The 144,179-nt window shown below is 39.3% G+C and overlaps 1 protein-coding gene across 2 annotated transcripts; it reads left to right on the forward strand.

Annotated features, from left to right (window-relative positions):
* The first annotated feature begins 16,297 nt into the window (after positions 1–16,297).
* LOC308386752 (seizure protein 6 homolog) lies at positions 16,298–118,625 on the forward strand. 2 transcript variants are annotated; one of them, XM_080866512.1, is made up of 17 exons: positions 16,298–16,629; positions 68,062–68,820; positions 69,230–69,351; positions 84,039–84,231; positions 92,183–92,368; positions 93,296–93,464; positions 93,941–94,107; positions 94,198–94,392; positions 95,187–95,325; positions 112,524–112,720; positions 113,518–113,712; positions 114,205–114,396; positions 114,584–114,778; positions 114,972–115,010; positions 115,115–115,223; positions 115,308–115,404; positions 116,543–118,625. In XM_080866512.1, exons 1-17 carry the CDS (start codon positions 16,545–16,547, stop codon positions 116,567–116,569), a joined length of 3,066 nt encoding a protein of 1,021 aa, XP_080722638.1. In that variant the 5' UTR covers positions 16,298–16,544; the 3' UTR covers positions 116,570–118,625. The 2 variants fall into 2 exon arrangements, with proteins under 2 accessions (XP_080722638.1, XP_080722637.1); XM_080866511.1 differs by having other exon boundaries at positions 115,308–118,625.
* Positions 118,626–144,179: the final 25,554 nt, after the last annotated feature.

Below are 144,179 nucleotides of genomic sequence, written 5' to 3' on the forward strand. Positions count from 1 at the left end.
ACAGGATATAGCTGGTAATAACGATGTTGAATTGTTTTGCTTTGACTTTGTCAAGTGAAACCCTTGGTGTAAGGGTTGTGCACACAAGATCAGCTGAGAATAATTTAAAACTTGAGAATGGATGGAGGTTGGGAGCCTTTCACCTTCCAACCCTTTCGTCTAATCTCCAAAATAACAGCAGACACGTGTGCAGAATGAAAGCCAGTGCAGATCTGTGAATTTCTGGGTCTGTAACTTGCTTATTTAGTTCTTTTGGCAGATGGTGACCAGAGTTGAAATAAGGGATATTTAAAAAAAAAAAGGATTTAGAATAGCAAACTTTATAAATTTTATGTAATAATATGTATATGTATGTATATTTTATGTAAAATACACTGTGGCTTCTAATTTGGCACAAATAGAATGTTTGCTTTTTTGAGAATGGTCTCTCTCACACACACACACACACACACACACACACACACACACACACACACACACACACACACACACACACACACACACACACAAAAGACATTGTGATTTGTGTATCAACTACAAGGCAACCTGCTGCTGCCCCCAAATTACTCTGTGGCAGGTGTAAAAAATTGCCCTGTGAGAGCACTACACACAGGTTGATTGCACACCTGCTTGGCTATTTTACAGGTGCCGTTCGTGCTAGCGAAGACTGCGGCTCCCTCCCGAGGCCCCCCCACACCCACCCAGTTTCACGCCAATAAGTCCTGCGCCTGCCAGCATGACAGAAACCTCATCATGCTAATCCAAATGCTAACTGAATCAGCCATAGAACTGCATTGCTTCCTTGCTGTTTTGCTGCACTGACAAGGTTCTAGCTATCATTTTGCCTTGCCTGAAATGAAGAGAATAATTAAAGCAGTTGGGTAAAATATTGAGTTTGTACTTTTCCACAGAGATATAAATATTTCTGTAACATCAATGAGAACACAAATAGCTGCTGCTGCAACAGCAATTTGCTTATTCAGTGTCTTTTTTTTCTGAATCTCAGTAGTATCATTTTATGTTGATGCAATGCACACCTGACCACACAAATGTTTTGTGAAGTAGAGGCAAAGCCTAGAAGTTTTTTCAAAAAATAATATCAAGTCCTGGACTTACTAGAAACACTCTCCCTATCCTTTATCTATCATCAAACAGAGTACCTAAATCTCAATTACACCATCCAACAAAAAATCATGCCATAATATAAACTATGCTGCAAAGCACAGGTTTCTTGAAAATGTATGAACCTTGTAAAAGGCACAGTTATTGATGTGTATAATTTACAAACACGTGAACATTTGCTTCTGGTTGCTTTTGCCTGCTCTGAATATATTAATAAACAAAAACAACAACTACAAGAGTGCAGCTAAATCTGAAGTCTTAAAAAACCCCAGAATTGAAGACTGATGACAAACTAAAAGCGCAATCATCATATTTCAAACACAATTATGCATTCAATGCAACGATGTGCAATAATGCTGTTTCCAAATACGACATTTTTGTGTTAATATATTTTGTTTGAAGAACATATGGTTGTTAGGATTTCAATATTTGGGGCAACTGGTGTGTGACAGGTGTCCGGTGATGCTGGGACTCTTTGGGATGCAGGCCAGCGGGTTGGCAGCCCATGCTGGTGGACAGAATCAGTCGGGCATGCAGTCAGAGGTGGAGGTGAGCCCTCAGCAGTGGGCAATCTGGACATTGAAGGGCAGGATGCAGAACACCGAAAACCAGACTAGTGGGACACTGGACATGTATCAACAGATAGGGCCGACAGATGCTCTTATTGTGCAGGAGATCTCACAGAAATGACTAACTTAGGCTATGGGAGGAGGCTAGTAAAGAAGGTTGTCCACAGGCTGGTGGTCAACTGAAAAATCAACCCAATGAGCAAAAGACCAATTCAGAAAAGAACTGCTAAACCGGAGGTTGAAGACACATCGACTGATATGTGCACTATCCAATTCAGGGGAGCCATTAGTCGACTCAGACCCAGAAACAGAGCAGACACTGGCACATGCCGGGATAGAACCAGGGAGAATTATGGGGATAATTCTTCTCAGTGCCTTCTCTGGGATTAGAGAAGACACTGACAATTTACTGACAGTCTTTGTCTCTATCTTAAATTTATACTTAGAAAAAGGGAGAAAGGTCTGCTGGCTCACGAACAGTCTGAGAAACAGGAGAAGCTTACTGCGTTTTAATAACAGGGAATTTTTCAGCTGACTCAGATTCTGGTGCGGGACGAATATCAGCCTACTTGGTTTTGCAGGAGAGCTGCAGAAAAAGGAAAAGTCATTCATGTTCCAACTGTGACAGGGGTGTGGAGTTCCTTGTCCTAAGTTGAGAGGCGGTGAATCCAGGAAAGGCTGCCAGCTTCTCCTGGGGAAAGCAATCGCTATGGAGTTCTCAGCCATGAATGGAATGTCTGGGCTTGGGCCCAAACAAACTGTTTTCGCTGTCAGAAATTATACAGATAATATCCACAGAGCCTTGGATATCCAAGAGTAATCTCTCAAGACTGAAGCACACCTCTTTATGCTCCTCCAGAAGACGTCTGCTGTCAGCTAGGTCAATTTTATGGTTCTTTCTGCTTTTTGTTTTTTAAAGTGTAGTTCAAATGTAGCCACAATGGAGGCAAGTGGGCAGGATGCAAAGGAAGAGCTAGAGAATAGAAATTCTAATGCAACTACGAGAAATTAGAGGAGGCACAAGGGAGACAGGTCAAGGAAGTATTCAGGATACTGGCAGAAACTGACAAAGACAAGCGGGCTAACAAGGAGCATGTGAAACTAATATAAGCTAATATAAACAAGCTAATGCAACTACAAAACCCTGGGGCACATCTTAATTACAATTTCAGCAGCGTTTATTTTTGGATATGGAATTCTTAAACATCGCTCATATTAATGCTGCTCTCAAGTTTGCACACAGGTCAATGCACCCCCACCCTTCTCTGATGAACGACTAAGGGTAATGTATAATGCATCAGACTAGCTGTGATCTGCTTGGGGCTTTGCTATTGTCTCATGTGTCCATGCTGGAAGCATGCTAGAAGTCGCTATCAGGAGCTGTTGCTAATAAATATATGTGTAATGACTTGAAAGAAATAATTCCCAAGTACACAAGACATGAACTATGAAAAAGGTATTCATGATTTTACAGTTGATGCTTAGGATGCTAATATAGTAACAGCTTTGATGCTTTTGTTCGTGGATATAGTACACATACTTGGAAAATCAGGGCAAAAATATGTTCACTATTTAAAAAGATAAAACTGTAGTACTGCTACTGTATATACTGTCCCTATAAGCTCCATCTGTGCGTGTGCTGTGCAGTATTTGCTGTAGGCATTTGATGTGGACCCTAGTCCATATAAAATGATACTCCCACCATCATGGATATATCTAGTGTCTCCACACCAGCACATGCCTCTCCATCACAGTGCTCTGAGAGTTTCATCTCTAGACACTGTTTTGTAAAAGAGATGGTGGCTTGAGAGGCAGAGGCTGGTGAAATAATGGAGCAACTATGGCCAGAGGCTCTGAATTGTTAGCTAGCTGAGTAAGGCTGCTTTGCTAGACTAGTTTACAGACCCCTGGGCAGCCAGTTCATGTAAACAGAATATTTATTTAATCATCTTCTTGGCAAGTGGGACTGTTCCAACTCGAGTAAATGCTGCACGTGGGTTTATTACTCTCTCCACTTGCGGAGCTAGGCTTCCGATTGGTGTAAATCTTTCCCTGTTTATTGATTGGTTGGTATATTGATTTGAAGGAGCATGTCTGTGGAAGATTCTGTTGTTAGCTTGTTGATGAAAACATTTTTTGCCACTCAGCTATTCAACATGGATAAGCAATTTTGTGTTCTTTCTGAATACTGGGGGAAAAAATTACATTGTTTGTGTGCGCCTGTCTGCCTGGTCCTATCTTGTGACAGCACATGTCTTGCCCCATGTTGTGAGTGCTCCCACTGAGCTGTAATAACACACCTCGGTGCTGTCTGAAATATTCATAGCCAGGTAAGCCCATCACTCTGAGTCACTCACATGGATTATTATCACCCCCCCTTCTGCTCTCAACCTAGGTCACTTTATTCCACCTGCCTTTTGCTGCATCCCACTCACCTCTCAGCTTCTGGCTGCACCATGCATAGCCACCCAGTGTTAAGCCTTGAGCTCAAAATGCCACTGTCCCACTCTTTATTGATTTTTTTTTTCTAGTTGAATTTCTGACAGGGTTAGCGGCAGTCTTTGAAACTCCTGATACGTGTTTGCAGAACATATGAATTGCATTTTCGTCATTTTCATCTTCATCAGTGCAGCTTTGAGCACCATGGATGGCAGCACTGTCTCTTTGGAAGAGACCTCCCTGATCAGGAACGAAAGGTGACCACTGTGAACACTTTTGTTAACAAAAGATAATTAGTCATAATTGCTTCCCTCTCTGCTTAGCTAAACTTTCACTTGCTGTTTGCTGGTAGGTTCAGGCACCAATGCAAATCAGTCAGAGTGTAGTTTGGGTTAAAACAACACAAGTTACATGAGTGACTTGTCTCTCAATTCCCACCACATAGGTGGAAACCTTGTATCTCTGAGACACCAACAACTTTGACTAAATGGTGGTAACTGATGCACCAGGAATCACTGAGCAGAAATGATAATGTATGGGAAGAAAACAATAACATTCAGCAATTATTGATAAACATATGACATAGTACTCTAAATTCAGAATACTTCTAAATTTTAATAAAACTAAGGTTATTTTATTTGACCCTAAAAAAAATCTTATAAAAATGCTGCCTTACCAGATACTTACTCTGGATGACATCACCTTGGCCTCCAGAAACACTGTTAGAAATCTTGGAGTCATTTTTGTGCAGGATCTCTCTCTCTCTCTCTCTCTCTCTCTCTCTCTCTCTCTCTCTCTCACACACACACACACACACACACACACACACACAGACACACACACACACACACACACACACACACACACACACACACACACACACACACACACACACACACACACACACGTACACTGCACACATTAAACAAACATGTAGCAGTGCTTTCATTCATGTGATCAGTATTGCTAAAATTAGAAAAGTCCTGTCACGGCGATGCTGAAAAAAAGGAGTTCATGCATTTATTATTTGGAGGCTAGAGTACTGTAATTCTTATTATCAGGCTGTTCTAAAAGCTCCCTGAAAAGCCCTCAGTTGATCTAAAATGCCACATTGAGAGTACAAACAGGGATGAGAGAGAGATCGTATTTCTGCCACATTGGCTTCTCTTCATTGGCTCCCTGTTAAATCTACAATTGAATTGAATTGGAAATCCTCCACCTCTCATACAAAGTCTTAAATAATCATGCCCCATCATATCTTAAAGACTTTTTGGCATAATACTATCTTTCTTTTCCCTCAGGCTTACTCGTGGTTGCTAGAGTTACTAAAAGTAGAATGGGAGGCAGAGCCCTCAGCTCAAGACCCCTCGCCTGTGGAACCAGGCAGACAGAAAGACACCCTCTTTACTTTGAAGCTTAGGCAGAAACTTTTCTTTCTGATAAATTTTATAGTTGGGGCTGAATTAGGTGACCCTGAACCATCCCTTAGTCATGCTGCTACAGGCTGTGGCTGCTGGGGAACTTCGTGATGCACTGAGCGTTTCTTCTTCTCTCACTCTTTTCACTCCCAGTGTGTTTATATGCCACTACTGCATGTCATTAACATTTGTATTCTCTCTCCCATACTGTGTGTTTTGTCTTTGTCTCCCTGTGCTCTCCTTTTTTCTTTTCTCTTTACCCTCACCTCCAACCAGTTGTGGCAGATGGCTGGCCCTCCATGAGACCGCCACAGGTTTCTTCCTAAAAAGACAGCAAAATGTTGCTTTGAGCAAGATTTGCAGCTATCTGATTGGTGGGGATTTCTCTTTAAAATTGTAGGATCTATACCTTGCAATATAAAGCTCAATGAGACAACTGTTGTAGTGATTTGTTGCTACGTAAAGAGAATTAAATTAAAAATGAAAGTAAATGTGGGCTCTCCACAATGTAATTATATCTTATCAGATATAATACAGAACGCTATATATAGATTTTTATCTAATAATTCATTTTTAAATAAGTTAATGATAGAGTCAACTTAATATAAGAAATAGTTAACATTATTCGTAATTTGTATTAATTTTTATAGTCATTGTCATTGAACATATTACTAATATGACAGTCTTAACATATATAGAACATATCCCAGTTGTAATCATGTGTTTTGTTTGTTATTTGCATCATGCAGTTTAGTGTAATAGAAGTTTATTTCTGTGACAATATCTGTGACACCAGTAGAACATAAATGAAGCTTATGAGTAAGTTCAATAAGGAAGATCTGTAATCACTCATCTACCTGCTTTCCTGGCTGTTCGGTTGCTTTTCTGTTTACATGTCTACTGCTTTCCCATGTTGTCAGTCTCAATATTGACATCATTACTCTAGTCCAATCATCTTCTCGCCCGTCTTCTTTGAGTCTATGGGTCATCGGAGTGTAATCGCCAAATGCATTAATCTCTCTATCTCAATTCGTTCTATTGTTTCAGGTGATCCCGCCTTGTTGAACTGACAGCATGCAAAAATATTTAGCTTGTTGCAAATCAAAATCACGATTCAAACAAATATCATTACTTTTTGACACTGTTTTTTTGTGCATTATTTACTTCAAGCCTCCTGAAAAATCCTCCATTTCTGTAGATATAGATATCCTTTGTTTTTAGTAGTCAAGTCCATGTTTCGAGGCAGGATTATAAATTATGTGCATAAGGGTTAGCATTTTTCATTATTGTTTTTTTCTTATTATTATTAATAATAATAATGATAATTATATATGATTTCATATCAATCTATATCTATCTATCTATCTATCTATCTATCTATCTATCTATCTATCTATCTATCTATCTATCTATCTATCTATCTATCTATCTATCTATCTATCTATCTCTAGATATATATAGGTCTATATAGATATATATAGATATATATATATATCTAGATATATATATCTCTATATATATCTAGTTAGTTATTTTAATAATTATTATTTTGGTTCTGTTAATATTTTAATTGTTTGATTTTGGATCAATTCGATCTTGAATAGCAGTCATTTGTTTCAAGCTTCTAGCAAACTGAATTATGTTTCTAATATATCTCAGCAAAACAAAAAAGCAGGTGTCCAGGCAAGTTTTTAAGTTGCTGGCTCCTTAAAACCTCTAAAATTAATGAATATCTATTTTTTCTGCAGCTATGACACATACGATATATTATATACTTAACTGCAAGTGCTGGGGCCTACATCGGTTTTAATGTGCCCAAGAAGCCTATATTAACAGATGCTGGCAGTGGAAACAGTGGGAAGCAAGAGTAAAGATCAGAAAAGAAAAACAACCAAAGAAATGTCTTGGCCTCTTTGAGAACAGGTGAAGGCAAACATAGATAGACTCCTAATGAATAAATCTGGCCAAAGCCCCTTAAGGTCAGGGCTACATATTTCCTGCTATACCTGCATAAGTGAGGCCAGGCAAGAATAGAGCAGTTGTTCATATAAGCAGCTTTTTCTCGCCAGATAATACTCATCATTGCTCCACACCTGAGGCCACTCAGCGGGGTCAAAGTCAACCTGACGGCCTCAGCCAGGCAGCATCAGTTAGACGCAAGCATAACATAAAGTAAAATAACTTTTTTTTAACCTTCTTTCTTTCTGCAGTTCTTCTAGAGAAATTGGGCATAATGTGGTTGGCTCAAGGGGACGTAGATATCAGCGGCTGAGGAAGAAATTCAAACTTTAACCAATATGTCTCCTAACACTACACAGGTAAAATGCCATTTGCAGACAACAGTCACTTACACATGATCTCTGTAATGTCATTTATGCAGAGAATTATGCACATAACATTCTGAGAAAATCAACAAGCCAAAACACAAAATAACTCAAATGCTGCAAATGTCATGTCTCCAGGTTGTAATGCCGATATTATATACGCTACGTCACCTTTAAGATCAATCAGTGACATTGCTATTTCATGCAGTATAGTTTATCATAACAAGTTATGAAAAAATATGCTTAAGGTGAATGAAGAAAAAACAATAACACAAACAAAAAACTGAGATACAACTCACTGTTCACCACTGGATATGAAATGTCATTTCCTGTGTTGACAGGAACTATGACATTTTAGCTGTTATGTTAATATTAATCATTTTCTGGGCCTATGGGGTCACTTACACTGTGAAATAGGAAGCTGTTCAGTGGAAATCTCTTTATTTTTTTTATTTTTTTATTTGCCAGCTTCTGAATATGTTAGCTGCTATTGAAAGAAAGGCTTTCTCTAACAATCCTCATTTAGTGGTGTGGGTGATATTAGCATGTCATGAATACTGTCCAAGTAAGAGCCCAACAGCACCATCTGAGCTGACTAAATATTATTTTATGTTTTGAATAAGAAGAGGTGCCCACAGGAGTCACACACACACACACACACACACACACACACACACACACACACACACACACACACACACACACACACACACACACACACACACACACACACACACACACACACACGGGTTAAGATCATGTTTGTGTTGACTGTTACATTTAGGCTAACACAAGGCGACCATTAAGAATCCAAGTACTCACACAGTCATGGAACATTAAAGGAAATAGTGAAGCATGAAACAAATGAATGCAGCTGGCAATACCAAGTACACAACTCCACCACAAGGAATGAGATATGTTTCTCCTGACATGTCACAGAATTTCAAGAGAAGTCCAGATTGTGGAGAACACAGAGTTGCAAACAATAAAAGAGAAAATATAAAGGACACGTTGCAATGGTCACCAACCATGAGATATGGCTGTCGTATACAGGCTTTAAAGTATTTGTGGACATTGCGCATGAAGAGGGAATGACAAAAGTGAGGGTTAAGGATCTATAATGAGACGTGAGCTTGAATACAGAAACAACCTTGCAAGAAAATCAAGCAAATAAAAAGCAAGGTTAGAAAGAGTATAGGGGAGATGCTGTCAAGGCCATATGGCACACACACTGTGTGTGTGTGTGTATGTGTGTGTGTGTGTGTGTGTGTACACAAATGTGGACAATCTCTACAGTTCAATGACCTTTGATAGCTTGAACAGTCCTTGGCTGAAGCAAAAGCAATATCTTTATCTTTCATAAATGTCAAGTACCACTCTACACTGTATGATGGTTCCCCGTGTCACAATTTACAATCATGCTTTAAAAATAATCAAAAATAAAATATAAAGTAATCTCTCTACAGCCATCATCCAAACAGCAGTACTTTTGGAAATGGTTTGTTAAACTAGCAGCTCCTGGAGAAGATAAAAAAATAATAACAGAATGACCATCCATTCTATTTGACATTTGTTATTTATGAAACACTTCAAGGTACCCTATTACCTCTGTCTACCTGTTATCATGTGCAGTATGTGCTTTTACAAGGAGACTTAAGTTCTCAAAACTCTTGCCATTTCCATCAAGCAGTACAATCTCAAGTAGTTGCCTTTCACAGCAATTGCTGAAGATGGGTATTATTATAGCATGCCAACTGGTTGTGGTCCTTTTTTATGTTTTAGAAATTATGCTACAGCTATGTAAATTTAATACAACTATTACATTTATGTTATTTCCCCCCTTTTGAACACATATTTTAAAGACAATGCTTGGTAGCAGCTTTAATTGTATTCTGGTTTCCATATTTTAACTTTTTAAATACATGCTTTACATGTGTATATATATATATGTATATGTGTGTGTGTGTGTGTGTGTGTGTGTGCGTGTGTGTGTGTGTGTGTGTGTGTGTGTGTGTGTGTGTGTGTGTATTTCAGTGTAATGTACAACAATGTTGATAAGCTGAGAACAGCTCAGAGTAGAAAAATGTCTTTTACGTATCTGACGGTTCAGTTAGGCTGGCACTTCACAGATAAATGTCTGTGCGCAGGCAAATTCAAGAGGGAGAAAAGGAGCGACGGAAGCATATTTTAGTTGGAAATAACAAAAGAAATCAAACTGTCCATAAAGTTAAAATTGCCTTTTTGAGCCTTTTCATAGAAATGACTTCCCATGAACAATATACTTTTTAATTGTAACCGTTGTAGCCGAATGCGTGTTTGAATATAATAATGACGTTCAAAAGCAGTTTAATGGTGACTAGAAAAGAAGTGGTGGGAAAATAAAAGTCAGATTCACCCACTGCCTCCCATTAAAGCAATTGCTAATATCTTTTGAAGAGTACAACACAAGTTCACCGCCATCTCAAGTTGTCAGTTTGAGTCTGAGGTCTGAATGGAGATTGCTGGCTGAAGCTCTCTGGAGGCAGACAGAAACTTTATGGCTGAGAGTGAAAAAAAGCCACTGAATTGAAGAAAGTGAGGTGAACAGTGGGCAAAGATGAAAGCTGCAGCTAAAGTGGCACGACTTGCATTTCTGTAGCTTGGAGCCTGTATGGTTTAACAGGATGTTGTTGAACCCGTGTGTGTGTGTGCTGTTAGCAGTTTCTGTGTGGAGGAGAAGTAAAGTATATCTGTCGTCATGTGCAGTCACCCGCCTTCATCTGCACTTAACTTCTCATTAGGGGCTCATGTGACATATGGCGAGAACCTGTGACCAACTAGGCATGGTATATGGCGGATACTAGCAGGGTGGGGGTGTACCGGAAGGATGGAGGTGGAGTTGTTTGTGTGACTTGTTGTCACTTGTCAGATACCGTGGCCACTAGCCTTGAGATACTTGGCTGTTGTCTGAGAGTGCTTTATCATCTTGATAAATGCAGCCTTGGAGCAGTGCACTATCAGCATGCTCAGAGGCATGAGACACACTCTGACTAATGAAAAGAGAAGGTCAAGGAGAGGGAGGGGTGTACGGCAAGAGGAAGAGGAGGAATGGTGAAGAGAGATGTGAGTGTAAACGGTATTGAACAACATGTCACACTCTTCATAAAAGGGTTGTGCGTGAGAGAGTCGGAACGGTAATTTTCTAGCGTTGAATGAGTCCTCATGTGTGTGCTCCTGCCTTAGCATCCTTGTGTGCTTCCCTCCAAATGAACAATTGGGTACTTAGTGGTCTTCAAGCCCAGCACGTAAGGAAAAACTACACCTTAACGCGTGAGTCGGCAAATGCAAACAGAATATCGTTATCGGGGTAAAATAGTTCCTTTCTGGACCCTTTTCAAATCACTCACTGCACCATATCTGTGCCACTATGGTTCTAATTACATTTGACAAGAGGGGTTACATTAATTTTCTTGTACCTGTATTGCATGAGACACATTCCTTCTATCTTGAATGTTATTACAGCAGGTGAGGAGAATTTCTAGTGCACGGTTAATTTTGGAGTCATCAAAGTGACAGCGCTGAGCTTGGGAACCCTTTCAGGCTCATTACCATAGTCTGCTGAATCTATTGACAGGGCCCTGCATGACTGGGCAGACGCTGCTCCGGCCCAGTCGTCAGGCAGAAGCAATGATCGAGGGGTTAACAGATGTCGCTCCGTCTTTGGGGGTCACATCCAATCTATTTCCACTGTCGGGACTCAGTCCGAGCAGAGTATGCACAGTGACGGTTCACGCTGGTTCCGTGGACTTTGGTGAGGAAACAAGAAAATAAACAGCTAAGAGAAATGTGTCCACCTATAAAAAGTTACAAGTTACAAATGCACAAGAAGATTTTTGAATTTCAGACTTTCTTGTCAAGGGTCAGATGCACCTTGATATAACTCCCTTCCCCCTTGCTCCTATAAAAAAATGTAAAAAATTAAATAAATAAATAAAATAAATATGTACAAAAAGATATTTTTCTTGCACAGCTGACTTTCTCAGAAAGAGCCAGTACATAGTGGAGTGTGCAATTATCTGAGCTATTCAAGGAGGAAGTGCACAACAAAAAGGGAATGGGGATGTGGGGGTCATAAGCTGCAGAATACTCCAAACTGCAGTGAAGTAATTTACGCCATATACATGCATGAGCTTGTTAAGAAGAAACCCGATATTTGTGGGGAAACTGATCACTGTTTCAGGTAGACCAGGATGTAAACTGAGTGCAAGTTAAGCAATAAAGTAAACACAAAACTGAATTGTTTATGTCTTCTTTTTTTTTCTTTCTTAAGTGGGTGTTATTTAACATGCAAATACGCTCTTGGTCTTGATGAATGGGTGTCAGAACTGAGTATGGTAGCAATTTGTGCCAACTCAACATAGCAATTATCGACAATTCTCTAATAAACTAGACGTAGCATTTCACATCACAACATAATGAAATTGGCTACTTTCCTCACTGGACAGCATCATCATTCCTAGAAAAAAATAGTCTATTAAATACTGTATGTAGAAGCTAGGAAGAAAAATGGTTTAATCCAGAAAGAGGTCAGAGGTCCATTGGAGGTAAGACGGGAACAGAATGAGTCGATTCTGTTTCGTATTAGTTTGCCTCTCAGCATCGGGGATATGGATTATATGCTTCAAACTCTCAGCCTGTTTATGCTGCTCTGCTGCTGCTGTTTGTTTACACAGTGAGGTGAAATTTTCACAGATTGTCACGAAAGGGTGTGTCATTAAACTGTCATTAAATTGTATTTACAGACAGCAGTTTAGACGTAACATCGAGCTATTATATAAAGAATATGCAGCACATTTATATTTGTCAGCAGCAGCATTCTAAGTAAAATTAGGGGATTTAATTAATTTCTACTTTGTCTTGTTTATTCCAAAAGTTAGTGCAAAATCCCCCGTAAAAAAACCCCTTAAAAATAAATAAATAAATAAAATATTCTGCTGTGATTGAACTGTATCGACTTCCCCCTCCTCACCAAAAAAATCCAAAATACATGTTTCAGCAATCATTAAAATAAAAAAAATGCTCATAGAGAAAATCAATACTTGTCCCTGAAAATCTTGAGCAGACAAAACGCACAACACTACGGGCTGTTCAAACCTCTTTGAATGTTTCTGTGGCTAAATAATTAACGGTTCTTCTGTTGTAATGCTACATATTTTTTTCCTCTGAAACTCCTAGAAATGCTCAAATCCATAACGACTTCGGAGAAACGCGGTCGAACAACAAACACAATCATCCAAGGCCCGACTTGCGTCAGCAATGTGCTGCTAACTGTGCTGATTCAGGTATAAATATTATTTTCCATTCAAAGTCTGACATTATCCCTCAGTTACAGAGCCGAAATCTCTCCCATTTCCAGCAGCTGACATCTGATTGGCATTGCCCGATTCAATACAAATAGCAGTAAATAACAGTGAGCAGATTTCAGGACAGCACTATAATTGCAATTGTTGGCTGAAAGGGGTCAGAATGCTGAACTGTGAATGTAATGCATTGAGATTAGCCCCGCATGCATTTGTGAGTCCTGTTACTGTGATGTTGTTGCTGCCTATGACTGTAACATGGGCTGTAATTTGTAGGTTGTAATGCTGCGTGGGTAGATACTCATTGATAGCATTTGGCACACAGCCTTGCTTGGATGAAGCACTTAGCCAAGCCAGTCAATCTAAATATCACAGCCAGTGCTCTGAGTCAATAGGAGTGTGTTTGTCAGCTGAACATGAGGTATAATAATCAGTCAGTCTTTAGCCATCTAATGAACAGTCATCATAAGATGTTTTTACATAATCCTGCCATCTAAGATTACCTTAGTGCTTGTAAAAGCTCGCTGACGATTTGTGCCTCATTACCTTGGGACATTGGTCATTTCATTTCAAGGGTCTGATTTTCATTAACTGCTCTGCCCCCCTACCCATTAGCAGAATGAAAGCTCGGCTGCGACCATCTGGCTGCCAACTAGACCTCAGGGCTGCTTTATGGCTCCATTGAGCTTCACTAAAGGGAAAGTTGCACTATTAGAGCCTATTCTGCAGCAGGCCAGCGGGAGGACGGGAGAGATGCAAGGACAGTGTCCCATGCTTGGGGGATATAGAGGGGAAGCAGAGATAAATTTAGAAGAAAATGAGAGAGATGTCGGTGCTTAAATAGAGGAGGAAGTGAGAGGCAAACGGAGACAAAGTCATATAAAACCTGGAAGAAAAGCCGACCAAAGACGGGGAAAAAAAGAAGAAAAGGACAGTCCAAAATGAGCCGGCGTGTAATGACGATGACATGCATGACATTTGTGAAATAAATTGTCTGTTTATTCCCAGCAGTCGAGTCAGAGCGGTGTGACAGAAAAGTGAGACGACTAATGATAACACACTCTGGTTAATTTAAGATGCTGCATGTGTACAGCTCAAAGGACTGCTGTACCTTTTATTGCCTCCACTGCAAAAAAAGAAAAAAGAAAACAAAATTTATTTTTAGAAGAAATGGTCTTGTTTTTAAAAACAAACAAACAACTGCCCATTATTTATATTATTTTAGCATCTCCAATAAAACTGACCTTGGTTCTCCCCCAGTACCTTTATGATCCCACCCTCAACCCCATCTCTATTCATGCCTTAAAACTGCATTTATTTTGATGCCGTTTTACTGCGTTCTTGCACAGCAGACAGCCGTGAATGCATGTCACCCTCCCGTGCCTTCCTCCGTTGAGGTGACAATAGAACTACGCAGAAAACCGTCCTGAGGACGAGCATGTGCATGTTGTTTATTTTGACTGCGTAGACTTCTGAACCATTCGTGAATTTTAGCCATTCCTGTTCATGCATGACTCACATGCCCACGTTCTGTTCGTCAAGTCAGAAGTTACTGACTGGATGAACAGAATGTGGGCACACAGCAATTATTTTACTGGCTAAATTAAGCCCTTTGATATAGCAGGCGTAAATTATAATAATAAAATGGCCTAGATAACTAAAGGGGGTGTAATGATAAGCATAGTAGATACTATCTACAAATGCTTTTTGAAAGGTTAGCTGTCATAAGAAGAAAGCATATTTCAACAAGCTTATCTAACTAGTCATTTTAGAATAATCCTCTTTGTCACACTTGGACTGTAAATTAGATTACTGATGAATGAAACCATAGTTTATGGTAATTACTTTGCTAAATAAGAATCTGTGATGGCTGGCCTTACTCTGCACTCATTCAAAGTCATGTGGTCTTGTCCCATGTTCAGAATCAGAGGTCAGAAGTCACATAAAAGCAGCTCTTAATGCTCCTATGACTTTGGCATCTTGCTCCAGTTTAGCATCTTCTTACCTGCACACAGACTAAAGTTAAGTTTTCCCAAAGAATTGTTCATTACATTCTTGCTCTGGGTTTTTCCCAACACAATGACAAGTTAAGTAACCCTGATAACCAATTTAGCACCCCACTTTATCCATTAAAAAGTTAAAGTCTCTTGCCAGAAGTAGGTAGGCTGACATCATTGGCAAATACTTACAGCCCCGAGAAACTATAGCTGGATAAGAGAGGGGGAAAAAAAGTGACCTAAGGGACTCAGAGCATGGCATAGTTATTTCCAGCACCTGAGGAACGTCTCACCTCAGGGCTTGTCATGCACAGCAGGGTCTAAGCTTTACAGGGAATTGGACTGGAAAAAAAAATCCACTCAGCTCCAGTCTTGACTCCTGTGGGCACAAAAACTAGCCAGGGAAGCGTATGCTGAAATTAGGGTAAGAAAAAGAAAAGCAATGTATTTCAGCAAGTGCAGGGTGGAATACAAGTGTAAACTGACCAGCGAATTGAAGCTCAAGATTCACACAGAAAGCTTCTTCTTTTTTTTTTTTTTAAAGATAGTGTACATGTACCTCTCACTCACCCTTAAAGCCTGCAGTAATCTGCACTCTATCTTCATTCTTGACTCACCACAGTGTCTTTGGAGGCAGGACATTTACAGAGGTTCTGGGTGTCCAAAACCAAATAGAATGAGTTGCAAATAGCTTTAAAATATGAGTTTAGACGTGCACGTTATCTGCTTTTTCACAAGTTAGTGAATTTATAGAAGGAAAAAAACAACAAAAACAACAGCAGAAGTCTGAGAATAAGTCAAGTATTATGTCTGGTATAGGCTATCCTAAAAATGCCATCTTTATATATTCTTGTTGAACCTGAACGTGGCTATTGTGATGATTAAAAGGAAGGCTGTTAAAAAGAAAAACATCATCACAAGAAGCTCCAAAGACCGAAAGAACGCACAGAGCTCAGTTATTCCTCTTCCTCCAGCTAACTTTGAGGCTGTTCCATCAGCAGACGCTAGGAGCTGTCCGCGGTGCTGAATCCTCGGCTTCCTTTTTCTCTCCCCCCCCCCCTTCCTCTCCATGTGCCGATAGCTCACACAGCCAGCAATCCGCTTACTGAGCGTCCAAATTAAAGAGGGACCTCCGCATTTCACTTGATTATTCTCGACGGTCTTCAGTCGGCGAATTATTGAGGAAGTGCGAGAGCATCCCGCGAGCCTTTGTTTAAAGTCCTCGCCTTGCTTGTTTTTATTCTTTTTTTGTTTTTCCTCCCCTGGAAGTATTCTTCTTCTTAACACAAGGACGTGCTCCGTAGATACGCGAAGAGCGACCTCGACTTTAGTAGACATGTGCGTGAAACAAGGCTGCCAATTTCAGACCCTCTGCACGGTTTTGCTTCTCGCCGCCGCCGTGGCCGAAATCCACGGGCAAGGTAAGAACTTGCGTCTTGGTGCTTTTGTACTTTTCTGGAATTTTAGTTTTTTTCACCCCTCCTTTCCTCTGTCGGCTAAAAAGCGAAGGCAGAGTTTAATGACACCGGGCTCACGATTCTCAGATCTACAAGTGTGATACAAGTGTTAATGTTTCCAGTGACTCGTTATCATTGTTAAGTTTATGACGTACTGTACTACAGCACTGCTGGGGCTAAAAGTTGCGAGAGGATAGTCCTGTTTGTTTTCTCTATTATACACTGTAAACTACCGAAAGAAGGAAATGGAATCTGAATTTAAAGCGAGAGGCAAATTAATGAAACCCAACAGTTGCAAACAAAGCGTGGTGAATTAGAAGTTATGGCGCATCACTGGAGAAATGCGTTTAACAGTCAGTTACATAACAATAGGCTGTCCAGCACAACTTACACAAAATGGCTTTAATTTGTTCTAAAGAGAGACACACACATCCACGTGGCCACATAAATAGCATGGAAACAGCCTCTCTCCCCAGCTCAACCAACCACCACTACCACCACCAGGCAAGAGGAAAACTAAATAAGACAATCAGAAACTAAACACCAATAAATATGAACCTGAACCAATTGATCAATTTTCCAGCGGGATGTTTATTCGGTGGGAGTAAGCAGTCAGGAAGCGACTTGTTTGGGCGCTGAGGTCTGTGTGACAGACGGTGCTCGGTAATAAGACTCTAATCCTTGGGAATTGCTGAAGATTATTGACCAAGCTGTTTGACACAGATGAGTGCTTGTGGGAAGCTGCAACGGATTCATGCACAGTGGCCTTGTCCTAATTATTTCTCTAGTGTGGGCCTGCCCTTTCATCATCTATGCTTTCTGCTGGACACTATCTGTGTTTCTGCTTGTCTGCACAGCTTTACTGTCACCCCCCCCCCCCCTCTCTCTCTCTCTCTCTCTCACACACCCCTCTTTTGTGGAAATGATGTATATCTATTATTGTTCAAGTAACTGGATATGGACAAGAGCCACCACAGAAATAGTGAATGTTAAGTTTGCAACTCACAAAAAACACAAGACGAAAACAAATGCATATGAGTTTATTATAAAAGTAGGATTTCTGGATGTTATTTTGCCATTTTTATCTAATGCGGGCAACATCTAAAGTTCAAACAGATGCCGGCAAATCAAATGCCCCTGTCCATCCTCTTGTGACGAAGCCTTTTATGAAAGGTGCCTGTTTGGTGCTGAAAATGAACACATTCACGAGCAAATAGTGATTACTAAACAATGCAATAACTGCGAGAGTGAATTCATACTGCCTGGGCTGGTTCAGTCATTACATCTCAGCCCTTTGAAAACTGAGCTGCAATTCCACACCAGTGCCTGAAGCAATATTTTACACCATCAACAAAACATCAACTGATTGAATATCTAGTGGGAGAAAGGTGTGCTGTACGGGACAGCACAGACCTTTTTTGATTTTTATATAATAAGAGTTCAAATCCGGATCTTTTCGATACACCTGAAATACATTTAGAGCGTTTAAATCTTGATTAGCATGTGAATAAATACACACTCAGTGGTGGCGCACAGAACAATGCCGCTTTGAAAGATGTGTGAATTTTTGACTGTTTTCGGATTCACGATCGCACAGATCCCAGGCACACACCTGCTCTATTCGCCCGCTGCTCGAAACTCTAGGGAGAGTGAGAAATGCAGGGTGCATTATTTTTAGAGCAAAATAAAATTTAACAGCTTCCATTAGCTGCTGTTGCTTACCCAGCAAATGTTCACACTGTAGTAAACTCTCCAAGGTGGGGCATATCAATTTTTAATTCTTGAAAGTTGCCATTATCAGGAGTTTTGAATGCGTACTCAGTTACAGGAATGATTAACTTGTAGTTTTGAAGAGGTCCCAATCTCTCATTTGTGCTATGACTTGTTATTGTGAACTTGATTAATTTACCTTGCAGGGGGAACACAAAAACAACCATTCATTTTGTTGTCAAGTTTTTTGGAACCGTGCCATTATTTTCTCACCTGAACTGGATTTCTTTTTTTTTTCCAAGAGAAAAATCAGTCTCAGGTATTTATTAATGAAACACTTTCATTTAATTTATGATTTTTGCTTGACTCTAATGTTTCAGTCAGTAGACGTAAAGATTGTAAAGATGTATAAAAAACTCTTAATAATAATTACAGTATCAGTCCAAAGATATTTGTGCTGGCCTTCGAACAGCACTCAAATCATCCACCTACATATGTTACTTTGCAAAAGAATTACTCAGCCCTTTATTTCGTCACATTAATAAGGGGTGATTTGCAGAGAGAGACAGAGGGAGGAAGGCTAAAATTCAGAACCTCCCAGCTAATAAAAGCACCATTACCTGCAAAAACAACGAGGAAAGACTTCCCGTACAGCCCCTGTATATCTTATGCTGTTAATTAGGCACTTACTTTTAGTTTGTCCTCAAACATCTGCAGGAGTTCTGTGTGTACTCTGCATGGTTTCCTTACACTTACATATACACTTAGAAACCCATGCTTACATTTTCTTCATCTTAAACACAGACAAGCCGACACTGTGTTACGAAAAAGTCTCACTTCATAAATAGACAAGCAGAAAAAAATCTGTGAATCATATTGAATATAATTAAAATGCCATTTATGGGTTGCAATTTAAACATACTTTATAAACTACTGCATATGTGCCGTGAGAACAATACAAGAAGCAGCATTTTTCATCATATTTGTTGTCAAAGGGTAACAAGCCCTATGCAGTGCTCACTTACACTCTCTGCAGGATTTTGATTGCCTTAATACACAAGTCTGCTGGTCTGACTTGGATAGACAACAAGAAGGTAACAGCTTGAACTTTTATTCAGTGACAAATCAAATTTACCCTCCGATCGACAACGCGTTCTAGCGCTGGGTCAAATCTCATTGTAGGCCATGCAGGAAATGCTAGAGGAGTGCACTGCATACAAAGTCTAAGCAGCCAGAGAAAGAAGCCCACATGTGACAACCTCCTTTATCTACATTAAAAAAAGCCGGTCTGCTAAATCAAAATATACTAAAAAAGCATATTATATTTCGACTTGTTACAAAGTCATTACCAACAAAAACAAAGCAATAACTGAATTTTTGTCCGGGAGTATTCAAACAAGTATGCCTAATAAGATGCCAGCAGATGTTAAATAGCTCATTGTGCAGTCATTTAGTGTGCAAAGTTTCTGTTGGCCCTGGTGTGAAACTTAAAGTGTTACACAATTTAATGACATTCAGCTGAGCCTATTATCTTTATGCATGCACATTATCCCCGCCTGTTAATAATGATCTGTAGTGATCTGGGAGTTGCAGGAGATGTGTTTTATGTATTCTGAAGTTCATTAAATCAGTGGCGATCTCCTCCTGGCAGACAGAATTCTCATTGACACACCGCTGTTGATTTTAAGAATGTGTGTTGAATTCTGTAAATCTTTGTTGTTTGAAAACGTAATATTAAGTGTCACGAATCCTGTTGGTAAAACAGTTGTAGGCTGATAATAATATTATTCACTTTATGGGAGATTAGATAATGTAAAGCAACACCACTAACATTTACCCTGCTGTAGTCCCTAAAACTGATGTGTGTTATAAATGAAAATGTCTTTATTTGGTCTTAATAATGGATGAGATGCATATTAAAACCACCGCCAGATACCAAAATGTTGGACTCACAGGAAGGATGAAACACGTTTCCGTGCTTATGCTTTTGTGCTGACACCTGTTACCACTACAGCACAATGAAGTGCCTTTCATTTCAAGCAGTTTTTTTTTGTATGCACATTCAACTCGGTGGCAATTCTTCCTGTTTGTCATACTAATGGTACAGGTTACAGAACAAGCTTTCTGTCTTCCATTGTTGTATGTGTTGTTCTCATTCACATATTCACACAGTTTGCCAAGATCACGGTTATAAGGAGGCATAATTCTGCCTTTGGGTAGATTGCTGCTACGAGCGGGAAAAAATCAGAACATCCTATAATTCCAGGGGAGGTAACAGAAATCATTCAACACCTGTTTGTTGGATTGCCAGTTATTAACTTCATCAAGGGCTATTCAGCATCTGTGTGCTGTCATAATTAGTTTAACTTTCCCAAGGCCTGTCAATGGTAAATGAGAGTCATTATGCCAGAATGCCCCTCTTCAAGGCTTGGCGCCTGCTTGCCTGCCTCAGTCCCTCTCTGTGCCTGTCTCAGTCTCTTTCACTGCCTCCTAGGTGGAGCTCACAGCTTGGCTGAATGCGACTCATTTTCAACTCTTCATGTGCAAATGCCTTTCTCGCTCTGTGAGAATGTTCTATGCATCCTAATTTGACTCATTGCCTCATATATTTTCTTCCTCAAAAAGTATGGAGCTTTATTTGTGAAAGGCAAATGGCTATTTTTGGAAGGATTTTTATTTTTTGGGGGGATTTCATCACCGTATTGCTGGGCTTCTTCTCCAACAGCTGGAGACTCATTTATAAAAATGCACTCAGATTTATACTTGTCTTAAGATCATTCCTGGTAGCGTGCTCATGTTTGATTCATGAAAGATGCTGAGCATAAAAAAACCCCAAACCAAAAAACATTGGTTAAGCAGGTTTATGAATCGATAAATCTCAATCAACTTAAAGTGACAACAGCTGTCTTGCGATTTTTCCTGATGTAATACCTGCACGAATAAGGGTTTAGTGTGAAACAGCCATAAACCAAAACAGAAAAGCGAACTTCACGGAAGATGAGATTACAGCAATGGCAGAGGTAACGCTAGGTAACACATTATTCAGTGGATTAAGTCGTGGGGTGACAAACAAAGCATAACACGCGGCTTGAGAGTCTGTCTTTGGTGTAGTGAATGGGTAGAAACACAAAACCGTGACTGATGTCTGTATGAGAATGAAGGACAGATACACAATCGCTTACATGAAGTCTTGACTTCAATGAAAGGGATGAGAGAGAAGTTCATCTGTTTAATTTGTCCTTAAGATCAAAACTGATTGTTAGATTGTTTAATAAATGAGGCCTTTCATATACCATGACTAACACTTCAAATCTAGATGAAAACTGTGTAAATGACTGGACGTGTTTTTAACGGCCCAGCTTCTTGTTACTGTGTGGTTAACACACCTTAGGCCAGGTTCTATTAATACTAAAAAGATTGGATTGGACTAATCTGTTCTAAATCTTAACCTGTGTAAAGCAATACGGTGGCACTAATGTGTTAGCTAAGAAAACAAATGTTGTCTGCCATACATTCACACTCACGTGTGTGTGTGTGTGTGTGTGTTTTGCTTTAATATTCATCAGCACTCACATACACCAGTTGTCACTTGGCCATTAAACAATTTAGCAACAGAACCAGTGCAGTTTAAGCACTGAGCAAAGCCGCTCTTTAGTCCTGTACAAGGAAATTAGCATTTACACACTAGCATGCTAAAAGAATACAGGCACAGTATTTACCAATTATTATTTATGCAATGCAATTTGATTTATCTATCTACATTACACAAAAGAATTAGCCCAAATTTAGTTACATGTAAATGTTCCATGTGATTTTGTTACATAAGTACAATGAATATATTAAAATGATTAATTTAATTGCATCTGGTCAAATGAAATGCACAGGATTGGTATAAATTCAGTTAATACCAAACACATTATATTACAGTTTCCATTCTATCTATCTATCTATCTATCTATCTATCTATCTATCTATCTATCTATCTATCTATCTATCTATCTATCTATCTATCTATCTATCTATCTATCTATCTATCTATCTATCTATCTATCTATCTATCTATCTATCTATCTATCTACTAATTGTACATTACTAACCCACTATTTTTCACGCATACAGCATTACAGCTAACAGCAGCTGATTTCATTTCAGCCCCAATCAGATGCAATCTATCTATATGTCTATATTTTAGAGAGAAGACTGGCTATTTTGCTGATAGCGTTTCACAGTCTGTTTGTTTAATCAGCCTGACAGTTTGGATAGACTTGAAATGGGTTCCTGCATCTAGATAATTATGTGAGAGGTTTTTTTTTTCTTAACACAATCACCTCTTAAGAGATTTCAGGTAACATTTTTACAGTGAAATTGTCAACACGTACCCTCAGCAAAGTAGTAGATGATTTGGGCAGGACCCTGCAGGAAACCGTACGGAGCTAATTTGGGGAAGGGGGATCCATGTCTAATTTATATCAAGTGAATAATAGTGCCCCTGTAGCAAAACTCTAAATGAAGAGATGTCGACCACTTTGTCAAGGCACTACATCGAAGGCTTACTTTGTACCTGTTTTGCCTTTGGCCTTGTGCCTTATCGATTTCGCCAGTTGTACACTGGGGGGTGGGGGTGGGGGGTGGGGTGGATCGGTGGGCGCAATAGCAATAGCAACCACCAGGCCAAGCCTCCTTTCTGCACCTTTTTACGCTCTGCCTGGCTGTGTACACACCTCCCTAATCAGGACTGGCGTGTTTTGCGGCTGCGGTGGGGATGGCTCTCCGAAACGATTAGGCCTGGGGACAGCTCTAGCTCTCTTCCCCTCTTCTCCACGCCAGATCCCATCTAGAAAGCATTTCATCTGTGGCAGTGGAAAGGCTTATGTAGGGTCGGAGAGTGCTGTGTGGAAAGCAGCAGCTAATAGGCTGTGTAATGTGTTTGGGGGAGTAGTTTTAGTATTCACAGTTAGTGCTGACCTCTGGCAGGCTGAGCCACCCCCACAGTAATTTCCTATGAAAAGATGTAATTGAATTCATCAGGATGAGTAAACATATTAGAAGGAGCGGAGAAAGATAACAATGTTGTGGATAGATCCAGGAAGAGGATAGTTGCTCACCAAGTAATTGAAAATAGTCAAAGACAAACACAAGCAAAGAAAGTGTGCAGGACGTTGGGAAAAGTTACTGCATTTACGGTAGGGAATGATTTTGATTGCATTTTTACCTCTCTGTCATTTTAAGCACAAATACTTTCAACTGCCATTATAAGCTCACCCAAGCAGTTTTCCAGTGGAAATTAAATCCGTCAGTTTGAATCGCTGAGTGCTATAAAGTATCGCAGCCATGCATACATTTTAAAAATGTTATATGCGTGGTGACATCTCCAATACAGACAACACGGAGGAAAGGGCCACGTTTTGACTGTAAGCCTTTTGAGATATATTGAAGTCGTGTCCCAGAGGACCTTGTGTATAATTTACAGGTTCTAACATCGACCGGCATCTTCAAGATATCGAACATTTTCAGTCCAAGCTGCTGCTTGGTGGTCAGGCAATTGGCTGTCAGTTATAAGGCAGTCATCTGCCTCTGGTTCTCTCTTGGTGATTGTGGTCGCTCTCATCTGTCAGAGCAGTAAGGCAGTCTTTAAAAAGAATACTCACCCTTAAAAATGGATTACTTAGCAGGGAACAGCCGGTGCTCTGTTAGACCATGTCATTGATTGCTGGACTATACTGTAGCCCTTAGCTGCAAAAGCAGGTTTGTGCATTTCTGACATTAGATGGTGTGTGAAATAGAAGGTTAGTAGCTTCCTAGTGGAAAAAGAAAAGCTTTGCAGACTCAACAATCCCCTTTACAGTGCATTCTGCATTCTGTTGCTTATCATGCATATTTGTGCTTCAGCTGCATTGGCATGGAATTTGGGACAAATGCTTAGTGAATCCCAGAATAATAGCTTTGGGCAATATAGTAAAATTTTCCAACAGCCATTGTGTAACTGTTGATTGCTGATGTATTTACAGAGGTGTGTGCACAGTGCAATCCTGCTAACGCCTCTGTTTGTATTAGCATGGACTGTAGGGCAGGTTGTTAGTTCAGAAATTTGTTGAACATGGGAATGGAGACTTTCATACTACTGCTTCACTTACCACAGGAGCCCAGTTCTACATGGCACTGCACTGGCTAGTCATTTACCAATCATATACATCAGTGTTTCTGTATAAACTTCAACTTATAGTCAACACAACAATAGAAGATACATGTTTTATTTTTAGAAATTGTGACCTACAAATTAATTTTGCAAGCTCATGAAACAGTAAATCCTTCAGCTTGTTTAGTTCAGGGATCCAAAAACAAAATAAAGGCAAGGCAAGGCAAGGCAAGTTTATTTGTATAGCACAATTCAACAACAAGGTGATTCAAAGTGCTTTACAGAGACATTAGAAACAAGAACAAATAAAAAGCATGATTTAAAATTGATTAAAACAAGCAAATAAACTAACTAATTAACAAACAAACAAACAAACAAACAAACAAACAAACAAACAAACAAACAAACAAACAACAGTATATAAAATCAAAACAGATAAAATCAGAACAGTAGATAAAATCAGTAGTTAAATGTAAGTTTTGAAATTTAAGCTTAAAGTGTGGATTTGGTGCTTTATTCAAATGCAGCTGAGAACAGGTGAGTCTTCAACCTGGATTTAAATAAACTGAGTGTTTCAGCTGATCTGAGGCTTTCTGGGAGTTTGTTCCAGATATAAGGAGCATAAAAGCTGAATGCAGCTTCTCCGTGTCTGGTTCTGACTCTGGGAACTGATAAAAGACCGGATCCAGATGACCTGAGGGATCTGGATGGTTCATACTGGGTCAGGAGGTCATTGATGTATTTTGGTCCTAAACCATTCAGAGCTTTATAGGCCAGCATCAGAACTTTAAAGTCTATCCTCTGACGGACAGGCAGCCAGTGTAAGGACCTCAGAGCTGGACTGATGTGGTCCACTTTTTTGGTCTTAGTGAGGACTCGAGCAGCAGAGTTCTGAATGAGCTGTAGTTGTCTGACTGATTTTTTAGGTAGACCTGTAAAGATGCTGTTACAGTAATCAAGCCTACTAAAGATGAATGCATGGACTAGTTTTTCCAGGTCCTGTTGAGACATCAGATCTTTTATCCTTGATATATTCTTGAGGTGATAGTAAGCTGACTTTGTTATTGTCTTAATGTGTTTTTCTAAGTTTAGGTCTGCATCCATCACTACACCCAAATTTCTCGCCTGGTTTGTGGTTTTTAGATGTATAGATTGAAGTTCTCTGGTGACCTGTAATCGTTTTTCTTTGGCGCCAAAGACTATTACCTCAGTTTTGTTTTTGTTTAGCTGGAGAAAATTGTGGCACAACCAGTCATTGATTTCCTCAATGCATTTACCAAGAGCCTGTACAGGGCCTCGGTCTCCTGGTGACATTGTGATATATATTTGTGTGTCATCTGCATAGCTGTGATAGTTTATTTTGTTGTTGTTTATAATCTGTGCCAGTGGGAGCATGTAGATGTTAAACAGAAGGGGTCCCAAGATGGAACCTTGGGGAACTCCACATGTGATACTTGTCTGCTCAGATGTGAAGTTACCTATTGATACAAAGTATTTCCTGTTTTCTACGTATGTTTTGAACCAGTTTAGTACAGTTCCTGAAAGACCTGTCCAGTTCTCCAGTCGTTTGAGTAATATGTTGTGGTCAACTGTATCAAATGCTGCACTGAGATCCAGTAAAACTAGGACTGACATTTTTCCACTGTCTGTATTCAGACATATGTCATTAAACACTTTGGTCAGAGCGGTTTCAGTGCTGTGGTTCTGTCTAAAACCTGACTGGAAGGCATCGTAGCAATTATTCTGTTTTAAGAAGTAACTGAGCTGTTGAGAAACTGCTTTTTCAATGATCTTACTTAAAAACGGGAGATTTGAGATCGGCCTGTAGTTGTTCATTTGTGTCTTGTCAAGATTGTCCTTTTTCAGTATAGGTTTGATTACAGCAGTTTTCTAGTGATTCTGGAAACACACCTGATAATAAAGAAAAGTTGACGATCTGTAACAGGTCTGACTCTAAAGTCTTTGAGACCTTTTTGAAAAAACTTGTTGGCAGGACATCTAAACAGCAGGAGGAGGAGTTCAGTTGACCTAAGATGTCCTCCAGGTCTTTGCTGTTAATAGGTTGAAACTGTTTCATGGTGTTTAAACAGTTTTTTGGTGGACACAGTACATATCCTGGATCTGCTGTTGATGTACCAATTGCTTGTCTAATTTTTTGGATTTTTTCAGTGAAGAATTTGGCAAAGTCATTGCAGGCCATGGTCGAATGAAGTTCAGCTGCCACTGACACAGGGGGGTTTGTTAGCCTGTCAACTGTAGAAAATAAGACCCGAGCATTATGGCTGTTTTTAGTGATGATGTCAGAGAAGTAGGACCTCCTTGCACTCCTCAGTTGTAAATTATAATTGTGAAGTTTCTCTTTATAAATGTCATAATGAACCTGGAGGTTTGTTTTTCTCCATCTGCGCTCAGCTTTCCTACACTCTCTTTTTTCATTTTTCACCAGTGTGGAGTTTCTCCATGGAGACTTTTTCCTTCCAGAGATAACCTTCACCTTAATGGGAGCAATAGTGTCCATTACATTTAACATGTTAGCATTAAATAAATAGATAAATACAATAAAAACAAATTGTACCTGCATGTTAGAATTACCACAGTGGCAATGTTACCATGCTAAATGCACACTGAGTGACTATTTTCACATCTCATTTCTTTTTTGTTAATCAGATTTTTTCTCCAAAGACATGAAATAATGAGTGTCCCATGTTATGTCTTTAAGTATTAAGCCTCAGATAATGTCCAGGCTACATGACTTCTCTGAAGTACCTGTTACGTTTGTTTTTGTAAAAGAATGGGAAGTAGAATTCACCGCATTTGATTTGTTGGAGATTTCTCGGCTCAAATGGCATTAAGATGTCATTTCCCTCCATTCAACTGCTCGCGGTTCTGTTTTCGTTTTTTTGGCATGTTGATTTAGTGAATCCATTGTGTTTGCATTGAAATAGAAGTGTATTTAGAGGGATATGTCTATGTACATATTGTCATTGTTAAGTTAAGCCGTTTGCCTTCTAAATGTGGATTCCCTGATGCCCTATAAGGCCTGTGCTTTCATGCGATGTGAATCTTAAATTATTTAAATCCCTTAAACATAATTTATACCCTAATAAAATCTAACTCAGGCATAAAACTAATACCTGTAATCAGTTTTTAAACAAATGATGACTCCTTTTATCCAATTTTAAATGACGCTGATTGAAAAAAATTACCTCTGTGCCTTTTTTTATGCTTTCTTAGTATATTTGTTTAGTAGTTTTCTTTTTCTCTTTTGTAGTTTTTCTTCTATGAATTTATCTTTATTTAATTTTTCATTTTGCATTAAGATGAAAAATTCCCTTTTGACTTGTCATTTGACCTAGACGTTTTTAACATAACCTAGTATCTTGGAGTGGAGTGTGTATTCAGTCCATGAGGCCTTGTCGTGTATTTTGAAAGATTAAATCTGAATTATTAAGGCAAAGAGAGACAGAAAGGGAAATCTAACAGTAGGCGATCAGCATTGCAATGACCAGACAAGACCTCACACATAGTGTATACACATAAAACCCAAAGTGCTCAAGGTCTGGCTGGGTGGGAATAAGCCAAATATTTTTATATCAGTTTTTGCAGTGCGCTCCCTTGTGATACAGTGTTAACAGCATTCCTTTTATGAGAACAGCTGTAAATTAACTGTAATCCAGATAACATCACATTTTCTGTCATGCTCTCATATAATAAAAACATAAAAGAAAAATCACCTGCTTCAAAAGATCCCATTGTGGAAGTGAGCTATTGAAATATACTGCAAAACAGTATTATCAGCCCAACCATGCTTGTAATGTAAATGTCATATGTATAACTATAGTTTGAATATTGCTACAATCAGATTGTTATGTCTTTTTACTTACTATCTCGATTTCTTAGCTCCTCTGGGAGCTTAGTGTGCTTGCCAGCCTTTTGGCTACAGGAAAATGAAAAAAATAAATAAAATTAATATAATGTGTATGAGTTTAACAAGTAGAATTTCTGCAAATGCAAATACTTTCAGTGACTTAACATTGCTTTATTGCAATCCTGTTCATACATGATTCTGCATCAGGCCTAGATGCTGACTGCTTTGTTGAATCAAACTTGCAACATGCAGACAGCAAGGCAGAGACTGAGGAAGAGAACTTCATATGCCAGGAACTTCGCAGAAAAATTTTAAACAAAAAAAAATTCTAGAAAACAGAGAAAGCACGGGCAGTAAACATGTAACAACGGGAATCAAACAGGCAGACACACAGCTGAAAAACAGATAAGGGAAGCAGGAAAAATAAGAAGATGCAGCTGGAGACACAAGCAGCAGGTCAAAAAAGCCAGTTAGGGGATGAGTCACAGGTGCTCAGGTTAGTGGAACAGTGTGGACACCAGGGGCTGAACGCTGAGCGCTTTATAAAGCTGACAAAAAGAATCTGTATGCACATTTTTTTTATTTGCCCTTGTGAATGCACACAGTTTTTGTACACTGAGTACATTGTGGACAGGTTTATTAACTGAAGACATTTTGACATGTGTAAAAATAGTTATTGATGTGCAGATTCCTTTTGTGCACTCTGACTCACTCGGGCAGTTGAAAAGACTAGAAAAGGAATATAATTCTGAATAGTGAGATCTTTTCTGATGTTTTGATGCGCTGAATACTCTTTCATGTGCCACACGATGCACTTATTTGTCTACTATGCTGACAGGTTAGCCTTTGACTGCAGTTGTGCTAGCTAAAGCAGTTTGCAACATGTCAAACCTCTGATCATTCATCATGGTTGATACAATGAAGAAAATGTAACATGGTTGAAAACTTTAGCTGAAATGCCTGCTGAATGAGTCAAATGTTAGTTCCACTGCATCAGTCTAAAGTCATACCAGTTAATTATGAATATGTGGAGGGTCTACATTTATATGTCTACGTGTCTATATGACTACATACAACATTTCTCTACAGGGGAGAACGACTTTGAACTTCTTGACTTCCTTCTTGCTCAGCATCTTCCCAAAGTGCAATTAAAGGATTGAAAGATCCTCCATGATGGCATACAGGGAATCATGGGAGGAGAGAGGAAGCATAAGTTTGCATAATGAAAAGCACCCTATGGGTGAATCTTTTTGCTGCACCGGGGCAAGCACATAATGAGCTGTTACATATCTCAGATTCTCTGAATAAATACTCTTGGGCAGAATCTGGAAAGGGAAACAAAGCAGGGTTCATATTTTAAAAAACCTTCTAGTACAAAGAGTTGCCTCTGGTGAGAATATTCTTAGAATTTTGACCTTTTCGAAGAATTCCCCTTAAGGTTGAGGTCGTCTTAAAGATAAAAGTTAATCACAAAGCTTCTTAGTCCTGTAGAGAACTCCAAAGGTGAGACTATTGGAATTAGGAGTTGGCAGGAAGCCTTAGGAGACACTTAACAGCTTTTAATGCAATGGAGAAAATGCCAGAAAGACAAAGGATGAATGTTCTCTAAATATGAAATAATAGCAAGTAAATGAAATGCTCCAGATTAGTACCTAGAGGAATGTTTGTGGTCACTCTCAAAGATCTAGTCCAAATCTCTGATATGAAGCTACTTTGGGTTTTTCCCTTGCTACAAGGGGATGCCACAGCAAGTAGCTCCACATGTTTGAAAAAAAAAATTACCATGCCTGACTGGAATTGAACCAGCAACCTTTCACTTGTCAAAGTTCTGTATTAGCCACTCCACCACTGACAACACTTCCATAGCTGTCAAACAACCTTCCAAAATGATTAATACACATACATTGTGCCTGCCCCCATTTAAGTAGACGAGCTCTTGGCTGACCTTCTCTCTTGAATATCAACATCAGCAGCATAGAATTCAGTGAAGCCTGTTTTGCAGAAACAAAAATACCAAGATGCTTATCTGCAAGCAGCCTCGAAGAAGGGAAAGAAAATCCTCACACGGGGTATTTTTTTGAGTAACTATCCACGCTGCTACCAGCCACTCTCGCATAGCTCGCCGTTTCTATAGCTCTATTTTACATGGAATGTGCTTCCATAGCCACATATTTTTCACCATGACAAAAGGAGCAAAAAGGGAATTTGCAACACGCGAGTGCAACTCTTGAAGTAATCACTGGTTTAGACTCTCCAGTGCATACTGTCTTTCTCATTCTCTGTTTTTGTTCTTTTCTTTTTTCTCTTTTTGCATAGGTAGCTCTGCTTTTTTTTTTTTTGCTGACATTGAACTCATATATAGTGTAGCATAAAAGTCATATATTTCAATGTGAAGACTAGAACATCTTCAAAGAACAAAGCTGTTACAGCGTATCCTTTGCTTTCACACTAAGGATCGGGCCTTAGCTCCCCTGAGGTATAGCTGGTAATAAACAATTTGACAAGGAGGGCGCAAAACTGGGAGCAGAGTTACAAAGACATGGAGGAAAAATAAGGCAGAGTAATGGGAGATCCCCAACATCTATTTTCTTATATCAAATTTTGGATATCCCAGCTATTATTTGGCAATAGGGTTGGGGTAAGCAATAACAAAGACCATGTTGAATTAGCAACGGGCAACATAACTAAAAGCTGAAAATGTCATTTCGTGCATGTACACAGCAGCAGGGCAGTTGGTAAATAGCCTTTCAATGTCAGCGGCCATTCCAGCTCGTAGGTGACATGTTTGCATTGAGCTGAATTTGTTGTTTACCCCTGTCATAGTTTCGCTTGGCGAGTAGACAAACCCAGAGGTTCTAGAAGGTTTTAGTAAAGCTGGAAAAAAAAAATCTCATCACAAAAGTGCACCACTTGGCTCCAGTGCAATTACCCTCTGTAAATGAAGCTCAGTCTGTCCTGTGAGAAGCTTACCCTCTGTGCAGGCGGTTTGCACATACATTGTGTCAACAAAGTAGCACAGGCCTCTGTTTGGAAGGTGTGAGGCTGTTTACCTTTGTTGCTGTGTGGATTGATGAGGTAGCTCAGGCAGAGGCAGGGACATGATGTGAATAGTTGGTGTATTACTGTGGAAAGAGGTGTTTCCCCTCAGAGGCGGCTAACTGAGTTTGACAAAGCTGTTTCTGCTGAGAGGCTGTAGGGACGCTCCCTGGCTCTGGTCCAGGGACCTGATACCTAAAACTCTGTGTAGATTCCAGATGAAAACCATGTGTACGCATAGAGGCAGAAATGGGCAAAAGTATTCTATTCGTGTGATTTATTAAGCCGTGCGTGTGTTTGGTCCTCTTATAAATCTCAGTAATCTGGAAATAGTACGCACGTGCACTAGCCTGGTTTCCATTCCCACAATAGATAGATGTGGATGCTCCTTGAATTAGTCATTTGTATGTAATAAATGCCATTTGCACCACATGCTATTAGACATGGTGCTGAAAACAACAGCAAAAAAGAAGAAGTGTGATTTCAGCAAATTGGAGACACTTGTGAAGTGGTGGTGGTGTTTTATCTGGTGGTTTTGAAATCACAAGCAGAACAAAAACTCAGGACAGGAAATAAAAGGCTTTAGCTTTGGAAGTTAAGGGCAAAGCTTTGAAATAAAAAAAGTTCAGCCCAATTATTTAAAATACAGATTCTGAATGAAAAATTGCAGATATTAATATGGGATTGTGAGTGCGTGTGACTATGTGTGTGAAAACAAGCAAACAAAATATATATTAAATGCAAGATCTGTGAAATTGCCTGTTTCAAGTTAAATTCTGTCTTGCTTTGCTTTTCCAATTTCACTTTAACAGGCTTGCCTTGCTTAAAAATATTTTCTTTGTGTGTGTTTGTATTTTTAGGTTTTGGGAACAACTCTAGAAAGGTCTGCTTTTGAATAATAATCCACAATGTAACTGGAATATCAACCCTGGAACAAAAGCGAGATTGCTTCATTCCTTTCAGTCCATGCCTGTTTTTACTTGGTCACATCGATTTTTACTTCTTTTCGTGTGCAGCGGATTCCTTTTAAATCGGTCTTTCTTGTTAGATTATTGATTTATTCTGCTTTTGGTGATTTGGGATTGCCTGATGGTATTTGGATGGCATATAGCCATCCCTGTGGCCTTTATAGGGGACAAACCACAGTGGTTTCTGCACAGCTTTGACTGCCAGAAAAATTGGATTAAACGTCTGCTGTGATTTTGGAGTCATTTTATTCTGCTTCTTTTCCTTTCATTGTCTGTATGTGAGCTATGTCTCAGCATCCCTTGCCATTTCTGAGTGTGCTCTGTGCAACCTACCACCCTGTTGTTTTAACCTTCGAAACTCTTAACAAAGTTAACCACAGGCTTGACTTGAATGCACTCAACTGTAAAAGAAAGAGAAAGGTTACCCCTTAAACCACTGGGACTGATGAATGAGCATTTCCTACTACAGTCAGTTCAAATTCTAATAAAAAGAAATATACAGACTAATTGAGAGTCAAATTCGAGTTAAAACATAGGGATTTCAGGGATTAGATGGTTAATAGACACAAAATTAATGTCACTTTATATTGTAAAGTAAAGACTTTAGAGAGAACCCCAACAATCAGACAACCTGCTCTGAGCAAGAATTTGGCAATGGTGGGAAGGAAAACTCCCTTTTAAACCTCCAGCAGAACCAGAAACAGGGAAGGGCAGTCATCTACCGTGACCAGTTTGTGGGTGGGGTTGAGGGGAGGGAGACAGAATAAAGACTCACTGTGGAACAGAGCCAGAGATGAATAATAACCAATAATTAACTAATAATTAAATGTAATGCTGATTTTCTTTCCTTTATCAAAAAGGAAAGAAAGACAAATGGTACCAAATATTATTTATTGGGTACTTTGGGTAGTTAACACATATTGGATGTTGTTTAACAGAGTGTTTCAGATGTTTCACTGACTTAAAAAAATGTTCTATAATGGCTTGTTGGAATGTTGAGGTTAAGATGTGTTAAATTTATCTTTGGTTGACATTTCACTCCTTTTAAAACATGCTGCATACACGGTTCAGTGAGGAGTGAGGAACCAGATGCAGGACACTGCAGGCAGTGTGCACAAAACCAAAGGCACCCTTTACAAGTTTTTCAATAAAGGTTACAAAAATAAGCCCGATAAAAGTAGGGAAGTGGTGGGAGCAGAGTCCAAATGAACAAGTACAACAAAAGGCAACAACAAATCCTGTGGTTAACACATCACACGCTGAGATAAACACAGACGAACCGAGGGCGCCGCATGGACTATAAATACACCAAACAAAGGAGGGAAGACAGGAAGTACTGACATTTGAGCTTTCAAAATACTACAGGAAACAAAACAACAAATAAATCAAAACACTGTTAACTCACTGGTGAGTGCAGCTTTCACACGCTTACTGTTGCAGTGTCATAATTTGTCTTTTTTCTTTCAAACACAACAACAAGGAAAAAGAAACACCATTACGTTACGCGTAACGTAACACTGTGTGTTTAACAGCTAAAACGGCAACGCATAGACAAACTATTTCAAAACACGAAATGTTTCTGTGGACAAAAAAAGAGAAAACACCCTTTTACCTTCTAAATAAACAAACACATTTTGAAATAGTCAATTTTCCTTTCCCTCGCAAAAATCTATTATGAGCAAAACGATCTGTGTGTCTTTACGGTTTGCTTTGAAGAAGCTAAAACAAAACTTATTGACCAAGCCACACACTGGCAGACAAAGCAGGTGTCATATTGAACCCTTTCATTGACTCATGAATGGATTCTCAGAAAAGAAGTGTTTTAATAGATCCTCGGGGGTGGGGGGAGAAAAAAAAAAACCTAACCCAAAACACCAATCTGGCTGTTTCCATGGTGATATGAGTGTGGATTGTTAGCTTGCAGAAAGTAATTGCTGGAAGAAACTTTAGTTGAAATAAAGCGGATGCAAACAATAGTAAAAACATTAAGGAGCCCTCATCCTTTAATTAAAACATCTCATCAAAGCCGAAAAAGAAGTAGGCAGAGTAAAAAACATAATAACACGGCATACAAAAAGTATGGAACGATTGCTGGAGCAGAGTGGCATAAAAGGTTGTAACAAAACAAAAAAAAGGGTCAGTGCGTGCACACAGCAGACAGCTCTGCCATTACGCAAATGGATCTGGAAAGGCACTTCAGTATGTTTGCTCTTTGTCTCAGGCCGTCTGAGGATTTGGTGAGCTTGAAGACAAACAGCCCCTTGATCTGAAAGCTCAGAATCATGGAGAAGATACATCAAAGCCCGCTCCTTCTCTCTGAGACGCTTCCGTTAGAGTCAGGAAGATTGAGGGAAGGAAGGAGAGATAAAGGAGGAGGAGAACAGAGGGCAAAGTTTGTGTGTGTGTGTGCGTGTGTGTGTGCGCGCGCGCCTGTGTATGCAGTGTGTGTAATTAGGGTGTTTTTTTTCTGGTAAATGCGTAGGGTTGGAGATAGATCTGCTCAGAAAAGCAGCAGAAGTAAATCCCCCTATGTGGGTCTCGCATCCCCTCAGTCACACAGGCTTCACGGCCCCCTGTCAGACGCTGCGAGACAACATGAGGTCTGCTAAATGATGTGCGCAAATTAGAACTTGAAAATGATGCATCTGCTTCTTAAGTCAAGAAAGAAAAAAATAAAAATTGTGTAACGATTTCACCCGTTGCTAATATGAGTACGACAGCCACATTTGACTCACTTACATTAAAGTTTGAGAATTTCAACTTTGGAGGTTTTTCTGGCTTCATCAGCCAAATCAATAGCTGCAGCACATTTTGGAGAGCGTTGAAGAAAAGAAAATATTATCTCACATTAAGTTTATATTTTATAAAGCGTTTAGACCCTCGCAGGTTCTTGGCTATGCTTGGCATTCAGTTAATGATTAAGCAGAAAGCTGTCCTTCTGGCCTTTATTTGAAACACTTCCTGTGAGAGAAGCTTCTTAAATTAATTATGTTTGCCTAATGAATAATTAAGCCGGGGGAAAGATAATTTGGTGTTATGCAGTGAGCCAGGCCATTGTGCGTGTAGAGGAACCGGTGCTCTGTGTGCCGGGCTGATTTCACATTGGGAGTGTGAAATGAGAATTAGCAAACAATTTGCCTCCTGTTTCATCCTTCACCATGACTAAAACATCACTGCTGATTATGTCTTGACAAGTGTCAATACGGCACGCCTGTTTGTTAACTGTACCAGACACAGGTTGTTTACACGGCTCCATTGTTGTGCGTCTCAATCGGATCCTGCCGCTGATTCACAGTTGGAATGAAGGCAGACAAATACCACCGAGCCAGATTGTACAGTCGCATAAGTTGAGGCAATGTTTTAATGGCAGCAGACATAAATGGTCGTTAATAGCATCTTTTCTGTTGAGGGAAGACACAGATGATGATAGAGATTAAGCCAACAGAGAAGGCATTTAATTATCTAAGTCGTGCCAATTGTTACAGCTGAATAAAACATGGGTGAAGGGTTCTAAGATAGCACACAATCCTACAAGGCAGTAAGGTTTATAATGAGTTTTTCTCTCAAGACCCTAGTGTTGTTCCACATAATACATTTATGAGAGAAAATTTCATGACATTGTTTTTGGATTTTACTGACTTTTTACACACATTTTCTTCCACCTTTCTCTTGCAAAAATATAACACAATCTGTCAGCTGAAAGCAGCCTTCTTGAGGTTGTTTAATACTTTTGTAACACATTTCTAACTTTCACAGCTCATTTTTTGATAACATATCAAATCAAGCAGAAGGAGAAATTGGAATGTGTTAAGGTATCCTTCTTTATAATACACACACCTAGCTTAGATACAGTGAAACAAGGCAAACACAGCTGACAGTTTCAATTTTGGTGCCCCCAGTGATTTATAGGCTCCATGAGTTAGAGAGAGAGAGGAAAAAAAGATAGAGGAACAGAAGGATATAGACACACACCCATTCTATCTCTTTGTCTCCTTTTCTCCCCCTCTTTATCCCTCCCTAGTTATAAAGACACGCCAAGAAATCATTGGCTCAACAGAGAAAGGGCAAATCCTCTTCAGCCAATTTAAATTCTCCTGAGCACACGGTACAGACTATTCCAAACTAATTAATAGACATGTCATGAATAAAAACACTTTGATTATGAAAAGAGGTTGCCCTCTGCCTCCTTTTAGGCTTGTCATTAGTATGAGGACACATGTGGTGAATGGCTCGAGTGTTGGTACCAGCAGACAGAGACAGCCACAGATGCCCTCTCTTGATTAAATTTTTCACTCCATGTTTTATTCAGCGCCGACTGCATGCACCCAGTACTGCGGTCTGTGATTAGCTCTACCTGTACCAACAGGAAAGCTGGGGCCAGAAGGACCAGGAGGGCAAAACCCATTCAAAGAGCAGGACACAAAGACATGTGACCCTGGAGCCCGCTCTCACACAGATGCACTTCATCACCCACTACCTTCCTGCTCTCAGTCAAAGTGACATACAGTACAGTCCTCCTGTTCTTTAGAACCTGCGCTCGCTTAGTTTTATTTATGTGGCTGCTGCTATGCACTGTGAAGTTGAACACTCATAAGAATAAATTAGCTCTTAGGAAGCAGCGGAAAACAGTTTGTCTACCGGGATCAATTAATAGTGAGTGTTTACATTATTTGCGTGACTCTTTTTCTTTGGGTTTTTGGTGACAATGACTTTGCTGTCCATCCATCCATCCATTCGCTTCCGCTTCTCCTTTTCAGGGTCGCTGGAGCCTATCCCAGCTGTCATAGGGTGAGAGGCGGGGTACACCCTGGACAGGTCGCCAGTCTGTCGCAGGGCCAACACACAGGGACAGACAAACATTCGCGCTCGCATTCACTCGCACATTCACACCTAATGGCAATTTGGACTTTCCAATTAACCTATCCCTACAAGCTGTGTGACTTTGCTGTGTGGATCCCAAATTGTTGCATTTATAAAAAAGCCTTTGGAATTCTTAATATCACTACTGCTACTACTACTGTTAATAATAAAAATAATAATGATAATCCTAGTTAATTAGTCACTGGTAACAATTGCCTTTGCAGGCGATTTTAGATATGCTGCTATTTATATTTAGATCTGAAATCTTGTTTTAAAAAACAAAAACCTGTTTGATCCTTATATGACAATAGTATAAGTATGACGCTACGTTGCGATGATTTACGGGGGTATTAGTTTTCAGAAGGGAAACATCACACACCATGTACAGTCAAGAATGGATGCATGTGGGAGTTGTTAGTGTTACACTTGGCTGCTTTATTGATTGTGTGGTAGTAGCGGAACATCAGAGGGACATGCATGGTCTCACAGCTGTTATGGATGACTCTGTGGTGCTGCATTTTGCACTGCAAAGAGGGTCTGCCTGTCAACATGTGGTCTTCAGCTCAGCTGACTTGTCCCAAAGGGGAAGCAAACCCCCTGCAGGAGCCATCTGTATCCTGGACAAGACTATCCATCATCCTCACTGCGGTGCTCAATTTAGGGGTTCTGTGCAGACAGCTCCGAGCGGCATTGAACAGCTTTACATGTACGTGTCGGTAATGAGAGCCCTTGAAACCTGCTCTCAAAGCCAGCCTCAAGGGCTAAAGGGAATCAATGAGTCAGTCCCCGAGGCTCAAACCACACCTATGTTTCATCTTACAGTGTTGTTCCAAATATGGGTTTCTGCAGTACACTGCGCAGCAACATTAATTAAGAGAGGAGGCAGATTAGTGTGTTTAGTATCGTACAGTATCATACAGCCATGGCATCTGGGTCAGTAAATCTCAAATAAGCTGTGGTATTTGAGTCTTGTGTGAAGATTTCACAGAAAATTGAATCTGTCACTGCAACTGTGGATTGGGATACATGGCATCTAAAACAAAAACACTTAGAATACCACAATACACCCAGGAAACTGCTGAAAGCAACCCTGAAACACTTTATCAGTCCATTTTTACAACTCCTCTGACTTGATTTCCCGGTTGCTCTAATGATCTATTCATGCTCTTTAATATTTTGATCAGAGCAATGGTTTCCTTGTGGCACCCCAGCACCATATTTCTTTTCTGTTGTTCTTGTGGAATTTACACAATGTTTGCATTTATTTTAGCAGTAATGCAGACTTATAGCTCCCATTCATTTGCATCCCAGGGGCAAAAAGCTATGTGGGGAAGGGAGGATTATATGCAGTTCTTAGAATTGCATTAACTCATGCTTGAGGGCTGCCTGCTGCAACCACAGAAAAATTCTTCTCATTAATTTCTATAACCTAGACTCCTCAGGTAACCTCCAGACAACAAGCTTGCTTGTTTAAACTTAGGATACCACTGGCCATTGCTAGGAAACAAATACACATATACGTCAAACAATCAGCTCTGCCTTTGATGCGGTGCAGAACCAAGAAACTTTACTCAGAGCCCCTGAAGATCATGCCAGAGGTAAGAGCTGATTTCTTTTACAGTCATTCCAGTTTTATAGCATGATACACACCCCACAGAGAATTATTAATAATCTATTAAAGATCTGGACGAATCAATTTCAGCTCCCAGCACCAATGCACTTAAAATGGCTCTACAGTGTGTGATCTCAATCCAGGAAGGCTTTCAGTTGTAATGATTTATTTATGATGCATTTATTTATATTTGACTGAATCTTGGTTACAAACTATTAATGAAAGTCCGTCCACCACGCTATAATTCCTTCATGCAACCCAGGGTAAGCTGTTGTGGTGTAATTGGTATACGTGCAGTCTGACACATAATGGCCGTGTCTTTTCACTGGGCGTAAAAAAAGAATAACCCCTTTTGAATTACGGGATGCAACAGTAGATCAGATTTCAAATGCATAGCTTTTGTGAACTGTAAATCACCTCGCATTAATAGTGTAGCACCCCGCTTTTCATACAGCTGCATCTTAAAAGAGCAAGATCTGTCAAAAGCTGTGCAGTTTTACTTTTTAAGCCAAAGCCCACGTGCACGAAATGTTCCAAAACCATTTAAATTCTGCTTGCTTTTCCTCACCAAATATTTTGAGGTTAACCCTTGGAAAGAATGTAGCCTTGGGTAAACAACAACATTTGCAGCTGTACAAGAGAACGATGGAAGGTAGAAAACAAATGGAAAATGTCTACAAGTACAAAAAACTACAAAAGAGCCATTATTGTAGCATTCTTTCCATATATATCAAGAATACAAGAACACACTGTTTTTTTTTCTTTTTCATAGCTTTTACTCATCAGCATAGTCCCGTATTTTTATTTCTGATCGCCCATCCAGTGGTAAATCCATGCTCTACTTTTGCCTTGTTTATCCTATTTTATTGATAGAGTGAATTAATAAGATCCTCTCTGATGTCCTCTGTCCACATCAAGATAATTTGAACCAGCATTACAATTTGAACTTTTAATAAGAAACTTTTTAGAAAACATCTTCCATCCCCCTGAATGCAGCATTTTCAGTTTCTACTATTGACTTTAAATTTCTGTAAGTTGTAGGCAATTCAATTTGCTTGTCAAATGTTTCTGTCTTTGGTTATTTAAAAACTGCTTTCTTGAACATGAAAGAAACAGGACGAGATTCCTGTCTGCCTCACACATTTCTAAACCCATTTCTAATTTACTAAAAAAATATTAGAGATAAAATAGCGGCCAAGGAAAACCTCACAGCCAAGAGAAGCAACATTTCTGAGAAGTGCCATAAGGGTTCAAGAAGCAGCAACAATCTCTTAATGGCTGCTGATGATAGCATGTGGTCTGTCACTGTACAGGGTACATGGCTTTCGGCTTGCTAGAGCACAGGACTTCATGGGACAATCTTGTTGTCTGACAGTCTGATAGTCCCTTTCCCCTGGCTTTCAGTATGTTTTAAAAAAGATTTTCAGATTTTACTGCTTATATTAGTGAAGCGTGGTGTTGAATCTCTAGTTATATTCTGACCTCTTAGCACCAGATATTCTTTGAGAACAGAGAGAGCAGAGGTCTTTGGCCTGATCTAGGGGCCCAGCTGAAAACTAAAGGGGACATTGCAGTCAGGGCCCCGATCTGCCCAAGGAAATCACATCAGCTGAGTCAGTGACCTCCTTTGGGCTCTTCTTTAAAAATACTTGGGAGAGAGTCTGTGAGTTTTACTCAAGTTTTTTTTTTTTTTAGCTTGAATGCTATTTATTTATTTAAGAAATCTCCCTTTATTTTCCCATACTGATATTTTTATGCACATTTTCTTGTAATCATTGTAGTGGTTTACACTTTTGCCTAACAAGCGAAAGGTCCCTGGTTGGATCCTGGGAAGAGACACAAATCTCTTTGGGGTTGGGTCAGGAAGGACATCTGGCATAAAAATCTGCCAAATCAAATATGCTGTGGTGACCCCATATGAATAAGGAAACAGTTGAAAGTAGCTTTTTTTTTTTCTTTTTCCAAAAACTGACTATTTTATTGCTCGTCTGTTTTATTTTGCTGCCCTTGTAACGCACTTAGTAAAGTGGATTTTGAAAAGTGCTCCATAAATAAAGATTATGATTATTACACAATTAATGTCTGTCTAAGCCACTATATCCTGGTGAAAGCTTGTATCAGACACACTTTAACTGCCTGAATTCAAAGTCTGTCACTGATGCATTTATCTGTGCAGCAGGTTGAACAAGCAGAGTCTACTTCGTGTCAGTTAATTCGATCACCATCAGCTGACTACTGAGCGCTGATGGTACTCTCAGAGACCACGGGGGTTTCAGCCAAAAAACAAAAAAAGATAGGAGGATCCTCCTGGCAGGAGGGGTGAAATGTCATAGCCCACTGCTCGGGCCAGATGACGCTGAGTTACACACCAACTTGGCAGCTCGAGACAAGATAGCTGCAGCTTATCACAAGTAAGCTCAGGCCAGTGGGTTTTCCCACTTTGTGTTGTTGTACTGAGTCCGCATCTCTACATTACAAATCTCATTCTTCATGGTGGCTTGCTGAGCTTTCATACAGTTTCTCAATAATCGCATAGGCTGGTTGGCAACAAATCTAAATCCCTCTCCTACAGGTTCCCAATTCCATGTGCAACGCCTGATGTTGCACATTACTGCAGCCACTAGTCAGCTCCCACTGACTCAACTTACACTGTAAGATGTAAGATTACAGGATGGAGTGAAGTCTGGTATCTTAACAAAAAAAAATGCTAAAGCATGCAGGAGAATAGCTTCAGCTTCAGCTTAAATTAACCATTTTTGGGAATATGAAGCACAGAACATAAACCTCAACAGGACCATACTTCCATTGTACCTCTAGTTATTAGTGTGAATTTTTGTATTTTGTTTCTTTTTTTCATTCCACTTGGTTTTGCGAGATGTGCTTTGACAGCAGCAAATCTGCACAGACCCGTGATGTCAATGAAATACATATTTCAAAAAGCCAAATGTAGTGCGCTTTTGTTAAGACAGTATTACCTCTATTACTGGAAAGTTTTAAGTTTTATCACACTGAGATATTTAACTGTAGAATGCTTTGAAACCAGTTCTCTTCAGTTTCAGTTTCTATCAGTGCATTTAGCTCACATGATTTGTAAGCTTATGCTTTGCTTCTATTCTTAGGCAGTCCCCAGAGGGGCCTTTGCTTTTACTTGGATCACACAAGACTATATCCTGATTTTTCCAGTGATCATGCGCTTCCTCACCATCTGTCGGACTAACAGCAGGCCTTCCTATAGACAAACATCTACCTACAAAAATGAAGGGAAATACCTCCACAACACTGATCCATCCATCCGTTATCTTTTGATTATTCAATTCAGGGTTGCAAGAGGGCTGGAGCGATAGGTGGGGTACACCCTGGACAGGTAGTCAGTCTGTCATAGTGCTAACACAGAGAGACAGACAACCATTAGTTATTAGTTAACTCAAAGTTGTCTGTGTCTTTTTGGAGACAATGTCCTTCATCAGCTTTAATGAAAACATTGAAAACAAAACAGAGATTTTCTGAATATCTGCAAGATGTTTAGCTCCCGCATTTAAACCTCGTGGGCGTTTGTGTGTTCATTCTCACCATGTCTGTATCTGGAAAATGTGTGTGTGCGTGTGCCGTGTTTGAATCATGCGTGAACAGTCGAACATGTGGCCGAGGGACTGTCACTAATAACAGAAATTACATTTTTGTAGATAAACATATGGAGATTGTGGGCTGTGAAATTGACTTCAGGCTGTGAAATTAAAGAAAAACAGAAAAAAACCCACCGAGGTGATAGCTCTAGTTGTTCAGAGGGGAGTCATACTGCACTGTATGTCCACATATACTGCAATTCAATTAGTGTCCTTGATCGTCTTCTTTAGCAAGTCTGATGTGGTGTGACTTTGAGATCCAGGCACAGAGAAGCCGACTCAATTGCAGAGAGAGATGCTTGATTTATTTATTCATTAGGAGCTCTCTCTGCAGACACATACCTCTCATCAATCCCTGTTCACACTTGACAAGAACAATCAACTGACATCTCCTTTCATAGCCAAAGGGAAATACGAGAAAAATTGCCATGCATCATAATCATCGATAAGGTTGCACCCTGCCAAAATTTTCAACTAACCCACAGCTTGGCAATCCCTTCCAGAGTGGATTTTATATTGCTTAGTTTGGCATGTGTGAGGAAGGAGAGGAGGCTAGTGAAATGCCAGGAGGATTAAGTCGAAGTGGATATAGTGCAGCAGCTATCCTGGAGTTGCTGTTTCTCAATAATACAAATGTCAGGAAGGGGAACGGGGAAGAGGGGAGAAGGGTTTGAGGGGAATGTCTTAGAAATCACAGCCAGTGTAGAATTCATCATTATCACTACCCACTCACAATGACTTTAAAATGGCATTAACCTTTGCTGCTGAGAAAGTTCACACTTGTTATCTAGGTGAGACTTTTTTATTCAAATGATTTGGAACAAAACTGCTTGATAATGAGAGGTCAGTGCAATAGTTTCCCCTCAATGAAAATGTAATCAATTGTTCTTCATTACGCTCGCACACAGGCACACAAAACGAAGCATATATTTGTCTTTGCAAAATAATAACAATTCATAACATTCTGTTAATATGCGGTTCCGTTTAGAGAAACAAACATTAAAGCAACCTTGCCTCGTGGAGGCAGTGTTCTTTATCACCATTTTCCTGCTTTTCTTTTTACAGTGTTATATTTTTACCTGAGCGATCACATTGTCAGCATCAGTAATTCCTATAGTAAATCCTACCGCAGAAAAGATTAATCTATGAGCAGTGCTGCTGCCTGCACTAATTAAAATTCTGCTGGATGGCCAGGGTTTCTCCTGCCATCATTGCTTCCAAGCATCATTCACTGTCTTTCTTACTGTCTTTGTCCTTTTGTCCCTCACAGCAGTTTTAGTCTCTTACAATACATTTCAGGCCTAATGCCGTCATTCTTTGTCTTTAAGGAGATGATAAGCAGAAAGAACAAAGGGCATTTTCAAGAAATAAAGCCAGAGATTGCCAATGCCAGCCATCGACTTTAACGGCTTTAGTTCTTATCACTGGGATCATGGTTATATACAGTATTATCTAGAAATGAAAGATTTAGTTTCTTTAGCAATTCTAATGAATTAGAGTTCGCCAAGTTTGATAGCATGTGTTGCGTGTGGGGTGCAGCATCTGGATTTGCGAATTTCCCAATAAACCCAGCATTTTTAAATTTATTTTATTTTTCCTTAAAGAGTTTTGCGGCCTTATAGTGATGCTGTCCAGAAATGAACTACTGCTGAAGAAACTTCTGTTATCCAAGACTGCCTGTCTTGCTCAATAAAGATGTATTTTCTTTATGACACTACGGCTCACAGCTTCACACATATATTCACTCACAGACAGAAGGGAAAGGCATTGTGCATCTCTCTGCAGCATCAGCATTATGCAAAATCAGTAAATTCTGTTGACAATGTCTAACAGCCCAGTAATTTATAATTTTCACAGCCAAACTTCATGCCTTCCATTTGTAGTTCACTCAAATGAAGTAACAGACACCTTTGCATGGGCTATGTCCCTCTCTATCCTTACAGTGTTAAAGACACATACTGTATATAAACGATGTTTACAGCCACAGTGTGGTCCCTCCCCCCCTTTTGACATATTTATCATGAAATCTATGGTGTTTTTTCTTCTTAATAGCCCTTGAAAATGGCACGAGTAGTGTTTAACTTGGTTCCCTATAAATCTTCTTTCCAGGTTAAATCAGATTTTTTTTTACTTAGAAGAAGAAGCTTGTTAGTAATAGCACAAAGTAGCTAGTTAGCTGTTTGATTAAGCTTATTAGCTGTTAAGCTAACCTAATGAAATGGTATGAATAATCTTCAGAAGCTGATACTACAGCAGTTCTCTGACAGTCTACGATACAAGAAAGCATATATAGTAAAACTTTAGTTTCTAGCCTTTTTGGTATCTGTGGTGTCACACACTAAATCACTATTAGCTGCACACTAGGGCTGGGCCATATCATATCGTTCATGGTATTACCGGTATAATGTTGGGCAACAATAAGAAAATGAAATATCGCGATAGAATATGGGTAAAATGTGCATGCGCAGTGCCTTTGTTTACATACGCACATGGCGGCGACAGAGAATGAGAAGGGCGAAAGCGTATCGTTGAATGAAACGGATGAACCAGAATTTGTTTGTAAAAATGCTGCAACTTCAGTGGTGTGGAACTGGTTTAGCTTTCGTCTGTCAGATACACAACAAAGCACTATTTTTGGTAGAGCATGCTAGCTGGCTGTCGTTATTACTGTATTTTCCCAAAAACACGGCACACTTAAAATCAATCCTTTGATTTTTCTGAAAATCGACAGTGCCCCTTTATAATCCTGTGTGCCTTATGTATGAATTCTGGTTGCGTTTACTGACCTCGAAACAATGTTATGTCGTACACGGCGCTCGAAAATCTGTCAATGTTTCAGTATGACTTTGCTAAGCTACGAAGCCGCACCGCTTGATGGATTGTCGGAGCATTACGGCTATCGTATGTAGGCGCCTCGCAGAGTGATACGTACTGTGCTTCAACATAATATTACCGTATTGTGTGTGTATAACCTCTTTTTAAGTTTTGTGGATATTATACATGGTTATGCTGAGGATATGTCGGCCAGTTTCCACTGGAAATGCCTTTTGATGAAACTGTCAGCAAGGAATTTGCATTTGCACTGTTACGTTTTTATACAACTTTAATGCAAAAAACAGCTGCTTGTTTAAGTGAAAATACATTGATGTTTTTTTTTGCACTAATAAAGTTGTGGAGTTGTAAAGTATTTTGTCTAGTGTCAATTATATCGTCAGTTATATCGTTATCGCAAATTTGTATATCGTGATAAATATTTTTGGTCATTAAGGATTAAGGAGCGTAAAAAGGACAAAACCATGAAAAGCTATTTTATTTGTCATATAATAGATGGCTGAAGATAAAGTTTTACATACAAAACTTACAGCATATATCAAACTGGTCCCGTACTTTGCCCAGCATGTCTGGAGTTACTCTAGCCACTGCTGTTGCTGTGCTACCTGCTAGCTATCGTATGAAATTTACGAATCCACTTTTTCAAACAGTACATGTTTCGATCGTTACGGGTGAATGGCTGTGGAATAAAAGCACATTGAAATCAGATGATTCTGTTTGATACACTCTGTATGTATTATATAATATATACAGACTGTCACAATAGTTAAACTATTGTCTTCATTTTGAATAAATGTGTTGATTATATTGAAATAGGAAAATTAACAAAGAGATAAATTGATACCGTTTTCCACCGATTCTTAAAGATACAATACAATAAAGCATCTGTAAGGAAATTATTTATCATTTGCTCACTGCTGTCATAATAGTATCTGCTCCATAAAGATTATACAGTTACTTCAAGTCATGCCATATTAGAAACATAAATCTTGTGTAAACAGCTGAAGGAGAGAGCTCTGGGAGATAAAAGTGTTTCTTCCACTATTCACACCTCTCTGTTTGCTATATCAAACTAATTTCCTGCCTAAAATCTCTGGGTGAAGAACAGGAGCTATGCAGACAGAAAAACAGGTTTCATTCCTTTTAGTTACACACTTAACTAAGTGACAGTGTTTTGCTAAAGACCTGTTTCTTCGTGTCTTGTTAGAATGACAGCAGTCAAAGAAGTGACAGATATAAAAATACTGTAAAGCAATCAGTTTCTTATCTAAATCTGTCACAAGGCAATGGTGCCAACTCAGTGAAGCTCAGCAGTATGCTCTTTGAAAGATCTTTGATGACAGTAATCTGCCCTGTTTCGTAAGCTGTGCGACAGACCATTTTTCAGACTATATGATATGGCGCCATCGTTCCTGTCAGTTTAAATTTATTCGTGCCCCATCTTTGCCTCTTATTGCCTCAAATGTCATCTGTTTATCGGCTCTATCACCTTATCGAACTACCCTTTGTCTCTGCCTTTTACACTTGATTGATGAGTCTGTGTCCCATTTGTAAGTTCTTCAAAAATTATGTGCAAGATTTCTAAGTTTTAATCAACAACCTTGCCCGCTTATTGGGAACCTGATTTTGTTTACAGCTTTGGTGACCTTTTCTGTTCCATTAAAATCTGCCTGTGCCACTCTTTGTAATATCATAGGGTCATCGCTTCATCAGTTATCTTTCTGCTATAGTGGGAACATGACCTAGACTCCCCCCTGTCCTCAGCCATCAGACAGTGAGAGATAGATGGCTTTTTATCTGTAAATGTAGCTATTGCACTACACGTGCTGACATAAATTCCCAGATGATAAGAGCAGCACTTTACTGGTCAGATGGCTGGTCGTGGTTGCATCCTACCATGAAGCGAAAAGGAAAAGGAAAAGAACACATGGGGCGCCTAGTTTTGTAAATACAATTGCATTAAGATTGTATTTGGTAGCAAATCAGCTGTTTTTAACCTGCTGAAGCATGTATTTAACAGAAATCTGCTATTATAACTTTTTAATTTTTGCTGTAATTATAAAGTACTTTTGAACAGTTATATGTGGTGAAGAGCAATGCAGCAGTAACAACAACAATACCTGCCAAAAAAATAATAATTATTGTTTCTGCTCTCTGGATAAACCTTCTCACAAGTATTAAGTGAGTTGATTATCCCTCTGGCACTGTGCGGCACGTCTCTCATTCTCAGACCTAAGACCCCAGCGAATCAGCCGTCAGTGCTATTGATGCTGAGCTTGATAGATAAGGCATGGTAGATCAAATGAAGAACCTACAGTGGAGTGGAGTGAGCAGCTGGGTTGTCTGGATTAAGGATTTTACCACAGAAAATATGCTACATTCTAAAGCAAGTGCATACCAATATGAGTAAGACAGGAGAGAGTTTATTTTAAAAATATGGAAGGGTGGGGAAAATTGTTAATGAACCATTTAAGGTTTTATTTCATAATAAGAGCTAAACAATGCAGCATGCTGATTAACAAATAAATGAGCATAGAAGACCTCAGGGTCATTTAACTTATAGACCTTTGCTTGTAAATATTTAATTTACATTCATCATTCTTTCAGTTATTTGCATGCTAATTTTTATTATTTTCCTTTGTTTTATTATTATTTTTTTATAACATCTCAAAGCACGGCCAAAAGGGTTGAGGAATTTGTATTTGTGTTTTGGGTCTAGAATATTAAAATGAGGGTAACAATGCCTGATGCTCTCAGGCTCCGAATCAGATGAAATATCTGATTTGCTTTTACTTTTATTTTGTTTTCTCGGGAGAAGCATGCAAATATACGAGATATCGCTGGGAGATGGGGAAAAAAAGCAAAGAAAACAAGTCTCACGATCTCAGTTAAGATCAGAATTACCTAACCTCTCTGTGGACAGTCATACATATAGGTTGCTGTCCTTTTAACCTTGTGGCAGGCACAGCTCGCAGCACTGACACTCTGATGTGCTGGACTGCTTGCTTATTCACCTTCCCACAGGACAGAGCAGACAGGTAGCTTAAACTGTGTGAGGGTGGCTGGCTGACATTGTAGCGATGCCATTTGATTCTGTAAAAAGCCTTAAACAACACTTTATATTATATAAACATAATAACACTCGGCTGACGATTCCACTAAGATTTCAGGTGGATTTTTTTTTTTTTTTTTTAACACCAGCATGACATTTTACTGCAAAGTCAACAAATGTCAACTTTGAACACCAAATTTTGAAAATAGCACTACAATAAATATAAAAATACATAATTTATTAAAAAGTATTATTTATGCTATTATGTCTGCTGCACAATTGGAAATCTGTCCATTTCATTTATTTAAATATGTCAACAAACAGCAGGTAACCAAAGCTCTTTTCACACGAGACCCAGCTAATCAAACATTTAACAATGTGACAATGTCTAACACGTAGTATGTGTTTCCAAAAATGCTGGCTTCCCATAAGCTGGTAGTTCTGCCAAAATTTAAGGGATTAGAGAAGGGTTGCATTTTCCATGGTGCTACAGACCACTTAACCCTGCACTGCTGTGACAACAGCTTTCCACTCAGATTAACCATCTTACTGTGGGACAGCAAGCTTAGTACTGCTTTCCTTAGTAAATGTATACCCATACAGTGTAAATATGCACTTTATATATTCCAAAAATAAGGTGTGATTAAGTGCGTTGAGTTAAGCAAATTCTTTACATACGTATGAGTAATTTAAAATAAGCACGGGAAGTGCAGGACAAACCTAGGTCTAATTGCCTTGTACTTACAAAAGATGAAACAAGTGGTATCACGGCTAATTGAAGGGTTTTGAAAAAATTTTTTCCTCAAGATAATAGCTGTTTCATAATGCTAGCTCTTGAGATGGCTCCCTAATTACTACTTCATGAACTAATGTGCTTCATTTCATGCCAGAGATCATTTTGTAACAGTAGGTGCTTTTCATTTCTAATGTTTCATTTCTACTCCTGGCATTTAGCTGTTAATAACATATAATGAATTGTTGCTTGCTGGGTTGCGGTGCAATGTTTCTCTTTGTGAAAGCACTGCTGAGTAGCTGAGGCAGAGCTTTAAATCAGCTTGCAACTCACTACATCAAGGCGGTGACATTGAATATCTGATTTTATCTGCTTAAGCATGAATACAGGAACAGGAAAACTGAATATGGAAATGCATGATTTATTTTGCCCTAAAGGTCAAGTACTAACATATGGCTGGACATGCAGTACATGGGCATGCATTGAAAATCCTTTGTGCTGCTGAATGCAGAGCCTATGTATTGATGATTAAAAAAATTACTGTGACGAGATACTTTCTCTGAGCTCTATCTCAACAGTAGAGGATCACATATGGTATCACGCCGAACCAGTACTATGGGCTTTGTTGACTATTCTTGTTTAGATAGACTCAAGTTTTAAATTGAAGCCTTTAGATCGAAATGATGCAGCTTTATTGTACTGCATGGTAAAAGAAAAAAAGAATCTGCCGTTTCGGGTTTGATAGGTTTTGATTGCTATAGAAATACAGCCTCACATACACATCTATTTAAAAGTCAAATCAATAAAATTCCAAACAAGTAGAGCCTATGCAGCATTCTTCTTCCGCAGCCCTCACCGATTGTCATATAATACTCTGGGTTTCTGGTATCCCTGGCAATTCAAACTGCTTTCAGACTGAAGTTTGTGACTGTGTATGCATCAAAAATCTTAAGAGATACCTTTACTGCCAGCGTTTTCCATTACACTCGTGGCTTTATCTAGACCTTTACCATTTATTTAGTAAATGCAGGCTACGTGGTAGATCTCAGCTGTGATGAAGGATGACATTTGTGATAAATGCACTGACCATAAACTGACAAATCATAGCAGAACCTGCCTCCCGGCCGCTCCCTTAGTTACACTCTGTACCCTTCCCCTCCTGTCTTGTCCGTGTTTCTCCCCTTCAGCCCTGCATGGCTGCCACGATGGAAACACTTGGTCAGAGTTCACTTTGATGGTGAGTCACAGAGTCGCCAAAGGCATTTGGCAGCTAACGTTAGTCACCATTAAACATCTCTTCACCTCTTTCGACAAGTCTGCTTTTAAACTGTAGAACAATGCCTTGGTCTCCACTAAAAAATTCAGAGGAATAAATTTGGAAATCTTTTCACAACATACACAAACAACAACAACAAAAAAAGAAGCGTAAACATATATTAAAGAACACTGCAGAAAACTGGATGGCAGTGAGTTACTTACATCTCTTAGCTCCCTTTTATTTTCTTCATGTCTTATTCATTTGCCCAGTTTATCTTCTGCTGACAAGTTGTCATCCTCCAATTGTCTTTTGTCCCGTTAAAAAAATACATTGAATTATTCACCCTGATCATGCATGATATTGCTGCTGTCAGTCTACTTCACTTTGAAGAGAAATGCTGTTGGATCATGTTTGTGAGAGCTTCCAGAGGATATTGATTAGTGATGATGGCTTATGGTGGACTTTTCTTTTTCGTCATGCGAATATGGTTGTGTGAAGTCATATCAAGATTTTAGTTCCTGCTAGAGTCTGAATATTTCTTTAAAATATGAGCATAACTGTTTAAAATTCTAGGAGATACTGGCCTCAACTCAAACGTATCACAGTTTAAACTGAGTAGAGTTTACAGTTTTAAAGGAGTGCTTCAGCCTGGTGACGCCACAGTAAAAAAAGAGGAAAGAATATATCAAAACAGGTCAAATGTGTGTAGCCTACATCTTGAGCAGCTAACATCATAAACACTAGGTTGAATGCTGTTATCCGTCTCTGCTCCTGGTGGACAGAATCAAGATCTCAAAAGAATATGTGAGCTGTGTACGCTGGGATTTTAGAAATTCATGAAAAACCACCCAGCTGACAAAAACAGATTACATGGCAATGAACTATGTTTCCTTTTCAGGGGGCAACAAAGATCCCATTGTTATGTACTTTTTTTTTTTTTTTTGCAGCTGGCAAGTTTGATGTCGCAGCACAGTGCTAGCACAACATGGATGATCATGGTGCAGGACTTGTATGTGTGTGTATTTATGCTAAATAGGATGCTAAAATCAAGAGCTCTTCATCTCCTTGCTGCAGAGCTACAGAATAAACAAAAAAGCTGCAGATGTGAGCATTAGCTTTGATGTATGTCTCTTGCAAGTGTGATAGCACAAGGGTTAGTGCTGGCGTGGGTGTGGTGAACACCTGCTGTCTTTTAAGACCTTGAGGAGCTGTGCTAGATTCTCAAGAGGGTTCAAAGAGGAGCATACAACAGAGACATGAAAGAGGCAGATGAGAGAAGAAGAGTTCCATCATTGATCGAACATTGTCAGTTGTGTTGCCAGTCACCTACCAATTAATGCTCCTCTAGCGTCCTTTAGTTCAGTTTAATCTAGATGGGATCCAGACACAGAGCTCATTATGCTAACAAAAGAAACAGATTTGCACTGAAAGCCCTATTTCGATATGAACTTGATGCTTTCCCTTTTTTTTCTCTTCCAGAACGAGACAGGATAATTGTTCATATTGTCCAGTTTGGTTTGCAGGTAGCCTTTCTGCAAAAGGTTCAGTTTAGTATTGTGATTTGGATAAGCAGAAAAAAGATGGATGTTTAATTTGGTGATAAAACTGCTTACATATCCTGTATCATCAACACAGCGGTAAGAACTATGAAAAACAATCAGCTCCAATTCACAAAAAGGGTGTAAACACAACATAGGTCCTAGCAACACATCTTTCTTTTAAATCCTGTGAGGAGGTGGGGCATCCATGGCCCATGACCCTGTCGCTGGATTACCACTGTTACTACCTCGGACCACTTTTGATTGTAAACTGGGAACACCCCACAAGAGCTGCAGTTTTGACCCATTTGTCTAGCCTTCACAATTTAGTCCTTTTCAGACTCGCTGAAATCCTCACCAAGTTTTTCCTGCTTCCAACTCTGAGGACAAAATGTTCACTTGCTCCCGAATATATCCCACCTACTAACAGGCGTCACGGTGAAGAGATAATCAGTGTTATTCACTTCACCTGTCACTGCTCATAAAATTATGCCTGAATGGTGTACATATTATATATTAGCATTACTGCAACTATTTCAGCTGTTACCTGCCACTGAGTTTTGCGGCTTTTTATGGGAAATCTTAAAATGTGTACCATGTACATCACAAGGATCGCAGAATGTAATAGTGCACACTGGTAAGGGCTGGGAATTTACAACTTCATGCATTCTTAGTGTTTTTAGTGTCCCAGTGTTGTTGTATAAAAGACTGCTCAGGTTGCTTCTCCTCTGAGAAAGTATCTGCAGTTGATCTAGTAACGTAAGCCTAAAAGCCTCATCATATTATTATTAATTATTAGTTAGTTATTATATAGAAAAAAAGTAGACGACCATAGAGTCCTATATTGTTGCTTAACTCAATACAAAACAATTTTTGTTATAAGAAACATAATCCATGGGATTACAAATAAATTATTTAAACATCAAATACTGAGAATGTTGCACTGTGTTGAGTCATGGTGGTTAAGTTAAAGCATCAGTGCTCACCAATGTTTTGGTAATTTGCTTACAGTATATAGTAGAAACTCATGACGTCTGTTGGTTGTTTGGACCTATAGTTTAAAGACTGGATTAATGATGCAATGACTCACACACCAGTTTAGCTGCATAAAACAGAGTGTGAGAGAGGAGCACACACTGACCCTCCTGCTTTGTTTTGTTGAAACAGATACAAACCATTAAAAATGTATTTCAACAGTGAGAAAAAAGATTAATTACCAGCACTAAAATTTACTTTTCATGCCCTTAAATCCATTCAAGCTAAACAACTTTAATTTCAACCCTTATTTTTTTCCACTCTGTGCTTTTTCACACACATTTGCTCTTGCACCACGTGTGTTTGTAGATCCTCTTAGGGTAGCCAGGCCTGAAATCCAATTTTAGTAAAGCTATAAAGCACAGAAAAGAAAATAAATTAAATAAAAAGTTTACAAACTCTAATGATTCCTTTCATTACTCAGAAGCCTAAAGAGAGCAACTTTTCAAATTCAGTGCAGGGATAGGTTGTTGGTTTTTGTCACCAGTGCTAATGTGAAGATTGCCAGGATACCTCTCCAACTATCTGGTCTGTCGATGTTCTCTGGTTACCTGGGATGGTAACCTAGCAGGCTCTTGCACATCCTCTTGTGTTAAATAAAATAAAAGCTGAATACCAGGTGTCTCTCAGTCATGAGCGAGTGCACTGTGCAGCAACAGTTTATGAAAGCAATAAGCTACAAGCAGCTGTGATTGGCAGCGGAGCCGCTCAAAAGAGCTATTCTTAGCTTAAACAACCTGCTACTGTAAAGTGGGTGACTGTTAACGTGATATGATGAATAAGTGCTTTGTTCTTTTTAATTAATGTAATTTTCATTTTGTTTCCTTTACCTTTCAGGACCCTTTTGCCTTCCGAGCTGTAAAAAGCCCGGCAGTGCCATATGTAGAGAGAGAATATGAAAAGTCCAAACATAAACTACAGCAAGTGTCTCGCTGTTGATTTCAAATATAACCATCGCAGTGGGAAGAACAACATCAATTTTATCTGCTGAGTGCAGCAGACGCAGATAATATAACATTGTTTTTGGAGAGGAGGTTTTTGACCTTTAGCTGCTCTTTTTCTTGTCTGAGGCCAGTAAACTGATCTGTTTTTAGGTGTGACACTATTGAGGAAAGGGAAGTTAATACTAATGCACATAAACCTGACACAGCAGCTTATTATGACTGTGCCATAATACATACTGGTCTTTAGTGTTTGGTGCATTTTGTTGTTGCTATATTTTTTTTCATAAATTTGACTGTTTTTAGAAACATTGCAGATCACTAACTTTGAGTAATCTAGCTATTTACTTTACCTAAAGAGTGGTGCAATTTCAAAAAGCGAAGATGAGCAGGCAAAGATTTGCTTTTAGAGACAAAGCAAGCACTGCTGCACATTAGGAAAGAGCTTTTAGGAATATCTCACCTTTATTTGTTGGTAATATTCAAGCATATATGTAATAATGGACCCACGGATGGCAGAAAACACTGTCTATATCTATGCAAAAGAAATACATTAATGTTGCACACCTATTTTTTATAACGCACATTTTACTTGTGTATGCACAACACACAAAAGGCCCCTTTTAGTCTAGAAAACAGTGCTTCGTACCTGTAAAGAGTCCTCCATCCATCAGACCTCTACAGGAAGCAACACCATCCATCACTGTCGGTGTTAATATTGTTTCCCCTCACCTCCCAATAGGCAGCTTGTGTTTTGGTTTACAGCGCTTATGTTTTGAGACTTGTGTACTCACAGGCCCTCACCTGACTTTGCTCTTTGGCATCCACCTGCCAAAATGAATAAAAATAATTTAAACTTTACATGCAGCTGGGATATTAAAACGCTTCTGGTCAAAAATATGTTTGTCTCTCTCTTTTGAACTCTCTTATCCTCTCCTTTACTGATTATTATACTGTATTTATTCTTATTGTATTCAAATTTTTGCCTCATAACTTTTGCACTGTCCACTTCCTGCTGTGACAAAACAAATTTCCCACGTGTGGGACTAATAAAGGTTATCTTATCTTATCTTATCTTATCTTATTGTTTTTTAAATACTCGTTCTTATCTCGTTTCGAGATAGTTTTAAAATATCGCAGTCACTCAGACTTAATCCAGTTAGTGGATAAATGCATATTTTAATTGCTCATTTTTTTCAAACATTTGAAAATGCCTTTCATTTTTAAGAGGGTTGATAAGATGCTACAACAGTTAGAGCTGTCCGAATGTAATGGCCCAATGTCTACGCTGACTAAACTATCACAAAGCATGCTGAACACACTAAAATAGAAAGCTTCGGGGCAAAAAATTATTCAAAGCCAAAACAATAACAATGCTGTCTAGCCTCTTCTTTGTTTGTATCAATACTGTCTCTACTCTTGGATGCAGTTTTCCAGTAAGCTTGTCACCCCGCTTGAAGAATAGTTACCTAATTGTGGATATTTCTTAGTCTCTGCCCTTCCTTGAAAGAGATTCATCCTTCGCATCTAAAAACATATATCGGTTTTGCCACATTGTGTGTATGCTGCTTGTATTCTTTTCTCTTCTGTTCAAAAAATTCCCCTGATCAGTTATTTTACTTGCTTGCTAAGTCAGAGTGCACATAGAAAGTATCCAAAATGCTCTGATTTTGTCAGATCTAAGAGTAAAAAGAGAAACAAAAAACAAAACTGTTTTTGTCCAAAGGTCTGCTCTCTACCTGTATCCACCTAATCCAGTCAATATGCAAAAGGTTAAGATTCACAAACATGTTTAATCCTTTGATCAGTTAGTACTCCATGGGATCATAAAATATACTGTAATTTTTCCTCCTTATCCATGGTCATTCCACCCATGCATCCATTTCTACAATTCTCCACTTCTTTGGGGAGGGGGTGCTGAGACATTAGTTATTGCACAGTGAGACTCGGGGTACAGTCACCACTCCATCACAGGGCTAACAAATAGGGAACCACACACTCACGTTCACACCTATGGCCAATTTAGATTTAAAAATGAAACAATCTTTGGACTGTTAGAGCAAGCCGGAGAGATTTGGCGGTGCTAACCCATGCACTACAATGATTCAAACTGTGTGTGTGTGTATGTGTTTTTATTAATAAAAACCGGTAACAAAGTATATAAAAACAAATATTTCTTTTGCGTATTAAAATTCAGGTAATCCAAATATATTCACCTAGTAGTCACATCTAAGATCACCAACGAAATATAGCATTCAAGTCACCTAACAAGCTACTCACAGCAGCATGTGGAAATGAGCAGCACTAGCCTGAAGCAAGAGATCAGAGTACCAAGACCACAATTTGAGCTATAACACCAAATGGATTTTCAAAAACAAGCACCCACAAAGCACTTTCATTAATACCGTCCTGAAACATGATCTAGTACAACGTTTTTTAATCATTTGCCTTAACTACTTTTGCAGTTAAAGCAAACTACTTGTGCACTTATGTATCATAACATAAGCATTGTGACGAAGCTCAGTGTCAAAACAGTGTTGGGTGTGGGTTTAATATACATCTGTTTGAATGTGTTGAAAGTAAGTGTTGTTTCTGCACCTGTTTTTAAAGACATCTCTCGCAGTACTTGTCATGGGGGCAACATGGAAAATGGAGCTTTGGAACAAGTGGTAAACTTTGCAACATATAATATTATTTAATATTTCTTATTATTTTATAACTATTTTAACCCAAACCTTGATCTTTTTCTAAACTTGAAGTAGACTGATGCTCAATCCAAAGAAAACAGGAAGGGAACAGAAAGCAAATAAAAGTACTTTTTTTGACTAATGAGTTTCTTAATGTCTGTGAACAATAACTAATAAATACAATTTATAAAAGGTTAATAATAATAATCATTTCTTGAATATTTCACACAGTGCTTTTTCTGTGTTGGAAACAAGGTGAACTGTGTTGGAATTTAAGACGGGACTAAATGGAGCCTGTATCTCACTGTTACACCCCGGCCTAGGCAACCGGAGTGCAACACGAAAAAAGTAAAAATAAAGAAAAAAAACCACACACAAAAAACCCCACTAAAGCTCACCACCAAAATCCCGAAACGAAAGTATCGACAAATCTATTTACAACAAACTATTTATTTACAACAAAACACCAAACTATTTACAACACGGGGGAGATCGCGACCATGACACACTGAAACACAGGGTTTAAATACCTAGAGGGAGCAATCAGGAAAATGGACAACAAGAGGGAAACACAGCTGGGGCAACTCAGAACTGACGAGACAGGGAAACGTAAACTGAAAAGACTAAGATAACACAGACTTTCAAAGTAAAACAGGAAACACATAACAGTCACGCCAAAAACAACACACTGACAACACCGAAACGTAACAGTTCCCCCCACCCAAAAATCAAACATTTAACACCAAGTGAAAAGTTTGATCCTGACAGACGAAGCCGATGAAGGCTGGAGCGGTCCCACTGACCCTCCAGCAGACGACGAAGGCTGGAGCGGTCCCACGGACCCTCCAGCGAAGGCGGATGAAGGCTGGAGCGGTCCCACGGACCCTCCAGCGACGACAAAGGCTGGGGCGGTCCCACGGACCCTCCCCTCAGCGAAGGCAGACGAAGCTGATGAAGGCTGGAGCGGTCCCACTGACCCTCCAGCAGACGACGAAGGCTGGAGCGGTCCCTCGGACCCTCCAGCGAAGGTTGATGAAGGCTGGAGCGGTCCCACGGACCCTCCAGCGACGACAAAGGCTGGGGCGGTCCCACGGACCCTCCCCTCAGCGAAGGCAGACGAAGCTGATGAAGGCTGGAGCGGTCCCACTGACCCTCCAGCAGACGACGAAGGCTGGAGCGGTCCCTCGGACCCTCCAGCGAAGGCGGATGAAGGCTGGAGCAGTCCCACGGACCCTCCAGCGAAGGCGGATGAAGGCTGGAGCGGTCCCACGGACCCCCCAGCGAAGGCAATCCCGGACGAGCCCCCATATGTTACACCCCGGCCTAGGCAACCGGAGTGCAACACGAAAAAAGTAAAAATAAAGAAAAAAAACCACACACAAAAAACCCCACTAAAGCTCACCACCAAAATCCCGAAACGAAAGTATCGACAAATCTATTTACAACAAACTATTTATTTACAACAAAACACCAAACTATTTACAACACGGGGGAGATCGCGACCATGACACACTGAAACACAGGGTTTAAATACCTAGAGGGAGCAATCAGGAAAATGGACAACAAGAGGGAAACACAGCTGGGGCAACTCAGAACTGACGAGACAGGGAAACGTAAACTGAAAAGACTAAGATAACACAGACTTTCAAAGTAAAACAGGAAACACATAACAGTCACGCCAAAAACAACACACTGACAACACCGAAACGTAACACTCACTTTCTCTAAATACCAGGAAGCTTATTTAACTGGAAGCTGATTCTGCAGGAGGAGGTTTCTACAGAGTGTAACACTCGGGGAAAACATTTTTAGTTTTCAATGCATTCAAGCAAGTGCATTTAAAAAAATTGGGTACTTTTGAAGCAAGAAGTGCTGGATCTGTTCTACACAAAACAAAATATGTCAATATAGACTATTGTTAAAGGACTTTTCAAAAAAATAGAGGTTCATTTTGATGTTTGCTCTTCTTTTTCCCATAATTTCTGCAGCAATGAAAACACCTACTGTAAAAAGAAAGAACAATCTTTCAGTCTGAGCTTTGCCTACATGTAGAAAACACTAAAAATGATTCTTTGCCCTCGTAAACGTGCACCTTTTGTTCAAGAATAACCGTCATTTTGAGTAAAATGCAACTGAAATATTTAAGAGCACAGGTTTATTTATTGAAATAACTAATCATTAAGGAAAATGTGTTAGATATGAACTCTTATTATATATCATGTACTTAAGTAACGAAATTACATCTAATCAAATTACTTAAATGTTTCGTCACTCATCTAAGTGGCTTCTTTCATTTTGGTATAGCTCTTCTGCTTTAAAGTGTTTAGATAGTTAGTCTCTGCCTGAATCCTCTTAATAAATTTGTTTAGTTTTTTCATTATGCATTGAGCCAAATACTGATCTGAGACCTGCATGTCCTCCAATTTGCCTGCGATATCCGCAGTTTCCAATTTTTTGAACTCAGTCTGGACCCTCGATCATTTTTCTTTCTGGACTCTGAGAGTGGTCAGCTCATGAGAAAGGATCTGCTTTTCAGCTAGATGCTTCCTTTTTACCTCCTCAAGTTCCTGGAGAAATTCCTCCACTGTGAAGGAGCAGGCTACCCTCTCCTCACTCATCTCATGATTTTTCAAGCCTTCTTGACTCTGCAGCTCATTTTTCAGGTCTTCAATTTCCAGGAGCATGACCTCTTGGCCACTCAGCCGAGATTAAAGCATTGTAATACAATTTCAGCTCCTGACTCTCAAGCTGAATGGCATCAGTCTGTTTGGAGAGGACACCGATTTCACCCTGATAAATATTACACAGGTCAGCGTGCACGTGCTTTCCTCTCAGTTTCCTCTCAGTCTTTTGTCTTTGTGGTTCCTAAGAATACTTGTTCTCTCTATATATGAGCTCTCACATATCTCACAACACAAACCAAAAAAAATAAATAAATAAGAAAGTGATTTTTTTCCTTCTCTTTTGCCTGGCTTCAATTTTCAGATGGTCTCTACTATCTGATGAAGAAGAAGTTCTTGAGGCTAAAATGAATCTTGTTTTTGTGTCTGGTCTAATTCAGAGTTATAACATAAGCCTCCCCATGAAATAGAGAGTATTGACAGGTGTAATGGTCCACATTGGCACGTCGATCTATAACAAGTACACGGATGAGATTGAAAATTGCTGGGGTGGCTCTTTAGTAGTGTTTTCCTTGAGCTGATGGATTTCCTGTAGGTTTGGGAAATCATTTGAACGTGGGCAAAGGGTGTGACATCAATCAAGTAGCTTTTAAATTCAAAGTAATGTCTGCGCTGTCACCAGAAGAGCCACAGATGTACACCGCGCTCTCTCTCAGATAACTATATTTACAAGATAATGATGCTGCCTATTTATGCATTTCATCATGTGTTTGCGTCTTCATGCTGAATACCTGGATGCATTTGACAGACACGAGCAAATGAATTAAAAGGTTTTTTTTTTACTCAGTCTTCCAACTTTTTCCCCCCTTTTTTCCTTTACAACTGTTGTTAACACACGGTGGAGTAATTTTCTCACTGTACTGTAACTGGCTAAGGATTTTAAAGTTGTAGTTCTTGTTTCACCAACAGCTCTCTTCTTAATTGACTCCACCATGGAGTAAATGAGAAGAAAATGAAAAGATAAATTACACTAATGGAAGGAAATGAAGTGTGAAAATAGACATTCCTCCCAGTATTTTTCTAGGATGCAGAGCAATAGTAAATTGAAATGCAACAAGGCTTTGGCTTCTACATAAGACAGATTCTATCACGATTACGGAAGATGATGTAATTTTAATGCCAGGCATTTGTAAAACAAGACACGTATTCATTTATTATTTGTTCTTGGGCCAAAGAAAAGCTGGAAAAAAACTTGTAAATAAAAAAATAGCAGATTTTGTTTTTCAAATAACATTCAGCTGGCAACAGTTTATTACCAATTAAAACACTTTTAAAGTTCCGATTTGGTTAAGAACGACCTGCTACCACCTGCAACTTAAATACTTTACAGTAGGTTTTAATGCAAATAGTGGTGACGTGTAACTCTGTTTTTGTTCTACTCCAGCTTAAAGGTCAGGCCTTACGAGCTTCATGGCACCATTAAGACACAGTTTGTTTAAAGGCTGTCTGAAGGACGATGTTCAATGAACCGGAACTCAGAGAGGCTAGAATAAATGAAAGGGAAAAGTTATGGTTCCGCTCAATGAAGTCAAAGGTCACATGAAGGATAAGAGCATGTCTCATCTCCATATGCTGTTATCCCCATGACTCAAAAGCCAGACAGACAGTACAAGGAAAATGTGATGCTATGAAATAGGAATGTCACTTCTGTTTTTAGACATAATTACTGCCTGAGAAATAAATCGTGACTTTTTTCACCCCCCTTTTTTCTTGCCGGTTTTATCCAGTAATCAATTTAATTTTCCTCATTTCCTTCCTTCTACCTTTTGTTTGTTTATTTATTTCCCCTTCCGTGCACCTGTCACACCCACAAGGAAAATTAAAAGATCAATTCATTAAGTTGACTAATGGAATCATTTATCAGTTTCACCCCATTATTTCCTCTGGTCTCTCCTAGTCGTTTTATGCAAACAAGTGTAGAATCTGCACATACTCGGGGAAATGGAGTCAAAGTCAGCAACAGGAAATTTTTGCCTTAGCTTTACAATGAATTCATGAGTGCAAACCTCCACAGAGAATCCTAGAAGGAGTTACGTAGAGAGACCTGAAGCCCTTGTATCTGAGCCCAGCGGAAGTGGCTTATTGATTTGCTTGTCTAGTGGCTCTCTGTAATAATAAGGAAATAAAGCCCCTGGATATTACGAGATTGATGTCAATCAGAAGCCTGCCTCAAGTGTGGCTTGCCCCATCTTATTAGTGCTCTCTCCATGCACTGAGTGTTCACTGATGACTCCATTTGTATGCAACTGAAGAGATGAGGCTGTCTGTTGCCATCTTGAGGAGCATTCCCCAATGATTGCTCACTCTGTCATCTTAGTCAGTGTAGACTGAGAGATTGTCATGGATCCGTGGACAAAGCATGATCGTGTGCCTCCCAATGTAAATGATGCACATAATCAGGATTGCTGGAAAATCTTTATTATAATTGGCCCTGCAGGCCATAGGATTGTAAATATATTCTTGGTTTTCTACATTCTAATGTTAGACTTCTCTAAGGATTTCACTAGATAAAAACCAAATCACAGCCTAGTTGAAATTTATAACATTTTGCACCATTTAACATTTGTTATGGTATCAGGGTTGTCTCGGTTTGTTAAGGTTATTTTATATCACTAAGTCTAATATTCCTGTTTCTCAGTTTTGACAGCAGAGCTGGTACTTTTTGATGTAACGGGGCAAGAGAGCATAGCAGATTTCTTTAGGGGCAAATGAATATATTCCGCACTCTTTAAATGGTTTCCTTCCTCTCAGATAAGTGGTCTCATAAACGTGTACTGAATGTGCTCACAAAGGAAACATGTCACTAACTAAATTTCCCCCGGGACAATAAATAGTATTTTATTGTACTTGTTCTAATGCACTGAATAATATCACAGTAACGTCATTCTGTCACTGCAATTACCACCTTTAATTTATGAATTAGCTCTAATTAACCAGCTGCAGTGTAGTGTGATGTGATTCATTTATACACGTAACCTCTTTAGCGTGCAGCATGGTTGCTACTTTTAGCTGTTGCACGTCAATAAATGATGTTTACCTGGGGTGCAGAGAAGCAACAGCTTCCATGAATGATAACAGCTGCTATGGCTTTGTGATTTAAAACTAATCTTGTCACAAGTCTTGTGACTTGAAAGAACTTGCCTGTCACTGTTTGCAACAGTATGACACAAACCTACCAAAGCACATAAAGGTCACATTTTTTTTTAAAGTACACTGTGTACGGCAGTATATTAGAGTACAGAGACACATAGTTAGACAATAATGTTTAACTGGTGGGCAGTGTTGGGAGATATTATAACTATATACTTCACAGTCATGTGAAATAGAAACTAAGTAAACCCTTAGTGGTTCCATAGGAATTAAGAGGGTAAGCAGCAGCCAGGTGCTGCTCATCAAATGCACTTGATGAACTGATCATCAAAAAGTTCGAGCGCCTCTATAACAGCAGATGTTTTGGCATTTTTATGTAGCATTAAGTCACAATAACATTCACTTCATGGTGCTTTATATTGCTTTATATTGTAAGGTAAAGAACCGACATTAATACAGAGAAAACTGTATCATATATATAATCAGAACACACATCGTGATCAAGCACTTGGTGACAGCGGGAAGAGTGAAGAAGAAAGATTCATGCATCACGGGAAGCCCTCAGCAGCCTAGACCTATTGTAGCATGACTAAGATGACGCAACAATAACCTGATGCTGCTCTAACTATAAGGCTTATCAAAAAGTAAAGTTTTAAACTGGTATGTACACTCCATCTCCCCAGCAGTAGAAATCCAAGCACATTACCAGGAGAAAGCCTCTTTTTTCTAAAAAGAACATGGCAACGCAGCTTAAGTTTACAATGTTGTATCAGGACAAACCACAAGACTTCTGGTACAATTTCTTTTGGGCAGACAAGACCAAATGCACAGCACCACATTTGATCATGATGATTGGAGACGATAATTTGGGCCTTTTTTGGAGCCTTGCAGTCACTGAATTGACCATGAACTTCTCTGTATACAAAAGTATTCTAGAGTTAAATGTGAAGCCATCTGTCCGACAGCTAAAGCTCGGTCAAAATTATGTCATGCAACAGGACACTGTTGAATGCCAGCAAATCTAAAGCAGATTGGCTGAGAATTAAGAGACATGATGCAATGGCCCAGTCAAACCTCAACCCATAACCCTTGAAATGTTGAGGTGGGACATTACGAGAGCTGTGCATAAAAGAATTCCTGTAAACCTAAAGGAACTGAAGCAACGCTGCAGAATGGACCAAAATCCTTCTGCAATGATTTGAGAGACTGATAAAGGTCACATCACTTCCCGTTATTGCTTCTAGAAGTGGTTCAACCCATATGGAAAAGATATATATAAATCTTATAAAGTTTGTATCTGTCTTGTGTGAAACTTGTATGAAAAGCATACAAAAGTGAAAACAGATATAAGATCCCTTGAAAAATTATATAATGAAACTTGTATGTTTTGGATACTTCCTAAAAGAATATATGAAAGTAATGAGAAAGTGGCCACTTTAATGAGTAAATCATATAAGTTTTTACTATTTCTTTTCCATATGGGAAGCTACTAAATCACAAGGCATACTTAGTTTTTCCCAACTACATAGTCTTACTTTCTTTTTTTCACAACTTCAGCAACAAGGTGTGTCTGTATTATGAGGAATGCCGCCTGAGAAAAACGCCAGTTATTTTTCATAATGTAACATTACCATGAATAGCATCACAATTTAAACATTTGCATGACATTTTGAAAGCTTTGCTTCTGGTCTTGCTTTTTTTTTTTTTTTTTTTGCATTATTTGAGAACGTGTATGAGAGAGGACTAAAATTACAGTTCAGGCTACTTAAGCAGAATATTATTTTCGTTTAGACTACTGTTGAAAAATTCCTGGCAAATGAACCCCACAAATGGTGAAGTAAAAACAAACAAACAAAAAACCCCAAAATGATGATGAGCCTGGCCATGCTCTCAACCTGACCACTTCGGACTTGAACAAGATGGTTCTTCCAAGAAAACCAGTGCTCATTAAAAGTGATGATCCTTGACATCACGACGGCTGAACCAGTTTGAAATAAAGGAATTTAAATTTAAAACGGGAACTTCAAGCCAATTTTTTGGCTTGAATTATAGCATTAGACAATTAATTATATGCAGTCAGTATTTTAGTGATGTACCTGGATGAAGCATAACTAATTTTAACATGTTTTTTTTTTCAGGTTGAAACTAATAAATAAATTACTTTCCTGATTAGATTTCTTCAAAATTATTTTATTGATTAACTGTCCAATTTGTTGAGATAATAAAAATACATGTTAAAATGCATAAATACTAATAGAAATGGTACTTAAAATTCAGTTTCTCCCTGTTGCTCCAAACCTCAGCTGTAAACAGCCAATTAAAGTTTGGAGATTAGAACAATATGGTAGCAGTGCCTCTCTGTAATCACCACAGTGAGGTCTTCAACCTGTACACATTGATCCTCTATTGATCTGTGTATGAGAAACTCTGGTTCAACCCAGCCTTCCATCCTCACTCTCCACATTCACTCAATATTCTGACTGGAGGGCAGAAAATAGATGGTCGAAATCTGTGCTACAAAGACAGAGACAGAGGGAGAGGAAGATAAGACAGTAGGAGGCAGGGCTTAACAGCCACAAGGAGCAATTACAGTAATTATGATAAAAATAAATAAATGAATAAATAAAAACTCTCAATTTATTATGCAATATGTGTGTATGTGTGTCTTTGAGATTGTTGAAGGCCAGTCTTATATACTTCAATCATTTATGAAGACCCCCCCTTTAGTCTCTTTATTCTCTCTGCTAGAATGACATGTCAAATATGCTTAGTTTGCCTTTATAGCACCATTCTTGCTCCCCTTGTTGTGACAGAATAAGGCTACAAGGAAATGTTTCTCCTCCATCTTAGAACATCAAAAGGTCTTTGAATTGCTTCTGTCACCACAAAAGATGAATGTGGTGTTGTCGTGTTTGTCAGTAAAATGTAAAACCATGTGTCAATTCTGTCCGCCTAGGAGAGGCTTTGTAATAAAGCTGTTTACTCTTCCTCTTGAATAGCCCAATCAAAGTTTTATCAATGTGCCCGGTGGTGGTAAAAAGTACTCTGCGTCAGCAAAATGTTACAGAACCTTACAACTTCTTTCCAAGTTTATGAGCAAAGCAGAGCGTCTCCTTCGGCACAGCAATTTTTCAGATTTATTCAGATACTATTTCTTTTTTAAAAACCCAAATGTATGTTTCCTGTTGTGGAATCCTTAGGAAATCAATAACTTCAAATTTGACTTTGCAGGGTGAATGTTTACCAACTGGCAGGCTGATTTGAGCCTGAAATATATGCTATATTTCATAGGCAAGAAAGTGACGGGTTCTTATAATCAACACATTGAAAAGTGTCGGTCGATTGAAGAATATGCAAGCTTTATAATTGAATCAGATGTGAGGAAAGAGGATGAAACAGAGTTCTGTAAGAGTTCACGCTGAGGATCATGGTATAAATTCATGTACGATTAAAGAAACAGGCTTATCTAGAATTTCAAGGCACAAACAGTGCGTGTGCTGTGTATCTATGTACTCAACATTTTTTGTGCAAATGACCTCTAAGGGAATCACAAAGGCCTAGAGACCAGTGGATGATCACCTAGCACCCTCTGGTCCCTATAGTTAAATATTCTCCCGACAATATAAAACACAGATGCAGCTTCCAGGTTGGAAAAATGAAGCCATCACAGAAGTAGCTTCAACATGCACTGTAACTGAAAGTGACCAGATGGCAAGAGCTGTGGTTGCACAAAGGCTCCCAATAGAAGAAGACTTGAGCTCTGTAAACACTTTCCTGCTAAGTTTATGGGCTCGGTCATTCACTTTTGGTCATATATAAAAAAAAAATAAGTCCATTTTGTAAATCGTTGTTATACCATCTTCCAGAAACGAAGAATTATCTATATGACACCACATGCTCATGCTCAACCACAAGCTTGTTAATCACAAGTTGTTAGTCAATGAGCATGCGGTTTAATGCTGTAGCAGTGCACATAAACTGAAGTAAAGCTGGTAAACTTTTTTATGTTTGTGAAAAAGGCAGTGTCTTCCATGCATACCAATAGTGACTTTCAACCTGCTAGCAATCAAAGCAGTTTCAAGGTGCATCACTGTATAGTTCTTTATAACCAGTTTCACACTAATGATTGCCATCTATCAGCCTCTCACAGAATACATATTCTTCCTAGCGACTCATGACTACCTAGAGTCACTGACCAGTCTTTTGACCTGTGTGAAGGAGGCTTTAGCAATTGATTTCACAGCAAATATGAGCTACCTCCAGCAGCCACTCACAACTAGTTGGGGAATACACTTTTTTTTCTCAATTCCGGTGGTTGCCAGATGGTTGCTGACAAGCCTTTAGGCTTCTCTGACTGAAGCCCTAAATATATAACGGAGTCTTCCATTGGTTTTGATTTCAAACTTAGATTCTGTCATGCTCTTGGAGTGCTGTAATAGAAGCACTCACATAGGGATATCTCATTGATTTGCTGCCACGGTGTCAACAACATCCTTTCATCTTTAAGTGTGAAAAGTGTGCCGGCAGCTATTTTGCCTCATTAAGGCAAACTGTCACCCCAAAGTGCCAAAGCTGACAGCATTGTTTCTTGTTGACATATGTGTATAAAAGAAGATAATATGAACTTGCAAACCTTAACAAACCCTACATATTATTGAAATAGTACCAGGCTGATGTGTCAAATACTGAAAGTTAGATATATTTTTTAAAATGTTAGAAGTGCCAGTATCAGAATGGCAAAATGACTGCTTAGTTTGGGATGATTTAGATCAGGGGTGTCAAACTCAAATACACAGTGGGCCAAAATTCGAAAACTGGAACAAAGTCGCGGGCTAACGCTAATATTTATTGAAAAAAAAAAATCTTCCTCTAGATATAAGAATGAATCTTTTCTTATGGACTCAAACACGTTTTGCTGAAAAACTGAATATGGAACAAGCAAAGCTTAATACTAAACAATATATATATTAACTGTATAATACCAGTAGGCCAGCTCTAATAGTAATTTGGTATGGCTTCGCGGGCCAGAGTTTGACACCTATGATTTAGATGGTTAATGATAACTGATTTTACCCATGATTGACTAATAGAGAGCTTGTTTTCATTTGGTGGTGTTTTTACTTTTTTTTCTTGTTAAAAGCTAGACTACATCCTCTCAGTCTCACGCCAAGCTTTCATTGAATGCAGAGTGTAATTATGGAATCTGTTTTTGATACTACCTTATTAATTGTGTTCATGGTCTTAAAAATACCCCAATATGTTAAGTACTAAAAGTTTTTTACATTAACATAGAAGATGGATACACTCCATGTGTTTAAATACTCCCTCTGTACAGTAATATTCATACTATATATTATATTTATGTTAACCTATTAGACTGACTTGCTAGTGAATAAATTTATAAAGGACTTTATTATGGTCATAGTTTCTCCAGCCTCACTGCACGCAGACGCACGCACACACACATATACACACACATGCATAATGAACTGATTAAAAATAGCAAAACTCAAAAAAGAAAGTGTGGAAGACTTATACAAGAGGAGAGCCTCTCACCTCATTAGGCATAATTTTGCAAGATTATAGGCTGGCAGAGTTGATGATTCTATAATGAAACTGTCAAAAAGACATACTACTCTCGTATACTGCATGTTGCTTCTATAGATCACTGGACTGTAATATTTTGCTTAATATAACTATATTACTTTTTTTCTCCTTTTTTCTTTTAATTTTCAGTTGCAAAAGTTAGTAACAGCATCAGTAAGAGGACACTGGACCTAGACAGGGACCTCTTCACACACTCATCAACGCAGGACACAGAAAGTGAAGTCCATTCCATCACTACCGTCTCACCAATGAACATCCCCAACCACCAGCCAGTCTTCAAGGGCCTGCTGCTTCATGAGCATTTACTTACAAGGGACTTCCGGGGGGACCAGCATTTTTTTCGGAAGGATGGCTATGTGGCTGCATATCCCACCATGCCAGGCTCTGTGTCTGCTCCAAATGCAGCAGACCTTGTCACTCAACTTGTGCCCCATGAGGATGCTCCAGCTTTTTCAGATGTTGCCTCTACTGCTACTGTGGCTGCCACATCACCGCTGACTACATTTTCCCCCACAACACCAGCACTGCCCATGTCTATGCCTCAAAAGAAATCAAAGGAGAGGACCAGGGGGACAGACAAGGTCGATCCAACAACACACTCACTTACCACCCAGGTGACACCAAATAACAGAGGTTCAGGTGGTGAAAACAGCGGAGTACCTCCCTCATCTTCACTAGGAAGTCAGCCTCAGAGTTTGGGTGCTTCTCCGGAAGAGGCCACCTCGGGGAAGATGGAAAAGGGGGAAGCTAGTGAAATGGCACTAAAAAACAAAACCAGCCCTGGTCATCAGCTCCACAAGCTCACTCCGGCTTCTTCAGAGAAAGACACCACAACAATGTCCACGACTGTTACCACAACTACCACCATCACCACCATGCAAACATCAGGTAGGCAGAGTAATATTCTTTTTCTTTTTCTCTGACTTTCAAGGATGTACTGTACTGAGCTGGACATTTACCCTTAAATATAACACATGTATCCCAGAGGAAAAGAAAATTAAGCATCAAATCCTCAGCATTACTCCTGTTCATTTTGCATTCTGCACACAGCTATTCATCTTTCCGTCAGGGATAACGGAGTTGCTCATATGTCAAAAACAATCTGATTTTTCCTGATGTGTCCTGCCCGCCCTTCCCACTGGCCACAGAGGGCTGAAGGCCCAGATGAGTAGTGTCAGAGAGGATCTCTGCAGAGATAGTTAGAGGGTTACAGGGCCAGGGAGACACAGGTGGGCTGTCAGAAAGATCAGTGATCCGGGAAAAAGGGAATCACTTGTCATTTTACTTTCTTCCACAGAGCCGTGTAGTCTGAATTTCACTGACCCTGAGGGTAACATTGAAATCCTGCAGCAACTTGACTCGGGAGTGGAGTGTAACTACTTGATTACTGTCTACCTGGGATATGGCATCGAAGTTCAGGTCAGTGCTAAAAGCTCACAATAATTATAATGTTAGTAATTTGATGAACGTTTGATGAAGTGGCTGTTTGGTAAGTTTCAAAACTCCATTAAGTAGCCACCTGAGAACAGGCTAAAACCAGCTCTAGCCAAAGCACTGCAAGAACTTTGGGATAAAATTTGAGGTCTGAAAAGGTGGAATCTAATGATATTGTCAGGTTGTGTGGAGCGTAAAGGTTAGGGCCCAACTGCAGGAAGCTGAAGGTTGAAAAACCACAAAAAGTGATGGAAAAAAGACAAGACAAGACAAGACAGTGCGTGAGGAATAGACAAGGGAAAAATAACAAATGCTATGACAAATGCTAACTCTGCAGTCTGCTAAAGGGAAGACAGGACTATTTATAACAGAGGGCTGATTGGGGAATGACAGATAGGAGAGTGGTGAAGGCAATCAGGACAATCAGGTAGAGACAGATAGGAAGTAAAACTAAGAAAATAAACTTTCAAAGTAAAGCAGGAAATAGCCAAAGGAGACTAATATAATGAATGCTAACACTTAACAAGATGCCAACCTAAGAGAAAGATACTGAATGTGGGCATAAGGAGACTCACACTACACATGAAGAAAGAGACAAAGGAAATAAACTACAATGAAGAATAATTCAATTTCATTTCAATTCTATTTGTACGCCAAATCACAACAACAGTCGCCTCAAAATGCTTTATATTGTAAGGTAGACCCTACAATGATGCATGCAGAGAAAAAACCAACAATCATATGACCCCCTATCAGCAAGTACTTTGGCGACAGTGAGAAGGAAAAACTCCCTTTCAACAGGAAGAAACCTCTGGCAGAATAAGGCTTAGGGAGGGATAAGAGAAGGAAGACAAAAAATGTAATAATAATTAAGATGTGAACCAAAACACTGGATTACCAAAGCTGAACTTCATTACAAGGTCAAAAATAAAGTAATATCAGAAACTGTAGACTGAAAATCACAAGAACCAAGGTTCAGAATGGGATACCAATAGAATCATGTAAAAAGGAAATCCCAGTTTTTAACATATACACACAGAGATCAAAATGTCATAAATCTTAAAAAAACAAACAAACAAACCAAAACACACTAAACTTTTTTAAATAGTGAAACCAGCTGTCAGTGTATGGAGACAGTGAACCAAAATACTAACTCTGCAGTCTGACAAAACAATTAACCTAAAAAGGCTATAAAGCTCATGGGAGCTGGGAGGAAATGCATAATTGTTTGTGGGTTTGTCAGAGCGACCCAAAAAACATGTTCCATTGTTAATCTAAAAATACTGATTATAGCCATTTCAACCTGAACTGTGCTTTCTGATGCTTTATAAAATGCTTATTAAACCAGTAAAGAGCAGTGACATATTTTGGTTTAGTTTAAGCAGTAACAGTAATTTCTGGTCTTGTGTGGGTTGATAGAGATAGAAATGCAATGAATTACTGGGTTGAGTGGGTGGATGGGGACACAAGTGATGGGGTCTGTCTCAGGTTGAATGTTTGCCTGGTAAGTCTTTTCACAAAAGGTTATAAAAATTAACTGTCAGTGTATGCGCTCCCTGGCATTTGCAATTCTTCAAACGCCTCATTTACCATTGGAGACTTTTATAAAATGTGTGAGCTTTGTCTTGCTGCCTCTGGGGGGCGAAGATAAGTCTTGACAGAGTATATGTTTGAGAGTGTGCCTTTTTTTTCTGAAAGCTTCCTCTGGGTAACTTAAGTAAATCTTGAAGCACTTATAAGCACATGCACACTCACCCGCACATGTGCATGCATACCCACGTAGGCATTTGATGTATCAGCTTTTTGCTTTCACAGCTTCTCCAGTGCTTTTGGCAGAAGATTTCTTGAACTGAAGGGCTATAAAGCGAAAATATATAGACATTTTATATTCACACATCAGTTGGGCTTGATAAAGAAATAAGATGAAGCCATGCATTTCAAACCACCATGCAAGCAGACGGGGGCCACTTTTCCCCTCCCTCCTGCAGACAAGCTGATAGTGATCTGATGGCAAACTTACAGACAATTGCTTGGCACGACTGAAGAGATTGAGGAAACAAGGCCCCTGTTCCTTGGGAATGCATGAAGTGACTGAAGGTGGAGAGATAGAGATTGAAATCAAGCATGTGTCATGCCATGCCTTTTCATCAGCACTGTGTGAAGCTCTTCTTCAGGGAGCCTATCCAAGATTTGGAAGGTTATAAAAGGAAAAAAAGATTATCACAGAGTAGCAATGTGGCGTAGCAATGTCCTCATACAACCATATGCAAGGAGAACAACCTTAAACCATAAAATATAACCTTAAATTGGAACTATTTTGTTTTTTCACTTGTGAGTAATTTGTGCAAGCAAGCAGAAAAACTTGAATGTATTTATTCCTACTTAATAGTAATTTAAAATTAAATATGAATATTTAACATTAATATTAATTTGTTACATTCTTTTGCACTACTCCATAACATGTGACCAGTAACCAGATTACACTTTTCACTATTAAATTCAGCTAATACATTACACAAAGGTTCTTCAATTATCTGCATGTTGGAAGGATAGAGGAGAAAAACATCAAACAAACATGCTTTTTGTCTACCTGTGCTCTTACACTACAGTCATCTAATTTCAGCTCATCTGTGGAAGAGGAAAATAGTGGCGTGGTCATTACATTTATCTTTATTAACCAAAAAGACGAGAGACAAGTGTATTATACTGCTAACTAACTAAATAACTGCTAAATAGACCCTGTGCACGAGAAAATGCTAACTTCCTGGTTTGAGACCGGATGTGGGGTTGTATATTTCCGGTAGCTTTACTTTGCGGTCAATCGCTACTGCGGATCAGGTAGCGAAACTCGAAAACGGAAAGATCGCGTTAAGTTACAAAGAGGAGAAGGTGGGAACACTCACCACTGTTGTGTCATAAAAAATCTAATGATTAGTTTTGACGTTTAAAGAGTTTAGATCGATCAGTTGTTTACATCACTCAACACAAGCAGAACTGCATTACAGAATCAGAAGACACATCGTCCACATTCAGAAGCACATCTCTGTATAGTGACAGTTATTATGATTTAAACAGGAAAATGTTCAGCATTCAAACTATAGGTGAAGAATAGTCAAACCAGATGTTTCCCCCGTTATGTTGATATCAGCTAGTCAAGTACACACCTACACAGCATGTTAACAAACCGTGAAAAAAAAGCCACACAAAAAATGAATGATTGCTGGTAAGGGTTTCTATACATTAGTATTTACGAAGGGTATGTTGTGACTTACCTTCAAAATTACAGTGGTCCCTCGCTATAACATGGTTCACCTTTCAACCCCGATGTTTCGCAGATTTTTAGTGCAAGTTTGCATGTTTTATTTTATGTCACATTGTGTCCTGCGTCCTGATCGCTGCAGACGATCTCCTCCGTGACGTCTCTCCTGTACAGTACAGAATCGCTGCATCGATCGCTAGCAGTGTGACTCTTATTTTTAGAACATAACACCTGTGATAAACGAGGGGCAGCTGTTTACAGATACTGAGAAATATAACATTTGAATCCCTTTTCTCTTTTGCTGTGAGGCGGGGGGGTAACATCGACAAGTCGATGAACAGCATTTACAGATATATTGGGTAAATGCCCAAGACATCTATAGAAATGTAAATCGCTGCTTGATTCATTCATTTGCTTAACTTGTTTTGGACCGTAAACAGGGCGCGAATAGGACACCGGAAACAATGCTCCCCACAAGAGTTTCCGCACCGGAAGTAGCATATGCTAACGTGCACATAGTCTATAGCATGCTAACACAAAGCTAGTCTAGAAGTCAGAGCGGCACTAAAGCTCAGCGCATCCCAACCCCAGTCTAACAGCCTGACGCTGAACTTTATCAGGTAACAAAGGCAGTGATGAACACAGTAGTGTTCCTCAATGTTTGGTCTCCTTTGCTTCTGTCCCAACTGTTGAGAGGGCCCAGTTGTTTTTAGGGTATTAGGAAGTGAGCACAAAGGATGGGAATTCACTCTTGTTGTTTCTTTTTTTAAATCTGTGGGTAAATAGATGGTAAATACCTTTTTCCCCCTCTTTTTTTTCTGTCTTTTTTCTCTTTTCCACATGTATAATTGTTAATGTACGTAATGACTTTAAATGTATATGATTCCCTTTGTTTTTGTGGTTTGTTCTGTTTTGTTTTTGTGTTTGTGCTGATAATGAATAAAAACTGTTGAATCATGTGGGAAAAAAAGGCAGTGATGAGCAATCAAGTTACAGCCTCCCTTTCTACCTGTTCATGTTTCTAAAATAGGATCATCATGATGATACTTTAAAGTCTCTTTGAGCTTTGCTTTATGGTGTCAGCTTTGTGTTCGCGTACAACTACTAAAAAAAGATCCACATTAGGATAGTGATTTGTGTTGGTGTGTGGAACTGTACCATAAGGTTTGTGTTGTTAACTGGTAATTGTGAGACATTGCATTTCAGGTCATTTTACAGAGTAACAAGAAAGTAATGTAACAAGTAAGTCACAAATTACTTTTCTCTGGTGAGTATTAAACCTGCTGAAGGTATAAATAACACGTTACAGTCCGGCTTCCCAAAACAGTTCCCAATCCTAGTTGGAACACAAATACAGCCTTTCTTTAAGTGGTTAAGCCAAAGCTGAAGTGCTGAACCCTAAGCTGAATGCAAAGCAGAGTTGAAGCCCAAAAAGTACTGGTAGAAATGGAGGCTAAAATGGTACAAGCCTGACTTGAAGATCAGGCTCTGGCTACTGGGCTGGTATCAGTATACATTGAGCTTTAACATCACTCTGGCTGCTTTTCTAGCTTTGTGTTAGCATGCTGTCTGTGGAGATACAAAAAGCTGATGTTGTGTTGGTAGTATACTTCAGTTGTTTCTTTCCTGATTGCAGTTTGCACTTTAGCACTCGGCTCTCGTCCTTTTGTGCAATAAAGGTAAAAGATCTAAAATTCCTCAGAAATTTTCTGTGGACTACTGTGGACCATTAGACCATTTCCCACCTCACTTATTATTGTATGATATTTACGTAACAATATTAAAATGCATTGAGATGACTGTTGTTGTGATTTGGGGTTATATAAATAAAACTGAAGTGAAACTGCTCAAGATAAAGTTACTTCATCTAATCACTCTCCTCTTCAAATCCTACATTCTTATTTTTGACACAAGATTAACCATTTATAATAATAAACTGGAAAAACACTTGGAAATCAAAGGGTTTCACAAAAGCCACCATTTGGCCCAACATTAAAAACAGGAGTATAATCAAATAAAATGCCTATTAAGATTTTCAAGCACTTTCACGTTCTGTAACAGCAGGTGTCTTCTTTGTAGGCAGCCCTTTGTGTGGAGGTTTTTGGGAGATTTTTCACTAAGATATCATTGTAAATCAACAGTTGCTTGTTTAAGTGGAAAGGTATAAAGTTGGTCTCTACTAAAGTTTAAAATCCTTCCTTTTTTTTTAGTAATTTTGAGATAAACAGACAAAAACATACCCATGTTGGCAGGGATGAATTAGATTAAATTACCAGTTGTTGTAAAAAAAACAATTGATTGCTTTCACTTGTCTGATGAGCCTATTTGCAATAATTACATATTGATCTGTGAAGGGATCACACCTTCCCTTCAATTTCTCCAGTTAGGTTATGGATTTGTTGGTTTGCTAGAAACATACAAAATAACTCCAACCTGGGTTAAAAGCTCTTAGTGCCCACTTTTCAAGCTGTGTACTGATACAATTTACATTACCAACCATTAACACAGATTGAATGCACCGCACTTTGTACCAGAGGAGCTGTAGTAGAGACATTATCATGAAGGGGCCTCTATTCTGGAAGGTAGCCATCAGTACAGAAGGCAGGGGAGGAAAATTAGATGAAGGAAATAATCTGAAGGGCAAATATGGAGACTGTGATAAATATTTATATGTTGCTGTTATGTACCTATGGCTCAGAGAAAAAATATAAATCTAAACAGCATTCAGAAACCCCCACTGAATTCTACCTGCATTGAAAAAAAAAAATCCCACAGAAATTGGTGGGGAATAAATAAGCAGAATCAAACCTTTTCTGTATTTAGTCAATATTCCTTTCAGCAGTCTGGCTTCTTGTGAGAGAGGGAGGATGAAAAATGCATCACGAGAGTTTACTGCCCCCAGCCTGACTGTTCAACCCCCTCTGCCACGGCATCTGGTGATTCTGAACATATAATGATTTTTTTCGTGCAAAATAACTGCAAATATTAAGAAGCTGCTCTAACATGCCTTTTAGCACTAACCTAAACTATTAGTCACTACCCCCGCCCAAAACCCCCCAAAACAAAACAAAAAATAAACAAAAAAGACCAAAAACCAAAAAACCAAAAAACCAAACCTAAAAGTAGTTTTGAAAAGGGCAGGCTACTTTGACATTAGGTGCAGGTTTTAATTGTTATCTCCTGGCCTTGTATTCAATAGTTAAATACAGAAAATATGTACAGGATGATAGCCTGTGCAAACTATGAGCTGGATATGAGATGTAAAATACTGATTTCCATCTGACACTCACTCCTATTTTATGAGGTTAGCTGTGATGAATTCCTTTAAAGCCACAACACTAGGGACTAGGGAGAAGTTTTTTTTATGGGTTTAATTCCAACCTCGGCTCTGAAACTGATTGTAGATTCAAATTGTGAAAATAGGAAGAATTAGAATCAAACTTAATTTAATATTGAATAAAGATAAAGACTCATGGGCTTACAGATGCCATTAGACAGTCCTATGGAGTACAAATGCTACCAAATCATCCTTTTGTCCTAAATGATGGCCAAACTCCTATACCTATCTGTAAGGGACACCAGCCACCCTTCGGAGAAAGCTTATTTCTGCCGCTTGTATCCACGATCTCGTTCTTTTGGTCACTACCCAGAGCTCATGACAATAGGTGAGGGTAGGGACTTAGATCAACCGGTAAATTGAAAGCTTTGCTTTTACGCTTTTTAGCTCTCTCTTCACCACAACGTACTGGTACAGCGTTTGCATCAATGCAACTGAATCTGTCCATTCACCTCTGGCTCCTTTCTCCCTAACTCATGTACAAGAACCTGAGATACTTAAAAAAAAAAAAAACCCACATCTTACAGTAAAAGAAAAGAAAACTTGCCCTTTGCTTGTTTCCTTAATTAAACCTTATGAATATCAAAGGCTTTCAGTCTTAGTGGAGAAATTTAAAACTTCCAAGTTTTTACTTTTAATCCTGAGAGGAGTAAATATTGCTTCAGACACTTCCAAAGTAAAACAACAACAGCAACCCCCCCCCCCCCCCCCCCCCCAAAAAAAAACAAAACAAAAAACAAAACAAAAAACAACAAGACAAAAAATAACAAACCTAATTAGCTCAGGGCTGTATATGCTAATGAATGACACTGAAGGTAGGGTCGCCAAGGATGACCATCAATGAAATGCCCCTTTAAGGATTAAGATGTTACAGAGCATGCCAAGAGTTTATAGCTAAAACTGACTTGAGGGTTAATGATTGGTATTTGATGCTGCTTCTGTGACCATGCTCCTCTGACTCCAATCAATAGTCATGTTAATAAGCAGCACAAATACTTGACACACAGGCCCCTCTCAGTGCTGGTTGAATTGCTGTATTGATCCTTGCACTCCGATTTTAATTCTAGCATTTCTTACAAAAGAAGCAAACTGCACAAGGCATTGACCCTGGCTGAGGGTGGCTGATGAGGGAGGGAATTAAATTTGTTTTGTTGGCGTTCAGTGACCGCTGGTGCTCGTTTCAGATGGAAGTGCCACAACAAAGATGGAAAGATTTTCAACAAAAGCGAGTCTCGGCACTTTTGTAAAAACAAAAGTTCCACTCGTAAAATTCTTTGAAGAACGTAATCACGCGGTGTTTTAACAAGGTAATGTTTAGGCCATTCTTTGGATCGGGTCCCAGGCAGCACAAACGACAAAGGACACCGCAGATGTGTCACAGGGAAACGAGTCTGACTGAGGAATGGAAGCCAGCGGAGGCTTGCTGCCTTTAATCAACTTGAGATGAGGCAAAAGGAAACCTTCATCAGCCTTTGCTGTGGGTGAGTAAGTCAGGTCATAAAGAAGGCCAGTTTGATCTTGATGAGCTTTTCAGGGCTTTGGCGAGATGAGTTTTCATGGCGCCTTGCAATCCTGAGAGGAATGCTTTCAGGTGACACTAATTGCTCCTCCACCCAGCTAGCTGTCATAAAGGAAGAAGAAGTAGTCTGTCTGGCAGAAGGTGAAGTCGTCTCCCCCCCCCACACAACTCTTTTAGTGCCATGATGAGAGTGGGAGGGTAGAGATGCATGCTTGAAAATATGAAGAGTAATCAGTAATGCATGAATTTAAATCTATGCAAAAAATGCAGTGTAGCAAATAAACCGAGGTGTCAAGGCCTGAGAGAAAATGAAGCTGATTTATCAAAAAGAAAGAATCTCATCTAATGAAATGGCTTCTAATGTCTGAGTAACTGAGCAAATAGAACAAAAAACAAAACCCCAGCATCCACTGTTTAACTTATCACTAAGGTGGTTGCATTTGGTAAACTCAAGAGCCAGCTCAAATTAAACACAAGGGACAATGAGTGAGTTATTGTATGCAGCTTCTGGCTCCTGCACATTCTCATTAACATTCAGCATTTGCTTATTGGTAAGAATCCATTGTTTTAGACAGCAGGGCAAACAGGACATGGCCTTGACTGTTTTATGTAGAGGTGAATGTTCAATTAAGATAACGTTTTTATATAATGAGCACTACAACTCCTTTTTTTTTTTTTTTTTTTTTGCTTGCACAAATCTATCCAGAGATACACGAAAACTGCCAACTGGATGAGCCAAAAATTATTCAAATGGCAGTGGTTGTGATGGTGGTTGTGGTGGGGGAGGCACAAGCAAGGAAGCAAGGTAGACACATTTCTGGTATGTTCCAGTTTATAAGCCAGGGGATTTTATCATAGTAATTATGATACTGCAGCTGGTGAGTCCAGTGGCTGTTGATTTATTGCCCCCAGCGGCAGGGTCATTTAATTTCCATGTATAGCGGTATCATTTTGATTACATACAGCTCATTTCTGCATAAGCAATAGCTCCTGTGAGTCAGTGTAAATGTTCATTACTTTTTGCCACCAGATGTTTTCAACAATAAAATATCAGTGAGAGCAAGCCTCTGTGGACAGTTAACTCATTTTGCAGATAAATGAATAAATTAGTGAACAATGCCCATATCTCACGTGTATGAAGTCAGATTGGTTTGATATAGTGTCTATTTTAGGACACCAGGAGAAACATTTGGGTTTTGTCCAAACTGCATTTGTACTTTACATTTTTAAACATAAATATCAAAGTTTGAAATAACTCCTGGCTTTATAATATGGATTATTTAGTTTATATTTAGTATATTTATATTTAGTATTAGAGTTCATGCAATCACTGCATGAACTCTGTGTTTGGCTGTTTTCTGTTCAAATGTGATAACACCCCTACACACTGTTGACACACACAATAGTACAGTTCAAAGAAAGCTCCTTGTCCTACAGGGCTACACAGCAAGATCAAGGTGTTCAGTCCTACAAATATCATTGTCTTTTTGAACGTTATAATGGACATTTTCTTTCATAGTTAGTATTCCAAGTGCAATTCTAGGCCTCACAATTGTACTGTAGCCTTGCAGGATAGTGTGTTCATTACAGTGGTTTGATTGAAAAGACACAGGGTAGAGGAGAGGGGTGACCTTCTCTTCTCTAGTCCTCTCATTTTGATTTGTCTCTGGAAAAATATTGGACCAAGGGTTGGGAGAAAGATAATGCTACTAGAGAAAGTGCACCTTATCCAAGGTCGGTGTTGCATTTCTTTTATTGCCCTGAGCTTATTTCATGAAAAAAAGAAAGAAAAAAAGAAAAAGAAAGATATTCTGTCCTCTCTCAACATAATTCTGAAAATGGAACACCATACTGTATAGATGGCATCCTGTGATAATGATGTGGTTGGTGCAGAAGTGTGCTTGGTCAGCCAAATCCCTGGCCACACAAATGTGTCTGCTGAGGCAGGGATTCCAGCTAGGACTTACCATAATACTGCTCTCATTACAGTCCAGAGGAACACGCATGTGTGTGTGCTCTTCCACACACACACATACAAGTGTATGTGTGTGTGTGGTGTATGTGTGTGTGAGTGTGAGTGTGAGTGAGACAGTGAGTCCCTGTGGGCATTTGGCTGTAGCACTGGAGAAGATAAGGTAGTCTGATGTCTCCTGACATGGTCAATGATTCATAATTGAGGCAGGACAGCTGTTGCTGGGTGCACTGACAGGTCCCAGGGTGGATGACAGATGATAGGGCCCTCTGGGGCTGAGCTATCTATCAGTCCAAATGTTCTCTGTCCACTATCTGCTCACCTATCCTTCATAAGCCTCCCTGATATATGTAAACCAAGTAGTCACAGATCCGCAATCTTGTTCTGCTCACTGAATATGATAAGTTGTTGCAGTATCAAAGACTACTGTCGATACCGTATCCAAGGTGGACATCAAATAATTAAGAATCCAATTTACAATCAAATTATCTTCTGTGTTTCAGTGAATTCAAATGCTGTTTTTAAACAAAGCCACAAAAAGCTCTTAAGTGAATATTAAAAATGACAAAAATAAAATTTTTTAATATTTAATGTTCTGCACCATAGACAAAGCAACATTTATAAATCAGAGCTTTTCTAGCAGGTCCACCACAAGCCCATGATAGTGAGAGTAAGTATGCTACGAAAGTGTTTGTTTCATTGTGCTCTGGAAGCCACTATATGGATGTCTCCTCTGTTAAGACACTTTTATTGTGAGTTGCAATAAAGGTGTCACAGCAAGTGTTAATCTTTTTTTAAGGCATCAACATCAAACGTCTGAAAGCCAGGACAAAACACATTGGTGACAAAAAAATGATGCACTAAAGTAAACCAGTGGGATTATGTAATGTTTTACACTGTACAGTATATACTAGAGGGTTTTTTTCTCATTTCAGAAGGAAATTATTGTATTTATAGCACAGAAAGACTTCTTATCTCACAGAGTGAACTTTACATTTTGCATGTGCTTTTACCTGGAACAACTGTGCATCTGGGAATCGCCACTATCTGATTAGTAACTACAAATTAATTATAGTTTCCTCAATAACTGTAACTGCACAATTAAATGTACATAATAACACAATGCAGTTAAGATGACATCATTCACATCTGTTTTCTACGGCTCTCATTTGCTAAATTTGACAGGCTAAATTGCAATTCCACATTGACTACGTTTCAGTCTCATTCTTTGAATATATCAGTGTGACTGTTAAAATCAAGGAGAATTACTGCGCTCTCCTGTGAGCCTGTAGGGAGAATTATTAGGTTATAAAACAGTCAAATAACCTAAATAATCTGATTTCCAAAAACACTGTGCCCACAGCCTTGTCATTCTCATTAGCCTTGAGGAATTGAGAATCTGATTCTAAAGTCACGTTTCATTCTTTTATTACTCACTGTGACACTCCTATTTAAGGCACATGCAACTATGCAACTCCAAAAAAAAAAGCATCTTGGCATCTTTGACCTGATGACTGACTGCTTGTTGTGCACCTTGTATCCCAGAAAACCTTCAGAGATTGGGTTTAAATCTGGCATTGATTAAAAAAAATCAAATCAAAGTGGCTGATCTCATGGATAATTCCGGAAGAAGTCACCTCTAAGCTCAGGCTTGCAGCGTCCATCAGCCTCTCTGCAGTCATTGTCAGCACCTCCTCGACTGAGTGACAGTTTGTCTACGTGACCAAATTCATTTTGCTACCATCGTGTGACTAGTACTCATCTTGCCCACTGTCTCAGCTTTTCCAAGCTGCTGCACTAACAATCCTGCAACATAGCCTAGGGCAACCTTTTTTTTGCCTCGTGACATACCTGAAACCTAAGCCCACTACCTGTGACAGCATTCAGTTTCACATACTGTGCCGACCTCTTGAGTTTTATACATGGCTCGGAAAATGGGAAGATATTTCAGAAGACATTTATTTAAACATATGCAAACATAAATGAAAGTATATAAGGCAAAAGTTTAGAGTTACAGCAACAGTTCACAAAGTTTTACCAAGCTTAAGTTTGTGAACATCTCTTGTGTTGTTCTTCTTCTTGTGTTCTTGGCAGAACTTAGTCTTTTCTCATAGTTTTTCATAGTTTCTTGACAGCCACCTTTCCAGTAAGACTATTTCTAATGATGCTTTGACGAACAGTAGACTGATAAACCAAAGAACTAGTGTCAGATCATTGCTTAATTGTTTGTTGCTTAAAGATGTGACTTTCAGATACAGTTCATGCGCTCCCAATAGTTTTTCAGCCTGACACTCCTTTTATCCTCCACTTGTACAGTTTCCTTCGAATTTTTAAGGATACACTGGACACCAATGCCATATCTTTTGGCAATCACCTTGTTGGTGCAAAAATACAATGACACAAACTGTGTCATCTTTATTTTTTGTAGATTCAACTAAAGACATGGAAAAAAAATATATGTTTTTGCGACATGCTACTAATAACAAAGGTCCAAAAGATATAACCTGTGAGTGTCGCTTTGCTAGGTTGTCTATTATGTGTAGACACAAAACAGGTTCATCTACTGATTTTAGGTGCCTCCTTCATGCTTGAATAATTCATAGTTCAGTATTAAATGGCTTAACAATCAAACAAACTGTCTGTTTATTTACAGCAGTGGGTACAAACAGCAACGGGGTGTGAACATGAAACCGAAACCTAAACTGGGTAAACTAACAACACAAACCAGGAATGACGGTGCAGGGAGGTCCGGGGAAATACATACAGGGAGACCGAGGGGAAACAACACAGACGAACCAGCGATTACTAAGACAGAAAATACAACTTAAATACACTCAGAACACAGGGAGATTACACACAGGTGGGAGACACAGCTGGGAGTGATTAACATGACGAGACCAGGGAGGCAAACTGAAAACACTCACATAAGACGCAGACCTTCACAATAAAACAGGAACACACGGGGGGAACAGGGTAAACACCAATTAGAGAACAGAACCAAAATCGCGAAGAGAAAACACAAAACGCTGGGTCAAAAGGACCCAGGATCATGACACAAACAAACAAACACATTTCCTCTGAAAATGGTTGGGTGCAAAGACTTGACTGAATATGAAGGAAAAAGCAGCCAATGTTCGAAGAATAACTTTAAAAGATCTTTAGAAAGCCTGAAGAACTATTGTTCAAGACCACTTCAAAAACAAGAAAGACACGAGGAGTGGTTTAATTTTACAGATTACTGTATAGAATTACTTAAGATTATTTAGCTGCTTGGCCACCAACATCCTGTTGCGCTTCAGTTTTCTATGGCAGCGGTTTTCAGAGCAATGTCTCAGCGTACTCTACAACCTAAAGAAAACAGCAATTAGCTTTAGAACATAGTGAACCATTTATCAGACATTCACAGAGAGACTGGTCGAGACCAAAAATAGTGCTGAAAGGCAAGATTAGACTTGCATTTTCCAAGTGGTCAGAAAAAGAAACCTGGCTATAACTGATGTGCACAACATGATAAACAACAAATAGAAGACGCAGGAATTTATACAAGGGCAAACTGAGAACTAATAATGGGAGTGGAAACAGCTCTGGAACAAGAACAGGGGATGACAATCAACGCAACGAGATAGGCGAGAAAGTAAAACTAAATACAACACGAGAGAAAGCAAAAGGCAACAACTCTTATCTGGAAAACCAAGAGCTGACTAAAAATAAAAAGCCAATTTAAAAAAGTAGAAAAAAGTCAAATGATGATAGAAGAATATATATATACAGGACACAGGGGAGGGGAAGAAAATAACAAGCAAGGAACCAAATAATTACTAGGACTCTAAGGTAAGCTAGCAAGAACCAAACTTCAGCATGAATAATGCAAAACTCAAAGAACCATAAACTATGCAAAACTCAAACCCTGGCATCAAGACCCAGGGACCATGACAGACTAAACAATATGTGTGTCAGATGAGAAGAACAATGAATTATAAAATCCCATCAACCTACAATGACATAATCAGAATGTTCTAGCAAAACCCAGTGATGAATGTACCATCTTTTATTATCATATAGAATGATGATTAGGATCTGTTGTTGGATTTTTATTTTCCTTTTTGACTTCTGCCAATAATTAAATAAATGATGCTCCAAATGTCTTTACACAGACCGTTTTACTACATACAGTAGTCCTGATTCCTTTGCCAAATTTAGCTGCAGATTCTGAACCCAAGACATAAGGCGTTGCTAACAGACTATTCTGCAGGCAGGCAGAAAACATAGAAGAAGAAGAATTGTGCAACAAACCATTAGTGGAATGACTCAGATAGATTCTACTATTAGTCAAAAATATGTTTTCATCCCAGCTGCAGGTTATCAAAGAAATGAAAGCAAACATGTTTTCTGAGGGGGAATATTAAGGGTGAATACATATGCTCAAACTAGTACTGAAAATAATATGTATGCAATGTAACATTTGATAATGTGTTGGTCTAATAAGAGCCTTTGCAGTTCTGTTGGAAAATTGTTTTTTTTGTTTTGTGAAATTGCACCAGTGAGAGCTGTTGTTTAATCTTATTGCATGGGTGTGTTTTTTTAGGTGCTAAATGTGAGCGTGTTGGAAGGAGAGCAGGTGACCGTGGAGGATACAGGAGGTCAAGAACCCTTCATCCTTGCCAATGAGTCGGTCTTGATGACTGGCTTAGTGCTACGCAGCTGGAGCAACCAGATCTCTATCAGTCTCCGTAGTGAGAAACGCCGCAATTCAGCATATCTCCTACTCCATTACCAAGGTGAGCAGAAGCTATACATTACTAGCTTTGGTGCCACATCATTCAAACACGTTACATTAAACATGACAACAGCTTATTGTTAAGCAGCAGCTTTCTATCAGGTAATGCTTATCCTCAAGCAAAGATGGTGCAGAGCTGGTGAGAGGCTGCAAAATGGTTGACTAATTGCATTTAAAATTGCTCTATTTCAAAACACTATCTGTTGACCTTCAGCTGGGCAATGATGTGTATGTGCCTTTTCCATTTAAATTTTTTCATTTGCCATTTCACGGATCACATTTGTAAAGAATCATTAAGTGTAATAAAGTAGTATCTGGTGTGTCAGCCGCAAATCCTGTCAGTAGAAATAGTTACTGTGTTGTTGGTGAATATAATGACCTATAATTTCCAACCTCTCCCTCGCTTATTTTGTGTGTGACATTGATCTTCTATGTCTGTAACAATGTCTGTTTATCTTAGCAATCACACAAAGTGGCCGCCAATTACATGCCCCATCGATTTGAGCTGACGGTGGTCGCTGGTGGACAGTTCATTCTACCACATTACTGTGGTACTTTCATCAGCTAGAAAATGAAAGGGGCCATCAGAACTGTGCGGCTGATGTGAGATAAATCAGCCCATCGCTGTTGGATGTTTGAATATCACTGTGAGGTCAGGCCGAATGATGACAGTGAAGGGTCACCACAGAACATACAGGGTGATGTATAGCTGGGAACACATGGTGATAAACAGTTGAAATATATATGAGTATTATTTTATATCAGTTGGTACACTTTTCACCTTTACCTGTCCCATTTGGATTTTGCATTGTTTAAACACCTCAAACTCAATTGAAGTAATGCAATGCAAATGCAAAAGTACAAAAAATAACATTGAATACATAATGTACTCTATAATATACAGGACATCCTTAAGTGAATAGCATACCTCCACCTTGGCATTGAAATTATGCATGCTGTATTTGCTGTAAAAAACAAACAATAAATTTCTATATTATCCTATATTGCACCAAAATAAGTCAACATTTTGCTGTGCTTCTCAGTTTTAACATTAGCAGGGCATTTTTTCCCAAAATTCCTGCCCACTATGAAAACAATTTAACATAATAGGCTTCCGTGTTATACTTCTTTGCCAACAATGTGTCAAAAAAATGATCACACATGCAGCCTTGTCCGTCTAAAAACCTGTTTGGTTTGAAAGTTGATGGAACAAATTCAGCTACATTAATGAGAAAAATAGCAGGAGCAGATTTCATGAAGATTAGACATATCGGAGTCACGGAAGATATTTCAATTTGTGTTCTTCTGCTTTGCAAGCGGGGTATCTTCTTGTCCTTTACAATGGACTGTGAGAAATGTAATTGGACAAGCGTGGAGAAGCAGATAGAACTGTGGAGAGACGCATCTCAGCTCGTCTGTAATTAATATTTGCTACAGCACGAGCTTGTGATGGCAGACTGATGTATCTGTCTATAACAAGAGCAGTTTGACACTTGGAAAATAACTTAGTGTTTTTTACTGTTTATGTTAAGAGAACATAAAGTGTGGGAATGAAGAGGGGCTTACCACTCTCCTCATATGTTCTTATCAGCGTCTTTTTCTCAATACCCCCACATATGTTTGTGATCTTATCTAGAATTGAAAGTATAGTTAATAATATCATCTTAAGAGAATGTATGTCTCGATTGTTCAAATATTCTCCTTAAAAACTGATTTTGTTAAAAAAGGAAAAATCCGAAAAAATACTTACAGTTAGGGATTTTTCTTTTACTTTTTCTAATGCACAGATTAGCCATTACATGAAACCCGGTGACAGATGAAGTGAATATGATCTGATGTGATTGAGCAATCTGAATGAGCATCAATGACATGCTGTGGATCAAGCCCAAATCCATGGAGATTCCGGCCCACAAACCCACAGAACGCAAAAGAGCTTCTGCCAGTGCTGTGTGCCAGACTCTGCATGATGCCGGCGTAGGTTTCATTGCCATGCTGCAGTGAGTTAGAGCTGCTTTGGAGGCACAACAGGGAACGCTATATGACGTTAGAGGTTTTAATTTCAGTGTTTGATTGAAATTATTTACAACCTCTTAGCATTGAGATGATGATATAATAATTGTATGGTGAGCTAGGAGTTTTTAGCTGTATGAAGTAATCCATGCTGCTGATGGCAGCGGTGTTTCACAGTAATTATTCATTGTTTTTAACTTAAAACCTGCAACGACAAGAGATGTGGTCAGAGGACCCCTGCCGCTGGTAGCAATCCAGCACATGCCACCTGTTCTAAGTAGCATTGATAAGATTCTTGTCTCTAGTTCAAAGTTATTGCTTTTTAATAGCCTTTATTGAGTAAATGGCCATTTCGATTGAGGCTTTAACCAAACCACATAAATATCAATAGGCTATATCACTGCGGAACTATCGTCTGGCTTTGTACAAGTGAGGCACTTTACCAGAGACAACACTATTGATGTTTCTATAAAAGGTAATGCTTTGATGCACAGCCAGGTCATGTGGCTTAGATATATATTGACAGCCACACTCTCCCACATGTCGCCTACAAGCCGAGCGACTGATGTTATATCTGTATATTAAACCAATAACTGACTATAAAGATGACTAATCATTGCCATGGAATCTTCGCTTCTTGCACATTTTACTCTAAATGTCAGTGTAACACACAATGGATAATATTTTCCAAATATCGTGCCATTATATATAATAACAATCTACACTACATTCATTATCTGTGTTGTGTTTTCTGTCACCTCATTTCATTATCTGCTGCCATTTTTGATCCTATTCCAGCTCTCCACCTGAAGGGATTCAGGCAACGCATACAGGAGTGTAAGCGTTTATTAGAGCTAAATTGAAATGCATTTTATTTGTTTGGCCAAATACACTGTGGGTAACTGACTATTACTAGCTTCCTCAGCTCATCTATTGTGCCCTAGTCAACAACATTTGTCCATCATTGGTTGAAGAGCAGCATTCTCAATTTGAAGTACTCAGGCAGATGAAAAATGTGCATACAGCTGAATGAGGCTCATTAATGGAAGGAATGTGTGAGTGCATGCAGGTGTCGCATCAGGCGTTCTTTTGGGAAATGTTTACTTTCTTTAAATGTTTTCGAAGGTTGATCTTAAGTAAATGTCGATAGAGGACGGCAGAACGGGGAACTCATTATTGGATCCCAAATACACATTTAGAGTTCCACATTTGAAATTCAAGTTTGTTTTTTGTTTTTTGTGCCAACATGTAGGTGTGAAAGGGCAGGAAGCAAAATAAAAAGCATACTTTATATTCAATAAAGACAGTACAAATCCACAGCTTGTGCACAGAGAAAGAGAATAAAAGAGAGAGTGAGTGAGGAAAGAATGGCAAGAATGTTTTTTTGTAATACTGACAAAAATAAAAATAAAATAAAAGACAAATAAAAATAAAAAAAGACAATTAGCATGTGCCCATGTTCCTTATGGTTATATATTGCTTGCGACAAGGTACAGTGTAAAAATCCAGAAGTGTTTTGAGCTACTTTTCCTCTTCTATTTTTAATATTTACTAAAGTGACATTTTATTCCATATAGTGTGGCATTTTTGTCAGGAACGCTTCATTTTGACATCATCCATTGTAATATCTGCCGATCAGGCATAGCATTATGAGCACTGACAATAGTAACACTGATTATCGCTTCATCATGTCACCTGTTAGTGAGTGGGATATATTAGGGAGCAAGTGAATATTTTGTCCTCAAGGTTGATGTGTTAGGAACAGGAAAAATGGGTGAGTGTAAGTATTTAAGTCTGAAAAGGGCTAAATTGTGAGGGCTAGACGAACTCAAAAGTGGTCCAAAGAAGGAACAGTGGTGAACCAGGTCCTGGGTACTGATAGGGTCATGGAATACAACATGATCCGATCTAACATAAGTAGTAGTTGAAACTGCTGAAAAACTTAATGCTAGTTCTGATAGAAAGGTGTCAGAATACTGACAGAAGTGCATCCCAATTTGTTGTGTACGGGGCTGAATAGCTGCAAACCAGTCAACGCTGATCCCAGTCCGCTGTTGACAGTGTCAACAAATGGGAACTTGATCATCATGGGGCGATCGTGGCTCGAGAGTTGGGAGTTCGCCTTGTAATCGGAAGGTTGCCGGTTCGAGCCCCGGCTCCGACAGTCTCGACCGTTGTGCCCTTGGGCAAGACACTTGACCCGTTGCCTACTGGTGGTGGTCAGAGGGCCCGGTGGCGCCAGTGTCCGGCAGCCTCGCCTTTGTCAGTGCGCCCCAGGGTGGTTGTGGCTACAAGCTTAGTAGCTTGCCATCACCAGTGTGTGAATGGGTGGGTGACTGGATGTGTAAAGCGCTTTGGGGTCCTTAGGGACTAGTAAAGCACTATACAAATACAGGCCATTTACCATTTACCATCAGAGCTTGACTATGGAGCAATGGAAGAAGGTGGCCTAGTCTGATGAATCACATTACCTTGGGAACCCCTGACACCTGGATGCACTATGGGAAGAAGTCAGTGGAGGCAGTGTGATGCTCTGAGTAACGTTCTGCTAGTAAACCTAGTAAACCTTGGGTCATCCACATGGATGTTACTTTAACACGTGCCACCTGCCTACTCACTGTTGTAGACCATGTACACCCTATCATGGAAAAGGTACTCCTTGATGGGTGTGGCCTCTTTCAGCAGGATATTGTGCCCTGCCAAGAACAAAAAATGGTTCAGCACAGCAATGAGTCTGAGATTTTGACCGCCAAATTCCCTAGTTCTCAATCAAGTTACGCACCTGTGGGATTTGCTGGACAAACAAGAGGGTCCACCTCGCAACTTTAAGGATCTGCTCAGCTACATCTCAGACTCAATAGGCCTCTGTTAGCAGGAGTTAAATGCCAAAGGTCATGAAAGCATAATTACAAAAGACTGAACATGACTTGTTTGGAAGGCTTGCCAGCAGAAAGCCTCTTTTCTCTAAAAGACCATGGTAACATGGCATAGGACTGCAAAGCTGCATCTGAACAATCACAAAATTTCTGGAATAATGTCCTTCAGGCAAACGAGACCAAAGTGGAGATGTTTGGCTATAAACCAACATATTCTAGAGTCATCTATCTAGCATTTAAAACTTGGCTTAAATCCTGTGACGTAACAGGACAATGATCCTACGCAACGCAACAAATGCCCACAAACCTCGATGTACTGAAGCAATGTTGTAAAAGACAGTGGGCCAATTCCTCCACAACAAAGTGAGAGACTGATAAAGTCATTCAGAAAATGGTTACATCAAGTAGTTGGTGATAAAGATGACTCTACAAGCTATTCAGTTGTTGGGTGTACTCAGTTTGTCACCTACACTGCCTCTGCATTTTGGCATCACTTTTGTTAAAAAAAAAATACTGAGCCAGTGTAATATTTATGTCTTTTTGTTCATCAGAGTTTGAGTTTTCCCTGGGTGAGAGTCTGCATTATTTTTTACCACAATCGTACAGTAAATCTGTGGTATTTAAAAGGTAATAAACAATATTTTAATGAGAGAATTTGAATATTCTAATGATACTTTTGCAACTAGCTTATGCATGTACTGTACTACTGTGGGTTTACATGAGTATTACTATGACTATGACTATTTCCTCCCCACTACAAGAAAACAATAACTAAAGACATACGCTTCACATCTGTTTCCTGTGGCTCTACAGCACCATCAGCTAATCTTCCTGGCTGTCTGCACTGTGGATCTATTATTTCTAATGGTGAAACAATCAGACTTTATGGCCCAGCACCACATCTACTGGAATGGAGGCAGCACGTAATTTAATACTTCAGGAATTGGCTCCACAATTTTTGCCTCTGGCTCTCCCACTGCATGCTCAATAGGGATGTAAATGCTGCTATGATAATGGCAATAACTAGGTTCATTGGAGCTAGTGATAAACTATGAATGGAATGGATGACCCAGGGGCAGTGTACCTCGTCCCTGTGGCTCACTGATTTACTGCAACGCAAAGGCCGGTTTCATTATGGTAGAAACCAGTGGCTTGTGTAAAAGAAACACATAAGTCAGTAGTTTCACAAACCTTTATGGCCGTTATGCATTTAGGGCTGTTTTCCCTCGAGTTCAAGTTCAAAGATTGATAGAATGACTTTTTTTTTTTGAATAGACAATTTAGCTTCAAGGTAATGGTAGAAAACATCACTAAAGTGATGTTTTTTCATGTCCAAATGACTTGGTTGAAATGAAAGCGCTTCAAATCCAACCTGCTGCATATTGTCTAATCTGTTTGCACTGTTTAACCTCCACTTGCCCTGCTTTTGTGGAGGTGGGCCAACAACCCTGTCTATGAAGTGTGTGCTATTGCTTTATACATGTGGCTACTGCTCTAGTACTAAACACACCATGTTAAGATGCCAGTCTTGTAGCTCTTTTATTGAGGATCCTGTATCTGTGCTTTTTTGTATTTGAACCAAATTAGACTCGATATATTGAAGATAAACCCATTTCTTGATGTAAACGTACTTTTTTGATGTTACGTAGCCATTTGTGAAATCATGCAAATATATATTAAAATTATGAGTGTTATACAATTCACTTAACTGTGAGCAAGCTACCTTTACCATATATTATCATTATTATTAATTTTGGCCATTGTGCTGTAATTTAAGACTTTAAGGCTGCAAATATGATTTCAGCAAGACAGTTTTAACAAACACATGACTACCAGCTGCCCTTTGCTTTGTTATCGTTGCCTGTTAGCATTTGTTTAGCTTTTGCATCCGCTCCATTAAGCTAAAGCATGTTATACAAGGCTTCTAGCTTTCTGTACTTCTGCAGTCTCACAATCACACTGTTATTGTAGCACAAGCCATAGTGCGTCCAATTATATTCTGTTGTTCACACATTTCCAGAAGTTTAAAAGTTTTAGTCTGGCCATTAAAGTGCCTACACTAATGAGGTAGAACAGTGTGGTTATTAGACAGGAAGAGAAGGTTGTTTAATAGCTTCCATTAAAGACTTGGTTAGCTTACTTCATTATCAAAGTGAACTCCATGCCGTCCTACACCATTTATTTAAAAAGGGAACAGGACAACAATGCATAGCAAGTCTGGGAACATTGATCTTACCCCGCTGCAATCGCAACTCTTTGACAACCACTATAGAGGCTATTCCTCAGCCTAACGTTACAGACCCACTATGATGTTCATCCGACCAACCATGCATCCATTTGTCAAAGTATCTGCAGCAACTATACACCAAACCACACAGTGATGATAATTACTCTAGTGCCAAGAACATGTCTCTGTACATTTGCATACTGTTTGTACTGGTAAACTACAATTAAAAGATGTAGTGTATATAAACAAATCTGAAGGCTGGTTCTAATAACTTCTTTAATTGCATGTTGAAGAGAAACAGGAAGACAGAGACAGATTCATTTGCACAAATTCACAATCATTTTGGATTTAAATATTTATGGGTCTTCAGCAGTGGTTTGGAGGAGAGACAACTTGGTCAACAATGAATACACAATGCAGAACATAGAGGATTATGTTGTGCAGCCAGTTAACATTGTTGGCAGTTTGGTCCAGGACTGGATTGTGCTCAGACAAATAAAAGGCTGAAAAACCCTGGAAAATGATTTTTCTAAATGCTAAATTAAAAAAAATAAATAAAAATAACTTAGACCAAGCATGTCCTTTCCCAAAATGATGCATTTAGTTATTTGTGCTGTGATTTCACAGCTGCTAATGGTGAAATCAGTTACATTAAAATGCAATTACTGGTGTTATAGTATAAACATGCTTTGTCTCTCTGTCTCTCTTTCCTATCACTACTGTATAACATACTGAACTTTATAAATCGATACATTGCAACAAAAATGATCAAATTATAATGTATTCATAAGAGCACTTTCATTTCCCTTTCCCTCTATTTTTGACTCCTTCCTCTGCAGCCTTTGTGCTGAGTTGTGCATTCCCCAAAGAGCCTGCTGGTGGAGAGGTTTCAGTGACGCACCTGCATCCCGGCGGAGAAGCCTATTTCAATTGTTTCACTGGATACAAGTTGCAGGGTCCAAAAATGCTCACCTGTCGTAATGCAACCACGCCTTACTGGAGTGGAAAAGAACCCCGATGTGTCGGTAAGGCAAATTCGTTTTCTGGATAGGCAAGTTTCAGGGCAACAAGATCCCCCCACCCACCCAACTGATACTCTAACAATAAAACTGCAAAGAATGTAATTAAACTAAATGAAATCTAAACGCTATAACAGTGGGTTATGGGCTTATCCCTTCAGCTTAATTGGAATGTTGGGTGATTTGGTTTGATATTTAATTTTGCTTTGTAAACTAAATTACCTTCAGGCTCGTTGCCTGACAGTGAGTGTGAATATGTTCAAGTAGTTAACATTGACTGCCAGGCTTTCAAAGCAAACATCTAAGTATTGCTATTAATTTTAATAATTATTTAATTATTCTTATATTTGAGAGTTAAAAGAAAAAAGAGTTAAGGAAAATAATTTGCAAAGTGAAACTCGCAATTTTAAAGACACAAGCCTGTTTCTCTTCAGCTTTCTCTGAGAGAACAGGTGATTTTGATTAACAGAGCCTTTCACCGTGTTGTCTCCTACTGAGTCACACTCGGAGGGCAAATGAGCGTGTTTGCATGTGATTAGCAACACAGGGAGCTGTTCTTTGGAGACGGGGCAAAATAAGGCCATTCGACCTGGCTGCCTTAATTAGAACTGGGCCACATGACTCTCCTTCTCCTGCTGGTAAAAACTCATCTGCTAGTTCCAGCCTTTCACCGCGCCTGCCTGCAGCTGTTCTAAACTGATAGTGTTACTGCCGCTGTTTTGCTTTTACCTTCACAAACAATCAGGCACTCTTAGACCCAGGTGTAGCTCAGCCACAGTCCACTGCATATCGATGCAATCTGTGCTCAGACAGGGACTTTTCTCCAAAATCCCCCTACCACAGTTCGAATCATTACTTTTTTTTCATCAAGTTTTTACTTCCTACTCTTTGTCCTTTTTTCTTTTCTTTTCTTTTCTTTTTCTTTTCATACAGCATCCTGTGGGGGAATGATAAAAAATGCCACATATGGCCGCATCGTCTCTCCTGGTTTTCCTGGCAACTACAGCAACAATCTGACCTGCCACTGGGTTCTGGAGGCACCTGAAGCCCACCGGCTTCACGTTCACTTTGAAAAGGTGGCTTTGGCAGAAGATGATGACAGGTAGTTTATGTATGCTGTTAAAATCAAAACACACATTGAGAATAAATGTGAGCATAGTGTGGAAATGTGAGTTGCGTCGAGCTTTGAACTCTGAATAACAGTATTCCTGCAGATGGAGGATTAAAATTCTCGAGGGCTATAAATGACCAAAATCTTTAGGGAGTGACAGATGAATTTGAAAGGACCTTTTATCATGATAATCCTTTAAGTGTGCTCTGTCAGGCAAATGAATTGAGGGGACCAGAAGGTAGTGAGAGGTAGGAGACTGCAATTGCATTATGTATCCTTCTGTAACCACTGATCCATATGGCAATTGTCATGCATGCCCATTCACCTCATTACAAGGTGTAGAATGTTATCACAAAGTTATTACAGCTGCAGCTGGAACAATGAGCAGGTCTCGGGTACCTTGTAATTTCTTTCTTTAACATCTATTTTAATCCCATCAGCGCTCTCTCCCTGTTTTCTTTTTTTAGGTTGCTAATAAAAAATGGCAACAACATAGACTCTCCCCCTGTGTATGACTCCTATGAAGTTGAATACTTGCCAAATGAGGGAGTGCTCAGTACCGGACGTTATCTGTTTGTGGAGTTCACCACAGACGGGACGATGACCTCCACCGGCGCAGCCATAAGATACGAAGGCAAGCTGATGAGGCAGAATGCAGAGTTTGCTAATAATATCTTGCACCATCCTTGTCACTTATGTTCAATGTCATACACTCTGTCTGCAGCTTTTGCGAAAGGGATGTGCTACGAGCCCTTTGTGAAGTACGGGAACTTCAGCAGCAGCGATTCCACCTACAGTGTGGGCGCAGTGGTCGAATTCTCATGTGACCCTGGCTACACACTGGAGCAAGGCTCTGTGGTGATTGAGTGTGTGGATGCACAAAACCCTCAGTGGAATGAGACCGAGCCAGCTTGTAGGGGTGAGTTAACAGATGTCATGATTGCAGGGCATAAAAAAAATAAAATAAAAGTGCTTCCACTGGAGAAGAACTTGGAGCAATATCAGATTGACCCGAGGATCCGAAGCTTTCATTGTCTGCTTGATCACTGCAGGAGTTAGTTTTTCTAATATTAAATACCAGTGACAGTTAACTATATCTTCCTAAGCTGCTTTCCTCTGATCCGTGATAAATTTTCTCTCAAAACTGTAACAACGATTTACTTTGAAATGTGCGCTCGCAGGGCAGATTTTCGAAGTGCTCGAGATTAAAGGCGCACAATAGCTGGCCTAAGATGAGAACTGCCACAGTTCACAGGCGACGCATCACATTTAATAGCGGCCCAACCCTGAGCCCTTCCCTTCCCCTCTCTGTTTCACTCCTCCCACATGCACATACACACAAACATGACATGCTGACCTTAGTCTTGGTCTTTAAAGCCGTCATGGTTATTCTGCAACAGAGTGAAATTGAAAAGCTCTCCAGTAAAGCTAGCTATAAGAAAATTTAATTTCTGCTCGTATGGGTCATGGTCACCAAGTGGTTCAGTGTCAGTTTGCAGTTTTGCGAGGATCACACCAAGATGCTTGCACAGCACCTGATTTCAGCTGTATTTTATTAAGCACTAAGATCACGGGCATAATCTAGCTAGACAAAATTATCTATGTACCAACATATATTTTGAGTGAATTGATTTCTAATTTGCATCTTACTTTCCTGTATCTTCAAATCTTTTACAATTGGTTTTTTCAGCCTGTACTGTTTGTGTGTTGCAGCTGTGTGCAGCGGGGAGATCACAGACTCTGCTGGTGTTGTGTTGTCTCCTAATTGGCCCGAGGCTTACGACAAGGGGCAGGACTGCATCTGGGGTATCCATGTGGAAGAGGACAAGCGGATCATGCTTGACATCCAAGTGTAAGAGACTGCACCCAGGTGTAAGACTAGAAATCACTCAGGGAGGTCAGAGAGGATGTCAGGCTCCAGATATAAACACACACACCCCTCTTGGTTATTTTCCCATCCTTTGTCTCATCTACGCAGACACACTACAAAATGCGAACAGGAAAGTGTTTCTGTGGTTGCAGTCACTAATTAGATTTTTTTTTCAACATCCCCTACATTAAGAATTCTGTGTTGCTTCCAGCTCGCTCTCTGACCAGATTAGCCAGTAAGCCTTCCTGTTCTCACTTCCCTGGTGTCTGCCTCAGAGTTGGCTTTGAAATGAATCTGCTCTGGCAGTCAACTACTCTGAGCCACTTATTCAGCCTACCCAACTGTAATTCAGCACAAATGCACAGAGATGTCAAAACAGACAGATGCGCACACAAAATCCAGGCACACTGTTTCACCTTCACCAATCACTCATGCACAAATGTCCCCTGAATGCACACACATTTTGATTCAGTCTACACTAGTAATTGATCTTAACTGAAGTGAAAATAATCGCACAACCTTTTCTTTATGGTACGTGGAGCCTTTCTCAAAAACAAAAAACTCCGCAAAATTATATATCTTGTGCCACTGTCTTGTTATCTTTTATGGATTTATCCCTTTGCTTTGGTTGAATGATTTCCACAATATTGCCTTGCACATGCAGCCTATCGTAAGCACCAAAACTACATCATAAGTGATTCCTGTTGTTGCCTGAAGCACTTGCAAACAAGAGGGCACAGAGAGGTTAAAAATAAACCAATGGGAATACTGCCTGAGGTTGTAAAAAAAAAAAAAGTCGCTGACAAATCTCAACCAGTGGCAATTGCTAGCTGTTGGTCAGAGTGGTCAATTGTGCATGCGTGCATGAATTTGTTCCCTTCACTTTTCATATTTCCCATATTCATAATTCTTTCTGAACAGTGTAATAAAATTAGGACATAATTATGAAATGAAGTCTGAGGCTGTACAGACAGATTGCAAGCTGTCCTTAATAGACAACCTCCAGAACAAATCAAATCACCATCATTACTACAAATCTACCATAGTGAACAGCAGCCAGAGGCGGCAATCATGAAGCTTTTTCACTGATTTAAATCACTCCATCATTTCAGTTAAGACATTCATGGTCACTTTTGTGGATGCATAGGGAACAGTGCTCGCTAGTTTAACATTCAGCACTAATGCACCATCTTCAATTCATTATTGTACATCCCGTGCATTAAGTCGGTAGCGGTATAACTGACGTTTGGTCAGTTGCTCAGCATTTTATTATTTGAGCTATTTAAATTTAGATTTTTTCTTATGTGGAATTTGTTTTACATATGTTTTTAATCAGGCAGTAACACAATGTGAAACATAATAAAGCCAAGAATGTGGCTCTGAGTTCCTGGTGAAGAAAGCTCCACCACTGAAAATGATTAAGTCTAGGCATAGTCATCATATGGCATTCTTATATCTGTGTATCTGAATTGTGCTACTTTGTTATCAGAGTGAGGTGGTCACAATCTACAACCAGTACTGTACTCAGGAGTGGTTCTGTTGCTATAAACTGGGACTTGACTAAACTAGAGAGTGTAAAATATACTGATAAAAATAAACTAACCTGTTCATATTTAATGTACACTAGAACAACAGTAGATATAGTAACAAATACTGTGTTCCACTGCAATGCTCATTCATCTTTTAAAAGTTGCTGAACTAAGCATAAAGATACAGATTAATATCGCCCAGCTGTGTCGTACTGAACATTTGTGTGGGCGGGGATTATTTCTGCTCATGCCCAGTTTTGTATGCTGCTGAGTGGTCTAAATACGCATCATTTCCCAAACTATATCTGTCCGGCACTGAGATATGAGCCGTCACTCAAATATGAGCCGCAGATCAAAAGGGAATAAAAGCATTAGAGGAGACCAATACAAAACAATGTCTGAACACAGCACTGAGCTTTATGTGACCCTGCATGCCACTGTGATCTTTAGATAGAGATTAAGACCCAGTGATTAATCTCTGTTATTAAAAGTCAACCAGTGCACCTAGGGTAATAAAATAAAGATCAGAGAGGATTTTTTATTTTTTTTATCACGCAGAAGTAAACAAGTTTGATTAGAGGTAAACTGATTTTCATTCAGTGCCCTCTTTTTAAATTGCACCATGCTCAAATTTCTTTTAATCCTGGCCACATGAGACTGTTCACTGTAAATTAATGGTGGTGTGGCCGGCTTTAGTTTATCTCAGGGTTGGTCATGTGTAGCTTTCCTGGCACTTGAAACCCACAGCTTGTCTGATCCCTGCGGACCCCACCATTACCTTCAAGTCTGGTCCACTCTGCTTGAGAAAAAGCATTCCTTTAGGCTCGGCCAACATGTAATTTGCATCAACGTGTGTTTGTGTGCATGCGTTTAGCATGTTAAAGTGACAAAAGGCTCTTGTGGATAAGAGTCGTCTCATTATAAGGGTGGGCACACACTTTTCTGCAGTAATGAGAATGTTTTCTGTGTTATCATTCATCACTGTGCCAGTGCTGGCAATTACAGAGGAGCAATGTGCATAATGAGGACTGATTAATTAATTTAGGCCAAACAGGAGGGCCGACTCCTTGCTAATTAGCATGGAGCATGGCTCCAGCAAGAGCCAGACACAAGGGGTTACAGCTGATATCCCCACCTGTGGAATATAGCTAGGTAAGTGGTCCGCGTGTGCTTTAGCATTGAGCGTATTGTATCTGGAAGTGTGTTTCACCAGACAAAATGATCACAAAGTCTCTTTAACAGTGCTAATGTTTCAGTTTAGTGAGCAGGACTGGAGACTTTGCAGCTTGAACTTACTGGTTTTTAGAGTCCTCTTGTGGTGACTCTATACATGACATGCAACCTGGACGTCAGCTTATGCTGTGATTATGTAGGTGCCTATTTTTTATGTTATTTGAACTGAGCAGAACAATTTAAATGTCAAATATGTATGAAAAAGATGTTAGAAGGTTGCTTTTGAAAGTATGGTACCGTGAGCTATTTCCATTCTGTTAGAGTTAATAGAGATTTGCTGTGTTCTTTAAACTTGACTGGTCAGTGAAGGTGACAGAATGCCTACAGGCTTGTAGAAAACAACTGTCATTCCCTCATCTGCAGAACTGAGCCGGTGGCATTGGTATGCAGAGGAGTTTTCAGAAATTGTTTTTCAAGCAGACCTTGGAACTTTGCAAATGCCTGTGCCAAGTTGGTGAGGGAAATGTTCAGTCAAGTAAGATCTGACTAAATTTAGTCAAATAAATAATCTTTTTTAAGTCTGTCTTGCATTCTCACCCGTCTTTGTTTGTGGCCAGTAGTAGTTCGTGACTGTTGTTTACCAACAAAGATCTCAGATGTTGTTGCTGTATTCCCAGAAACACAATATCTTTCGAAAATTGAAAAGAATTATGAAATCATGGATACAGAGCAAATGACTCAGGGACAACATATTTCTAAGATTAGTTACCAGTTTTCAAACCAGGACAGGACTGGCTTTTCATGACTTGGGGGCCATCTTTTAAGAAAGGAGCCATGTGGGATGACATTTGGGTGCAGTGACTGCCAGATTGGTGCGGTGTGTGGCCGAGTAGCCTGCAGTGACTTACTGTGCTGTGGATGTTTGGACTGGAGGCATCTTGCGTTTGGCAGTCTTCTGTGGTGTCACTGGGATTTTTTAATAAACTTCAGGTAGAAAGGTTAGAGAACAGATGAGGTCAGTAGGGCAATTTAAAACCAAGGTTGACCGCAAGGTTCTTGACGAGCTAGCGTGACTGAGGGGGCTATTTAGGAAGCCAGACGTGAGTGGTTTCAGTGCATCAAGTGGAAAAGTTATCCGCTGATGGTGCCCACTACAATACTGATTGTTTTTGGATATTACAACAGTGTTGAACATGATATCTAAGATCTCGAGGGGACCTAATGACGCTGAAAGGCAAAGTTGTGCACCTAATTGTTTATCAGAACGTCAGCTATGGCACTGATAAATATATTTTGATTAAAACACTTTAAAGACCAAATCACTGCCAAAACTGTGAGGAAAGATTTCTCAGATGCACTGGTTTGCACAAAGGGGGCAAAGATCAACACGGCTGAGATGGAGCTCACTATACATCATTAGTGTCAAAGAATATGGGCTGTGGTGCTGATAAACCACCGTAGTAGGAAAAAACAGGAAAATCAATCACAGTGAAAGTAGTAAAATTAGAAACTAGCTTCATTAAAAAAAAAACAAGAGACAAAGAACAGCCAGTACATTGGCAACATTTTATAGTATGTGGCAAAAGGGATCAGTGGGTGTTGGTATATATTTGTGATGAGAATGCAGAAACCGGATGTAATCACACAGTATTAATACCAAATGACAGATCTACATCACTCTGGGAGGAAATCCATGAGAGCAGAGAAGACTGATAGCTTTTATGACCCAAAGGTGAAGAAGAGCTCAAACAGAAATGAAGATTCCATGCAGTGTATGCAGAATTCATGGTATTCCTCAAATAGATTTATGAGAAAGAAGAAAGTTTAAGGTCAAAAAAGTTATTTGCCTATCCTGTAGATGCCCTCATAGAAGGCACCAGGTCTGTATTTCCATAGAGTATTATCATGGAGATTTGGAAGTGAAAATTGGCTTTGTCATTCCTGTCACTTCAATCCACAGTGGTCGATTGTCAGAGAACACGGAGGTGTAAATTGCCCTCATAGTGTTCCAGCTAACCAGAGGGAGTACATTGCCACCCAAATTCATGCAGCCCACATTCATTATTTGTGTCCAGGAGGAAAACCCTGTCCAGATTTCTTCAAAAAAAAAAAAAAGATCTACCCATCATTCTGGCCATATTGTGTTAAAATTTTATTTTGCATTATTTTTCACAGAAGCAAACCTCGTGGAGCTAATTAGATCTGCTTTTTGTTTATACTGTTAGTCAACATAAAATATTCAAGATTTATTCCTAGTCTGATTTTAACAGCAGTTTGTTTGCTCTCAGAGGAATTCTGTGGGGAGGTTCTGGGTAAAAGACAGAGTAGAAGAGAGGTCATTTGTTTCCCTTTATTATGAAACGCCGTCAATCACAGATAACATGGCCTTATCTCCTATTACAGTGTTTGTCCCAAAAAAGCTGAAATTGTCAGTGAGGATGTGGACAGGACCCCAATGTTAACTCGGGCAAGCCAAAAATAAGCAAAGATCAACCCTTTTTATTTGGCTGTTTTGAAAATGGCCAAACATATTCCAAAAGGGAACAAAACATATATCCAAAAACAATCACCACGACGATGGTAATAAGAGTATAAACTGGGTCTGAACATCGAAAAGGAACAACAGATGCTCTGACAAACCAAAGTGGAGACAGGACTATGCATAAGGACTGTATATAAAGAATATAATAGGGCTGGGGGAAAAAATTGATACAACATAAAATTGCAGTATTTTGTGTGGCAAAATTATATCTATACAGGGACACCAAATATTGGTATTTTATTAAATATTGATTAAAAAAAAACCTCTGGGGATACTATGAACAAGATGGCTCATCAAATGCACCACCATCTTGAGATAACATTAGCTGAGCAAACTTACATTAAATCGGCTCAGCCAAATTACCATCAAACACTGGACATACTTGACAAAGTTTGCTCCTAATACAGAGCAAGGTAAGAAAGCTAATAGCTCAGTCAGACGAAGGAAAATTAAACACCAACCTTATTCCATCTACATAAAATCCTCGGCTCCTTGGTGATTGCATTGAATTTTTTAAACATTCTCCAACCTACTGCAGCTTGTGGTGACTGAATGTCTGCCCAGAACTTGAGTGTTGCACATCATGACAACTTAAGATCACAAGGCAGTTGCACAGATAGGAGGCAACCTTTCTGCAAACATCATAGTCTGACTTGGACTAACTTCAATCACTCTCAGAGAGATTGTCAACAGTTTGCAACTATAAATTAGTTCGCAACTAATTTATAAATGCAAACTGGTTACCAACAAGATAGGACTCGACTCAACTGCCTGCCAGCCGGTTACATTTGGTTTATATTCCTATAGAACAACACATGGTTGAATAGGTGCAAATGTGGATTTCTGTTTATGTAAACAGCAACAGGTATGCGATTTTTGACAATTCATCATTTAATTGCTTTATTATCAGAAACAGATAGCATTCAGTTACAGACTGATATCAGGCTAATAGCAGGCAGTGGCAATATTTACAGCAGGTTTTAGTGACAGTGTTGGCATGTTTGACAATTTCAAGTAATTTATTGGATAAAACAGTATTTAATTTGGGTGATATAATTTGAATTTGAACAAAGGTGAGCACAATCACAGTATATGTTTTTGCTTCAAATCTTAAGGACCACTATAGTGACCACAAAACTATGACTCAGTAATATCATAAAACTGAGGTCATCATATAAAATAATGCAAAACTGGAGCCAAAAACTCAATCAAGAACATAATCCAGAAGCTAAAAGATACAGTAAGCAAATTTGGGGATCATAACAGCAAGTCAGCTGGTAGTTGCATTTTGTCTGTCCTCAGCATGCGATTTAAAAAAATCCTGTCATGTCGTTTCAATGGCTCATGTGTGCATCAGTCACATATATCAAATCTGGTTGAGCATGAGATACTTGAAACATTCACAAACATAAAGTAGCACAAAAATGCTATAAAAGCTGTAATTTATTACTTTAGTTTTCATTCATCTTTTAACATTAAATATTTATTACACATCTGTGCTCTTTATACGCAGCATTGTGCTGCTGAGATATTTTTTATTTATTTTTTTAGAGTGTTGGCATATGTTTGCTTGAAAGTTTTTTTGTCAGTATTAATAATCAGCTCATTAATGAGATTTTTTTTAAACATTTGAGAATAGCATATTATCTCAGAGCTTATTATTATTATTTATTTGTAACATATTCTTACTCATTTGTGTTCGGACAGTTGTTACACAACAGTCGCTTTTCTTATAGATGAGCTTGACTCAGAATTGGATATCTTAACAATATGGATATCTCTACAGTGTTACTGTAAATCTATTGCTCAGACAAATACATGTAGAAAAGACAAAGACACACCATTTAAGAACAAGCCGAAATTACATACAGCAGCTACAGAAACTGCACATTTTTGAGGCATAGTAATTTGAAACTTGTACTCTGAGCACTGTTTTCTCACCACACTTTGTGCCCTTGTTTTGTCACTTGATCTGGCACAGTAAACAGTGATGTGCAGTTTGCATTGGAGACGGCTGTAAAGACACCACTGCTGGGCTCCCATGAAGCATGTGATTGAAGGCATTGTGCTATTTTTATTCTTAATTTTTAAATGGTACAGTTCAGTGATTATTAACACAATCAAGTTAAGTCGTAAAAACTAGCTGCACTGCTATTTCGACACCAAATTTAGTCACGGGTAAGAGCAACCATTTTCTTGTCCTCTACAGCTTATATGACTACATTTCTTCCCCCCAGTATTCTTCATACTCTGTGTCTGATTGATGCTGATGTGATTACAAAGACATATGAATTTTCCAAATGGAAAAAGGTTAATGCATTTTTATGTTAATCAGTAACAGCGAAAAATCCGCCAAACTGTGACTTGACTACCGTATACTCTATCACACATTAACATCACAAACACAACACAAAACATGTACAACTGAATTCATACGTATTTATTCATTATTTATTATCTGTTATTTTTTCTACCTGTTTCTGTAGTCCTTCTATAATTCCGTTTTTGCTTGTATGGCAGCTTTTTGCAAAAGGCCGGTAGGACTATTCAAAAAGTAATTCCTTTGGATTATTTTGATGATATGCTCAAATACCCATATATGCACATCAGTATATATTCATGGGATGCGGGGTGGGGTGTTGGGGGGCGTCAGACAGACATGAATCATGAATAATTTAATGTTTACATTGCATCAGATGCATCTAATATAAACAAAATTGCAATTTTCCAAGTACTGCTGACACTGTCTAGTATCATCAGCTTGTGCTTTCATCAGCGTAAAGGGAGACAGAACACATTTACCAACTGAAGCTCTGTGCACAACACTCAGTGTCAGGTTTATATTGTTGATTGTCATTTATGCTTAGAAATATTTAACCATATATGCTTAGAGGTGTATAATCGATTGTGTAGTGATAGGATGTGTGATCCTTAGGAGTCTGCAAAGACTTCCTGTGCATTCCAGAGTGCTCTGGCATTCACACCCACACCCTGGGAGCATGGGAGAGGTCGTACCTTGTTTTATTGTTTTATGGTAGGATAAACATAGCTATGTCAGTTTTAGTCTAAGTGCCTTTTGTTTAGATGAACTGCTGGACTTCCAGGCCAGCAGGTTTAGGGAAGTTGTTTATGGGGTCACACTCTGACCCCCCCCCCCCCCCCCCCCCCCCCCCCCCCCCACACACACACACGTAACCGACCCAGAGTTTGGGCCGGTAAAACAGATTAAATGTTCCTGCAAAACAGGGAAATGATGAGACAGACGACTGGTGAAGTTTCTCTTTGCCTCGCTTCTGCCATATTTATTTATATAATCACATGTATTTTTAATTTGCAGCATCACCATTCTCTATATACAACAGAAATAACAGTAAAACCGTCTGTGTGTTCAAGCTGCAATACCACGATCTTTACATGGGAAACAAGAATACTTCACGTGTAGTGACCTTCAAATCATTTACTCGGTTATTCTCTCTGAATGACAATTCAAAACAATATGAAATGCATGTTCAAATACATTTTACCTCTCTTTAACTCTTAACCCAAATACCTATGTATTCTGATTGTTTTAACCAACATACCAGTGCTTGGTCTTAAACCAATTTAGCTTAGTGGCTCACAAATACATGAAAGAGTCATGTGTATGTCGACAGGCTTAGCTTTAGCTTTAACATTCTCAAAATCACTTTTCAGAACCAGTAAACAGTCGTTTTTCACTGCCAACAGCAGATTAACAATATCAGGACACAAAAAGGAGCTTATTCAGCTAAACGACCCGAAATAAGTGGCGAAAGGAAACCAAAATGGCGCCCGCGGCTGGCTGGGCTTTGGCATTTTTTTCAGTCCTTCTACTTCATAAAACGTAACCAATAACAGCGTTTACCCGCTGATTTATACCCCCACATTTAGCTATGTTTCTTATCAATATTTTACAACCGTTTTACTATAGCTTTACCGGTTACAAACCTGCAAAACAGGGAAATGATGAGACAGACGACTGGTGAAGTTTCTCTTTGCCTCGCTTCTGCCATATTGGAGAGGAGGGCCTATGACCTCGCTATTCTGTCTCACTGAACAATGCGCCACCCGGAGGCTGGGGGGTGCAACTACCTCATTAAACATAGTTCACTTCGGTGACAAATCTCTCTTTCTTTTAAGTACTACTTCTGATGGGATCACACATTAGTGTGTCACACGCTCCCTGACAAATGGAAATGGCTCCTGACATTCAAAAATACAAACATTTTCAAAAGTAATACAGTCAAATACTCAACATGGCATATGTGCAGGGTAAGTATATGGCCCAACTGGATAAGGCACACAAGATGCAAACCCTGGGCTAAATGGTACAAAAGGTGTTAGTGTCCATGGCTGGTATGGAAAGAATGGCGCAGCTAGTGCAGATACTATGGCCTGTGGCTGTAGAGCCGGTTCTCCCAGTGACTCATAAGTAAACACTTGTCTAGGTCTCCTTTCTCGGGCTGACCTTCTTAACTCAGTCTGTGGGTCACCTGCTGGTATCTGTGGTAGCGCTTGGCCAGGTAAAGTGGACCTTTCACATCCTTCTTCCAGACAATTTGGCTGTGCCTGTACCTCAGGGACAGGGGGCATCTGACTGTCTATTCCTGTCTGTTCATGTTCGCTGGAGGTTCTTTCTCTTTCACTGTCTCTAGTTGGTAACTGGAAGCGGTTCCTTTGGTCCTCAGGGCTTTGGCTTGTTGGGGGTACGCCAGATTGACTATAATGGACGTCTCTTTCAACATGTCTAGCCTCTCTGGGGAACCTAAACCAGTACCCTCCTGCATCCTCATCAGATTCTGAGTCACTAGAATCGCTTTTCTGTCTGTTTTGTTCACTTAACTCCGCTTCTCTCTGTCTAATCGGTTTCTTAGGTGCCTGCTCAGATCTCGGAGGCGGAGCCTCAACTGGGAGGTCGTTAACCAGTAATAGGAGGTTACGGTGTAGGACCCTGGTTTTACTTCCATCACTGCCCTCCGAATAGACTGCATAAACTGGATTATCACCTATTTGCCCTTTAACCAAATAAATGGTTTTCTCCCAGTAAGATCGCAGCTTCCCTGGTCCCCCACGTTCCCTGCAGTTCCTTACGAGGACCCTATCACCAGGCTGTAACACTACACCCCTCAGCTTTTTATCATAGAAAGACTTGTTTTTGATACTAGACAACCTACTTTTTTCACTGGCTATCCTGTACGCTTCTGTCATTCTTTTCGCCCACCTGTCTGTGTAGCTTTTGTGTGACATTATCTGCTTCTCCCCAACTAGACCAAATAAAATGTCTACCGGAAGGCGCGGGTGATGCCCAAACAGTAGAAAATGGGGGGAAAAACCTGTGGATTCATGGCGCGTACAGTTGTAGGCGTGAACTATGTGTGGCAAATGATCCTTCCAATTCCCCTTTTCTTTTTCACCTAGCGTTCTTAACATTTGTAAAAGTGTCCTGTTAAACCTCTCGGCAGGATTACCTTGAGGATGATATGGGGATGTTCTCGAGTGTCCAGTACCTGATTTCTCCCTCAGTGTCTTGAAAAGTTCATTTTCAAACTCGCGCCCTTGGTCGTGGTGAAGTCGTGCTGGGTACCCAAAGCGCGGAATGAACTCTCCAAAGATTCGCTCAGCTGCTGTCTTCCCAGACTTGTTTTTGGTGGGGTACGCCTGGGCAAACCTGGTGAAGTGGTCCACGACGACAAGAATGTATTCATATCCCCCCCGGCTGGGCTCCAGGTGGAGATAGTCGATGCAGACCAGGTCCAAAGGCGAGGTGGATGTGATGGTGCCCATTGGAGCACGTACCTGGGTTGTTGGCTTCTTGCTAATGATACATCGGCACTTCCTGGTAACATAGCTTTCTATGTCCCGTTTCATGTACGGCCAGTAGAACCTCTCTCTCACCAGTGCCAGTACTCTCTCTGTGCCGATATGTCCCATGTTATCATGCAGGTGCTTTAACACCGTCTCTTTGTACTTTGCGGGGAGGATTAGTTGTTGCCTTTCACCTGTCTGTCTATACATCAGTCCGTTTTTGAAATGTAATTTGTCCCACTCCTGCAACATTTTCCTCGTTGTTTTAGTCACTGTGTTTCTGATGTCATTTGTTAAGACTGTCATTTTCTCCTTTAGCCTCATTATTTCTCCAACCGTTTTGTCTTCTCTTTGTGCTTGAGCTAGCTCATCTTGGTCGATTGCAGGGAAAACTGGATGTGGCTCCCGGGCTGCATTTTCAGCGATAGTTAGGGCAGCAATCCATGCAACATCACTTTCTCGAGCTGCTCTAGCTCCACCCCAGGCTGCTTGGACCACCTCAGGTGATAACTCTTCAGTGCACTCACCCACATACATGTCAATGTTAAGAGGGAGACGGGACAATGTGTCAGCATCAACATTGGCCCGGCCAGGCCTGTATCTAATCTCAAAGTGAAAGTCTGACAGTTCCCCGACCCAGCGATGGCCCACGGCATTCAGCTTGGCAGTACTCATAACGTAGGTCAATGGATTATTATCTGTATAGATGGTAAAGTGTGGAGCATAGTACAGATAGTCTCTAAAACGCTCACACACTGCCCATTTAAGTGCCAGAAATTCTAGCTTGCCGCTATGGAGACAATAATTCTTTTCTGCTGGTGACAATGTCCTGGACCCATACGCTATTACCCGTAATTTTCCATCCTGGCGCTGGTAGAGAACAGCACCGAGGCCCTGTTCTGAGGCATCTGTGTGGAGGCAGAACGGTGAGTTAAAATCTGGGTAGGCCAAAACTGGGGGACTCGTAAGCATGGTAATTAGCTGTTCAAGTACATGCTGGTGTTCACTAGTCCATGCAACGGGGGCCTTGGATGACAACTGGGGACCTTTAGTCTTCAGTTGGCGCGATGGGAAGGTTGGCATGTCCGGTTTTACTTTTAACAGTTCATAGATAGGTTTTGCAATCCTCGAAAAGTCTTGGACGTAGCTTCTGTAGTAGCTTAAGAAGCCAAGTAGACGCCTTATATCACCAACTGTTTGAGGTGTCTTAGTTTTTAGGGATTCTACTGCCTCTAAGTCTTTTGGATCAATCCTTACCCCTTCTGCAGATACAAGGCGGCCAACATACCTTACTTCTTTGCAAAACAGTTCGCATTTTTCGGGTCTTAGTTTTACTCCGTGCCTCTGGAGTGCTCTTAAAACTTGTCTCACACCCTCAACATGCTCTTCAAATGTTGGTGCATAGCATAAGATGTCGTCCAGGTATGGGATACAACAATTGTCCCTGAGCGAATCTAACATCTCCTCCATGCTTCTTTGAAAAGCCGCAGGTGCATTGGAGAGGCCGAAGGGTATTCGTACCCACTCATAAAGGCCCCAGGGGGTGACGAAGGCTGTGAGGTGGCGTGAGCCCTCCGCCATGAAGCCCTGGTGGTACGCCTTTCCCTGATCAAGGATACTGAACCATGAATGCCCCCCCAGAGTGTCGGTCAGGTCTTGGATCCGAGGAAGAGGGTGTTTATCCGGAATGGTCTTCTGATTCAGCAGACGGTAGTCTATACAAAGGCGTAACGAGCCGTCTTTTTTTCGGACACAGACGACTGGAGCAGCATACGGTGACCTGGATTTAACAATCCACCCCTTGGCCAGGAGGTCCTGAATGTACTCCTTCACTTCGGAGAACAAAGGCTTTGGGACAGAGGAGTAGGCCCTCTGCACTGGGACGTCATCTTTGAGGTTGAGTGACATGTGCAAACTAGGAATACAACCAATGTCATGAGCATCTTTAGCGAAAGCGCCTGACTCCTCCCATAACATCTTTTCCACAATGTCTTGCTGCTGTTTCTCAAGATGGCCTAGATCTACTGGTGGCTGCCACAAAGTTCTAGGGGAACCTGTCTCTGCCTGACAAACAGTAGTTGCCTCTACTTTAGCGTCGTTTTCAATGGGTGAATCTGTCTCTATCACCTTCTTAATTGCCTGGACGCTACCAATAGCAGTCTTTCTTGTTAGAACAATGTCATGTCTAGTGTGGTTTTCTACAGGCACAGCTACATAAGGTAGTTTGCCGGGCTGGATCTCTAAGAGTCCCTCTCCTAATCCTAACTGCTGCAACTGGACAGAACTCTCTTCAGGCTCAAACAAGACTAAACGTTCACTTGGGTCAAGCTGTGGTGGGACTTTACACTTTACCCAGGTTGTGCTGCCAGCAGGAATTACTGTGTCTCTGTAACCCACCCTCAAGCGCCCCTGAGCTGTGTTCTCCTGATGTGTCTGGATGAAATGTACCATTCCCTGTGCTTCATCGACTGGAATAGACAGTGCACCCCCAAGTAGCTTAGCTAAGTTAGAAGCAGCCTGTGCTGGGCTTCCCTGGATTAACACTTCCACCACATTGAACCCTATGAGTGGTGTGTCTAAGGGCACTGAGCTAATTAGAAACGGCACATTCATGGAAAGCTCTGGGTCTTCATTGCCTGGCAAATTTACAGTTAATACTACCCACCCATCAAATGGAAGAGATTCCCCATTAACTGCATAAATCTTTGGCACTTTCCCATAGTCAGTTAACTCTATGAGCTCTGCTATCGGACGAACATTGACATCTGGAATGTATTTATTTTTCCAAGCTCGGTCTATCAAGCTAACCTGAGCCCCTGTATCTACAAGAGCGGTCACCGTTAACCCATTAAGAAGGCATTTTGTTGTTGCTTTTTTTCCTATTAGTCTTACTATTGGCTCTCTGTTGCTTACAGTGGTTTTTAGTGGCTCATTTTTGCTCTTCTTGGATTTCTGTGTCTTGAGTTTAGCTTGGTGCACTTTGGTGTTGTCACATGATTCAGTCTCTGTGTCAAGGTGGGACTCAGATGTTGTCCCGGTCACAGCTGGTCCCTCCGCAGCAACCGGCCCTCGTTTCCCGGCTGCTTTGGACGTTTGAGGCAGCCAATCGCTCTATGGCCTTCTTCGCCGCATGAGAAGCAGTGGTTACAATTTTTAGAGCCCACCTGTGAACATGTAGAACATGCATAAAGTCTCTCAGTCTTTGTTGCAGCTGGTCTAGCTGTACTGCTAGAAGACTCTTTCTTCATTTTTTCTGCGAGTGAATCTACTACTCTAGTGAGTGCATCAATCTTCTCTTCCAGTTGCTTTACTGTGTCGGCTGTTGACTTTTGATCTGCAACCTCTCTCTTTGTTAGTTTGACTTTCCCTTCATCCACATGGGCAACATGAGCACTGAACTGTTTTGCTCGGGGTGTGGAACCTAATCTCCGGTGACGCTCAGATTCTTCACTGGTCACTTTCATTGCATGTTTCAGAATCATCTCATCTGTCACTGACTGATTCGCCAGCAAGGGCTTCAGCTCTCTTCTAATATCATTGTCCTTATGTCCGATCCCCTGATAAACTGTGTGCAAGAAGACACCTTGAACTGTTTCTGGGGTATATTTAATCTCAGAATCAGTCTTTTTGGACTCAAAAAGAACTCTTTGTTTTAAGCCAATTATGCGGTAGAGAAATTGTTGTGTTGTTTCATTTTCTCTCTGTTTGGCACAAATCAGTTCCTGGAACAGCTCTGTACTACTCCTTTCTCCAAGATGGGACTGCAGGAATCCTTTTAACCCGGCAACTGTCATGTCATCTTTATTAACTAACATGTCCTTGAAACTGCCTGGTTTAATTATTTTTAACACCCCTCTAACAATCTCAGATTCTGTAAAATTCTCTTTTAGACCCTCCTCTATCTGCCTACACACACTGTTGTAGCTGATGTCTGACATGTGATCCCCTACTTGGCCTCCCTGAACCTTGAACTCACGTCTCGGAAGATAAGGTAGGTCTTTGAGGGAAACTACAGGGCCTGGGGGAGGTCTAACATTACTTTGTGAGGTGAGTTGAGCTTGCTGTAGTGCAGGAGTTTTTACTAAACCTTGCAATGTCCTACCAACCTTCTCATAGTCCGAAATCATTTTAAGGAGTTCTTCTTGTGGGATGTTAAGGCTAGAGTCAGACTGATCCATGTTTACTTGAGCTGCATTGAACTGGCTGGGCTCTGAGGTAGGGTGGGGTGCATGCTCTGACGTCCGTGTTTCCACATCTGTCTCCACGGCACTGGTCTGGTTGTTGGTAGGATTCAGAAGTTCATCTACCATGTCCTTTAGCGCTAACAATTCCCCCATCCCACTGTCCTCAGCTTCTAACATTGCCTCGCTGTAGATGAAGGAGTTGATGTACTCGAAGCTTCCTTCGGCATCATCACTTGACAGCTTTGGCAGATCCTTGCCTGGTACTGGACCCACCTTTGCAGCAATCTCAAAAAGCTGATCCGGCATCAGTGCGAAAAGGCCCTTCCTGATGTCCCACACCAGGCTCTTCCTTACACCGTCAGCCATGATGTCCTCCTCGTTGCTCTGCGATGGGTAATTCTAAACTGGATCTTCCCTCTGTAGTGGACAGCAGCTCCTCCGCTTTACACCAACTCTCCTTGGGCCATCAGCTCCGCAGCAGGTCTTATGGATGTGTGAGGATCAGCTCCATTGATGATGTGGAACCAATCCCCGTACGAGCCACCAAGAATCTGTAACCGACCCAGAGTTTGGGCCGGTAAAACAGATTAAATGTTCCTGCAAAACAGGGAAATGATGAGACAGACGACTGGTGAAGTTTCTCTTTGCCTCGCTTCTGCCATATTTATTTATATAATCACATGTATTTTTAATTTGCAGCATCACCATTCTCTATATACAACAGAAATAACAGTAAAACCGTCTGTGTGTTCAAGCTGCAATACCACGATCTTTACATGGGAAACAAGAATACTTCACGTGTAGTGACCTTCAAATCATTTACTCGGTTATTCTCTCTGAATGACAATTCAAAACAATATGAAATGCATGTTCAAATACATTTTACCTCTCTTTAACTCTTAACCCAAATACCTATGTATTCTGATTGTTTTAACCAACATACCAGTGCTTGGTCTTAAACCAATTTAGCTTAGTGGCTCACAAATACATGAAAGAGTCATGTGTATGTCGACAGGCTTAGCTTTAGCTTTAACATTCTCAAAATCACTTTTCAGAACCAGTAAACAGTCGTTTTTCACTGCCAACAGCAGATTAACAATATCAGGACACAAAAAGGAGCTTATTCAGCTAAACGACCCGAAATAAGTGGCGAAAGGAAACCAAAATGGCGCCCGCGGCTGGCTGGGCTTTGGCATTTTTTTCAGTCCTTCTACTTCATAAAACGTAACCAATAACAGCGTTTACCCGCTGATTTATACCCCCACATTTAGCTATGTTTCTTATCAATATTTTACAACCGTTTTACTATAGCTTTACCGGTTACAAACCTGCAAAACAGGGAAATGATGAGACAGACGACTGGTGAAGTTTCTCTTTGCCTCGCTTCTGCCATATTGGAGAGGAGGGCCTATGACCTCGCTATTCTGTCTCACTGAACAATGCGCCACCCGGAGGCTGGGGGGTGCAACTACCTCATTAAACATAGTTCACTTCGGTGACAAATCTCTCTTTCTTTTAAGTACTACTTCTGATGGGATCACACATTAGTGTGTCACACACACATACTTACACAACGCACAGGCAAGGTACTCTTTGTGTGTATGAACCTATGCATATTCATATAACCACAATAAAAGGAGTGTTACAGGGAACCTGGCTGAGAGTCTGACAGAGGTCAAGTGGGTGGAACGACACTTGGCTCCAGGCAGGCCTCACGCGTGCATGAGTAACACAAAGAACTTTGCCTACTTGTGTCTTGCTTTTGCTGTGTAGTAAATTGTCTTGAACGTTCCAGCGAATAGGTTTATGCTACAAACCTATCACTCAGCAAATACACCTCAGAGCCAGGGAACTCTGTCTGAATCTGCAAAGTTACTAAGGGGAAAACAAACAAAAAGTAACTCCTTTTTTTTGTGATGTCAATCCTAGTCTCCATTTGGGGAAGAATGACCTGCTGACCTTCTATGATGGTGATGACCTGACTGCCAACATCCTGGGCCAATACAGTGGCACGCGACCACATTTCAAGCTCTATACCTCCATGGCTGATGTCACTATTCAGTTTCAGTCTGATCCTGCCACTAACATCTACGGCTACAACAATGGCTTTGTAGTTCACTTCTTTGGTAAGACGGTGGTTTAGTTTCATTCCCTCTTAAAAAAAACCAAAACACTAATATTACATGCTTTTAATATAAGGCATACATTCTTCTAATTTTCTTGGGATTACATATATTGTATACTTTTTACTGTAAAAGTACCACAAGCAAGGGACCACAAATGGAAACAAATGTGGAATGTAAAATGTTACTCATATCTGGAACCTAACACATCATCATTTAGGGAACAGGAAAAAAAAGAAAGGTGTATTTGTTCCCCTGTCTCTTTGTTCCCCACTCTTGCTGTGCCTTTGTCTATCTGTCTTCTGGCTTATCCCAGGTGCACAGGATTAAATAACAACAAACACGAAACATAATAAAAGTGTTCACTTCAACATCAGCTGGTTTTACCTAACTCTTTGTGTTCCCCGCCATGTATGCTGCAGTTAGGGAGGCACAGATTGACTGGTGCCAAACCACATGCTGCGCTCCTCCTAGGAAACATCACAATTTTCTTCCCAAACAGTTTCTGTTTAGAGCACAAAGAAAGCAAAAAATCTGCAGTCGTATTTATTCCCTGCAGTGGGAGTTGCATATTAATGCTCGGCGTTTTCCTTGAGGATCCTCATTATTCCTTTTAGATCTAGATCTGCTCTAAACAATAAAAAAAATGTTTGTTATACAAGAAAATGGATTATTAGGAGAATATTTATATATCCTCAGTAACACATTGTCCTCACAATCTTTGCAAATCCTTTTTTAACAACCTGTCTCTTCCCTCCCATATCTGCGCTGCATGACACCAATGGCGCCAACGCCAACAGAGGTGCCAAGGAATGACACCTGCTCAGAGCTGCCGGAGATCACCAACGGCTGGAAGAGCATGTCGCATCCTGATCTCATACACGGCACTGTGGTCACCTACCAGTGCTACCCAGGATACACACTGGTTGGCTCTGAGATCCTCATGTGTCAGTGGGATCTCAGTTGGAGCGGTGATGTGCCAAAATGCGAGGAAGGTGAGAGGAAGCATATAAAACTTTGTAGTTTCTCTTTAGTCCACCTTGGGAGTTAGAATACGCCATCATTGGTCCAAGTCTCAGACCTTTTTGCTTAAATATTATGATAACATGGCTAATTATAGTCTTGTTACCATAATACCTGGTTAATTAGTTAGTTTGATGTAACTGTGTTATTCTGTGACTGTTCAACTTTAATACATAACATGAGGATGCATTGTCATGTGGCAAATAGTTAACAATATGACATTTAGGGAACAATATTTAGTGCAGCCGGTGCACTTCCTTTGCACAACAAATTCAATGTAATGTGCATATATGTAATTGCCCCTCATAATTTTTTAAAGGTTTTTCCAGTTACCCAAGAAAAAAAAATCAAAACAATATCAAATTGAATATTTTTCCTTGTTAATTATACTTTTTATCACTCCTGTACCAGCACCGGTGGCAGTAATAACTAATTATCATCACTTGTTTTTGGTGTTGCACCAGTGATGACATGCCAGGACCCCGGGAATGTGCAGCACAGTCGTAAAGTGATCACAGGCAGTCGCTTTGCTGTTGGATCGACTGTACAGTTCATCTGTAACAAAGGCTACATCCTGTCAGGCTCCAGCCTTCTAACCTGCTACAACCGTGATTCAGCTATGCCCAAGTGGAACGAGAGACTGCCCAAATGTGTCCGTAAGTTCCCTCAGTCAGAATAGCATAGATTCGCAGACATGCAATTATGCACGCCCACACTGTCAGCGATGTGCAGCTAAGCAATTATGAGTAAAAGGCAAAAATTACAATGTGTCACTGTTTTTACTGTACAAAGGTGCATGAAAATAATAATAGTCCTAATCAAATATATTGTACTGCTCCTCAGCTGAAAAGTATGAGCCATGCAGGAATCCCGGTGCAGCTTCCACCAGCATGCAGAGCTCTGAAAAGGCTTTTTATCAAGCAGGAGAGATGCTGACTTTCTCCTGCCACCCCGGCTATGAGCTGCAGGGTTATGCCACCATATACTGTGTTCCTGGACACCCGTCACAGTGGAATAGCACTCCTCCTGCCTGCAGAGGTAAACCACGTAACAAGCTTTTAAATACAGTCAAAATATACAAAAAGTAAAGCAGAATCTCAACAGTTTTAAGTGCTGTTTACAAATGCAGGTTCTTTTGATTCTTTTGGCCATAAAAATAAAGCATGCACTGTGATTCACATTGCATAAATATGGTCTACATACTCATTAAACTGCAATTATTTCTTGGTAGCGTCCTCGACACATTATGTAAATGAACGCAGACTAGATGGTAAGTCATATTTCAGTACCTTGCAGAATTGATTGATATTTATTTGTTGACAATCATTCACAGGGGTAATTACATGTTATGTCCTTTTTTTTTTCTTCTTCAAGTTGTTAATACAAATTATGGCACAGAAGGAACCAACATTGCCCTTGCAGTATTTATTCCAACTGCAGTCATCTTGGTGATTGTCCTTGGGATTTACATCTACTTTGCAAAGTAAGTAATGACTCAAAATTTTATGCGTTTCCCTTGTAATAAAGGCTTTACATGATGTTTCCTGTTTCTGTACTCTTTGCTCAGACTCCAGGGAAAGTCTATCAGAATGCCAATGTCCTCGCCACCGTATGACAACATGACAGAAGAGTCTGCTTTCGACAACCCCATATATGAGAGTGGAGTAAGTACAGATGTCATGAGCATGCAAGACGTGGATTCACAGAACACCAGCGTGCTGTCCTGATCTTTTCCCATCCGGATGTCATCCCATCGTCATCTCATGTCTCACCAGCAGAGGGCGCCCTCACACCTTTCGTCATCATGTCACTCATCACTGAGAGCTAGTGGTCTGAGCTGTGAGATAGGAACATTTTTCCTCACTTTACTCTGATGTCACATCTCATTTGCATCCTGGATTTCCATTCTATCCTCTCAGAGAAGTGAGAGTGCTATGTTAGAGCTCATAGTGGTAACTTTTACCCAACTTTTCCCTAAAAGTTGTGGTGCTGTGTAACGCTGATTTGGGGGCAACAGTAGACTAAATACAAAAACAAATTAAATTATTTTTTTTAAAAGAGTGTTTTAGCGAGATTAAGAAATGCTTCAATGTGAGAGACAGTATAGATAAAGAACATTTAAATGTAATTTACCAACATGTATTTCCAATACTGCATAATAACATCATGCTATTGTCAACCACCCAGAAAGCATTGCTTTAAAATGGTTCTGTAGCAGAAATCCATTCACACGTTCAGGAACACTTTCAAAAGCCATTATTGTTACTGCATCTACAAATCTAACACCACAGTACAAAGGAGGCCTTTAATTTTCAACACTTTACATGTTGCCTCTGTACAGGTTTCATTTAAATATGGCTTTTAAAATTATTTGGAAATCACTCTGTTTTGTTTTGATTTACATTTTACACAGCATCACAATTTCTTTTGGAAATGATATAGTTGTATGTTTATCATGCTATATGCTGCAGTCCCCGTGTGTGTATAAAGGTACAGTTTGCTGTAAAATCTAGCAAATGAAATCTAGCAAATGAACTTGTGCTGTGACGTTAATTAGCCTTAAACTAGCATATACCTATAAAGTGTACTTTAACCTTTGTAGTGAGAAGAACCTAGAATTACATAAATGGCTATTTTTATTTAAAATAGATATTTAGTTTTTATACATATTCTCAGTCTTCTTGAGGGTATAGTTACCAGCTGATTCATAAGTCAAAAGGTACACAAGGTACATAATATATGCATAGGCTGTTGTGACAATAGTAATTCTATGACTCTATTCTCTCTTCTTTGCTCCTTCAGCACTGGCAGACTCATTCTAGATACTAAATCCTGTCATTATGTCCAGTTTGGCTGTACTGCAGAACAACTATGAGGTGAGGTCTCCTTCTGATTCTGAGATCTCATCTTACTCCAGTACCCCGACTGTTCAACGATCTGTTTTTGACTTTATCTCGATCCTGCCACTTACTCACTTTTTGTCTGAAGATTTTTTTTTCTCTTAAGAACCACTGGTTGGTGAGAATTTGGAAAGACATTGTCGGTCTGTCATGAAATATGTAACATATTGAGAATGAAATGCTAAATCATGTTTGTTTATACCTAAATAATGGATAACAGATAGGCTACTTAATAAAAAAGAAATATCCCCTTGAAGATGCTTTGTCTATCACTGCATTTCAGTGAAGTTCACAATGTTGTGCTGTTATTGAACAACAATTTTATGTGTGGCTATAACATCTATGTATGTCATATGCAGACTTGTCAAACTTCTTTTTAGTATTGTCTTTATCAGCACCCTGCTTTACTGTTTATAAGTGACAATTGTTTACTCACTTTCATCAGAAGAAAAGTTAAAATGACCATAAGCTGATGATAGACTTTTTTTTTTTTTTGGTAAAAGCTTTAGCAGTGGTATTTGAAAAAAAAAAAACATGTAGTGGCAATCCATAGCTGCCCACCTAACAAACATTTCATAGGCTTTTTTTTTTTTTTTACTGTATCATTGCCATTGCAGCCTGTATTTTCTTATGTTCAGTTTAATAAAATGTCCAGGACTGATCACCAACACTTTATACATCATCTAACTACTTGCTTTCATCTAAGCTCGCACTGCTCATTTTGACAACATTGAATCAGAATGGTAATAACATCTATTAGAAAAGAGATTTGCTGTAATAATTAACAGCTGTATTATAAGGAGGAGCATATATGCACTTCACAAGCTGTACCACCCTCAATAATTTCCTGGTTTTTTTTAAATTATTATTATTATTTTTAAGCAGATTGCCTTGTCTGATCTGTACAGGATGAATGAAAAAGGTTAAGAGTGTTCCATTTAGAGCACAAGTAAGAATTACTCAATTTCTTTGGACCATCTCTGCACTAGTCATCTTTTACTCCAATATTCTTTTTTTTTCTTTTTTCCTCCCCATTTTACCTATTTTGTGTATTACTGTAAATATGTCTTTCTCTCCACAGTCAAATCAGTTAATCTGTGGGACATCATGGTGATATTTTTCTAAAGTAAATTGTTGATGACTGTCAGTGATTGAATGTTTTCGAGTCCTTTTTATCGCCTCGAGTCAGTGGCAATTAGAGATTGGAGGAAATCTGGCTTTGATTGTTCAGCTCTGTTGGATACAAAGGCCCCATCCACCCAACAGACTTTGAAAAAAATAATTGCCATTATTACTTGCTTCACTTTGTATGAGTCTGCTATCTGTAAATAGACTGCCTGTCCAATATGAGTGCCTCACGACTGACTATAACCTGAGTCATCACATGTGAAAATAACAGGTACATGAAAGATTCATTCAAGATTCATTTACTTTCACTTATGATTCATTTCTATCTTAATGTTCATGATTAAGGGATTTAAGAAATGATCCTGGATATATTACTATGAGCATTTGTGTAGTTCTGACTGCATACGGCCTCAGAGGATTTCTCAAATACATGTTTTCATTCAGGAACCATTAGCTATGCATACCGCTCTTCTCCTATCACACTGTAAAGTCTGCCTTAAAGGATAAACATCAGCTAGCTAATTTGTGTATGTTACAAAGTGTAGTCGCACCACATCATTAGCATCCTAGGACAACAATCCTCAAAATCTAGTGAGTGCATACAGTAATCAGCTCACATCCTGATCCATGTCACTGAGTCACTGCTTTACAAAACAATTGAAATCCTGCAGTGTGCAAAATAAATCCCTGTGCAACAGATGGTTGTTTACTTGGGGTCATGTTGTGGTGCATCTGCCTGTGTTCAATTTTGTAGATAGATCTCATCTCCTTTGTGCAAACCCTTTCTGTTCTAACAAATCTTTCTTTCAGTATCACAGCTGCTGTGACCACATACAGGAAACTGCTTCATCTTTAACTATCTATAACCCTCTCAAAAAAATAAATTAAATTGTTACATAAGTATTGTCACTGACTCATTAATGACTAAACTTGTGTTTTAAACTCATAAAGAAGTCCTTACCTGATATAATAACAGGGCAGACACGTAACATTATATGTCACAAGTCAAAATGTTAGCTTTAAAAAGGGCCAAATGGAAAATGTATATTGTGTGGAACCACTGATTTTCACCACAGCTACAGCGGGATAAGGCCATATACTAGAAGCTGCAGCATAAGCATTTATGCTGCCACGTGTCGGCAATTACCAGAACTGAGATTATCAGCTATCTGTGCAACTGAAGCATGTGCGTTCAAATGAAATCGATGCAAAAATACTGTATTGCAGGCAACACCATATAAATGTCTCCATGCATTTGTGCACCTCTAGATGGCAGCATGATAACAAGACATGCACATGAGGTACTCACAAGCCTTTGTGATGAGCATGCTGTAGTTCTCATCCAACTTATATTAGTGAATTATAACTCACAGTGTATTTGTTTCCTCTTCACATCTTCTTATGAAGCATTTGTATATATTAAAACAACCCATCTCTGGTGTGTGTGTTCCTCAAACCCCACTAGAGGCCTGAGGTTATTAGCTGTTCCTAGGGCTTCCCTCTTCCATTGAGGTTTGGGTTTTACAGCTCCCAATGCCGCAGGACCACTGCAGAAATGCATATATACATTGCCAGTTACACCAGTGGACCATGGGCCTTCTCCACAGGTGAGGCATGGACAACCAAGGGAAAAATATGTATAATAACTAATTATATATATATATATGATTTATAAAATAGACACAATAAGATAAACATAAGCACTTTGTTGTTGCCACCGTGCTCAACATCAATCCTATTTCTATTGTTAACTGGAAAAGCAATGGGATGTGTAAGGGTTGTGAACTTCTTCTTAAATGGGACATGCCAGAAAGGATCCCAGAACCAATGAATAAGATGAACAGTTTTGATCATGACGTCTTACTCATTAGCATTCAAATAGCTGAGTATGGCTGTGCACTCAGAGGGTTTTTGTGAGGACCACAACTAGAGTAGCAGTAGTAGCAGATCTGACAGCCTCAAATGAAAAGATCTGACTTGCACTGCAATACGAAGAGTCGGTTATGTTGTTTAACAAAAAAATAGGAAGAGCCCACTTTAAATAAGTAGCAACAATAGTAATGAGTAAACAATATAATGCAGTTATATCTAAAATACAAGCATTTTGTTTATTCTAAACTATCAGAGGGAATGAGACTATATTTCTATTAAAATACATGAGGGGGTTACCTGATATTTGGGGCTTTTTGATATACTAGTTAAACAAATGAAATGCCTGCTAAAAAAAAGTCAATTCCCTGTGTATATTTGATCACTCACACAGTAAAGACATAAAGTATTTCTGCTCAATATAATCTACGTTTGACCTTTTTTTAATCTTATCTTATCTGCGCAATTCCTGGTGGTTTTTCTATCATGTCAGATTATTCTTAGACTATGATCCTCTATTTTGATTGAATGATGGTTAAATGTATCTAATAAAATAAACATGTGCTTCAATCCAGAAGATTTATAACCATGTCAAGATTTTGTGTTTTTGTGCTTATGTGCATAAGAACCTGTTGTTTTTTTGTTCTTTCTTTCTTTTTTTCCTGTTCTCAGTAAATCATTTGGAAGCAGTCACCCATGATTTCAGCTGAGCTTTCACTCTGATGCTGGGGACATGGAGCAGCTTGAGCCATTAAAATGTAAATTGCCTGTGCAGTCTGAGGAAGAGGGCCAGAACAGGGATCTACTCATGCATTATGTTGTTGTCTTTACTTTACACGTTAATCATTGACAGAACAACGCAGTGTCTGCTGTCAGGGACAAGAAAAAGAAGAAAAAGAAGAAGGAAGGTACTGAGAAAAGTATAAAAATGCACATATGCAAACATGGCAGTGCTGGGGTTTTAATGCTTTGCATGTATTCATTTTAGAAAAGGAGTGACAAAATAGTAAACTTCTCCTAATGAAGTAAAACACATAGATTGCACATACGATGGAGGTGGCCACCTTGGCATGTTTTTGCCACCATGTTGGCATTTTTTGGCGCCACAAGCAGTCAATATTTGGAGATCTTAGAGGAATGCTAATATATTAGCTAATGCTAAGGTGTTCTTTTAGCAAGCTGCATGCAGCACATACACAAAATAGAGACATAAACATATTAGATATTTCCATTTAAAATGGCCAAAGGGATGCCACCACAACCTGCACAGTGGAGAGGTCCAGAGCATGGGAGGTCAACAAGGCAGCTTCAGCTACAGCTGCTTGTGTCAGCACAGCTGTCAGTCTAAGTAGCTAACTAACTTTAAGCCTTATTAGCATCCAAAAGGAGGAGTCCATAAAGGAAGGGGGGGACTGTGTGTTGTCAGCATTGCAGGCACGTCTAGTGTATACAGCAGTCAGCCTCACTGCGCACAGAATACATTCAATGTACAGAGGATTTTATATTCTAGCATCCGATGAGCCAATACCAATTGTGGTGGTAAAACGTATAAGTGCTTTTGTATACTTTTTTTTTTTTTTGCATCAGTCAGCAGCATGACTGTCCTTTGTTTGGACTTGGTTATCATCAATGAGGAGTTATTTTGCTAAAACTCCAGCAGATGGCAATCTACTACTGAGTCTGCTGTGAAAAGAAGGTCGACATGATGAAGACCGTCACCAACACTCACTACTTCTACACTGCACTCGTGGTGGGCTCACAATTAAACTGAAATGCCCTGCCTACAATCCAATGGAGACCTGGACATGGCAATTAACCCACTAATACTGCAGACCATTAGACCTCCCTCTCTGTGTCAGCAGTCCCAGTGCATACAGTACACTTACTAACAGACTGGGTATAAATGACAAAAGATAGTTTAATGTAATGACCCGTTTGAGAGTCTAGGGTACAGTGTGCACTCATCTTTGTTAAGCTGCAGCTGGTTATTTACGCAGTAGAAATGCATTTCAAGACAAATTTCACTTTTACCTAAATTGTATGTATTCAAATTAAAATAATTAGGTTTCCAGATGTACAAACACTATCATATGGAGATGTACACTATAAGAGATTAGTATTTCAGTAATATTATCTTAGGAAAACAAATTATATTAGCTACTGCATAATATTTGAAATTTAATTGAGTATTTAAAGCTTTGACATTTGTCTCTGAGACTTCTTTCCCCACCTGTTTTAGCTGAGATAGACAGGCAGCTCTCCCTTTTAATCTGATGTTTGTGACTGCAGTGGAGAAGAAACAGCAAATAAGCAATAAAACTACTACACACTGTCTCACATCTCTTGCTTTTCTCCTCACAAACCTTACTTAATCTTATGTAGCCTTTAAGCAAAACAATAAGTAGGGAAGCACTTTGTTTATCAGTGACAATACTAAAATCTTTTTTTCTTTCTCTGAATGAAAGCATCCGACTTGAAACAAATGCAACCACCAGACTTAAGTAACATAAGTACAGTTTTACTTCACTGACATTAAGCGTAAAGGGAGGGAATATGAAAATGAATACTCAAAGAGGCTTCCTCTTTTTTCTTTATCCCCTCAGTTCTAGTTTTCATGTAAAACTATCTTTAATCTGCTACAGTGCTGCATTTGTTACAGTCCCTGGGGACCAGTAGCTGATGAGGCAGGCAGCCATGTCATATCGCTCAGACAGGACTCACGGTTGTTATTACAAACTGCAGCCTCAGGAAGCCATTTTGCACAAAACAAAGGGTAAAACCCTCCAAGCCTCTGGTATTGCTTGATGTGGCAAGATGCCAAATCTCACTCTCCAGCATATGCAGGGGGTCTGGGCTTCCCTAGCACACGTTGATCACTGAGAGTCGTGTAAACAAAGAACTGCCTGAATTAGATATCATCTTCAATCTCCAGAGCCACAAATGATTTTCCTAGCAGAAACTATAAACTAATGTAAAGTCAAAGGTGAAAATGTGCAGGAAAAACACCTTCTTCTGTGATTATCTTGATTTATTTTGACTTATAAGGAAGAGCTTAATAGTATGCAGTATTTTTATACTTCTTATCATAGAACCAGATGATTACAACCAAGTAACAGGACGGTTCTTTAAGTAATTAAAACCTTATTTGCAAGTGGGATTCACCGGTACTCTTTAGAAAAGATTGTACTCTGTATGTTGAGTATTAGAAAACACACAGCTTTATTGTTGCATCATTTCAGTACAGTACAAGGATGTAGCCTTACATGCTGCTTATAGAGTTTGTCTTCACCTCTTCCTTTAGCACTTCTAGTTCTGTAGCACTTGTAACCAAATATCTTGACCTTTCACATATTATGATCTTGTGAAATACATACATACATACATACATACATACATACATACATACATACATACATACATACATACATACATATATATATACATACATACATATATATATGTGTATATATATATATATATATATATATATATATATATATATATATATATATATATATATATATATATATATATATATATATACATGAAACATATATATGGTGTTTTAATGAGAACTTTAATTATTTTCTAAAATGAATATAAGGATGCTGGGAGCCTCCTTTGAAACTAGTTGTCTTGTGAATCCATATGGTGTACCCGAACCATGAAGGTGACAAGGCAGAGTTATGCATGGAAATTAATGTTGAAAGGAATAAGAAGATGCATGGTTGAGTGGATGTTTTGAAGACTATGTAAAAAGGATAGATGATGATGATAACAATGGTGGGGATACGCTGAGAAGCTGAGGCAAACAACAAAGAGTGGCTAACTTTAGTTAATGTGAGCTTTGTAAGCTCTGCTACCTTTAGAGGTGCAAATGTTTCGTATTTTGTAAAATCAAAATGTATTTATACAAGCTGAGAAAAATAATTTATGATTAGAGTTTTTAATGATACTGTGGTGTAAACGTAGGAAGTGATATTTGATTTCCCAAAGACTATGAAACCATTGGGTCAGCACCTTCTCGGTATATTCAAGCAATGGTACATGCTGGTCAGTTTCAATCGCTGACTATGTGTGCAGCTTCCCAAGTGTGTTACTTTTGTGCAAGCAGATAGCCTTAAAGTGTTAATGTGTAGGTGTATGTGTGTAAGGCAGAGAAATCACATCAATGTATTATCTGAGGTAGAGCAAGATAGGACATGTCTTCCAGGATGCTGGGCAGGCTTGAGATTGAGGGGTCTGAACAGAGAAGGTACAAAAGCGAGAGAGCCAGAGGGCGGAGGCGAGTGGATGAGCCGGTGAGATGATAATGCAGCATGACACCTCTGAAATGAATCCCTGGTTACCATGGCAAAAAAAAAAAAAAAGAAGAAGAAGAAAAGATGGGACAGTCTCTCAGGAGCCTCAAATAAAGCCAGCTCTAAATGATATTTGATTAGTATTTAGATCATGTTCCTGTTCAGCAGAAGCATTTTGTCAGCTGTTTGTGCACAAGTACCTCCAGTTTTGTAGTTACTATTAGTGATCCCTTTTGATTCAGTGATATGTAGCATGGTTTGAATAGATGTTTGTTGTTTAAGAAAATCTTTTTTTATTCCTTATTCACATGGTCTTGGATGTTTTTGCTTTCAGAGTGAGATTTTTGGAGAGATAAATTCAGTAGTTTCTATTAAAACTATTAAACATGTTGCTGAATACGGAACCAGGAAGACTTAATTCTATTTCTTTCATTCTTTAGCCTTGTCATTCACCCATCAGAAATGTAATTATTAACCACATATGTACTTCTTTGAATGTTTTCAAAGCAGCATGTCTGTGCATTGTCATATCATAGCTTTTCCAGCCTACATGTAAATTTGCAGCATTTATTTATGTACGTCAACATGTAAAATAGATTTTATTTGATCTATTTGACAGTCAGCTGGGGCATCTTTACATATCGTTGCATCACAGAGAAAAGGAAAAAAACATGTATATAGTAATTTGGCTTTTTGTGTATCCAGTGGAGTGTACAAAAGGTCATATTACCAAAGTCAATATAAAGTATAGCGATGACATTTTTTCAGAACACATTGCAGTTGCTGAGTAATGTAAAGTAAAGCACAGCAAATGTCACAGCTATTTGGAAGCAATATTCCATTATGTCTGAATTACTGAATTGCATAAATGTCAGGTAGAGTGTATAGCAAAGTTGGATTGGTGCTGTAGGTAGACTATCCTGTATGTAATAGACTGTGTGCCTCATGTCCAAACTGCTGGACTCTTTTCGCTGCTGCACTTGCACTTCTCGGTTTTCTTGTCTTCTTAGACTGCTGACCAACCCTGAACTAATCACATCTGACTGCTATCTGTCTCCATCAATTACATACTAGGCGCCTCAAGCTCTTCTGCTTCAGTGCTGTGAAAGAGGCCGTACAATGCTACAAGAGACTCTTGCTGATTTGACTTTACCTGCTTATTCCTATAGAGTGCCTCTAGTAATGACGATCTGGGAGCAGAAGGGCAGGGAGGTGGAGCTGACTTTGATAGAAGTGGTTCTAGTGGGTGGTGGTGGATGGTATATGTGTATGTGTGGGTTTGGGTCACTCACACTGCAAACACAGATTGACAATCGCTCACTCACACTATAGTCAGTCAGTCAAACAAGTTATTGGCTTTCCTGACCAGCTTTGGACTGTTGGAGGAAGCACAAACACAAAGAATAGGCAAACACGGGTCAACTGAGCTGGGTAATAACTGAGCAGTATTTTCTTAATAAATGTTAAATAACTCCTGTAAAAGATTTACAATGCAATGCGCAATCATAATTAATGGTGTGTGTTAACAACTTTTTCGTTTGTTGCTAATTCTCACTGATAACCAGCTCAGTGTGTTTCTGTTATGAACAAGTCTGTCTTTGGTAGCTGATGCCAAACCAAGTAATAATTCAGCTAACTCCACTGAATCTTTCTTTCTTTCTTTATATTTGATCTCTTACCATACACCATCCTGGACATTCCTCTTATTCATTGCCTGTCTTCTACTTGCTCACTGTCTGGCCGTGTTGCATGTACAGGAGATGTCTGACAGAGACAGATTACTCAGTCACAGCTTAAAGGTGACTGCCTTGCTCTGTGTTCCCAAAAGCGATGGATCATTTGAATCCATCATGGGCAGCAGCTCTGGTCTCTATATAGACAGAGCACATGAAAGAGACAACAACAAAAAAGGCAGGGGGGAGGGGGTGGGGGGCTAGAATTTGTTGGCAAGAAACAGGGAGATAAAGGGGAAGCATGGAAGACTGCAGGAGAGTTTTGTGCTGCAAATACTGAGAAGCGCTAGAGCAGTGATGGAATGGAGAGAAGAGGAAAACGAGAGCCGCTGAAGATCATCATCCACTGGTCATAGCGTATGGAGCCTTCTACTTGAGAAGAGTGTATGGGGGTTGGGTGTGCTTTGAGGCATTTATCATTATTGGCTCACACCTCCATCCCTTGCCCAACCTGATATCCCTCCTGCCGTTGACATAAATCATGATTTTTCCATAATAGGTCTCCTTTCTGCCATGTGGGGAAGAATGTGCAGTTCCCATCGATTTTAGCCTCTGTTTCTCCTTCTTCCCACACATCAGCTCACAATAATGATGCATATCCATTATCAGCCATTTGTTTTGATAGGTAAAGTTTACTTTTACAGTATATGACCTAATTTGGATGAATGAGGTACTAAGGGGAGTAAACAGTGCTTAGTTTGGGAAACTTGTACAGCTATCCTTTTCTTTGCTAATATCCATTACCTGTCCATGTATTAAGAGATATAGTTGTTTGACAGAGCTGCATTTTAACTCAGTATTTCGGGATGCTTATATTAGCAGGGAGGAAGTATACTCTTTGTTTTTCAATGGTAGCTCTGAATCAAAATCAGCACTTAAATCATTAAAAGTCATAAATATTTCATTTGAGATCGTTTTTATAATTAAACATTAAAATTTAATACATTCTTTAATATGTTAACCAGGAGGGACTACAAGACTATATTTTACAAGTGGTGATTAATCACTTAGGGGCAAATGTATTTTCAAATTATACTATAATTAATCATTTAGTCATTTTGTTTCAGTTGTGGCTGAAAATATATGAATAAGAGTGGAAAGAAATTTCCACTCAAGGAATGTGATTTTATTAACAAAAAGTCTTTAATTAAAAATACTGCACATAACTCACAAAGGATGACGGAGCTCCTTTGTTTCTGTTATACAGACACTGACTCTCTGTGCTATTGAATCAGCCAAGTGTTGTTATCTCATGCTTGATGTGTGTTACAAGACATCTGGTTAATAGAACATTCAGAATGCCTGCAGAACTTAACAGAGGCTTGATTTGTGAATACTCATTCGTACCCTCCAGCAGTTTCACGCCTTGTATGCCAATCCAGAGTCATTTGAAGACCAGTCATGTAAGAGAGTAAAGTGTGCCAGCATGTTAGGCTGAAGCGCCTATTTTGGAGGCAATGTTTAAATATTAATTAACTTTAGGTATTGATTTTCCTTTACTTCTTTATGAACTGTGTTATTTCTGACTTAGTAGGTAAAGTAATTTCCAAGCTATTCACTTTTTTACCCCTTTTAATAAACACTCATTGGCCACTTTGTTATTAAGAACATTTTGGTCATGCTGACATGACAGCATCATGCTGTTGCTGCAAATTTGTCACCTGCACATCCATGATGTGAATTTTCAGTTCCATTACCTCCCAGAGATGCTCTGCTGGATCTGGTGACTGTGAGGGGCACTTGGACACAGTGAACTTGTTGTCATGTTTAGGAAACCAGTTTGAAACTGAACTTTGTGGAATTTTGCATTATCCTGCTGGAAGCAGTGATCGGAAGATGGGTACACTGTGGTTCTAAAGGAATGAACACGGTTAGCAACAATACCTTAAAATGATGTGCAGTTGGTAATAAAAAGCCCAAAGTGTGCCACAAAATGATCCCCCATAGCATTACACCACCAGCTGCGGCCTGAACCATTGACGCAAGGCAGGATAGATCCATGCTTTCATCTTTTTTTTCCTTCTTTTTTTTAACAAATTCTGACTCCATCATCTAAATGTTGCAGAAACTAAGACGTATCAGACCAGGCAATGATTTTCTGGTCTTCCCCTCTCCAGTTTCCCGTTCTTAGTTGACAGGAGTGGGGTTTTCTGCTGCTACAGCCCATCTGCTTCAAGGTTTGATGTTGTGAATTTAGAGATGCTTTTCTGCATATTTTGGTTGTATCAAGTAGTTACCTGACCAGGTCTGCATTTCTAAATGCACTGAATTGGTGTCATGTGATTGGCTGATTAGATATTTACATGAACAAACATTTGAACAAGTGTATGTGACATAGTAGCAGTTGAGTGTAGCTGTCTCACACTTTTCTCTAGCTTGCACTGTATAGAAAATTATATAACTTCTATCATATTCTCACACGTTTCACACAGGGCCAAAAAGGGTTGGCTAACTTTTTCTCTTAATAAATGATATCCACCTTTAAAAACTATCTTCAACATTAATAACCCTTGTATTTACTCAGGTTATCTTTGTCTAATATATACAAATGCAGCATATACAAAATATACTGGAATATAAAGCACTATAAATTCTAAAATAAAATAAATAATTTTTATATTTGTGTAGTCAGATTTGTCTTGTGTCCATTTTACACCTCAAACATATGATTTGAAATTGTGAATTTAAACAGCATTAACAATGATGCATTTATTAAGGCAGTTTGTTTAAAAATATATCAGTAGCTGGTGAGGTGGTGATTAACTTCAACTAGAAAGACTAGAGAAATGGGAGTGTAGATGAGCCAGAATAGATTCTTGGCTGGATCATTTGATGATGCCTGAGCTTAACTGTCTAAGAGGGGATTAAGTATGAGGCCCATACATATAGCGCCTACATAAATGATTGCAGGGTTAATTGCATTGTTCTGTGCCTTTGGGTAATGGACTGTATTGAACTAATGATAAAGCATGAGCTCCAAAGCTTTTGGTTTTTGCATCCCAGATTTCCATGCTTCTCTGTCACAGCTCTTTCCAAGATAACCTAATTAAGAAGAAAATTCACTCTTTTGATAATTAGCCTACTAATAGTTATTACATATCTTCCAATGAATATTATGGTAACGGGGTAGTGCATCCAAATCTTTTGAAAAACCCCGCTGTGGCACTATTCCCGTGCTACAGAAAGTCATCATGACTACTGTATCTACTGTGGAAAAAGCAACAAAAAACAACAACAAAAAAGGGAGATATTTTTCTTTCTTTCTTTCTTTCTTTCTTTCTTTCTTTCTTTCTTTCTTTCTTTCTTTCTTTCTTTCTTTCTTTCTTTTTGATTGTGCAGTCTTGTTTTTGAGACCTGGGGGGGCGTTTTTCACCTGTTCACAAGTCATTAGACAGAGAACACTAACATTAAGCTATTCAGTCAGGATTATAGCTGAATCAATCCATTCAGCAAAATAAATAAAAATATGATGCATTTTACTGCAAATGATATCACAGAGAATTTCTATATATAACTGTATATAATTTTAGTATATAATGTTTTAGTATATGAAAATATATATGAAAATATATATGAAAATTGTCATATACTAAAATTATCTATCTATCTATCGATCGATAGATAGATAGATAGATAGATAGATAGATAGATAGATAGATAGATAGATAGATAGATAGATAGATAGATAGATAGATAGATAGATAGATAGATAGATACTGTATACATATATTATGATTGATTGATATATTGACTGATTATTCCTCTTATAGTACTAAAACATCTTTATTACATTTGAACTAGTCAATGCACTACATGTACATTCATTTATTCATATGATGATTAAGAAGAAGGGCTTCTGTGGCAGACATAAGTGGATCATTATCAAACCAGAGAAACATCAACAGAGTAATGAAGGGCACTACATCAGAGGTCCAGCAACAGTTCACAACCTCAACAAGCCCCGTACTGCAGTCTCATAATGACTACAGTGTTTAGTGAAAATGCTAATCGGCTGATAACACGACCATTTTGATTGTCTTTTAATTAGAACATACCTAAACAGAGTGACCACAAAAAAATAACCATGAGACTTTTTGAAAAGCTCTTAATTGAAGCTCTTATTAATTAAGAATCAATTCATCTTTAGACTTTGAACAAGTTGCCTTTTTCACTTTCTTACTTATGCTTCCTTTTACATTGTAAATGTTATGGACTTTTTGTCTTTTACTGAATAAAAGGGGAACAAATTTTTAAAAGCTGGTGCTGGCATTTATATTTTATGTCTCAAGTTAGGGTAAATAGTTATAAAAGCATTAATATACAGGAAAGTTCAAATAACAATAATGTGTTGAGAAGAAGATAAGAAGACCAACTAAATGCTGTAACTGTCAAAGTACTTCAATCACACAAAGGAATTGGAGGCAGGAGGTGTTGGAGCAGTAAATGGAAGGGTTATTATGGCAGATTGTGGGGCCTAAGCCTTGTTGCCTCTCCACCTGCTCTCTGTGCTTTTTTTTATAGTGCACAGAAAGCCTCCTCACCTCTAATGGCAGTTTACAGAATGTTTGCCCACAACCAAAAGTGTCATAATTTGCTCTAACCACCATAATTATGCCATTTATTTATTTTTTTAGACATAAACTATATTAAATGGGAACAACAACAGTATCTCTAATTATAACTTGTAATGGTTGTTGCACAATAGCTGTGTTTGAATTGTTGCTCAACTACAGTAAATTTCACCCTCAAAGTATAAGATGCCTCCAATTTTGCGAGAGGACAAATATTTCACTTCTGACAAAAGCTGTAGACAATCAAGGGAACAAAAGCTGCAACATTGTAAGTGTGTTGTCTACAGTCTTACAAAAGGTCATTTTTAAAGCAATTTAAGGGTTAAAGACTCACTTGAATGCTCTTTGAAAAAGGTCAGACATTGCTATTTTAATCTAATTTACCTTGAGGAAATATTCTTGATTCTTTAATTTTCCAAGAAAGAAAATCAGAGTTATATCATCAACCTTTGTTTCACTTAAAGGACGATGTGTTAATGTTTGTACACATATTCTCAGGCTGGCTGATACATAAGGTACTCTCTGCAAACTACACACCTTTCCAATTATTTGGGTGTTAAAATTCAGACAGCAAGTTTGCAAATTATTTCTTCTCCTCTTGTGTGGCTTATAGAGCACTTAGTCAGCCATCCTGGCTTTGCTTCATTTAGTGGAAAAATAAACATGATGACAACAAGCATGAAATATATCAGTTCATAAATATAGTTTGACTGTAAAAATAACCAAGAGGGTGTATTCAGTGAAAATGGATGGATGGATGAATGGATAGGATTTGTAGACTCTTTCCCAAATCATTCTGATTGTGTATCATTACCCATATAAACTATTGTCTTCCATCAACACTAAATTTTTTTGCTCTTGTTAAAGACAAAAAAAAAAGAGCAAAAGAGTATTAAGACAAAATTTATGATTGTTCCTTTAACCAGAAAAAAGTATATAAAATATTTCATAAAATATGATGTGCTCTGGTAATCATTAACACATGAAATTAGCCTTCAGGGTGGGTCTTCTACAACAGCTCTGCGTATAACTCACAGTTCTCACAACACACTAGAGTAAATGGTAAATGGACTGGTACTTATATAGCACTTTTCTACTCTATTTGAACACTTAAAGTACTTTCTTACTACAAGGCTCATTCACCCATTCGCATAATAATAATAATAATAATGGATTGGATTTATATAGCACTTTTCAAGGCACCCAAAGCGCTTTACAATACCACTATTCATTCACTCTCACATTCACACACTGGTGGAGGCAAGCTACAGTTGTAGCCACAGCTGCCCTGGGGCAGACTGACAGAAGCGAGGCTGCCATATCGCGCCATCGGCCCCTCTGGCCAACACCAGTAGGCAAGTAGGGTAAAGTGTCTTGCCCAGGGACACAACGACCAGGACAGAGAGCCCAGGGATCGAACCGGCGACCTTCCGGGTACAGATACGCTTCCCAACCCCCTGCCGAAGCATCTTGCCTAACATTCACACTCCAATGAATGCATGAGTAGTAACTCAGGTTTCAGCATCTTGGCAAAGGACGCTTTGACATGTAAAGCAGGGGAACCAGAAAACTACTGACCTTTTGATTGGTAGATGACTCATGGCTCTATCTGTTAAAAAATAAATAAAACTATGACAGCACCCTCATTCTGTCTTAGAAAAATAGGTGGTTGTGTTTAATTCTTTTGGTACTAAAGAATGATTTTAACCCATTTAATCCCACTGGCAACAATTGTTACCGTTTTAACCCCCTATTACATTAACAAAATTAAACATATTGTGTGTATGTGGAAGTCTAAGGAGTAAAATGCATGGACTTATTTTGCAGGGAAACATTTGGGATCAAATGGAAGTAGTTGCGGGATGAAACTGGTCATTCAGAGGTTGACTGCTCAAAATCCTCAACTTCTGGGCAACAATTTCTGATTGCAAGAAGACAGCACAGGTGCCCTCTTTGCAGTAGGGGACTCCTTAATCCAACTGGTTGTATAGTGTTTATATTCCAATATAAAAGCACCTATGTCATTCTGCACTAAAATTGTGATCCTATAACAACCACGTCACTATTTGACCTCAACTTGATCTCATCTAATTACAGACTGATAGTTGACTTTCTCTGTCTTGTTGACATTTTATTGCTGTCTTGACACACCAAAGAAGCATTTCAAAGGCAACAAGATTGCAAGTTCATTGCACACAGTTGCAATAATTTCTCTTGTGCCACAGTGTCCATCCACTGTCACTGTGATTGTAGCATTATTGCTGATGTTGACCTTTGAGTTCTAAACATGACTCCCACACGCTTCAATGTGAATGGAAACCACATTGCCTTCACAACTGATTACTGAACATCTTTCATCAGCCACTGCTCTCCCAAAGGCACTTGAAATGAGCCCGCCTTATTTGCATGATAGTATTGTCTGAATGTTTCTGTGAGTATACCAAAGTGAAACCAGCACACTGTGGCATGAGACAGAGGGACATGGTGGTGATGATGGTGTTTTGGGGGAGTGGGGCTAGTAGAGGAAAGCTGATGAATACAAAATAACATTAAACATTCATGTTACCCAAACTTTTTATCTGAGAGTGCTGAACAAAGGCAGTGCTCTTGTCTGGACAGCATTATATTAGACCAAAAGATAAATGCGTGCATTGAACAGTGAGAGAGAAATTCATCACAGTGGTTCACCTTTTCAGCAGCTAAAAAAGTTTTGTGGATGAGTCCAGTTGTTGAACAGTTCATATAAAATAACCAAAAACTCTGAAAAGTACTTTCTCAATAAGTTTCCCACATACACACAATTTACTACATTTGCAAATGTAGGGATACATACAATAAACTACAAGCCCAATTTCAACATTAAAACAGACTACAATTTTAAAAAAATACTATATATGTATATATATATATATATATATATATATATATATATATATATATATATATATATATATATATATATATATATATACACACACCTTGTCATATTTTTCAGCACACAGTCTCTGTGGCTTAGTACTAGAAGCCCGTGACAAAGTAATTGCAAAATGTCCCTACACCAGTATCTTTTTAAATGCCACTTACTTTTTGAGCCTTTTGTTCCCATCCCAAATATTTAAAAAAAAATCTTAAAATCATACAAATTCTTCAATTTAGATATTAAATGTGTTTACCCTGTTGTAATGTGAGTAACATATTGTTTTGTTCCTATTTGCAAATCATTTCATCGTTTTTTTATTTACAGTTTACATTTTTGTAATTAGGGTTGTACAAGCACAACATGAAATGCAGTCTTTATTTACTATATTCAAAATAGCTGAATCTCGTTTATGCAAATTAAGACAGTTGTTCAAACTGGTCTATTGAGAAAAGGCCTGAAACCAAATAATACCAGTTTATAAAACTTAAATCAGGTTTTTGTGATGATGAATGTAATGTTCCAACAGCACTTTCTCCTTTTTCTTCATGTCGTTTGCTGTTTTCTGCATGATCACATATGTGATATACCTTATATGTGAGCCTGCTGGGAGACACGCTGACTGCGCTCTGCACTTCATACAGCAAGCCACAGAGAATCAGAGCTCAGTAAGCCTGAGTAACACCCATAACAGGCAGGGGGCCTTTATACATTTCTTGATCCCTTATTCTCTTCCCATTTGCTCTCCCCTCCTCCTGCCATGACGGCACAATTAACCATCAGACACACAATAGGGGCACATGTCCCCCACAGCCACGGCCAGCTCCCTCAGACCTGTACATCCTAATAAGGATTAGGCTAGAAGTTAACAATGAATGAAGAAGTCTTTCAGGAGCCTCTAATTCTATTCTGCCCTGTGTCACTTTTCATATGAGGTCTTTCACAACTGTGTGTTTGAACATAAGGTATAATCCTCTTAAATATCAAAGGTGGACAAATCATATTAATTTAGACATTACTTCCCCAGGCTCAAGAGCACATTATTCACTCGACACAGACCCCCAGTATCACCATCTGCTCTACTCTGTCACCTGCCACTGAGTGACAACCGAGTGCTCCTCCACTCAACTTCTTGCCTTTTTCCTCCATCTGACTTTAATCCTTTAGATTTAGTTCTTTTCAGTAACACTCTGATAAGTAATGGAAACTAGATAATGTGGAGACATGATTGATGATCAGGACGTAATTATACAAATATTTGATTCTGCGGATTGCTCCTACCAGTTAATCAAAAACTTTTGTGAAAAGTTGAATTTCTTTTGATATATTATCTATCAAAAGAGAAAATGACTTTGTCACTGGCTCTGGCAAAGGATTTAAACCATCTTAGAAAAAGGTTTACAAGTATGTTCAAAGGATATGAGAATATGTGGCACACTTGATCTGATGAACACTTGAACACATTATTTATGTTTTTACTCTCAGTGAATATTTCTCTTGCGGTTCTGTTAAATTAAAAGATTAACTTAAAAACATATTGTTTATTAAATATTGCTGAGCTTCTTCAACATCTTTTACAAAACCGCAGACACTATGTTATCCCTTAGCTAATTTAAAAACTCCACAGATCCACTTAACTGATACATTTTCTTTGATTGCATATGTTGGTAAAACTAGAAGGGATCTTATTTGAAAATTGCAAACACCTGCTTCGTTTTTCCACTGTTTAATAACGCAGTGTACATCCAGCCTTGCTACATGTTTCTTTCTACAAGTGTAAGTGAAAAATGGCCAGAATCTGTTTCATCCTTTAAAGAAAGTCACAGTATCAGCCTACCTTCTTCCTTCCCTGGAGTTATATCTGTTCATTTGTACAACTTCAGTTCCACTTGAATTTTATCAGCCTTCTGCTGGCCTCTTTCGTGGAGATAGCGTATACATTCTGACAAGAATTAGCCTCAGACTAACCGATACGGCTCCTCCCCAGAGAGTTCATGCTCTCATCCTTTACTTTTTTCTCTTCTCCTTTCTTTCTCTCTGCTGCCTTCAGTTGGTTTTCTCTTCCTTGTCACTCACCTGTCTGTAAGACATCAAGCAATGCCTTTGTCTGACAGACAGCTGCTAGCGATGTCTGATGGAGTAATTTGCAACAAATGTACAAAACACGACTGATGAGAAAAATGTCATCCGAGGTAGTGGTGAACACTAGAGCACTGTGGATGGAGAAGAGAGGTCCATTTCCATTCATCACAAGTACTGACAGATGGTCCCAGTTCTCATTTTCCATCTTTCTGTTCCAAGTCCCTCAGCTCATTAATGTTCTACATCCTCCACAGGTTGATTTATTCTCTACTTGAATGCAGTGCTTACCACCACTTGAGAAAACAACCTGTGCATTTAAAGGTGTCGGAGCGGTTTTAAAATGCAACTGGAATTAGAGCGCTATACTACATAATGCAAACAATCAATATTTGTAGAACACAAGTCTTCATTTTCCGCCCCGCCGGGTCATTTAAAGGGAACTGGAGCAAACCATCCAATTGTAATTTATATCGAACTCTGTCCAGATTTATTTTATGAACTCAGCACAAAAACGAGGGAAATTTGTATTTAGGTGATTATTTCTTTGTTGTAACAATCGTTCTTGGCAATAGATTCTCACACAATGGCAAAGCCTGTTTATTTCCCCTTAAAATGTGAAATGGTTTTCAGTTTGTCATTCTGTTTCTCCCTAGTTGTTGCCCGACATTCTTTCCTGTGTATCTTTGCTGATTTCATGAAGGCCTGGTTTGGATAACCACATGTTTTAAGAGCTTTCTTTGCATGTCTGTGTTCCTTTTCTTTGCCTTCTGCCTCAGATGGAACATTTTGTGCCCAGAACATTTCCTCTTAGGCAGAAGGGAAAGAAAACAACTTAACCTTTTTGATATAAAATGGTTTTTACTTATTTTATCCCATCATATCTCTGTAATTTTTAAAAAAAAATGAGTTATGTTCAAAGACATGTTTTATGTGATCACAGTGACCTCTAGACATCCAGCAGACTTCCATGTGAATATTTCAGAAAAAAAAACAATACCCTCCCCCCACCCTTTATATACTGTATCCTGTGAATGGGACAGAATGACATCCGAAAATGCTAATGCTTCCTGACCCACCTGTTGCTGGCACAGAGGCACATTATAGGTGGAAAAACCTTCCAGGAAGTAATGGTGAAGGCTACGAGGTGCAGGCAGGGTGTTTGACTTTGTAACACTCTTTGGTGTAAAAGGCTTGTCTGCGTGTTTGACCACAGCATGCTACGCTGTCAAACATCTTTATTTCTGGGGTACAAAAAAGCAGTTACTGGATGATATCGGCTAGCACTTTCCAGGCTGTCGGCCACAGATGGAAAATTGATTTTTCCTTCCAACAACATTTCATCTGTTCACACATTTGTCGTATCCGATACTGGACCGGACAAGTCCATGGGCTCTGATTTGGAGGTAAAGGTTAAAGACAGAACCTGTATGATCTACACTGCCTGTCATATTTACATCACAAAGCAAAACCTGACTGTATAGCAAAAATCAGCCACATAATTTGTATTACTGTATGCATGGGGGGGAAGCTGGAATCTGTAAGAACACTGCAAGAAAAACTTTTGAAGCTCTGTTCAGATTACATTAACACTTTAGAGAATCATTTCATGCCAATCACGGATTATAGGGTTCAAAAAGAGAGGCTTCTTAGTTTTTGGTTGCATGCATGAAGAAGTGTATCAAGGAGGAGGTAAACAACAGATGTAGTGGAATAAAGCAGTCTAATCCTTTAAGTGAGAAATAGAATTAATAATTATTTTAGGAGATTAATAAAAATGGAAATCTTCTAACATATAAAAGCCACCGAATTTAGATAACCATGAAATGCACTGTTTCTTTTTCTTACTTTTCTTTTCTTATGCCTCATTTGTATTAAGGTATTTTCCTCTTTAGTTCTTTATGCAGCATCAATCAATTTGATGTAGAGCTTCATCCACACAGTGTTCCTAAATTAATGGGGTTTATTCTTGAACACCAATCAGAACAATGTTTAAAAAGGGGGGGCTTTCTTAGTCCGTATGCCTCATTTCTGTGTGAAAGAGTTCTTGGAGACATGAAGGAAGAAAATAATCGATACACTACACAACACTCAGAATCCAACACTAACACCTTAACTAAAGGTTTTCTTTCAAAATTTCCCCTGACCCTGAAATGACCATGTTCTGTTATTGTTGCTTCATCTTCACTGAGGGGCTAAGAGCCACACAGAATTGATTGTATCTCCACAACATGGAGATGGTCATTGATCTTATTCTTTTTTTTAAAAAATTAAAAAAGAAAGAAAAAACGCTTTGTTTAGCTGACATCTGTCTTTTCTCTCATTGTCAGGATACCCCAAAGCTTTATGGTGCAGGAAATCAGTGGGCTGCTTGATTACATTCAGTGTTTCAGCAGGAACACAAAGTACTGCTGCTCTTTGGAAAAATGCCAAAGACTAAATCTACCATATCAGGTCTGTAAAATTCAGAAAGAGGTTTCCCTACTGTGCCCCTTCCTTTTCTTTGCGGTGAATTTGATGGTGATCTCTGACAATTCCTGATTGTGGTTGGGGTACAGTGTCATGCTTCTTTTATCTCTCATTCTCTCCAGAGAGTAGAACCAATAGGCGTACTGCGCCAAGGCACCGATCACCACAGGTCCTGTGTTATTAACTGAGGTCAGATGTGAAGAATCAGTGATTCTCACACCTTCTTCCTGTCACTCTCTTTAATTCTCACTCATTCCTCACGGGAACTGAAAGGTTTTGACTGATCAATCACCTGCAAATAGCTTTATTGACACAGCATATGTAACATCTGCATTGATGAGGCTGTTTGGACAAACAGTTGGCATGGTCACATAACACTCAAGCAAGTGAAGTAGTCTCAGACTCAGCTCTAATCTGTAGTAAAATATTAATGAATAACTGTGGAACCTTAAGCAAATGAGTAGATTGGGACAATGTTTCAAAAATTGACCAAAACAGTGAGGAAATTATTAAATACACACGCTAACAGCTTCTCCAGTTTTATTAATACATTTTTAATAATGCAAATTTTATACATATTACACATTATTCAGTCTGCAAAAGGATTAAATTATGTGTAAAAGGGGATTGGCAGTCTTCTGTCAGGCCCGGCACTCAGCAATTTGAATTGACAAAATTAGATGCCAACTCTGTGTTATTTCAGGCTGGTCGGGCAGGGAGGGAGCAATAGATCCAAGTCCTGCATTCAGCTGTACTGTATTTTATTATCAGCATTAGTCAAGCGGCATGATGCACTGGGCTGTGAACTCTGAGCTGTGATCAGCTGTTCCACTTGGTCAGTCCATTAACACTTTTCTCCATGCATTGTCCCGAATCTAACCGCCCACTGTCACTCCGGCACTCGGGCAGGCCAGAGCATGAACAACTCTGATATAAGTTGCGTAATATATAGATAATATATATGTATTATATCTAAGCTATTATATTATACTAGTGCTACCACTGGTGTTTGGTATTATAGTGAATATTCCTTATCGCCTCATGATGTGTGACTAGTTAACTAATATGAAGAGAGGTCTTTTTTGTGACCTTGATGCTAAGTGAAAACCCAAGAGCTGGGGGAAATCAAAGCAGCACACTAACATTGCAGCGCTTGAAGGTATACGTCACTCAATTGATTTGATTTGTAAGCTCTTCTACTTCTTTCTCCTCAGATTTATTTGCATGATAATGTGCAAGTGTACTAAAGAGAAGCACCACACGCCACGCGTGATCAATTGATAAAAAGTCCCTTATCAGACATGCGCTCACACTGCTGTGTACTCTCATTCCAATTTTGTAAGAATCTCTGTTAATTGTCCTTCTCTGCCGTGTGGCCTTTATGCAGCCACAAACATGAACCCACAAACGCACAAAATCTTTAAACTACTCCTCTCTCTCTCTAGGGATATTGACCTTGCCAGTTACGTTCTGGTTGGCTGCATTCTGCGCCGATGTTGGGTCTGTCAGAGGAAATATACAGTCCTTGGCTGGAACCCAGGTGTGCTCAGGCAAACTGTTAAATTTGGTCATTACTCTTGTAATAGTGCTTTTATGGTTTGTTCACATGGGCCATGTGCACAACCGCCTCAGCAGAGCTTTGCTGTAAGGTCTGCAGACAGAGACGAAGGCATCATTTCTCAAGAAGCTCAAATTAAAATAGCTTCCTGTGTCCACGTATGAAGCACCATGACTATAAAGCAGACATCTAAACAGCCTGTTGCAGAACTGAAAGATCTATCTATCTATCTATCTATCTATCTATCTATCTATCTATCTATCTATCTATCTATCTATCTATCTATCTATCTATCTATCTATCTATCTATCTATCTATCTATCTATCTATCTATCTATCTATCTATCTATCTATCTATCTATCTATCTATCTATCTATCTATCCATCCATCTATCTGTCTAATTTTGGATGTATGCATGCTACAACATATGTACGTCTGAATTGATTTGTAAGTGTCAACTCAACTAGAGGCAGGACCAGGAGGAGGGAAAAGCAATTCTAACGGCTTTTTGATGTAGATAAATGGCGTACAGATGGCCCACTCAATATATTTAAATGAGATATAAAAATCGGGGAGGGGGTGACTGGAATACATTGATTAGCCTACCAAGCAGACACGTTTTCACTGCTATAATTCAAATGTTTATATGATTTGATAAGTGCCCTTAAATATCATAAAAACGTTTGTAATGATGTCATCAAAAGTATTTTAAACAAACAGAAATTACTAAATAAAAATCTCAACACTAAGATATCTCTATAAACAGGATTTTTATTTGATATAAAAGTGTAATGCATTAATAAGAAAACGGTAAACTGTTACAACATAAATGTACACCGACATAATGGATAATATATTTGTTATTGAAGTTGTAAATCCCCTGTCTGTTTCAATTTAATGTCTGAACTAAATCCAATACTTTCCATTCATCTCCTTTGTTTTTGGGATTAGCTATAGGGTAACAACAGTAAAAATACTCAGTTTTGTCCTCTATTACACTGTAGAGGAGAGGCAAAGTATTGCTATGGCAACATGACAGACACACTTGTCATCAAACATGTAATGTTTTCATCATTGTCCTACCAATTTGATTTACTAATGTCTCATGACTCCTCATGGGGGTGTTTATCAGATTAAAAGGAGTGAAACTGACACAAGTTAACCAATAGTGCAGACAGCAGAGAAAAGCAAATCTGAGAGATAATCAATTGACTTGACACATTATTAAAATTTAACATTAATGATAATAAACAAATGCATTTCTCCAATTACACTGATGTCATGATGTATGTATACAGTGTACATAACATCACAATCCCATTCCAGTCACGAGAAACAGTATTTTACTATGAGCTACTCATTTATTTCTACCCTGAATGCACTGATACTCACCTTGATCAGTGCGATGTAAGTTGTTATATTACCATGTTCTTTTTTTTTTTAAATATAAATATAAATATTATTCAACAATAACAGTTTAAAGAATTGAAAAGTTTTCATTTGTGTGTCATTAAAACTTTTCAATGGCAATACCATGAAAATACTTACTTACTGGCATAACATACCATCTGTAAAAGGTTGCCTGAAATATCTGTTAGTCTTAACCTATAACTCTATTTTTATGTAAGTCATGTAGTCTGTGATCTTTTTGCTTTTTGTAACTCTACCTTGTGAAGTTGAATGACGACTCCCGAAACAGAAATTATCGAAGAAAGCTTAAGTCGGGCTGTAATTAGGAGATTTTGTGCCGTCGCGGTAGAAGAGATCAATACAAAGATATTAATATACAAATGAATATAAAACCATCAAAACACAAAAGATAATGCAGGGAAATCCACCACTGAAGACAGCCTTGGGTGGTGGTATTATGACTCTCTAAGATGCACCAGCCTAGACATTTTATGACTGAAGAGATAATCCTCTTCATTCAGCCATCTCGGTCTGCAGACACTATCCTGAAGGTAAGAACTGCTAACACATTCCAAACAATACTGTCCGACAAGTGTAAATTGTATTTACCCACAGTTCACCTTTAACACTGGGCTGCAAAAGAAGCCCAAATGCGATTATGCACGTGAAGAATTAATCCCGAGATGAGCACAGGGTAATGTATGGTAATTATCCAACAGGATATTCTTGCGTAGCGATTAGCATATCTGGGAGGCCAGACATGGATGGGAGGGCAGTCTGAGAGGAAGGAAAGGACACAGCTGCTGATAAGAAGCCCAGATTTCTTTTTTCTATGTTGATGGTCTGGCTACAGGCAGTGACTCATTCTCCCCTTTGTGTTTCTCTCTATCATATATACGCATATACAACATCAGATGAAAATCTGAACAGTTGGATGTACACAAGCACTCACAGACTGACAACGCACCTATCATAGCGAATGCTGGTAAAATAAAGAAGTGGAAATGCTGGATATCTGGGAAACAAATGCTCTCAGACACTTACAGTGTGTCTATTTTGCACTTCGGTTTATAGTTTTATAAATCCAGCTTACAGTTTATGCCAGCAGCATGGTTCAAAAACTTTAAACAGGGGCATGTTTGTTGTTGTTTAACCTGTATTTTTTATGCAAACAAACATGCCACTATCATTTCTCATGAAGACTTGTTGTTTTCATATGTGCAGAATATGGTTTATAATGGTCTTGCTAAAATATGTAAGGTCTTCTGTGAAAATGATATCATCGCTCAAATCTATATGTATTGAAAAATGGTAGTAATGGCTCCTTTACTGATAAAATTAGTCATGCATTTCCATTCATACTACCACAGATGCTTGTCAGCTGTGTATTGATCATTTTATTTTAGATATTATTATTTATACATACTATTACATTTATACAGTTATCACTTCTCTATCCATCTTGTATGAGTTTGGGACAAGAGAATGCAGCTTGGTAGAGTTTTAGCTTCACTGTCAACTTCAAGTGAGCCTCAGTCCAACTGATACTGATTTAGAATTGTCATCCAAATAGAAACATGATGAAATCTGAATCGTGAAATCCCCAAATTCTCAAATTCTGTCCAGTTATAAAAGGAAAAATGTTTGTTAAATTGTTGAATTGAACCAACATCATTATTATTATTTTATTTTCATTTTTTCCCATAACATCTTTTATGCCTCTTAGCATCCCCCAGCTTTTCATTTCTTCACTTCTACATCTTCTTTTGTACCAGTAGCAGTATTTATGAAATCTGAATAACAGACACAGGTTTCAACCCATTTTTTTTTTTTTTTGGCTGCCCTCTAAACCCATTGCATAATGTGACCATGAACCACTGTATCAATTCTGGGTTTGGTATTTAGGTGTAATCAGCCATGTAGGACACCAGTTTGCTGAGAAGCACGGGCCTTTGTGAGATGCCCATCTGCTTAGTGTATTGGGACAAGCCCAGTCCCACAGAGCTGCTGAAATGAAAGGGGTGAGTATGAGAAAGCCCAGCTGAAAAGACAAGGGTGGGCGGCTGCATCAGGGCACAGTCTGTCTAAGGCACTCCTGCAGTTCTGTCTTATTCTAATGCAGCGTATACGAGTCCCCTGCTTGCATACAACTCAGAGATCAGAGACTGACAGATGCACCATGGGAAGCAGACTGGGATGTCTGATGCATGCATGCGTCCATCCTTTCATGCATGCGGTGTCTGTGTTCTCTCACTCTCTGTTAAGCTGTTTAGCTAATATTTGCCTATTGACTTGACAGTGTACATATTACCCTGCCTTGGTGACCTCTTAGCAGGACATGTATGTGTGTGAGAGTAGATCGATTCATACAGTGGGCTCCCCCATCCTTGTTGTTAGTATTCAGCAGTTTGGCTGAGCAGGGTGGGAGCAGGTGATAAGCTGCTATAGGCCAGTGAAACCATTCCAGCAAGAGTTGTGACCCTACTTCAGCAGGACTGATTATATCTTTCCCAGGGCTGCTAGGTCTGGCAATCGAGCCTACACTACAGCCTGAAACATATCACCCCAGACTGAGATCACAGCAGCCATGTTCGAGATAATAATAGCCAGTGAGCAAACAGTGGGAATGGCAACAGCGTTGTTTTCAAAATTCTGTTCATCCTTTAAAATGTGCTTTTGATGAGTTATATTTAAAACTGTACATTCCTGCATCTTCATGGCTAAGCCAGACTCCTGTCACATTTAGAAATGTTTCTGTAAACTTTAGATTAAACATAGCTTTAATCGGCTTCTTTGGCCTATTTTTAAGCTAATTTAACTATTTTATTTATAATTGTACACTTTCACATGATGAGTGCACAGAGAGTTTTTGATAACCTTCCACCTTTACAAACAGAAGAGCAAAATATTAATGGAAAACACACACACAAACCATTTTTCCCGAGCAGCCTGGAGATGTGGGGCAGGTGACCTGCTTGTGAGAGACTTGCCATGTGTTGCATGGAAAAGAGAGCTTTTGGTCCTGTAGGTCCATATGCCCTCAAGCTCCAACAATCCTCCGTCCGCTTCCCCCTTAGACTTACACACAAGCATGCTTCTCTCTATCAAAGCAGGCTGCACCCCCACCCCCGGCGCACGCTCTTGATAACTGACAGCAGCTGCATTGATGAGCACAATGCACGGGCCAAGGCAGCTCAGCTGGCCTCACTCCCCACTTGACACTGGTTTGACCTCTGGCATGTGAGTCTTCCTCCCAGAAAGATGCTCTTCCTATAGCCTGACACAGTCTGTCTATCTCCTTTACCCACACTCACACAGACAGAAGCACGACACACACCCAGAAACGGGTGCATCCTGAGGTTAGCTGGGTCAATTAAATTCAAACCAAGGATAAATGATTTGTAAATCATGTACAGATAAGGAATTAATGGACAATAGAGTTAGCAGCAGTGCTGCTTTCATTTTCACGTAAAAAAGTACTCACAGCAAGCATCCGTAGGTGT

The sequence above is a fragment of the Rhamphochromis sp. 'chilingali' genome, assembly GCF_963969265.1.
Source record: "Rhamphochromis sp. 'chilingali' genome assembly, chromosome: 19".
Taxonomy (NCBI): domain Eukaryota; kingdom Metazoa; phylum Chordata; class Actinopteri; order Cichliformes; family Cichlidae; genus Rhamphochromis; species Rhamphochromis sp. 'chilingali'.

Bases quoted from the DNA above. Each gene is read 5' to 3' on its own strand.
- LOC308386752 (XM_080866511.1), top strand. From the start codon at position 16,545: ATGTGCGTGAAACAAGGCTGCCAATTTCAGACCCTCTGCACGGTTTTG. The intron at 68,821-69,229 runs GTAGGCAGAGTA...TTTCTTCCACAG, and splicing joins CACCACCATGCAAACATCAG to AGCCGTGTAGTCTGAATTTC. The intron at 114,779-114,971 runs GTAAACCACGTA...ATTTCTTGGTAG, and splicing joins CACTCCTCCTGCCTGCAGAG to CGTCCTCGACACATTATGTA.